Source organism: Physella acuta, unplaced genomic scaffold, assembly GCF_028476545.2.
Source record: "Physella acuta isolate Inbredline_101_S28 unplaced genomic scaffold, ASM2847654v3 ptg001784l, whole genome shotgun sequence".
NCBI classification, from domain to species: Eukaryota; Metazoa; Mollusca; class Gastropoda; family Physidae; genus Physella; species Physella acuta.
The window spans coordinates 1-115,134 of record NW_026733294.1 but is presented as its reverse complement, the minus strand read 5'-3'; the positions used below and the strand labels follow the sequence as shown (position 1 = coordinate 115,134).

The 115,134-nt window shown below is 35.3% G+C and overlaps 3 protein-coding genes across 6 annotated transcripts; 1 reads left to right on the top strand and 2 right to left on the bottom strand.

The window, feature by feature from the left end:
- The first annotated feature begins 6,399 nt into the window (after nucleotides 1-6,399).
- On the top strand, nucleotides 6,400-24,060 carry LOC131930475 (mothers against decapentaplegic homolog 4-like). Of its 4 annotated transcripts, none has more exons than XM_059286983.1 (14): nucleotides 6,400-6,755; nucleotides 7,754-7,910; nucleotides 8,139-8,303; nucleotides 9,129-9,303; nucleotides 9,632-9,661; nucleotides 10,511-10,582; nucleotides 11,079-11,342; nucleotides 14,736-14,912; nucleotides 16,792-16,851; nucleotides 17,405-17,464; nucleotides 20,107-20,290; nucleotides 21,402-21,570; nucleotides 22,047-22,167; nucleotides 23,768-24,060. In XM_059286983.1, exons 2-14 carry the CDS (start codon nucleotides 7,839-7,841, stop codon nucleotides 23,995-23,997), a joined length of 1,779 nt encoding a protein of 592 aa, XP_059142966.1. In that variant the 5' UTR covers nucleotides 6,400-6,755; nucleotides 7,754-7,838; the 3' UTR covers nucleotides 23,998-24,060. The 4 variants fall into 4 exon arrangements, with proteins under 4 accessions (XP_059142966.1, XP_059142965.1, XP_059142964.1 ...); XM_059286982.1 differs by having other exon boundaries at nucleotides 10,451-10,582; XM_059286981.1 differs by having other exon boundaries at nucleotides 10,430-10,582.
- Nucleotides 24,061-36,498: 12,438 nt separating this feature from the next.
- LOC131930473 (atrial natriuretic peptide receptor 1-like) lies at nucleotides 36,499-52,143 on the bottom strand. The gene is made up of 14 exons (XM_059286979.1): nucleotides 52,048-52,143; nucleotides 51,025-51,102; nucleotides 50,512-50,616; nucleotides 49,935-50,006; nucleotides 49,324-49,489; nucleotides 48,433-48,588; nucleotides 47,207-47,378; nucleotides 46,076-46,225; nucleotides 44,646-44,769; nucleotides 44,089-44,157; nucleotides 43,479-43,653; nucleotides 41,857-41,955; nucleotides 39,296-39,387; nucleotides 36,499-38,799 (listed from the first exon to the last, which is right to left on the bottom strand). Exons 3-14 carry the CDS (start codon nucleotides 50,614-50,616, stop codon nucleotides 38,659-38,661), a joined length of 1,521 nt encoding a protein of 506 aa, XP_059142962.1. The 5' UTR covers nucleotides 51,025-51,102; nucleotides 52,048-52,143; the 3' UTR covers nucleotides 36,499-38,658.
- On the bottom strand, nucleotides 50,998-110,484 carry LOC131930474 (receptor-type guanylate cyclase gcy-28; the record flags this gene model as incomplete). Its single annotated transcript, XM_059286980.1, is given in 9 exon segments — nucleotides 50,998-51,102; nucleotides 52,625-52,748; nucleotides 55,731-55,815; nucleotides 56,957-57,095; nucleotides 57,996-58,087; nucleotides 59,129-59,264; nucleotides 68,346-68,541; nucleotides 75,760-75,871; nucleotides 109,396-110,484. Coding segments are annotated over 9 exon segments (1,944 nt in total).
- Nucleotides 110,485-115,134: the final 4,650 nt, after the last annotated feature.

Sequence of the window (115,134 nt, the reverse complement as noted above, 5' to 3'; positions counted from 1 at the left end):
AATAGAAAATTGAAAGTTTGTCCCCGGGAAGGGTTGCTACGCCTCTGGGGGTGACACCATTAAGTGCCACACCGTGTGACACCCGACTTCGCTACGCCTCTGTGTGTGTGTATATATATATATATATATATATATATATATATATATATATATACATTCACATTTGGTTTGAAAGAAACTAGCTGGAAATTACGAAATCGAGAAGTTGGTGCCCTACTTACAAGCCCTATTATGAGAATAAAACTCATGGCAGTGAATAGAAAAAACTATTGTGTGTTATATGAAAATAAAAGGGTCTAGTTACAGAGAAACGAGCGAGTGCATCAATCTGTTATTTTTTCACCAGCCGTATTTTATATGTAGCTGCATAACTCTTAAGATTGTGGTAATCGATGTAACGAATCTAAAATGAGAAGAAAATAGAGACACATTTTTCAGTATGACCCTCTCCAAGCTTTTAAATTTGGCGAATTTTATTCAGGTCAAATGAACCTCAAACCGATGGCATTTGTTAAGACTCTGGTTCGAGAGAAGCCTACAGTGAAATTTAAGAGAATGTTTGACGGTTTATTTAAAGTTCGAGCGGTTACGTAAGCTTTGTAATTTTTTGTTTTTTTTTCTTGGGAAAAATGGTAATGGATTACCTATCATTAGAAGGGGGGGGGGGCGGTAGAATTTTTTCGGGGGGGGGGGGGGGGGCTTCGCCTCCCCGAAGAGATGCCTGGAAGAATTTCTGAATGGAATCCCAGGGAATGATGGAATGTAGGCAGGCCTAGGAACTGATGGAGAAGAACGGTAGAAGAAGAGGTCAAGGCCGCTGGGCTTACGTATGCGCAGATAAATGGAGCAGCCCAAAACAGAGTCCGCCAGAGCAGAGGCGTAGCGAGGGGGGTGCCGGTGGGGGGTACAAATGTCCCAGGGCGCCGACCTTAGGAGGCGCCGAAATGGGTTGTAAAAAGAAATTAAAATCTCATTTTAGCTGCAGTTTTGCATTATAAATATAAAAAAAATAGATATATATATGGGGTGCAAATTGAAAAGTTGTTCCCGAGAGGGGCGCCAAATTGAAAATTTGTTCGCAGGCGCCAGGAAGGGTCGCTACGCCTCTGCGCTGGAGTGGTAGGTTTGCTCCCCTTGCGACACAAAGGAATAATTCAGGTAACTTAGTTTTAACAAACACCTACTTTGTCAATGTTTTTCCTTTTTCAGTCATTACAATCATTCAGTGTTTAGATAAATAATGTGTATTCTTTATGGGACGCTGTGGCCTAAGCGGTAGAGCATTAGACCACTAACCTGAAAATCTTAAGTTCGAATCCGGGTCCAAGTGAGTACAACGTCCCTGAGTCTACCCAGCTCTGATGGGTACCTAAGTCATGTTAGGGAAAGTAAAGGCATAGTGCTGACCACAACATCCGAGGTCAAGAAAATTATGAACTCTACTTCATCGATGGATCACTAAATCTTAGGAGCATTGTTTACTTTTTACTTTTAGGTGTATTCTTCATAAAAGCCCATATTTCATTGAATCTTTACAACTTCAACAAGCCACTGCCCTTAATTAAAAGACTACATTGTAAATACAGAGGAAGGAGTGGTCTATCGGTAGAGAGCTCGACTGCTAACCCGCAAGTGTCGGGTTCGAATCCGGGTTCCTAAGTCCACCCAACTCTGATGGGTACCTAACTCACATTAGGGAAGGTAAAGGCGGCGGAGCATAGTGCTGACCACACTATCTCTTCATACGACGGAGGTCACAGAAACAGGTGAACTCTACTTCACTTGCCATATACACCGTCAAGTTTTGCAAGGGAACTTTACTTTTACATTGTAAATACACATTCTTCAGAAACTCACCTCCGCATCCATATCATCGTACGTGGTGAGGAAAGTTATGTTGTACCTGAATGATCTTTTAAAAGGATTAGCTCCCCACAAGTACACACGGAAGGGCATGTTGCCTGCATCTGCTGCATCACCTGGGCAGAGACAATAGAAGCAAATGCAAGGCTTATATAATTACCCCCCCCCCCCCCGTTCAACGACAGCTATAAGTTTTCAGATTATTATGTCAATAGGCTTGTAAAGCTGGTTCCAAATTTTTGTTGCCAGAAAAAAATATTTTTGCAACCAAACTTGAATATTTTACAACACTTGAGAAACAAGTAAAAAATGCCAGCCTAGTATAACATACCTCTACTATCATCGACAGCTATACGTTGTTCAGATTATTATGTCTATAGGCTTGTAAAGCTGGTTCCAAATTTTTGTTGCCAGAAAAAAAAAAATATTTTTGCAACTAAACTTGAATATTTTACAGCATTTGAGAAATAAGTAAGAATGCCAGCCTAATATAACACACCTCCTACATTCATTGACAGCTATACATTGTTTAGATTATTATAATGGCAATAGGCTTGGAAAGCTGGTACCAAATTTGTATTGCCAGAAAACATATTTTTGCAACCAAACTTGAATATTTTACATTTGAGAAATAAGTAAAAATGCCAGCCTAATATAACATACCTCCTACATTCATTGACAGCTATGCGTTGTTCAGATTATTATAATGGCAATAGGCTTGGAAAGCTGGTTCCAAATTTTTGTTGCCAGAAAACATATTTTTACAACCAAACTTGAATATTTTACAGCATTTGAGAAATAAGTAAAAATGCCAGCCTAATATAACATACCTCCTACATTCATCGACAGCTATACGTTGTCAGATTATTATGTCAAATAACGCAACAAATTTCAAGTTAGTGGGTGTAAAAGTAAGTAAATTTGTAAAGTTCCCGTTTCGAACCTGACGGTCCACGGGGCAAGTGAAGTAGAGTTCACCTGTTTCTGTGACCTCGGCATATTATGAAGGGGTAACCCCCGCCACCTTAACTTTCCCTAACGTGAGTTAGGTGAGCCATTAGAGCTGACTAGAACCCGGGTTCGAACTCGAGATTATTGATTTAGCTGTCTAGCGCTCTACCGCTAGGCCACGCCCGTGTAGTTACCTGTTTTAGTCATCCAGAAAAAGCACACAAACAGAAAGATTTTCCTATACATCCTGAGCTGACTTGCTTCCTTACGGTCGAAAATATGGGTTATTGTTAGTGCCAGGTCTAAGTATCCTAAAATGAATACAAAAAAATATACTGTTATTAGTAAAGATTTTAAATTAGTTGAACATTTCGCGAACGCTTAATTTCATTTAACATACACATTTTACTTAAATACTTAAGTATTTTAAAAAGATATGTGTTTAGTTTGACTACACAACATTACGACTCATTCGCCTCTCAGCAATATTACACTCATTACTAAAGTATTCACACCTCATTGTATGTGTGTGTACAAAGTCGAAATCGTAGCATTCTAATACAAATTGAAATACCATTATCGTCAATTTAAAATAAATTTACCTCGTGTATTGTGAGACACAGCACCACACCCTACCACCCCCCCCCCAAAAAAAAATAAAAAAAATAAATAAAGAACTCATTTGTGACAGGTAAACTGTCATTGGCCTAACATTGGGGAAACGCCCAAACCCAAATACGATGAAGAGATATTGTTAGACCCATATGTTCCACAAGGGGCCCACGGGAATGATAATGATGATTATGATGATGATGATGATGATGATGATGTTATTGTTTTTGATGATGAAGATGATAATGACGATGAAGATAGATAATAATGATGATAATAATGACGACGATGACGATGACGAAGATGATGATGATGTTCATCTTTATCATCATCATCATCATCATAATGATGGTGATGACGATGATGATGTTGGTGACGACGACGATGATGATGATGATGACGATGATGATGATGTGATGATGATGATGGTGATGATGGTGATGACGACGAGGACGACGACGATGATGATGATGAATCTCGTGTGGTCAGGATAATGGATATTTCTTTATTAGAGTCAGCTGCGTTTGAGTTCGGCCTAAAGACAGATCATGGAGTGGCTTGGGTGCTTGATCAACTGTCCATAGTTTCTTTCATTCATCTCTCTGGAAAGGTGAGCCCCCCCCCCACCCAATCCCCTGGGGCAAGTCCAACACATACTCCTTCACTCCTTCCAGGTGAAATATAAAAAAAAATATCTAATTTCTAACAGCAAAATAGTAGCACCGTTTGTCATGTACGTAAAACCAAATTTCCAAAACATCAAATAGTTTTGTGGCTTTTTAACGAGTTTGTTTAGTTACCGAAGATACTGAACACATCAAACACATCCAATCTGTAGCACGGTTGGACAAAAAAAAACCTACATTTATTTTAAATAAACCTCACACGATTTTAATTTTTTTTAAAAGGGCCTTTTGAGACTATTCTCTTTGTTGTCCATAATAATTTTGATCACAATCAACTTTAAAGTAAACTAAGTGAGACATACACAATGTCCATTTTCATATGGTGAACATAAATCTACTGTTGTAGGCATAGAGGCCAAATTTAATCTCATATTCCTTTTCTAAATACCTGTAAAGACTTAAACGAAATAGATGAAAAACAAATAACACATACAGATCTAATTTAGTCGATAGTGATATTATTCATAAAATAAACACTACGCACATTTCAATGACGGCTTCCGTTTGAGAATTACAAACGTGGCCTTTATTCGCACATTCGTTGGTTGCATTTGGTGTGCAAGTGTTTTGAAGTATGTGATTAGAGTTCATCTTATGTAGGCAATACATACTAGCAGCTTATACCCGCGTTGCACCGGTTTTGGGGAAAGTATACATTGCCCAATTAAAATGAAAATATGGACGTTTCAGTTTCAGTGTAAAATAAGATTCTGAAATTCTGAAAAATCGGAATTCATTTTCCGCTATATTGTGCACACTTTAAATAAAATAGAATCGCGAAGAAAAATAATTGCACACCAAAAGTGATATAAATATTATCAAATTTTAAAGATTTTTTGGGAAATTGGTAATAGCATGAAGTACTAATTCCGGTGACCGGAAATCAATTTAAATTTACAAGAATCTAGAGTATAAGTTCTAGTACATCTATGATATGTCGTCTACCTAACTGAAACGGGACTGAAATAGACGTTTTTTAGAAACCAGAATCAGTTAAAGTACCACTTCAAAAATTAAAAGTAATGCCAGTATATATGAAATCTCTTCTATCTAAGTGAAACATTACTCAAGTTATCGTGCTTACGTGGAAATAAGGTAGATTAAAACCTGCTTATACAATATAATACTTATATGTGAAATGCCCACCTAACTTAAACGGTACTTAAGTCAAAGTTATTGGCTTTTGAGAAACTGGAAGAAGAGTAGCTACCACTACCGGTTCCCGGAAATCGCTCAAAAATTGGAAGAAAACTAGAAATTCGATACAGTAGCGTAGCGAGGGGGGGGGGGGGGCGGGGGGACGACATATGTCCCCGGGCGCCGACCTTAGGGGGCACCAAAATGGGTTGGAAAAAGAAATTGAAAGTTTGAGGGGGTTGGAAATCGAAAGTTTGAGAGGGGGGGGGGGATCAAATGGAAATCTCGAGGGGGGGGTGCAAATCGAAAGTTTGAGGGGGGGGGGGTGCAAATGGAAATCTCGAGGGGGGGGGGGGGGTGCAAATCGAAAGTTTGAGGGGGGGGTGCAAATGGAAATCTCGAGGGGGGGGGGGGTGCAAATCGAAAAGTTTGTCCCCGGGCGCCGGGAAGGGTCGCTACGCCACTGATTCGATATAATACTTTTATCTGAAAATTCGCCAACCTTACTAAACGGTACTCAAGTTATCTTGTTAAACCGTGTTTCCTTCAGGCTTTTTTCTCCGGGGGTGGGGGGGGGCGGTAGACTTTATTCGGGGGTGGAGGTGCCTGGAATAAACTCATTTTTTCTGGCTCTGATGTTGTGATGGGTCAAAATGTGTCAGTCTCGATTTAGATTTGTGCACGCTTACAATATATTTCGTATACATTTGAGGCAGGAGGTTACAACGGCAAAAAACGTGAAAATATCATTAAACTATTCTCAACGATTACAAAACTTCCTCTATAGAAGTCTAGGTCTATTCTGTAAACAGTAAACGCGAGAACGTAAAAATGAGAGTTTTATACGTGTGTTTAGGCTCATGTTCGATTTTTTTTTGTCGTTTGTTTTTATAATTTGTGTCGTTTTTTTTTTTTTTTTTTACATTTTTGGTTTGGTTTTACTTTTGTATTAATTTTGTTCTGTTCTCAAAACAACTAGCCTAGATCTACTTTTAAGATGTCTACATTGTGTGCCTAGCAGCGTAGGCCTAGTTAGTTCTTTAATTTTCATAGACCTAGTTACTATTATATTTTCCACTGTTTAGGTACACAATTTTATCGTACAACGACCTTTAATATCGGAAACGGAAAATTTCTTTTGCGCACATTCTGTGCGCAGTTTATTTTGGTTAAGATGTGGGCCCACTGCGAAAAATAAACATGGTTTTGGCACAATTTTAAAGTCAATTTTGTTACTTTTGAGAAAAATTAATATGAAAGTTTAAAAATTAACAATTTACGATTTTATTCAGGATAACAAAGTCACTGTTTTGTTATTAATAACTCTTTAAATAATTTGTTTTCAATTTTAACTTAAGCAAGCTTTTGTAAATTTTCAAATGGCAACTCTGGCATATCGAAAGTTCCCTGAGTGACACTGGCGTCGCAATGTCTAGCCATGTATAAATCGAACACGACTCAGATTATTGAATCTAGTACAGTTACTATAATATACAGTTCTAGATGGTAAACAGTTTTACACTTAACAGTTTAACTGTTACATTTCCTTTAGAGTTTGTTGTATGATTTATCTCTTCTGTATAAGTATTGATAGGCGGGCTCTAACTCTAAAAGAATGAAAGAGTGACGACTGAGCTGAGTGCTGAGAGTCTCTGTCTAGGAGGCTAGGCGTACGTCCTAACGTCACTAACTTAAGCTTCTTTACTAAGGACAACTTTGAAAAAAAACTTATCTAGAATCTAAACTCTAAACTAATTCTAATTAATCTAGATTTAGAGAAAGTTAGTATAAAATAAAGTCTAGATTCTAGACTAACCCTAGCTAATCTAGATTAGTTAGATTTGCATTTCTAGAAATCTAGATTGAAGATTGGTCAAGACTAGACAATTCAATTTACTTTATATTATTCAATAGTCATCTTAGTGACTTAATGTCCAGATCTAGTCTAGATCTACCTAAAATGTAGATCTAGACTTCTTTCTAGATTATAGCACTAAATACTAGGTAGGCCCTAACTTGAATTCTAGAACTAGAGTCTAGAGCTGTGTATTTCTAAACTCCAGATTAGACTAGATTCTAGATAATATTCTAGTCTTTAGACACTTTCTTTAGTGAAAGTAGCTCTCTATTCTTGTGTTAAAATGAATTTAAAATCAAATATGGGCCTAACTCTTAAACAGCGCTGATAATAAAAACCAGAATACTATGACTACTAGACTTTTCAAAGCCTTAGTTTTATAGGCATACATAGGCCTAACAATGTTAATTCTAAATTAGGCATATGTATAGGCCTAGGCCTATGTCTAACATTTTATATGATTTCCTTAGGATTAATGATATGCCTATATAATTTAACTTGCTGCTTGACTCCCTTATGATAGTATGTATAAAGTATAGGCCTAAGGCGTAGCTAAATCAATATCCAACATATAGCACATCATTGTAAGTAGGGACGTTCTTTTACTGTTTTTTTTTATTATTTGATCTTTTAAAAAAAATTTCAGTGTCGGTGAAGAGTTATAACTAATGTGATTGTCCGAAGCTGAGGAAAAACTACCCTGACATCACAGTTTTGAAGTAGATGCCAACATGGCAACTCAGGCTCCCACATCAGCAGATGCTTGTCTTAGCATTGTGCACAGCCTGATGTGCCATCGCCAGGTAAATTTTGATTAGGCTTATATAACTAGGAATATTAAATAAATAGACCTAGGTCTATATTTTGTTTTCAAAATTAAACCCATATTTTAACAAGTGAATTTTTAAATTTTAAACTACTCTTCCATGGTTTTTTTGTTCTCATTAAATTTGAATATGAAACAATTTGAACTTGTTTTTCCTCACAAGTTTAAATTAATATTTTTTTCACTGTTTTAACTATTTTGACAGGGTGGGGAAAGTGAAAGTTTTGCTAAAAGAGCCATTGAGAGTTTGGTGAAAAAGTTGAAAGAAAAAAGGGATGAACTAGACAGTCTGATTACTGCAATAACAACCAATGGTGCCCATCCGTCTAAATGTGTTACTATACAGAGAACACTAGATGGCAGATTGCAGGTTTCTTTATATTTTAGTTATTTTGTTTGCCTGTTGTTTTTGTTTCTTAGTATCATCCCACATCTGTAAGCAAAATAAGCGTTCATCAAAAACACTAGGAGTTAAAGAAATTACTGTTAAAGAAAAATAAATACTGCGTTCTTCCATAATCTTGCTGTGAGTTAGCTCTAGTGGAGAAAAAAATACAATATTAATTATACCATATGTAAAACTTTGAATTGGATTTGGTAAATTGAGGCCTTTAATCATTTTGGTTATTAGAAGTAGCATATTGCAATGGGTAAAGAAACGCGGTATGTAAATAGAAACCTGACCTCTTTAAAAAATAAGTGTAGTACCCTTTTTAACCTGATGATTCATGGGGCAGGTGAAGTAGGGCTCACCTGTTTCTGTGACCTCAGCAAATGAAGGAATAATGTGGTCAGCTCTATGCCAATTGTCTGTACTTTATCTAACGAGACTCATTGCTGGGTTAAGTTAAGTTTCCCTTTCAAACCTCACAGTCTATGGGGCAAGTGAAGTAGAGTTCACTTGTTTCTGTGACCTCGGCATATGAAGAGATAGTGTGGTCAGCACTATGCACATTTGCTGGGTGGACTCACTAGTGTGGTCAGCACTATGCACATTTGCTGGGTGGACTCACGGAAGTACTGCGGACTCAAGCCTGAGCCTGGTCTCCGAAGTCTTTTGTGCTAGCAATGGACCACACCTGTTTTCTACATGTTCATATCTTAATTGCTGACTGTAGTTGAATATGATAAATTATGTTTTAAATTACCTAGCTAGTTAGCTAGGCTGTGGTTTACATGGTGTCTTGTATTTCAGGTTGCTGGCCGCAAAGGTTTCCCTCATGTCATATATGCCAGGATCTGGCGTTGGCCAGACCTTCACAAGAATGAACTAAAGCATGTGAAGTTTTGCCAGTTTGCATTTGACCTGAAACAGGACAGTGTTTGTATCAACCCGTACCATTACGAGAGGGTCGTCTCACCTGGAATAGGTGAGACCATGCCTGCCATCTCTTCTTTTAACCCCTATACTTTTTAAAATCCTACGCATCTACTCTTTTAACCATTCTCAGCTACATTTTCAAAACCCTCCTAAGGCATTTTAAAAAATTTGTTAACTGAAGAATACTTTCAACAATAACAATTATGCAACTTTTATTTCTGTGTTTTACAAATATTTTAGTGTTTTTTTGTTTTGTTTTAAATTAAAGCAATAGCATAAGCAATAAAAGTGCCCTAAGAGTTAAATTATGAATATTGCTATTGATTATTGCAAACAGTGCCGATATGAAAGTCTAATGCCACGTTCTGGTTTTTCAGACTTGTCTGGCTTATCCTTGCACCATGCAGGTTAGTTGTTTTCTATAGTTTGTCTAGCCTAATTCATTTTTTTCAAAATTATTATTACATTAAGTAATTATTTTGGTTTATCATATTTTTGTCTGTTAATTAGCTTATTATATTGAATTTCTTGAGATGATTTTTTGTTAATTATTGTTAATTAGTCTCTCTAATTCTGTCGAATTAAATTCACCTATACTCCAGTTGCTAAAATTTATTCTAGTTTTATTATTATGGTAAAAAATGCTTCATTCCGAATCCTTAGCCAAAAAAAAAAATTCCTTTTATATTAAAAGAATACAAAATTTCCACTTATGGGCAGGGGCACATATTTTTTTGTTTAGATCAGCAAATCGACTTTGTGTGTTTATAACTATAACTCACACGTTAATATGCTTTTGCATATTTTTATTCCACATAGTTCTTTGAGAAAATGTTAAATTTTGTACACTCTTTTCAATGGAATTTAATTTTTGTTGGTTTTAGCAGATTTTTATTACTTATTTTGTCACCTCCTGATTTAGTTGTTAAATACCTACTTTATACCATGAAAATATTCTAAAAATTACTTGATAGAAGAATTCACTTAATGCAATGTCTTATAAAGATTCCTTTAATTATTTTTTCCCTCCTCATCTTCTGCATGAAGTCATTAGATTGTAAAACTGTTAGCACATTTTGTCATATTCGGTAGAAATAGTCAGTCATTCTTAAACGTGAATGTCCATGTATTATGCTTTTCTGAATAAAAGATCTGACTCTAAACTAATTGTGTAGTGCCACATATCCCCTGCCCAGGCCCTCCAGCAAGGCTTGTCAAGGATGAGTATAGTAGCAGTGCCTCCATGTCAATTTCAGAGCACGCGCAACTGGGAGGGGACACACAGACAGTCCAGCACCCACCAGCTGACTCGTTTCTCCACATGCCAGGTAAGCTTTTAAGTTTATTTTTTTTATCTGCGACGTTCGTTAATTGATTATATACGTTATGTTGACGTTTGTTGTCAACCAGCGTAGAAGGCTGTGTTAGTGCATGACTGTTTGTTGATTCTGTTGAACTTGTACTGATGTTTCAAGCTTCACTTGTTCGGTGTCCAAGTACCACTAGCATGGGATGTTTTGTGGGTCTCTTGTGGTTTTTTTTTTTTTTTTTTTTGTTGTCTTCAAGTTGTCATTTTTAGAAAATACATTTATTTGAATTCAGTTTCATACTCCTATCTGTTTTTTATCAGATACTTCACAACTACATTCTAATTTTCAAGTATTTATAATTCAGTACCAAAGTAGGGGTTTATGTTATCAATTAAGATTAAAAGATTGTCATATCAAGAAGCAGTAAGTTGAGTATGAATGCTTAGAACCATGAAAATGTTTCTGTAACTGTGTTTAAAACCATAAAATTTGTAACTTTGTTTTTTGTATCCAGGCTCCAGGCCTGCCACCTCCACAGCCCTCTCCCACCCCCTCCCTTCACCCTCCTCCTCGACCTCCAGCATTTCAGTCGTGACCTCCCCTCAGCAACAGATTCCCTCCGTCGGCGTTGTAGGCGGGAGCCCTATGGGGGCCCCGCTTGGCCGCTCGGAGAGTGGCGGATCACTCTCTCACTCTCACCACCCGCTTAACTCCCCCGCCAATCAGCCGCTGTCTCCAGCCCAACAGGCCCTGCCCAGGCTAGACTTGTCTCGCCAAAGTGAGTTACCTTTAGACCCTTGCTTGGTGATGGGCTCGCTATGTAAATAACCACACCTTACTTTTAAACCTACTAGTCCTAACAAAAAAAATTTTTTTTAATATTCTTTTGATATACATCTGCTTTGTAATGGGCGTGCTATGTAAATAACCACACCTCTTTATAACTTACTTACTTACTAGTCCTAACAAATTTAAAAAAAATATTCTTTTGATATACATCTGCTTTGTAATGGTCGTGCTAGGTAAATAACCACACCTCTTTAAAACGTACTAGTCCTAACAAACATTTTTAAAAATATTTTTTTTATACATCTGCTTTGTAATGGGCGTGCTACGTAAATAACCCAAAGCTATTCCACACCTCAATTTAACACTGACTAATCCTAACTTATTTTTTGTATCCATTTGTTGTAATAACTCCTATTTATTAATTTTCCCAGCTTGTAGATTGTATTAAATTAATTGCTCTTTTTTATTTTTATTTGGCGTTATTCTACAAAGTAAATATTGCTTCCAATTTTCTTTTTAATTGATTTGTTTCATTTACAGCCCTTCTAAATAAAATAATGGGTTGAAAATGTATTGGATCTATTATATTTGTTAGTTGCTGACTTTAGTATTTTTTGTATGTATGTTTTTTTTTATGTATACAGTATCACTGTATTGGATCTATTATATTATTTGTTAGTTGCTGACTTTAGTATTTTTTGTATGTATGTTTTTTTGTATGTATACAGTATCACTGTATTGGATCTATTATATTATTTGTTAGTTGCTGACTTTAGTATTTTTTGTATGTATGTTTTTTTGTATGTATACAGTATCACTGTATTGGATCTATTATATTATTTGTTAGTTGCTGACTTTAGTATTTTTTGTATGTATACAGCATCACTGTATGGGTTGTTATGATGGAGACTGGTTATTATTTATTTGTTGGATGTAGCGCATATAAATAATTTTTCCTTGTCAAAACACTTTCTTGCTTCAAAGTTAGGCCACACTTACAAACACCTCACATACTTAACAGCCATCCACTAATTGTAATTTGGTTATTGAAAACAAGCTTTTGGTAGATTGCTTTGTAATGGTCTTTACTTTGTGCTTACAATAGTTACTGCCAGATATTTAAAAAACAAAAAAAAAATTTAAACTAACTTGTATTTTTAAAGGGATTAAATAATTTCTCATTTTCTGTTGCCATGCTTTTTTATTTTAAATGAAGCAAAATTTATTTACAGCCGTTTAATTTTTCTTTAATCCATTACATATAAGTGTAAACATATTTTTTATGTTGAATGATTGTTACCTTAATACAGTATTGATTATTTGAAGTAAGATTTTTGTGCTTGCTGATTGACTCTAGTATTTGTGCCATGATTTGTTTTGTTGTTTCATGGGAATACTCTAAGAAGTGTTGAATTCTTTTTAGTGACATATATTTGAAAAAAAAAAAGATCTTGGCTAAATTAACAAAACAAATTATTTCTGGCCCTCATCAGTTTATAATATAAAAGGCTGCAAACATTAATATCTTCATGTTCTCAAATAAGTCAAACGAAAACTATAAAAAAAAATGATAATATTATTGGAATATAAAAGGAATAACAAGTGACTCAATAATTAATTTTTAAAGCTAACATAAGAAAAATAACAATAAATTACAACCTTTAGTGTGCGTAGGGATTTTCTACTGTAGGGAAGATAAACAAAAATATTTGCTATTACTGCATCACTGCATGGGTATCATTCCCACAACTTGAAGTACACTATCCTATTGGCCATGATGTCACATCTTTTACCTACTGTACACAATTTTTTAAAGGGAGCCTATTCTTAACCATTAAGTCAAATTAACCAAATATTTTATTTAAATTATACCCTAATTTAACCTAAATAACAAAGATTTATGTGAATGATTTAAGCCTGAAATAGTTCAGTAAATAAAACATCAATTAGTCATTGTGATCCTATACCTACTTTTGGTTTTAACTTATTAAATTTTATTTGGCTGCTTTTTCTCCAACCTAAAAAGCTTAGTTCTAGCTTTTAGTTAACCATTTAATAAATTCTTAATACTTTCACAGATCTGTCACGTGTATGTTATTGAAAATTGATAGTATTGTTGGAACCCAGTAAAAATAAGAAACAGACTCACCATTAATGCCATAGCTGACAGAAAATTTAGCTATATGATGTAGTAGATGTTTGTGGAATCCATGTTTAGAAATGTTAAGCATTTACTCTTGTGTTGTATAATTAAGTGTATGTTTTTACATCCGACTGTCATTTATTTGATTAACATCTTTAAAGAAATTTTTTGCTTCTATGTTTATTTTAAACAGAATAATTTTTCCTACTATATGTATGTATTTAAACGTTCTACACCTATTGCAAAATTTCTGATCTCTGACAAATATATATTATGTATCGTAAACACAGGGCTCATTTTAGTATATCAAGATAGATTTTTTTTTTTAGATTTCCTCCTAATTCTAGGCTATTTCTTAAGGTTTCAATTAGAAAAAAAAATATTCTTTTTTTTTATCAAGCACATTACTGGAACAAATATTTTTTATGTAAGCATTCAAGTAAAAAACAAAACAATTTTTCTTTTTTTTTTTAACTTTCATTTTGCAACTAACCCTAATACTAACTTAAAACCAACCCTTTAATCCATACTTTACCTAAATTTATTAACAAATAAAAGTCTTTTCTTAAATTAATCTGTTCAATTTTTATTTTTACTTCTTAGTTTATTAACACCAATTTTTAATTAAAGTCTAACTTTATGTTTATTTTTGTTAATTAAGCTTTATTAACATCAATCATCTGTACAGTAGAATTAACATTGCTAGTTAGCTCTTCAGTTTTGTATCTTAATGTGCTTTGTATAGTAGGCGCCATATTCAGGACAGTAGTGGGTGTGTAGATAGTAGTTTTTATGTATACTTAGTAATACCTTTGGTTGCTCAGTAATATACCACATATACTTTTAACTACTAATATTCAGTATATCCATAATAGTTTTATACATGTTTGGTTACGGTTTTATATGTACTCTTAGCAAAGTACAGTAGGTCTTGGGTTCACTAGAGCTTTTATCTTAGAGGTGGTAGTTTTATTTCATTGACCACTTAGGCTATAGTATCTTTTGTGAAACTTAAATTTTCTTATTTGTAATACTTGAATAATAATTGTTCTAATGAAAAAATAAAATCACCCTTTTTCTTAAAAAAAAAATACATTAAAAATAGTTTTATGAAAAGTGTTTTGTAAGCCATTTCAGAATTTTATAATTGTTACTACATAAGCTGACAATATATTTGAACCATCTTTTGAATATAAATAATTAATATGCACAAATTGTCATGAATAATCTTGGTTTTAGGTACCAGTGGCATGAACTCACACCCTAGTCCCATGGGGGTGGGGGTGCCGACTCCCCCCACTCATCCACCTCAGGTTGTTCGAAGTAACAGTCAAGGTCACGGCCATGCCAGCATGCCGGCAGACTCCTATTCTCGACCTGTACATAACCAGGCTAACCTACGGCACTACCCGCAAGGTGAGTCTTTCAACTATTATAAAATGGAAAAACTGGCTCTGCAGTCAGATAGACTATTAGATTAGGCAATTGAGGGCATGATTTCAACTACTTGTATTAAAAATACAAAGCATTATACAGGAAAATGTTCCAGCTTGATATTTAATTTTATCTTGGTCTAAATTTTCTAATAAAAAAATATCAAACCTGGAAACGTTTTTTTTTAAAAAAAAAATATGTTTACGTGTTAAAAAAGAAAGCAATTTAACGTGATTGCTGAAAGTTAACTATAACTAATTTTTTTCTCATCACAGTATTTACATTATAATCATAGACCCATTCATCAGTAGAGGCACTTTAATTTTATCATTTATGTTGCCTGTAATTTAAAAATAACTCTGAACTGAAGAAATGGATTAATATGGTAGATTCTCCTTGTTTTTTGGAAAAAAAAACATGCATAAAAACATGTATGAACATTCACAAATAAAAAACATCACTCAACTTTTATTGGGTACTTCATTAAAATATAGCATTTTTAAAAGCTTTCTAGTATAAACAGGTTTATACATGTTTTATTCAAGAAATTCTTGTGCATGTTTTTTAAACAGGAAGAAACATTGCCCTTCTCCCTGCATTCAAATTTCTCAGCATCTAAATCAGTCTTTCCATAACCCCCCCCCCCCCCCCCCCCCCCCTCTCAAACCAGTCATCGTCAAAATATTGAACACATAGCACTATTTATACACAACCACAGTTGTCAAAATATTGAACACATAGCACCATTTATACACAACCCCAGTTGTCAAAATATTCAACACATAGCACCATTTATGCACAACCCCAGTTGTCAAAATTTTCAACACATAGCACCATTTATGCACAACCCCAGTTGTCAAAATTTTCAACACATAGCACCATTTATGTACAACCCCAGTTGTCAAAATATTCAACACGTAGCACCATTTATGCACAACCCCAGTTGTCAAAATTTTCAACACATAGCACCATTTATGCACAACCCCAGTTGTCAAAATTTTCAACACATAGCACCATTTATGCACAACTCCAGTTGTCAAAATTTTCAACACGTAGAACCATTTATACACAACCCCAGTTGTCAAAATTTTCAACCTATAGCACCATTTATGCACAACCCAGGTTGTCAAAATTTTCAACACATAGCACCATTTATGTACAACCCCAGTTGTCAAAATATTCAACACACTGCACCATTTATGCACAACCCCAGTTGTCAAAATTTACAACACATCGCACCATTTATGCACAACCCCAGTTGTCAAAATTTTCAAGACGTAGCACCATTTATGCACAACCCCAGTTGTCAAAATTTTCAACACATCGCACCATTTATACACAACCCCAGTTGTCAAAATATTCAACACATAGCACCATTTATGCACAACCCCATTTGTCAAAATGTTCAACACATAGCACTATTTATACATAACCCCAGTTGTCAAAATATTCAACACATAGCACCATTTATGCACAACCCCATTTGTCAAAATATTGAACACATAGCACCATTTATGCACAACCCCAGTTGTCAAAATATTCAACACGTAGCACCATTTATGCACAACCCCAGTTGTCAAAATTTTCAACACATAGCACCATTTATGCACAACCCCAGTTGTCAAATTATTCAACACATAGCACCATTTATGCACAACCCCAGTTGTACTGGCCATGACGATGAAGGAATGCACTGAGCCAACCAACCTGGCATACTGTGATGACAGCCATGAGTGCGTTGACAGGCAGTTAGCACCTGCTTATCCATGCTAGTCATTCCATATAACATGCCCACACAGAGCTGCCAGACTGCTGCTAATTGACTTGCCTGTTTGTACTAAAAATTTTTATTTTTGGTCAGCTTCAGCAGGTCCTTGGGCAGAGAGCACGACGCCTCCGTATTCACAAGCTATGTCTTACTGTAAGTAGCACTCAGTGGTCTTTTCATTTATATTCTAGAGCTGATTATCATATACAGTGGTAACAATACTTTTCTGAGGTGTCACAGAGCTACCAATTAAAGAACCATTATTTTTTTTTCCGATTTTCAAAATTCCCAAATGTGTGTTTTAAAATTAAGGGCTTTTATTAAAATGCTGTTTACGTTTATAAAAAAATGTGTCATTTATTATAAAGGTTTCCGAGTCTTTTTACAGTTTTCCCATTTTCTGTCCTTTCACTAGTAGTTTGTAGGTGTAATATATCCACTCTAGCTGATAGACTAGTGTTAGTTTGAAGGCATTAATTTTTTTCCAATCAATAATTTTGTTATTAAGCAACCTATTTGCAGGACTATACATTTATAATCACATTTCTGGTCATTCATTAGTCTACTTTATGTCTCTGTAAGGTCAGCTCCAAGGTTTATCTAAATTTTCCACCAATGTAGTTCTATTTATTGATATTTTGTGTACCTTTAATCTAAGTTTTAAGGTAAATAATTTTTATTTTATCATTTTTTTTTTGTCTCCCAGGGAACAACGGTCAGATGCAAGCAGATATGGCCTCTATGGCACCCCTCACAAACCAACCTCGTAAGTACACCTGCAAAAGGTAAATTAACAATCAGTGGTGTAGAGCAGTGGTTCTAAAACTTTTTGGAGGTATTGAACCCCAATCAGTTTCATATGCATATTCTCCAAACCAGCAGAGCTAGACTGCTAACCCGTGTGTCTTGAGTTCGAATCCGGGTTTAAGTTAGTAGATCGTCCCTGAGTCTACCCAGCTCTGATGGGTACCTAACTCACGTTAGGGTAGGTAAAGGCGGCTGGGCATAGTGCTGACCACACTATCTCTTCATATGCCGAGGTCACAGAAACAAGTGAACTCTACTTCACTTGCCCCGTAGACCGCCAGGTTTGAAAGGGAAATTTACTTACTTCAAATGCATATACCCTTCTTAATAGTTTTATCGTCCACACTGACAAATCTATTTACATGCATAGCATCTTCCATATTCTTACCTTCAACCTACCTGTTAAATGTCTAGGTCTGCAGGGGACATTAGGTGTGAGCTTTCTCTGGCCCAACGAATGTTCATCATGCATAGTTTTTCTTTAAATCTAAATATCCAATCAGCATTAGGTAGCAGTTGGGTAGCATTTGCCTAATATAACAATAGACCAAATTACCCTAAGAAAGTGTATCAAGACTATTGAAACTGACTGTTTGGAAGTCATCAGTATAGTTGGTATTATGGTTTGATGTTGTTGATGTTGGCTGTAGTGAGTGGTTTAAAAGTTGGTTGATGAACTAGACACTTAAACCAGTACTCGATTCAAAATACACCAACATCAGTTCAGCGTAGCAACTTTAATATGGTGGATGGTTGGTACTTGTTATTCTCTAGCAATTTTAATCTTGGCTATAGCAGAATAGAAACTTGGTTGTCATTAACGACCAGCCTTAGTAGCCAGCCCTACCACACCTTACAACACAAAACATGCCTACATCCTCGCAACTTGTTTAATTAAATCTCTCTTCCTTATCCTCACCCTAAGGTTGCCTGACCCCGTGATTAGCGCGGGGCGTCTAACCTATGCATACATTAAATCTAGTGCATCTAACCCTGGGCAACTCCAATAAACTGCAACACTATTTCTTAACATTTCAAATTTGTATTTAGTTAGGTAACTTACAATCAAAACCCTTAAAGCCGTTTGGGTTACAGTGGCCTATCTAACGTACATTTCACAGTATGATAGTATGGACATAGATGCCTACCTACAGTTAAAATTAAAACTGTATGTTATCCTAGTTCCCCACCCTATGCTAATCCCAGTTCTAACCAGCTCTAACACTGACCACTGTCCACAGCCCCTGAGTACTGTATCCCAGTTCCCCACCCTATGCTAATCCCAGTTATAATTGACCACTGTCCACAGCCCCTGAGTACTGTATCCCAGTTCCCCACCCTATGCTAATCCCAGTTATAATTGACCACTGTCCACAGCCCCTGAGTACTGTATCCCAGTTCCCCACCCTATGCTAATCCCAGATATAATTGACCACTGTCCACAGCCCCTGAGTACTGTATCCCAGTTCCCCACCCTATGCTAATCCCAGATATAATTGACCACTGTCCACAGCCCCTGAGTACTGTATCCCAGTTCCCCACCCTATGCTAATCCCAGATATAATTGACCACTGTCCACAGCCCCTGAGTACTGTATCCCAGTTCCCCACCCTATGCTAATCCCAGATATAATTGACCACTGTCCACAGCCCCTGAGTACTGTATCCCAGTTCCCCACCCTATGCTAATCCCAGATATAACACTGACCAGCTATAATTGACCACTGTCCACAGCCCCTGAGTACTGTATCCCAGTTCCCCACCCTATGCTAATCCCAGCTATAATTGACCACTGTCCACAGCCCCTGAGTACTGTATCCCAGTTCCCCACCCTATGCTAATCCCAGCTATAATTGACCACTGTCCACAGCTCCTGAGTACTGTATCCCAGTTCCCCACCCTATGCTAATCCCAGTTATAACACTGACCACTGTCCACAGCTCCTGAGTACTGTATCCCAGTTCCCCACCCTATGCTAATCCCAGTTATAATTGACCACTGTCCACAGCCCCTGAGTACTGTATCCCAGTTCCCCACCCTATGCTAATCCCAGCTATAATTGACCACTGTCCACAGCCCCTGAGTACTGTATCCCAGTTCCCCACCCTATGCTAATCCCAGCTATAATTGACCACTGTCCACAGCCCCTGAGTACTGTATCCCAGTTCCCCACCCTATGCTAATCCCAGTTATAATTGACCACTGTCCACAGCCCCTGAGTACTGTATCCCAGTTCCCCACCCTATGCTAATCCCAGCTATAATTGACCACTGTCCACTGCCCCTGAGTACTGTATCCCAGTTCCCCACCCTATGCTAATCCCAGTTATAATTGACCACTGTCCACTGCCCCTGAGTACTGTATCCCAGTTCCCCACCCTATGCTAATGCCAGTTCTTACACTGACCAGCTATAACTGACCACTGTCCACTGCCCCTGAGTACTGTATCCCAGTTCCCCACCCTATGCTAATGCCAGTTCTTACACTGACCAGCTATAACTGACCACTGTCCACTGCCCCTGAGTACTGTATCCCAGTTCCCCACCCTATGCTAATGCCAGTTCTTACACTGACCAGCTATAACACTGACCACTGTCCACAGCCCCTGAGTACTGGTGCACCCAGACATACTTTGAGCTTGACCAGCAAGTGGGTGAGACGTTCAAAGTCCCCTACAGTGTGAAGACTGTGACAGTGGATGGGTACACTGACCCGTCCAGTATAGACCGCTTCTGTCTAGGGCAGCTCTCAAACGTCCACAGGACTGAGGCCAGTGAAAGAGCCAGGTCAGTGGGTTTTCTTCTTTATTTTTTTAATTAAAATAAAGTGCATGGCACTTATTGGAGATGACAGGATTTTTAAGTAACAAAGAAATTAAGAGCACACATCAGAACACTTTATAAAATAATGTGTTATGCGTTTACATAAGAAGAAGAAAGAAGGTGAGAAAATAGAGAAAGCTTGGCCTAACGGTCGAGAGCTAGACTGCTAACCCGAGGGTCTCGAGTTTGAATCCAGGTTCAAATCAGTTAGTCCACCCAGCTCTGATGGGTACATAGCTTATTTTAGGGAAACAAAGGTGGCTGGGCATAGTGCTGATCACACTATCCCTTCATATGCTGAGTCAATAAATCAAATGAACTCTACTTCATCTGCCCCATGTGTCTTGGGCACAAACGGGATTAAGAGGAAGAAGAAGCCAACGCGGGTAGCTCTGTTACACTGGCTGACCTGACCCCCACGTCATTCCAGTGTTAGAGGGTTTATGAAAATAAATACATATATGTGAAATTTAACGAAAATTCTGTAATTTAACATATGTTTGTTTTTTACCTTTTCTTACTAGTTAATTGATGTAAAATTGAAAATAAATGGACTGGGGTGTATTTTTTAACTGCTAGAGAGATTCCTTTTTTTTCACCTTTTTCGTACTGGTAATTAAAGTGAAATTGATAGTGAATGTACTGTTGTTGTGAACACAATGACATGCCTTGATGGGTTATCAGTTTTGCTACCAAAACACAGGACAAAACAAAAGTGTCTTTACACAGTAATACTAAAAGAAACCCATTTCTAAATAAGTAGTTCAGAAGAAACACAAATACTGTGGCTACTTTACAGAACTAAAGTACACTCTAAATGCTTGCATGAGACCTCTAACCACATATTACACCCCCTTTTTATACCTGTACAAAAGTACAAACAAACAAAAACAAGTACAAACTGGACAATGACATAGTGACCAGTTCACACTGATACAGCACAGGACTGTACACCAACGATCAGGACAGGTTACTGCATACAAACAACATTCACCCATTCATTGGATTACATCCCCTTTTCTGGTTCACTACAACTGTGATAAATGAGGTTTTCTCACCTTTTTCTGACTTCCAGGTTGCACATAGGTAAAGGAGTGTCGCTGGACTACCGAGGGGAAGGGGACGTCTGGATACGCTGCGTGAGTGACCACAGTGTCTTTGTGCAGAGTTTTTACCTGGACAGGGAGGCTGGACGTGCACCTGGCGATGCGGTCCACAAAATATATCCAACAGCTTATATTAAGGTGCGACATTTCACCATTACTTCAAATCAAGTTTAGTTGTTTTAAAAAATAATGTTATCTAGGTCACCTACAGCTAAAAATAAATGGTATGAAATGTGTGTGTGTAATATATTTCTAGAACTTATTTTCTTTATAAAAAATATTATTTTACTATTCTGCTTAAGTCTTCCTAATATAGAATTATCCTTTTTTACATAACCAGAGTTATGTGTCCCTAGAATTAGCCACTTACACGATATAACCTTTTGTACATATACAGAATAAGGGGTCCGTAGAATTAGCCCCTAAGGTCTCTAGAATTAGCACCTTACATGATTTAGAGTTAACCCCTTTTACAAATCAGAACGAAGGGTCTATAAAATTTGTTCCTTACGTGATATTTAACTAGCCCTTGCAACTTGATAAAAAATTTTTTTACTCTAAAGTGACAAGTTAACCCAGTCTAGTGCTTTAGATTTGCCTCATCCACTCTACAGGTGTTTGATATAAGACAGTGCCACAGGCAGATGCAGGAACAAGCAGCAACAGCACAGGCAGCAGCAGCGGCGCAGGCAGCTGCGGTCGCTGGAAGTATTGCTGGCTCTTCGGCTGTTGGAGGTGAGGCTGTCACCATCAATTTTTATTTCTACTGCCATACACGGGCAACAAAGTAGAATATCAATTTTTTTAATTCAATTTATTGACACGAGGCACAATATCAATTTTTAACTGTCATATAAGGAAACCAAGCACAATATCAATTTTTTTACTGGCATACACAGACAACAAAGCACAATATCAATTTTTTTACTGTCATATAAGGAAACCAAGCACAATATCAATTTTTTACTGTCATATAAGCAAACCAAGCACAATATCAATTTTTTTACTGGCATACACAGACAACAAAGCACAATATCAATTTTTTTACTGTCATATAAGGAAACCAAGCACAATATCAATTTTTTACTGTCTTTAAAGGAATCCAAGGACAATTTCAACTTTTCTTTTAATCTCAGATTGCAGTCCACAGGCTTACTTCCCTTCCCTTTTCCAAGTTATTTGGAATTACTAACTTACTGTGATTTAAGTTGAATCTATGCAGTTAATGTAGGAACTATTACAATTAATGTAGGAACTATTACAATTAATGTAGGAACTATTACAATTAATGTAGGAACTATTACAATTAATGTAGGAACTATTACAATTAATGTAGGAACTATTACAATTAATGTAGGAACTATTACAATTAATGTAGGAACTATTACTTCTGTCAAATTTTTTACATAAGGCAACCAGTGTGTTCTAGGGTTTCTTGCACAGTGTCGATTGTTAGCCCTTAATTGACCATTAACACAAACCACCTGCTAATTAGAGAAAAAGTAATTAGCAGATTCAATTAGCATAATAATAAGAATGATCTTTTTAAGTTGAGTACACAATTTGTTTTAACATGATTATATTTTCTCTAACACATGCAACCTGTATGTTAATAAGTTATCAAATATACAATTTATTTAAGGTGATTATATTTTCTTTAACACATACAAGCTGTATTCTTATCAAATATACAATTTGTTTAACATGATTATATTTTCTCTAACACATGCAACCTGTATGTTATCAAATATACAATTTATTTTAACATGATTATATTTTCTCTAACACATGCAACCTGTATGTTATCATATATATAATTTATTAACGTGATTATATTTTCTCTAACACAGCCAACCTGTATGTTATCTACAAGTTGTTTAACGTGATTATATTTTCTCTAACACATACAAGCTGTATGTTATCTACAATTTGTTTAACGTGATTATATTTTCTCTAACACAGCCAACCTGTATGTTATCTACAATTTGTTTAACGTGATTATATTTTCTCTAACACATGCAACCTGTATGTTATCCAATATACAATTTTTTTTAACATGATTGTATTTTCTCTAACACATGCAACCTGTATGTTATCAAATATACAATTTGTTCAACGTGATTATATTTTCTCTAACACATACAAGCTGTATTCTTATTTAAATATACAATTTGTTTAACATGATTGTATTTTCTCTAACACATGCAACCTGTATGTTAATAAGTTATCAAATATACAATTTATTTAAGGTGATTATATTTTCTTTAACACATACAAGCTGTATTCTTATCAAATATACAAGTTGTTTAACGTGATTATATTTTCTCTAACACAGCCAGCCTGTCTGCGGCCGCAGGGATTGGGGTTGACGACCTCCGCCGGCTCTGCCTGCTGAGACTGAGCTTCGTCAAGGGCTGGGGACCGGACTACCCCCGCAAGAGCATCAAGGAGACCCCCTGCTGGATTGAGATCCAGCTCCACAGACCCCTCCAGCTGCTGGACGAGGTGCTCCAGGCCATGCCTAACAATGACTACAAGCCTGGGCTTTCCTTCTTCTTACCCTAGCTGCCTGGCAACCTCGTGGTGCTGGTGTATCTTCAGACATGACTTCTTTATCTGGGCGTGTTGCTCCAGGACATACCTAACTATGACTACAAGCCTGGGCTTTCCTTCTTCTTACCCTAGCTGCCTGGCAACCTCGTGGTGCTGGTGTATCTTCAGACATGACCTCTTTATGTGGACGAGTTGCTCCAGGACATACACAACTATGACTACAAGCCTGGGCTTTCCTTCTTCTTACCCTAGCTGCCTGGCAACCTCGTGGTGCTGGTGTATCTTCAGACATAACCTCTTTATGTGGACGAGTTGCTCCAGGACATACACAACTATGACTACAAGCATGGGTTTTGTTATTACCCTAGCAGCCTCGCAACCTTGTGGTATGTCTTCAGACATGATGACCTCTCTAGCAATCTGGACGAGGTACTCCCGGCTATGCCCAACAAATGACCATAAGCATGGTCTTACCTTAACTGCCTCGCAACTTTGCAACCCAAGGAGTTTGGATGATATCTGTTCATGACTGGATAGTCGGGGGATTTTCAAGGTTTCTGAATGAATTGTGCTTCTATGGATAGATTGATGGGTGTGATTTCAATTTTGAAACATTGGCCTGTTGGCAGACTGACCACTGGGCAGGAAGGGAGTGGTGTATCAAGGAGATTCTTCTAATGGATGACTACAGGGAAATTAAATTTTCTGACCTGTGATGTGCACTGGAGGCTTTAATTATACAGCGTAGGTGGTTTGAATATAGTGTTATTAGTGATTTAAAGATACAGCTGGGATGTTAAAAAATGCAGTTTAGTGGTATAAATGTACAGTTGTGTGATGCAAATATATACAGTTTCAAGGGGGGGGGGGGGTCAGATATACAGTTGGGCGGATTATAATATATATCAGGCGGTCAAATATACAGTTGAGCGCTTCAAATATAAAGTAAGGCAGTTTAATATACTCAATACGGTTGGGGTGTTTAGTCAAACAATTTGCATGTTAAACTGGTTTGTGGTTGTAACTCATGTATGTGTGATTTGAATATACAACATACTATGTAGGCTAGGAGTTTAAATATACAGTGGGATCATTAAAATATACTTCTGGGCAGTTTTAGTATACAGTGAAGGCAGTTTGAATAAATATATATATACATAGTGTGGGTGGTCTTAATATACAGCTGGCTGTTAAAATGCTGTAGGGTTGGCTCAAAGGGCGGTTAAAATAAACAGTGGGTGATTAAAATAGTTTTGGTGATTTAATTGGTTAATCCAAATATAACGTGGAGGATGTCTTATGTGCTGATCAGCCACACCCTTTATTGAGTGTGGGCACCCAACAAAGGTCAGGTCGTTCAACTACTTAACCATCAAGGGACATTCCATGAAGCTGCCATGGGGACATTCTATGATGGACTGATAACCACACAGCTATTGCTAATGGCCATCGCTCATTGTCCCTGGGACATTCTATGATGGACTAAAAATCACACAGCTATTACTGCTGCCATCCGTCATTGTCTCTAGAGGACATTCTAGATGGAATGACAACTACACAACCACCCAGCATTAACTGCTGCCATCCCTCATTGTCCCTGGTTTTCAAACATGAATCCAACACACGCTCTACCTCGGCAACAAAAATAAAACAAAATGCTGGATTGGAAGTAGACTAATGAATTTGTTGTTGATGTTACCCCCACACCCCCCACCCCACCCATGACAGAGTCAAGCATTATCTCTTCAGTCTTCTCATTTGATCATATGGTATGTTAGTGTGGTGGTGTATTCACACCACGATATTTTAAGCACCAAATGTTTTTTTTAAAAACCTTTTGGGGTATCTCTTGATAGCAATGTTTGTTTGGTGTTTTGTTAAGCTTTGGTGTGAAGACAAAAAACAAGATGTGTGGACTATTATATGTGTGATGTGTGTACTATTATATGTGTTTACTATCAAATGTGTGATAACCAATTTTTGGCATACTCAAAAGCAAAACAAACAAAGCCAAAAATGATAAGTAAAATCCATTTTTAAAATGTATAGTTAATGTTTTTAAAATTTTAAAGAAATGCTGTTTATTGATATTTTCATAGGTAGTTATGTCTTCATTTTTTTAGCAAGCATTTAAATGATGTTTTGTAAATATTTCTTGTTCCTTTATAACATGTTGATGTCATAGATTTTTATCACAGTATTTTTTACCTGTGCACTTTGGTAGATGTCTAGTTTTTCTGGTAATTAGCCTAGCCTTTTTTCTATAGTACCACTTCCTTCTCTTCTAGCTGGTTGGGTAACTTTCAACTTAGTGGATGAATGCAGTCTCATATTCTCATAGGAGTGTACTGTTGTGAGTACTTTGTTGTGAAATAATTTGTTGTTAAAAGCTGAAGTATTTGAAAATATATGTGACCAGATGAATTCAATCATTTTAGTTTGTATATTTACTTAAATCAAAATGTTCTTGTGTTTTTTTTTTTGGTTTCCTGCCAAAAAATATTAGCCCATTCATCTACAATTACATACAACAACCAAGGGTAATCTATCGTTTTATGTGCGTAAAACCGGCCGAGGCTAATAATGTTAAAAAAGTTGCCTCATTGTTAAGGCTTTAATAGAAATATATTGTGATATATTTGTGTCAAATATTATAGATAACTGGATAATAACTAAAATCAATGGCTTAATATATCAATATACAATATAGGCCAGAACTTAACTTTAAACAGCAGTGTTTGTGAGCAAGATTTGCTATATAAACATCAGCCATCTGTAAAATAGAGTGGCTTTTCCTGAATCTCCCACTATATGTTTACCAAAAAAAAACTTAAACAAGATGGCTGCTAAAGTAAATGAGCTTGGTTGCATCTGATGAAAACATCGCTAGTCTTCATTTATTACTGAAAAGTTTTAATTCAATTGTTTGAAAACAGGTGCATAAATGAAACTTTGAAACATTTTTATAAATTTTATAACATAAATCCTCATAAAAATGTGAAATAATTACTAAAAATTTAAGGAGTCACCCTTTTTTCACATTACTAGTCTTGGCCGATTTTACGTACCTAAAACAATAGATTACCCAACCAAGAATATTTCGAAGAATTTGTGTTTTTATTAATATAAACAATCAAATAGAAAATAGAATCTAGCTCTACAAATTTGTGAAATTCCTTTTTTTTTTACATTTGTTATTTTTATTTTTTTTTACATTCTGTGTAACATTTGAGTTGTATTATTGAAAAAAAATTGTATCGTTTAGAATTTATATTGTTCAGTTTGTTGGTACATCTTCATTTGTATTTTACACCATTAAGTAAGTAGGTTTTGTGATAGAGCTACACATCTGATAGGCTGTGGTTCGTTAAAACAAGAAATTTTAGGACATGCACCCAGCTACTTTAGGCAGCTGATGGTTTAGGTCAAGGGTCTCCAAACTTTTCAGTCGAGGGCCGGATTAACTATCAAATTTCAGTCGAGGGCCGCATTAACTATCAAATTTCAGTTCGAGGGCCAGTTTCTTCCAGGCATGTCTTTGATTTTTCTGTGCAAAGTTCCTCAGCCATCACCAACAAACGTTTTTCTCCGTGGACAAAAAGATCTCCGCGGGCCGGATAAGAGGATCTCGCGGTTTGGAGACCCCTGGTTTAGGTAAAGACAACATCTAAGCCAAGGTCAAAAAGATTTTTTTTAGATGCAGATTTTTGTTTTACGGTTTAAGTGCTTTGAAATTGATATAGCCTTATAACATTTAACAAACCGCTAGTGCAAAAGTTCTTTGAAAATTTATTTGTTCAAAAAATTATTGACATTTTTTAAATGCTTTTTTAAAATTACAATATAATCACACCATTCTGTTTTGTTAAAAAGTATAAAATTGAGATATAATTTTACTTGTTTCTTTCAACTGCACATAGTAAATACACTTGCTAATTCTGTGCTATTTAAGAAGTACAAAGTGAAGATATTTTCTCATTTTGTGCTGTTTGAAAAGCAGTACAAAGTGCGGATAACGTTTCTCTAGTTTTGTTACAAAGATTTGTGTTGATGTTACTGTTGATATACTCTTCTTGTTGAATCTGACTGTTTACATTTGGCTGACAGCTCCATATACTATACCAGTACAATCTTGCCAACCCTTACAATTTACACCTGTTCTTCATGGTACAACCATCACACATGTGATTATAAAGGAGTGAATGGCCCTTCTTTATAGTTGAGAAAAATACGAGAAATTTAATTTAACCCTTTAGTTTTCGTTTCATATTTTTAACCTTTTAAAATAATTTTTAAACTTATGGTATCATGTTATTTGTGGATAATTAGGTTTAATTAAGCAAGCTTGTAGTTGAATGTAATTAAAGGTATCGAATTTCTTGATTAAAACATTTGATTCAATAAAAAACTGTTGCTAGAAATTTGTCGTCCACATTATATACTGTTATGTTAAAAAGCAATTTTTATCTTTTGTTGGAAGATTAAAAAAACTATTTTATTTTAATACTGTTAAATGCATTTGTGTATTTATTTTGTTGCATTTTTGTTTTGTTTCGCGTTTATAATCTAATAAGATTGAGGTTTTGCACATTGTTGAAACAGAGATTATAATAGCAAGGTATATCTGTACAGGCTTAAAGCAATGAATGTTTTCTGGTCCATAAAAAAAAATATTTACCATCAGGCTCTTTGATTTTACCATCATGCCCTTTGATTTTATCATCAGGCCCTTTGATTTTATCATCAGGCCCTTTGATTTACCAACAGGCCCTTTGATTTTACCATCAGGCCCTTTGATTTTACCATCAGGCCCTTTGATTTTAATTCAATAAGCTTATGATTTATCATAAAAGCTGTGATCACGCTACAAAATCTGGCAAAGGAGAGTTTGACAACTATTGACAGAGAAAAGTAATATTATGGCAGGTTATAGGGACATTTACTTCTGTTGTGCACCTGTGTTAAATTGTTAAAACGAGCTGACCCGTGACGTATCATACGCCGCTATTTAGTTGATTTATTTTCTACTTTTCAGTAAGCTAAATTATCTGCCCCTAATAGCCAGCTCTACGATGGTTTCTTGCATTGTCCCCATTAAGAGAGTTATATATAGATTATCATTAGCATTTTTGTTACATCTGGTTAACCTTCACAAAGACTATAAACATGACAGGTTTACTTGGTAGAAGTTGATATTGAAACTATTTGTCTCAACCCAAGGGACTTGTCTAGTCTTCTTGATGGAAAGACAATGTAAAATTTTGGCAGGTTTCTGTGAAAGCAACTTTCAGTATTAAATGTTGAAAACTGATGTTAACTAAAAAAATAAAAAAATTTGGAAGTGTGGCTAAGATTTCACATCATTTTTGGAAAGCAGAGGGGTCTGATAAATTAGTAAGGGGATATCCGCTTTATAAGAATGTTCTCATTTATGTCCGAACACTATACGCGAGTGAGTTTATCATAGTAGATGCTAATTACGTAATTTGTTAGCACATATAATAAACTATGTCCCTAGGAATGAGATTTTTTATTGTAGATTTTTGCCTTACCTTTAGTGACAATTTAATTTAGACTAGTGTTGTTGAATGTAATGTCTTCATGTTCTGTTTCAAGACAGATTTCTGGTTATAAAGTGGTTGCATAGATTTATTTATAATCGTATACCCTCGTAATAGTATGTGTAGATTTAACAACAAAATTGCATTATTGTGTCTCATTTTTGTTATTAGTTGTGAATAATTATGAGTGTTTTTAGGCTGTAATAGCTGATGCACTTTATTAGTTACTAGCTATAGCTGATCCACTATGTTATTTAATGGCTAAGTGTATAGCTGATCCATTATGTTAACTACTAGCTAAAGCTGATCCACTATGTTAACTACTAGCTATAGCTGATCCACTATGTTAACTACTAGCTATAGCTGATCCACTATGTTAACTACTAGCTATAGCTGATCCACTATGTTAACTACTAGCTATAGCTGATCCATTATGTTAACTACTAGCTATAGCTGATCCACTATGTTAACTACTAGCTATAGCTGATCCACTATGTTAACTACTAGCTAAAGCTGATCCACTACGTTAACTACTAGCTATAGCTGATCCACTATGTTAACCACTAGCTATAGCTGATCCACTATGTTAACTACTAGCTATAGCTGATCCACTATGTTAACTACTAGCTATAGCTGATCCACTATGTTAACTACTAGCTATAGCTGATCCATTATGTTAACTACTAGCTATAGCTGATCCACTATGTTAATTACTAGCTATACCTGATCCATTATGTTAACTACTAGCTATAGCTGATCCACTATGTTAATTACTAGCTATACCTAATCCACTATGTTAACTACTAGCTAGGACAGAACCATTAAGTTAACTACTAGGTATAGCTGATCCACTGTTATTCAGTAGCTAAGTGTAATACTAGCTGATCCACTATGTTAACTATTATCTATAACTGATCCACTATGTTATTTAACGGCCAAGTATAATTGCTGATAGACTGTTTGCCACTGGCTTTATGTTATTTAATGGCTATCACAGCTGATTCACTATATTAACCACTGGCTAATAATTCACAAAAACTCTTGTAAAACAAGAAAATCCTTGTAAGTAATGTAAGTGATAAATCCTGTCATTTTGTTTGTTGGCTCTTGTTTCATTCAGAACATTTTTTAATTGACTGACCATAAGCTAGGTAAATATGTACTCCCATTGTGATTTGTGTTTTTACCTTGATGAATTATAATGTTACAATTTACATCACAGCATTGCAACCATGATCTCTTTCCATCATTACTTCCCTCCCTTGTTTAAATTCTAAAATTACCTCCCTTGCCAGTTTTACTTTTGTATTTTCTTCTTTCCCATTATTAGTATTTTGTACTAATTTTTTGTTTGAAGTTTGACCAAAACAACCCTTTATTACTTATGATTGATAATGTATGCTTTCATGTTTCACTAAACATTTTAAATTATATATTTTCAATTGTAAATAGATCAATCGAATTTATTACATAATATTTTAGCTATTTCTTTATTTTTTGTCAAAAATATTTGAAATTAAAGATTAGAGCTAATCGCTCTGTAGAAGATACAAAACATTTCACAAAATTTTCTTTTTAATCTATCACATTTAGTAAAATAAAATAAAGAATACTTTTAAATTTAAAAAAGATTTTATTAAAATAGTATGAATAATATTTAAATACTTGAAATATTTAATACTTTAATTATTTCAATACTTTATATTTAACTACTAGGTTAAAAGTGAATGTTAAAAGAAGCTTAGAGTTTGGTTTTATTAAAAATGTTTATAAAATGGTTTATTTTAAAACTGAAAATATGTAATCGGTGTTAATAATAATATTCGGTTATAAAATTCTCAGTATAAAAAAAAGTAAAATGGAATAATTAATAAAATTCTCATTATAAAAAAAAGTAAACCAGAATAATTAATAAAATTCTCATAATAAAAAAAATTAAAATGGAATAATTAATAAAATTCTCATCATAAAAAGAAGTAAAACGGAATAATTAATAAAATTCTCATTATAAAAAAAGTAAAAACAGAATAGTTAATAAAACTCTCATTATAAAAAGAAGTAAAAATGAAATAATTAATAAAATTCTCATTTTAAAAAAAAAAGTAAAAACTGAATAATTTTTTTGTTGACAATGATGGCAGCATAACTTAGTTGACAGTTGCCTATCCTATGTATAGATGTAAGTGCCATATTGGTTATAATGTAGGTTTTTGTGTATCTTGTAGCATGGGATACTGCCTTGGTGTGGGAGGATAACTAATTCAGGGGCCATAACTGTGAAAACTAGGTTTTTGGTTATATCTGATGGAAGAATTAGGTACACTATACTATAATAATTGATGGAAGTACGTTAGGAATAAAGAGAATGTCACAATACAGATGGTGGTTTATAATTCTTACAGCACTGTTTTAGACTTATGGCTGCAAATTGTGATGTTTTGTTGTTTATATTTTTTTGAAAGAGTAAAATACTTATGATCTTCATTTTTCATCTACAATTCAAGTAGTTAAATGATGAATAATAATGTTGAAATTTTTTAAATTTTCAGTTTTGGTTTCAAATATATACACATATACACATACACTTATAAACATACATATACACAAACACACACACGTATAGATATATATATCTACAGATATATTATATATATAGATATATATATATATATATATATATATAGATATATAGATATATATATATATATATATAGATATATAGATATATAGATATATATATATATATATATAGATATATAGATATGTATATAGATATATAGATATATATTTATATAGATATATATAGATATATATAGATATATATATATATATATATATATATATATATATATATATATATATATATATATATATATATATATATATATATATATATATATATATATATATATATAGATATAGATATATATATAGATATATATATATAGATATATATATATAGATATATATATATAGATATATATAGATGATAGATATATATATATATAGATATATAGATGATAGATATATATATATATAGATATATATAGATGATAGATATATAGATATATATATATATATACAGATATATATATAGATATATATAGATATATATATAGATATGCGTTTACATATACATATAGTCCTACACCTTAAACATACATATACTCATATATAAATATATATATGTGTGTGTATGTATATGTATATAACTATCTAGTTTATGACATAATCCTTTTATTAGATTTTCAGTTAACATTCTTTCTTTGTTAAATGAAATTGTACATACTCAAAAAGAATTTTATGCTGGGGAATTTTGAATGAATGTATTATTAATGTTTTGTCATTCGCAAACAAAATCAAACTTTTATTTGAACTCTTCATCATTGAAACAATGTTTAAGATTGCTGTGTAACATTTAAATCAGTGTCTGAATATATGTCTGTTGTATATGTTAGAATATTGTTTAATGTTTCATAAGTGTCAGAGTAGGTATGTTTCTATATTTCAACATTTTATACGTAAGTGTTTTAACAATGTTTACGTTTGTATGTGTTAAAACTAGTCTGATTTTTATGTTAGCATTTTTAACTATTCCACTAGATCTAATTTTGTGTTAACGTTTTATAATGTGAAGCAAATCTGTTTTTTAACATTGTTAAATATTTCATTGGTGTAAAAATTAGGTCCATTGTTATCATTCTTTAGCCTACATTTAGTAAAATTTCATCATTGTGTGTGAAATTTAATTGAATACATGAGCAGAAAAAAAAAGAGTTTTACCTTTTTTACTTTCTTTTAATTTAGTAAATTTAGGTATTTCTAAAAACCACCAAAAAAAGTGGTTTAACTAATAGTGATGCTTCAGCACTATACTCTGTTGCTTTTGGCTATTTTTATACCAAAAACTATGTGGGTGAGCATTTTGGGATTTTTAGTTTTTATCTTTTTGTTTGATGTTTTTAAATTTTAATTTTTAATTTTCAAAACTTCATTTTAACACGAATAAGAAGGAGGGGGGGGTGGGGGGGGGGGGGTGCAAATTGAAAGTTTGTCCCCGGGCGCAGGGAAGGGTCGCTACGCTTCTGAGGCTTAGACATAAACTGCAAAACACTGAATTGGGATGTAGAAAATGGATGCCACAAAAATTTAGGAGGAATCTTGCAGCTATTCCCAGCTAGGTCCTTGAGAGGCTGACCTTGGACTTAGAGACCAGAGAAGGTCATGCCCTGTATACGCAATCATATTTGTACCAGGGGCGTAGCGAGGGGGGGGGGGGCGGGGGTGCGGACCGCACCGGGTGACACCATTTAGGGGGGTGACACCAAGGCAAAAAATAGCAAAATATGTAGAGAAAAACTTGAGGGGGGGGGGGGTGCAAATCAAAAGATTGAGGGGGGGGGGGTGCATATCGAAAGTTTGTCCCTGGGAAGGGTCGCAACGCCTCTGGGGGGGTGACACCCGACCTCACTACGCCATTGATTTGGACAAGGTCCTAAAAACTCTTCAAAGAATGACAGATCAACAACATGCTTACCAGCCCTCTTTCAGTGAAAATCTTGAATAAAATAATTTTGTAGGCTTTCAATTGAGATTTTTTTTCAAAGTTATTGATTGGATAATCAATAAAAAGAATAGCCTCAAACTGAAAAGATTGAAATCATATAGTGGATTTTATCAAGCAATTTCTTTGACTTTCAATGTCACCTCTCACATCAACATCTACATCTTGTTAAATTTCATCAACAGCATGTTCTGACGCTGCTACCATGACCAACCAAACTTTAATAACAAGGTGAAAACTACACAGTTGGATCAATAATTTTACTTATCATATTTTAAATTCTTTTTTTTACAGTGTGAAGAAAAACATCTAGGGAAAAAAAAAAACAATACTGAAAATAAATAAAATGTATAAGCCCCTTTTCGAAGCAATACACTTAGGTTTTATGTACACAAACCTGTAATCAAAAAGTATACATTTCTGCATTCTAAACATTATTAAAAAAAAAAGAATTGAAAATCAAAAGATAAATACATACAATTCGATTTACCTATTTCGACAAATTTGTTTGAGCTAAAATAATTTAAAACTTCCAGCCAGACTTTTCATCCAAAATTAAAACAATCATCAAAAAACAAATCACAGCCAGTTCTACTTAATATCAATGTAAAATATTTGACCAGAATTTATATGGCAATTCAGTTCATAGATAAGCTTAAAGGATACTAGAATGTTAAACGAAACAAAAATAATTGAAAAAAATAAAATATACCGTATAAGCTTTGAAAAGAAAAATAAATGTTCTTAGGTCATCAAAAATAAAGGCTAATTCAATTCAAACATCTATATGTATAGACACTACAACTTATAAAACAAACCACTGTAAACATACGGAATACAAACATGTTTTTAGTTTATGTGCAAGTGTTATATGAAAAAGTAGTGTTTATGTGAGGACAATAGGTAACAGACCATACAAGAAGAAATGGTTTTAAAAAGAATCATGAGAAAAATAAATGGAACAAACAGTATGATGTTGGTAGTAATTTAAATCAATGTGTAAGAAAAAAAATGACAAACTTTCATTTATTCAAGGGACACTATGGGAGGCAGGGTGTATGGGGTGGGATAATTTTATGATATTCCTATGTGGGGTCATCCTTTAAATGGGGTCACAGGGTGCAGAGTGTACCCCACCCCACCCTCGTCAAGCTATTGTTTTTTCTTCTGTGTGGTAATATTTTTCTTTACCATTTAGTTAACTTGATGGCGATGTGCTCAAATGTTAAAAGAAGTCAACTTTTAAACCTATTTTAAATTATTGTAGGGCCTTAATTAATTAATTAATGAGATTGATAGGCTATACAGGAATAAAAAGTATGTGTATGTTGACTAAAACAGCAGTCTTAAAAATGTGTTCATTAATCACCAATATGCATGCATTACAATTTTGTATTACTAACCAGGACAATTCTTAAGTCACTGCTACTCCTGAAATCAAATAGGACTAAACTCTAATTGCCCCCCCCCCTCATCACATTCATTCAGAGTTTCTTCCAGGGCTTCGCCCCCCCCCCCCCCCGAACGAAATGAAATTTATATAATTTATATAAAAAAATATATACTTTTGACAGTGTCCCCCCCCCCCCCCCCCGAAGAGAAAATCTACCGCCCCCCTGAAATTTTCAAGTGCCCCCCCCCCCCCTGGAGAAAAAAGTCTGGAAGAAACACTGCATTCATTACATGGACTTAATTCTCACCTTCAGCCGTCAACATGACATGAATTCTAAACAGTTTAATAAAGTTAATAGTTAAGTCTTAAGTCCGTAACCCCTGGCAGTTGAGGCTTAGTTTGATAGCTGGGGACAGCAACCCACCTAGGAGAGAAAACTCCAAAAAACCAAACAACTGCTGCCTTGGATGGACAAACTAAGGTTATGGAAGCTAACTAATCTAGAAAACTCTGCAAAAAGAAAAGCTCAGCCACAGCCATCTTACACAGATGCGTAGCGACACTTCCCGGCGCCCGGGGACAAACTTTCAATTTGGCGCCCCCCTCGGGAACAACCTTTCAATTTTCAATCTGCACTATTGCACCACCCCCCTCCCCTCAAACTTTCAATTTGCACCCCCTCCCCCCATATATTTTTTATATTTATAATGCAAAACTGCATCTCAAATCAGATTTTAATTTATTTTTACAAAGGTCGGCACCCCCCTGGGACATATGTACCCCCACCCCTCCCTCGCTACGCCTCTGATCTTACAAAATATGTGGTCAAGTAACAGATTTAGATCTAGATCTAGTTAGTAATTTGTGTTGGAGGAAATCACTTCTAACACAACAATTAAGAGAGATCTCCAGCATATTTGAACTTAATGCAGATTGAGGTTTCAATTCAAATGTTTACAAGCGCCCATAGTCAACCCAACCTAGCAGGTAAGACTTAAGAATTCTTTTACCTAGCAGGTAAGACTTAAGAATTCTTTTACAGTAAAGTTTTCAAATATTTGTGTACAGGTCAGGTTACCTAAGCCAAGGGACATCACCTTCATTCACTCAGTCAAGGGACATAACTGTTAAAAATGTGTCACAATAAAATTACACCAAGTAAATTTTGCAATGAAAATACAACTACATCAACATGATAATCCAATAAAATAAAAGTTAAAAAATCCCAGTTAAATATTTATCTCATTTTTTTACAAATTACATAATGTAACTTCCATATCACAGTACATGATGAGTGGGAATCGATTTAATCTTCTTCCTTAGGAACTATTCACAAAGGGTTGTTTAAAATATACAATTATTTGTGTCAGTTCTGCACTAAAAACTAACATTTACAACAAAAGTTGTGTGCTCAGCTTATAAACATGTTTAAAATAAACCTAGCTAGTTTTTTTTTGTTTTTAAAAGTAAGCCATAAAAGAGTTAATCCTCAATTATTTATTCAAATAGTTCAAGAATAAACTTTTAAATATGTTTTTGTGCATATTTTCTAAACGAGAACCAGATAAATTCAACCAAAGTTAACAGTAACTTTTTATACTACATTGGTTGGAGTGCAGCTTTTATCAAATTTAGACAAACTTAATTCTGTGCATGAAAATGTGTACAATATACAATATTTGGTGACAGTTTGGTGTGTATGGTGGAAAGCTTAGAAATTCTGTAAAGCTGTTTTCAAAATTATTACAATTACATTTTACAGTTTTAATTGATTTAAAAAAGTGTAGTCTAAAAATTGGAATAAAAAAATTCCCCTCTAATGTAATTTTATTTTTAAAAAAAAACAGGAATTATTAACCACGGTCAGAATATATAAATGGAAATCTAACATCTATTTTAATTGTCAGAATAATCTAAAACAAACAGCCATCCTAATTTCCAGAAGTTAAATTTTTTTTCTATCTGAATCATAATGTCATATCCAGTATATTAAATATATTTTTATCCATTTATTTTATCGGATTGTACTAGCCATTTTCAAAAAAATTAAATGTATTTTTAAAGGAATAAAAAACACAGAGCCAGAATATTTAAATTTTTTACGGGAATCTAAAAGCCATCTTATACTGAAGGCACCGTTAACATAAAATCCATTCATTGTTCACCAGTGCATACACAATTGCTAGCTAATGCACATTGTCAAAAAAAAAATGTATGTATGTAAACATCCATATAAAAATTAAAGGTTAATAAATGGAACTTAACAGGAAAACATGTTATATTAAAGAAAGTAAATAAAAGCCAAAATCTAGTAATAATTAGGTATGATATGTGCATTTGTATTTAACATCATTGGAGAAAAGTGAATAACTAAATTTGTGGGTAAATGAAAAATGACATTTGATCTCACACATTTGTTTTTCAACATTAACTACCATTTCATGTTTCACATTTATTTGTATCTACAATATATTTCCAATCCATGTTTTTTTAAATAAATCACAGGGAAAGTGACATTTGAAAAGCTCTCCTTATGGCAAAGTAATTTTTTTATAATCTTATGCATTCATTTAGCCCATAACAGTTTAACTTAAACATGGGTAAGTGAAAAAAAAAATCATTCATGGAATACTGAATTTTAATTTGGTATAAATCTTTGGAAAATATAATCATAAGCAAACAATATTGTACCTTAACTGGAAAAAAGATGTGAAAAAAACTGTATATCTTTTGATTAAAAAGTAATAATTTTGTATTGTATTTTGGGTGTATTCTTCACGAACGCTATAAAATTAAATTTGGAATTAAAAAATTTAATATTATAATTTAAAAAATGGCTAAAATGGTTACCAAGTAGGCCCTATTGTTATTTCTCAACAAATTAAAATAAAAATTTACTTTTCAGTTCATTTACCTAAATTTTGCAAACACAGACAGGTTTTTCATGTTTATAATACAATCTTGCTGCATGATATTTAAATCTATATTCAAGAATCGCCCTTAGTTAAACCCCTGACTAACCTGGCCAAAACTATGCCAGTCAACCCCTCACAGTCAAGGTTAGGGGGGAGGAGAAAAAAAAACAGGGCAGTGCTAGAAGAGTGAGTCCAGTGAGGTCAAATCAGCAACCAAATTTCTAAGCGAGGGCAGCGCCGTCAATGTTTGGATGGGGATGAACTTTTATCCGCGGATTCGGGGGGCGCCGACTGCGCCGGCTGGTTGCATCCCTGCTGTTGGATATTGTATGGTGAGTCCTTTTCTCCGAGGAGCCAGTAGGTTGTAATGGCACCTTTACCCTGTTGTTATAGAAAGAGAAGACAACTCTGAATTACATGTAAAAAAAAAAATTAACAATTATTTTGCTTTAAAAAGTTGAACTTTAGGTACTGATCAACATTCCCTCTAAAGGAAGATTATACAAGGATATATGTATGTATTTGGCAAAATGAATGCTCGATAGTTGAAAATACTTCATGGCAGCCTTAAGCAAACACAGGTAGTGATATTTTAAAAAAGAGAAGACTCTCTGACTTACAAGTAAAAACATATTTCTATTTAAAAAATAAACTTTGGGGTGTGATATTAACCAAAGAAAAGAAAAATAATCAAGGAGTTTTCCTCTTTAAAAGTTAAAAACTTTACAAAGTGATTTTAAAAATAACAAATAAAAAGAAGACAACTCCAAATTACATGTAATACATAAAATCTAGAGTTATTTCACTTTAAAAGTTAAACTTTGGGGTAGTGATCTCCCATGATATAAATGTGTGAAATTTAAAAGCCAGAACTTGCCTTCATCTCAACAGCACCTCTCTTCTCCAGGATAAAAGTACCAAACTGTGTTAGTAGCTCTTGGGTGTCAGGGCTCACATGAATCCTGAGTGCTGGAGATTCAGTAACATAGGTTAGGGCATTCATTCTTAGAAGGTTATGGCATTGTTATGTTAATTCAAGGGAGGTTATAATAGCATTTAATTATCAAGGGAGGTGACTGCATTTTACAGTTATATTTTTATTGAGAGGTTCAAGCTACATTTATTATAGGATAGTTAAAGCATTATAAATTAATATGTTAATTCTAGAAAGGTTAAGGCATTATAAATTAATCTGCTGGTTCTAGAAAGGTTAAGGCATTATAAATTAATCTGTTTATTCTAGTATGGTTAAGGCATTATACATTAATCTGTTGATTCTATGAAAGTTAAGGAATTTTGAATTAATTTGTTACTTTCGTTAGATATAAGGATGTATAAAATAATTTAATTATTCTAGGTAGGTTAAGACAGGGGTCGGCAACCTGCGGCTCGCGAGCCGCATGCGGCTCTTTTGATGTCAAGTTGCGGCTCTTCAGCTCGATGCACAAATATTAAAAATTATTTTATTTTATTTTTAGAACTTATAAAAGTATTAGTCTGCAACACTCGGCAATGAAAGATATAATAATTAATATATACAATAAACACTCTATTATATTAGAACGAGCCGGCCCGCGGCATAACATACGCCGCTATTTAGTTGTTTCTAATTTTCAATAATTCATAATTTGTGAATTCGACAGTACCACGCTGACACTGAAAATATTTCTTTAAAACACTATAAGTAGCTCGTTAAGGACCATAACCCCCCCCCCTTCCTTCCCCCCCCTCCCCCCCCCCCCCTACGTTTAAAATCGTTGGCTCTGCTTGTAAACATTTAGAGTGAACACAGCTCACTAAAACCATGTAGGGGTGGGGAGGTAGGGAGAGCGTTTGCAGCTTGTTTTCTAACGGCTCGAAGAAGAGAATTATATATATAGAAGATATTTAGATCAATTACCGTAATATCACCGTTAATCACTCACCGCCTGAGTGTCGAGGACAGAAAGTGGCGCTCTCGTGAACCCGAGTACCACAGGGGCGCCGCATACGGCCCCTAGCTCGGATCAATCATCGAATGTCGTATTGTAGGGTGCTCCTTAAAACTAAGGTAGGCGCTTAGTGCTCGCGGGATAGCCCTGGGCACCCTGCAGAGACACAGGAGAACGCGCCTGATTCGATTTAGTGAGCGACTAAAGCAACACATTGTATCCATAGCCTATCGCGCTGTTTAAAATGAACGTATTGTTGCCCATTGTGTCTATAGTGTATGGCGTTTTTTTTTAAAAAAAAACGTATGCGCCATAGTGCTCGCAGGTGAGCACGGGACGCTTCGGGTTGCGCAAATGACGAGGCGCCGGCGATTGTGCCTGTTGCAGTTTGCCGCTGAATATAGAAGTACCCCTTACACGCTATGCAGAAAGCCCGATTAACGGATGCCAAGTACTACCCAGTGTTTCTTCCGGATTTTTATCTCCGGGAGGGCACTTGAAATTTTCGGGGGGGGGGGGGGGGCGGTAGACTTTCTTCGGGGGGGGGGGGGGGCGGACACTGTTAAAAGTATATATTTTCTATATAAATTATATAAATTTCATTTCGTTCGGGGGGGGGGGGGGCGGTAAATTTTTTTCGGGGAGGCTGGTACTACCATAGCCGCTCTGGAACTCTGGGCGCCAAAACGTGTATGGACAAAAAATGCACTACCCGGGAGCCGCCCATAAGACATTTTTTTCGCAGAAATCTTCTCGGGAGTATTCTCATTTACTCCCCAAAGTTTCATGGCACTCGGATAAACTGTGTCAAACCGCATCCGACTTTTTTTTACAGTATATAGAGAAAAATCGCACCCTCCCGGAGCACCGCCCTTGCGAAATTTAAAAAAGATGATTTTTTTTTGCACAAACCTCCCTTGGAGTGTTTTAATCAACTCCTCCATGACGATTGGAAGAAGGGTGTCAATCTGCAATCGACTTCTATTTTTTGTATACCGTATATAGAGGAAAAGTAAACCCCGCCATGCCTGGGCATCACTATATATATTATATTTATATATATATATATATATATATATATATATATATATATATATATATATATATATATATATATATATATATATATATATATATAATTAAAGATCATAATATTGAAATAAAAATTGTTGGTGGCTCTTTAAAAACTGGGAATTTGCGTAAATTGTAACTTTTGGCTCTTACGTCTCAAAAGGTTGCCGACCCCTGGGTTAAGACATAATAAATTAATCTGTTTATTCTAGGTAGGTTAAGGCATTATAATTTAATCTGTTTATTCTAGGAAGGTAAAGGTATAATAACTTAATCTGTTAGTTCTAGTTAATTCTTAGTCAATGTTTTGAGAAAAGTGTTGGCTTACAATATTTTCCTATTTTGAACTTGGGACTCAATTTTAAAAATTTAATATTTGAATCTACCTACATGAGAAGAAAACAAAATTCAATCTTAAAACTGAGTGTTTGCTTACGCATTCCATTAGACTCCATTCTTGAGGATGTGTTAACAGTGTCACCAAAGAGACAGTACCTCGGCATCTTGAGACCCACGACTCCTGCACACACAGGACCTGTGGACAATTTTTTTTTTCTAGAAACTTCTTACTTTTTAAAATTTTAATGGCCTCTTTTAAATCAATGCTTTACTTTACAGATTTATAATAATGACGTCATAAATAAATGTATCCTTATGCGCTTAATGTATGTATATGTATCATGATATATTTATCTCAATATTTTTTTCCCAGTTACGCCGAAACTATGAACTTACCACTGTATATATATATCAATAGTTAAAGTAAACATACTATTGTGTTGCCTATATTTTAATACTTATTTTCAGAGTGAGCTATACAATTCACTATATAATTAGCACTATGCATATGTCTATAATTATTTTAAGTTAAAGTACATAGGACCTACTTATTTAATTGCATACATCAATAACTACTTTCAGTTAAAGTTAAAATTACCATTGTATATGCCAACAAACTACAAACTTACCCCTTTTATAAATGAAAATTTTTTTACGCTAAAGTACAAAATTGATCACTTTTATTATTTTCTGTTAAAGTTAAGTAGGCTACATAAAAATGTGCTTAAGTCAATAACTACTTTCATAAAAAAAAACCAAGCTTAGCAATGTTTAGGGCTCTATGGCAAAAATTATTTCTGTGCAACATTACTACTGTGTAGGCCTTGTAAGTCAAAAATTATTCCCGTACAAACTTGTATGTCAAAAATTATTTCCGTACAAACTTACCACTGTGTAGGCCTTGTATGTTAAAAATTATTCCTGTACAAACTTGTATGTTAAAGATTATTTCCCATACAAACTTACCACTGTTTAGGCCTTGTATGTTAAAAATTATTTTGTTACAAACTTACCACTGTTTAGGCCTTGTATGTTAAAAATTATTTTGTTACAAACTTACCACTGTGTAGGCCTTGTATGTTAAAAATTATTTTGTTACAAACTTACCACTGTGTAGGCCTTGTATGTTAAAAATTATTTTGTTACAAACTTACCACTGTGTAGGCCTTGTATGTTAAAAATTATTTTGTTACAAACTTACCACTGTGTAGGCCTTGTATGTTAAAAATTATTTTGTTACAAACTTACCACTGTGTAGGCCTTGTATGTTAAAAATTATTTTGTTACAAACTTACCACTGTGTAGGCCTTGTATGTTAAAAATTATTTTGTTACAAACTTACCACTGTGTAGGCCTTGTATGTTAAAAATTATTTTGTTACAAACTTACCACTGTGTAGGCCTTGTATGTTAAAAATTATTTTGTTACAAACTTACCACAGTGTAGGCCTTGTATGTTAAAAATTATTTTGTTACAAACTTACCACTGTGTAGGCCTTGTATGTTAAAAATTATTTTGTTACAAACTTACCACTGTGTAGGCCTTGTATGTTAAAAATTATTTTGTTACAAACTTACCACTGTGTAGGCCTTGTATGTTAAAAATTATTTTGTTACAAACTTACCACTGTGTAGGCCTTGTATGTTAAAAATTATTTCCCGTACAAACTTACCACTGTGTAGGCCTTGTATGTTAAAAATTATTTTGTTACAAACTTACCACTGTGCATGCCAATCCTCAACTTGAGCTGGTCACCTGGCCTGTGTCTAATCTTGAATTTAAATACATTATGTAGCAAAGCCAAGGACATCCTGGCAATCTCTCTGGCGTGAAGGTTGCCGTTCTTGACCGGCAGGCCAGACACCACCATGTAGGCGTCACCGATTGTCTCCACCTGCGGAATTCAGACGGAATTATTTCCTTTTTTTTTAAATTTTGACGGATTTCCTTCAACACATTTAAGAATTAAGTTTTAAAATGTCATGTGACATGTTGACTCTGATTTCAGCCTGCTTTTCTTTCTGGATTTGCTTCCATGGCACTTGTACAACAAAGAACAAAATACAAGCCAATGGTTGTTAGAGTTGTCTCTCTTTAATGAGTTGCTTTTCCCAGTTATTGAGCCTTATCTGCCTAGAGGTTTGAACTCAAGACTTTTTGGTTTAGCAACCACAAGCTTTACCAAACTGACCACGCCAACCCCTATTTTCTTTAAAACTTTGTAACTTTACAACTTTTGTGAAGTTATTTATCCGTTAAATATGTTAATGTGTGTAAAAAACAAGGCAAACATCTTCATTAAATTTTAGAGCTAAATAGTTGTGGTTACCTTATAGACATCAAAATTTTCAATAATTGAATCAAAACAGGTGTACAGGTCATTTAGTAAATCAACAACCTGAAAATGAAAATAAATTTTTTAGAATATTTATTAAAAGTTCGTTAATAATCTAGCCTGGAAATTTTTTCAAGTATTTAATAATAACTTTTGGATATGTTGATGTTGTAGAAAATAAAGATGGTAATACATGTGTAGTAAAGTGGAAACAATCTAGTTGTGTCCATGTCTTGTCAAGAACTACTGGACCATACCAATATGATTTTTTAACCAACTATTGAACAAGCTTTTAATACATTTAAGCTAACACTATAGTATGCAATGTATATATGGCAAATTAACTATTGAAAGTCAGATATGAGGTAGGCTTTATCTATAAAAAAAACTTAACAGTAGCCCATTAAAAGATGTAAATATTTAAACCAAATTTTGAAAAATTGTTGTAAAAAAAATTCGGTAAAACAAAAATATAAAACAAAATTAGTCATTAATATGAAGATTACATAATTGTATGATGGAAAAATGCGTTAAAGACATTTTCAACTCACCTGCATTGGTGTACTCTCAGCTGACATGGCAGTGAACCCGCAGATGTCACTGAAGTAGATGGTGACACCGTCATACCATTCGGCTGACACCGTCTCACCACGTATCAGTTGTGAGGCCACAAATCTACAGGAGAAAATTGTAAACAATATCCTAACGCTTTATCTAATCAATACAAATGTTTAACGCCTTAATCCAGGCCGATGTTGGATTAAGTTTTTTCTTTTTCTTCTTCTTCGTTCTTAATTTTTAGTGTTGGGAGGAATAGAGCCTTATCTGCCAGATGGTTTGAACTCGAGACTTTTTTTTTTCTAATTTATCAACCATGAACTTTTGTCGACTCGACCATGCTTCCATCACAATTAAGGATTACGTGTCAACTGGTTATGCGCCATTGAGGCCATTAAATCCGACTTCAGCCTGCTTTTCTGTTTGGATTTGCTTCCATAGCCTTTGTCCAACCAAGAACAAACTACAAGGCAGCAGTTGTTTGATTTTGGAGTTGTCTCTCCTAGAAGAGAGCTGTCCCCAGCTAACGAGCCTCATCTGCCCGAGGGTTCGAACGTTCTCTGAGTCCACCCAGCTCTGATGGGTACCTAACTTATGTTATGCTGGGCATAGTGCTGACAACACGATCTCCTTATATGCTAAAGTCACATAAAATAGACGATCAAGTTCGTAAAGTGAACTTTACTTTTAAGTTTCAAGATGATTCTGAATAGGCAACACTCAGTTCTAATAGGCAGAGTTTCTTCCAGGCATCATCTCTCCCAGAAGAAAGCCTACCGCCCCTCCCCCCCCCCCCCCCAAACGAGATAGAATTTATATAGTAAAAATATACTTTTACTAGTTTCTGCCCGCTGGAAAATGTTGACCGCCCCCCCCCCCCCAAAAATATCAAGTGCCCTCCCCCCCCCCCTGTAGAAAAAAGTCTGGAAGAAACACAGCTAATAGGTACTTAGCGCTAGTCAGAGATAGTAAATGCAGCCAGCCACTATTTACTGATACCAAAGAAACAGAGGGTCATCTATTCTAGAAGGGGATTTAACTTTTTATTTTTTAAATGTAACAAAGAGATTTAGCTACAGATAGACCAAACAATGTTTTTGTTCTAGGAGTAAAAGCCACATTTGAAAATTATAAATATCATTAAATAACTATTGTCATCTTGTATACAGTACTAATTATAAAGTTTTCTACTTTTTAAATTTCTTTTTACTCCAAATGTTATCTAAAGGACATTTGAAATACATATTTTGTAATAGACTATTTGCTTAGCCTTGAAAATATAAATTTTAAAATAATCCAATTAAAGTTATTTTGTTCTCATAATTTTACTTTCCTACTAACTTTTATAATTGGTAACATTACTACTATATTTTATAATAATGAAAGATTTCTTAAAACTGTCAACATAAAAGAGTTATCTTACTTGGGCAGCATGTTGTACAGGAGCTCTTCAGCTTTTTTTTTCTCCTGGAGATAATCTGATGTCCTCTCCTCGACCAGCGCCTCCAAGTTGTTGGCATACTGCTCCATTCTGGACAGTAGGTTGTCTAGGATGTCACCTTTGTCCCCGTCTCTGTCAAAGAATTAAAGACATGTCACCAAACATAGACATACGATCATCATCATTTTTTTCTGTTCGTTTGCAAGACACATGGGGCAGATGAATTAGAGTTTATTTTCTTCAGAGAAAAAGGCATATGAAGGGATAGTGTGGTCAACACTTTGCCCAGTCGCTTTTGAATTAAGTGCCCATCAGATCTGGGTGGAATCAGGGAATTTGTATTGACTTGAACCCGGATTTGAACTTTAGACTTTTGGCTTAGCAGTCTAGCTCTCTGCCGCTAGGCCATGTTGTGCCAATACAATACATCCCTCCTTAACATATTCAGGTTTAGATGGGTTATTATTAAATTTAGGCCTAATTTACAATTAAAAAAACCTCTTCTTTAAAGGAACATTTTTACTTATTGGGGTCATCCATAAATGACGTCACACTCGTAGGGGGGAGGGGGGGTCCGTAATTTTGTGACGATGTATGATGAGGGGGAGGGGGGGGGGGGGGGTTCAGATGTTGCGACGTCACATTTTTGCATTATAAAAAAGCAATGTTAGAAAACGAATTTTAGACGTTATTTCGCGTTTTAGATAACTGTTTTAATAAATTGTAATAGTTTAGACAAGATTTTGGAAAAATATCGATGTTTTAAAAAAATTCAACTGCAATTTTGAGGGGGGGTTGTAGGTTGAGGTGTGACGTCATTTTAGGGGGGGGGGGTCTGACTTTTTGTGACGACGTGTGACGGAGGGGAGGGGGGAGGTAAAAATCGTCAAAAAAAGCGTGACGTCATTTATGGATGACCCCACTGATCTGTTAAAAATATCTTTGTATGATTACTTTGACTTGTAAATCTTGTACAAACAACTAAAATAGTTTTGTCTTACAAAATGTGTAAAAAAATAGTGAAAATCTATTATATTTTTAAACAAAAATAAACTATACAACTATTTTAAAAACTAACAACACATGTTTTTGAAAAATGGCCAATGTCCTTACTTGTTCATTTTTTTGATGACAGTTCGCAGCTGTTGAAAATCTGGCCTCTCTGCTGGGTCCTCAGCCCAACATCTTCTGATCACACCTGCCAGTTCGTCATTTGGACAGTCAAACTCCTCCAGAGTTGGCCTAAAAAATGGCTTTATTCCTTTCTTTAGTTTGTCTGTAATTTCTGTAAACACATAGATTTTGATGCATTATTTTCTAATGAGTTGACACTAAAGACTTGGCAAGTGAATAATAAACTTTGTCCATCTGTTATTTACTCATCTCTAGTCAGGGATGAGTGCTCGAGATTTTTGGGGTAGAAGACAAACACTCTACCATTTGACCATGCCAGACCCCTTTTATCAAATGTAGTTTGTCATACTGTACTGGACACTTTTTGTCAAAAAGTAGTTTGCCATACTGTACTGGACACTTTTTGTCAAAAAGTAGTTTGCCATACTGTACTGGACACTTTTTGTCAAAAAGTAGTTTGCCATACTGTACTGGACACTTTTTGTCAAAAAGTAGTTTTTCATACTGTACTGAACACATTTTGTCGAAATGTAGTTTGTAATACTGTACTAAACATGTTTGTCAAAAAGTAGTTTGTCATACTATACTAGAAACTTTTTGTCAAAATGTTGTTTTTGTCATACTGTACTAGACACATTTTGTCATACTGTAGTTTATCAAACTGTACCACAAAGATTAAATTTGGGAGAAGAAAGAAGTAATGGAAGGAATGTGAGGTCACACACTTTCTACATGTAAAGTTCCTCTTTAGACCTAGCAATCCAATGGGCAGATGAAGTAGCATTCAAATGTTTCTTGACATCAGCACACTATGCCCAGCTACCTTTACTTTCCCCAATCTAATTAACAAGCCTAAACTGAGATCTGAACTTAAGACCTTCAAGCTAGAGTAGAAGACAAATGCTCTACTATTCAACCATGTCATCCCATACATGCTTTTTACCACTAACTAAAATGATTTTAACATTAATCTGTGTTCAATCCAAGGATATGTTAGGGGGATTAGGAAAATCTTGGTGTGGGTGGGGGAAGGAAGAAGTCTAGCTTTTAGAAACATGTGAAGATAAAAATATATGTAAAATAGTTTAATTTTTTCTTGTTATTTAACATGGTGTTACATAGTTCATCTGATAATACTTGGAGGTATTAGCTAATTTTACTTTTTGTTTTTTATTTTTAAAAAAAACCTGATCTAAACTATTTACCATTAGGGGAGAGCTCCAAATTCCTCAGGTAAAAAACACCTGATCTGTACACAATCTCCTGGCAGATGATAGCAAAACTGTAGACATCACCTTTCTGAGTCCCCCCTGCAGGTGGATTGGTCATCCGTAACAGCTCTGGCGCTGTCCATAGTCTGCCTGGAAAGAGACGGTCACAGTCATTAACCTAATTGTGGAGTTACTGCTAGTTAAGTTCCCTTTCAAACCTGATGGTATATGGGGCAAGTGACTTAGAGTTCTCCTGTTTCAGTGATCCAAAATATATGAATGGATAGTGTGGTCAGCACTATGCCCAGCTGCCTTTACTTTCCCTAATGTGAATCAGGTACTCATCAGAGGCTCATGGACATTTTATGGACTTAACCCTGGATTTGAACTCAAGAGTTTCAGGTTAGCAGTTGTATGCTCTAATATACAACTATGCTGTTCCAATATGTTACAGTTAGATTACTTGTAAAACAAATAGCACAGTTGGACATCAATCTATGTTGCAATATATGTCTAGAATTTTACAAAATTTAATGATTTTTTAAGTAAAATATTTTTGCTTTTGACAAATTTTGTATTCCATTTAATACCAACATTTATAAAATTACTTTAAAAAAAATATGCCAAAATTGTATTTTCCAAGTTAGATTTCAAATATTTTTTCTCATACATTTTCAGAAAATCTACAAATAAATTAGGGTTCTCCCAAAATATTCAAGTGTGACTTAAAATTTTCAAAATTCTAGATTTCCATTTAGCACATATTCCAGGTTTTATAGCACAAAACATTAATAATAAAATTTTTGTTTAAGAAAAATATAACAAAAAGTTAAGGTTTTTAATCAACAGAAAGAAATGTTAAAACAGTGGACAAGAGCACCCTACTTCTCTCTATGGCATAAATATTATCTTCTATCTCCTCCTCTTTCTCTCTAAAGTAGTGTAGACCAAAATCTGTTATCTTGACCACAAATCTGCTGTCCACTACACAGTTGCTGGACTTGAGGTGACCATGACTTTTGATGTCTGTACTATGAAGGTATGTCATTCCCTGCAACAGACACAATAGAGTTAATTTATCTTATTTCCTACAATAGAAATTACAGAGTTAATTTATTTTATTTCCTACAACAGAAATTATAGGGTTAATTTATCTTATTTCCTACAATAGAAATTATAGGGCTAATTTATCTTATTTCCTACAACAGACACAAGAGGGTTAATTTATCTTATTTCCTACAACAGAAATTATAGGGTTCATTTATTTTATTTCCTACAACATAAACAATAGGGTTAATGTTTTTTATTTCCTACATAAGAAATTATAGGGTTAATTTATCTTATTTCCTGCAACATAAATTATAGGGTTAATTTATTTTATTTCTAACAACAGAAATTATAGGGTTGATTTATCTTATTTCCTACAACAGAAACACTGGGGTTATTCAATAACGATTTAAATAATGGATGACATAGATCTTTAATTGTAAACTCACCCTGACAATGTCTTGCATGATTGAATATCTAAACATCCAGTCCAACTTTAATTGTTCATTCTCCAAGACATCCTAGAACAATTTGTTTTTCACATTGAACATTTTGAATAAACATATTATAAAAAAAAGATGCAAGTCTTTTCTAAAGTACTGATGTGTATTTTTTAATCAAAGTATAATTTGACCTTTTTAATTTGATTCTATCCCTAATCCTATCCCTAACCCTAACCCTAGCCCTAATCCTATCCCTAACCCTAGCCCTAATCCTATTCCTAACCCTATCCCTAATCCTACCCCTAACCCTCATTCTAGCCCTAACCCTAGCCATAGGTCACTGCGCATGCGCAGAACTATCTTTTGCCGAAAAATCTTATTCCGAGTAGACACTTTGATTTTTTAATCAAAGTATAATTTGACCTTTTTAATTTGATTTTAAATTTGATTTTTTTATGTCAAGAGATTCCATTTTGAATTAGATTACAACTTAAGTAGAGAATGTGTTAGAAAAAAATTGTAAGGTCTAAATCACGTCATTCCTCATTGGACGTTGAACATAAATTTAAAAACCTAAACTTACCTGTAAACTACCTTTAGGACAGTACTCTGTCAGAATGCACTGGTTGGGGACATCTATACATACACCGTGAAATCTGACCAGGTGGTCGTTCTGTAGATCTTTCATCTGACAAACAAAAAGACGAAACATTCAACATAATGTAAATACACAAAGCAGATTTCACATGTACATACTGCTTTAAAGCTCAGCCTCGAAATCAAGCATCTAGAAATGTAAGTAATTCCATAATGTTAATTATTTCTCTAGTTAATCTCTTTATATAATTAGAAAAAGCATTCAGTGTAAAGTTAGCATACATACATTTGCATTAGTTTCATACCAACTAAAGCATATATACATTTCTAAGTCTCATACCAAGTAAATCATACATACATTTTAAATAAGTCTCATAACAACAAATTTAAAGCAAACTTGGAATAGAAGTTTTACTTTCTTATGTTATTAAAAAATTTAAATGTACAGTAATTATCAACCTTAATGCATAAATTATTGGGGTGAATTAGGTGAACAGACCTTTTTGATTTCCAACAGTAATGGTTTCTGTATGCTGATGTGAGCTCGTGGAATAGGTTTGATGGCTAAAATAGCGCCCTGGGAGATAAAATAGGCACAATTGTATACAACAAGTATGGGAATTTATTCAACATTTTGATGAAATATTGCAATTGTTTTATCATTTTAAATGAATTGATTTTTAATATAATAGATATACACATATGTCTTGTAAAATGTTTTCTACAAAATAATCTTTGTGCAATATTTTGATGAAAACAAGAATTGCCATTGTTTTATCATTTGAAGTGAATTGATTTTTAATATGATATATCTACAAATATGTGTTAAAAAATGTTTTCTACTAAATAATCTTTGAGCTACATTTTGATGAAAACAAGAATTGCCATTGTTTTATCATTTGAAGTGAATTGATTTTTAATATGATATATCTACAAATATGTGTTAAAAAATGTTTTCTACTAAATAATCTTTGAGCTACATTTTGATGAAAAAAAGAATTGCAATTGTTTTATCATTTTTAAGTGAATTGATTTTTAATATAATAGATCTACAAATGTGTGTTATAAAATGTTTTCTACTAAATAATATTTGAGCAACATTTTGATGAAAATAAGAATTGCAACAGTTTTATTATTTTAAGTAAATTGACTTTTAATATGATAGATCTACATATATTCCTTATAAAATGATTTCTACTAGATAATCTTTGTTTTTAACTTTGAGGGACTAATGTTTTAATCAAACCAATAGGCCGGTTTGTTTATAAAAGTGGAAGATTAAAAGATAAGTTACATGATGTCAGAGGAAGGCTAGTGGTTTACATAGCAATTCTATTCAATTTAACAGTTATAAACTGTGATTGTACAAATACAATAGCTAACAAGGTCTAATATCAGCGATTTATATCAATAGCTTAATCCTAAAAAGAGGAGAAATAACTATTTAAAGTGTAGAAATAATTCCTCAAAAAGTGGGAATATTTCTTCACAGTGTAAGAATTAATACGCCACCAAATAGTACCTTGTAGTATCCCGTTTTTGTAAAGAGTTGTCTGTTTCCCACGTCACTTAGATGAACCGCTATAGTGTCAGCTGAACAATCGCTGTGGTAGGAATTTCTCTGAAAAGTCGTAAGGGGAAACAACCGCGTTTATTATAACAACAAATATTAGGTGACGAGTTATTGATGTTTTTTTTTTTCTTCATGTTACAGAAAGCAATACTTATTGTGCAAAATGGCAGCATTATAAGATTAGAGTTTAAGAAGTGGCTGTTTTTTTTTTGCAGGTTATCTTTGAATATTAAATGCCTGGTTCAATTGATTTAGTACTTTCTTAGCATACTAAATCATGGATTGAATTCCGAAAATGGTCTCAGCTGACTTTAGAGCCAGAAACCTCTTCCCCAGTATTACTTTGAGACTTTTTTCTCCGTAGGGGGGGGGGGGGGGGGGGAAGGGGGGAGGAGGGGGAGAGGGAGGGGGTGGAATGGGCGGGCAAATGCCATAAAAAATAGATTATTCACCTCACTTACATGTAAAAAAATCTATTATTCACCTCTTTTACATGCCAAAAAAATAGATGATTCACCTCACTTACATGCCCGTTCTGATTGTTCTTGCTGTCCGTCTTCTTGTTGTTCCTTGTGGGCCCCCCAAACATTATGTCGTCCCATCTTACTCGCCAGTTCATCTCAGCAAGCTCCGCCTCCAGCTTAAAGTGTCTGCAGAGGAGAGGAGGCTGAATACAGAACTTTATCACACAACAATATAGGCTACTTTACACAACATTACAGGATGCTTTACACAACAACATTATAGGATACTTTACAAAACAGCTGAGTACAGAACTTTACTACAACACTTTATAGGATGCTTTACACAACATAATTATAGGATACTTTAAAAAACAGCTGAATACAGAACTTGACTACAACACTTTATAGGATGCTTTACACAACATAATTATAGGATACTTTACAAAACAGCTGAATACAGAACTTGACTACAACACTTTATAGGATGCTTTACACAACATAATTATAGGATACTTTACAAAACAGCTGAATACAGAACTTGACTACAACACTTTATAGGATGCTTTACTACACAACATTATAGGATACTTTAAAAAACAGCTGAGTACAGAACTTGACTACACAACATTACAGGATACTTTACTATACAACATTATAAGATACTTTACACAACATTACAGGATACTTTACAAAACAACATTATAGGATACTTTACAAAACAGCATTATAGGATACTTTACAAAATAGCTAAGTACAGAACTTTACTACACAACATTACAGGGTACTTTACTACACACCATTACAGGATACTTTACTACACAACATTATAGGATACTTTAAAAAACAGCTGAGTACAGAACTTGACTACAACACTTTATAGGATACTTTACACAACATAATTATAGGATACTTTAAAAACAGCTGAGTACAGAACTTGACTACAACACTTTATAGGATACTTTACACAACATTACAGGATACTTGACTACACAACATTACAGGATACTTGACTACACAACGTTACAGGATACTTTTCAAAACAGCTGAGTACAGAACTTTAGTACAACACTTTATAGGATGCTTTACTACACAACATTATTGGATGCTTTACTACACAACACTACGAGACATCACTTTACAAGACAAATAACGAAATTTAACATTACAAGACACATTATAAGACACAAGATTACAAGACACATTATAAGACACACCATTACAAGACCTATAACAAGACCCAACTTCTTGTTCTTCGTTCTTAATTTAGTTTTGAAATGGATTCCCTCCAACACGATTAAGTATACGTGTCAACTTGTTATACGCCATATAGGCCGTTAACTCCGATTTCAGCCTTTTTTATTTGGATTTGCTTCCATAGCATTGGTCAACCAAGAACAATTACAAGGCAGCAGTTGTTTGAGTTTGGGGTTGTCTCTTTTAGAAGAGCTGTTGTCCCTAGCTATCGAGCCTCATCTCCCCGAAGATAATCGAACTCGAGACTTTTCGGTTTGGCAACCTTCAGCTGCCACGCCGATAAAACAAATAACAAAACATAACAATTCAAGATATAACATTAAAAGACAACATTACAAGATACAACATTACAAGACCACATTACAAGATACAACATTACAAGACATTACAAGACAACATTACAAGACAACATTACAAGACAACATTACAAGACAACATTACAAGACAACATTACAAGACAACATTACAAGACAACATTACAAGATAACATTACAAGATACAACATAACAAGACAACATAACAAGACAACATAACAAGACAACATTACAAGACAACATTACAAGACCACATTACAAGACAACATTACAAGACAACACAAAACACAACATTACAAGACATTTCAAGACAACATTACAAGTTAACATTACAAGACAACATTACAAGTTAACATTACAAGACAACATTACAAGACATCATTACAAGTTAACATTACAAGACAACATTACAAGTTAACATTACAAGACAACATTACAAGACATTACAAGACAACATTACAAGTTAACATTACAAGACAACATTACAAGTTAACATTACAACACAACATTACAAGACAACATTACAAGTTAACAAGACACAAAACACAACATTACAAGACAAAGCGCTGGTCAAGTTGAAGCTAAAAGAAATTGATGTATAGGCGAATCGCTTTCGACAAAAAATAGACATGAAAGGGTTAACATTGATTACACGTCATGATTGATGTTGTGGGCGGCATTGTGTTAAATATAAAAGTTTCTTCAAGAAAAACATTTTTATTTTTCATTTCGGCCTTAAATCGACTACACGCTTCATTAATTTTCAAATGAGAGAACACAAAAATAGTTTTAAATACTTGAGCACATATTACAAGTATAGACGTAATTTATGATAAATGATTGATTTCTTAATCTACCATGTTTGTTTAGTTATAATTGAGTTGTAAGCTTACATAGAAACATTGACGTAGACTAGTAGTTAGTAGGAATTTTGCTATACTTTATTTCATCAATTATATCTCACAAAACTCCATTAGTCCATTCTATATTTTAAGGTCTTGTGTTAAAAATTACCAGTACATATGACGCTTGTATGTTTAGAAGTATTCCTGTACATTTTCTTTTTAGATTTTTAAACATTTACCTCAACATTTTGTGTTAATACGAGTAAATGCATGTCTTAGCTCTATATAATAGTGTTTAAGAAATTAAAAATCTACATTAAGGCCTAACTTTGAAATCATTATTAGACTTAAAAATTAACACTATCAAAATTGTACTTGCATTATTGCATTTATACAATGAAAAATATACACCTGTCGTCTACAGGTTGTGCTTATATTTTAAATTTTACCTGTACACGTTGTTCTTAATTTTAGCGTTGGAAGGGATCCTTTTTAACTCAATTAAGTACGTGTCAACTAGTTATGCGTCATTGAGGCCATTGACTCCGATTTCAGCCTGCTTTTCTTTTTGGATTTGCTTCCATAGCCTTTGTCCAACCAAGAACAAACTACAAGGCAGCAGTGGTCTAATTTTGGAGTTGTCTCTCCTAGAAGAGTGGCTGTCCCCAGCTAAAGAGGGTTCGAACTCGAGACTTTAGCAACCATGAGCTTTACCGACTCGACCACCCCTTTAGACAACAACTATGTCGGCCTACCTGTACACGAAGAAGGTGACAATGAGTACAACCAGTAAAATGGAGCCCAGCACGATAATCACGATGCCATACTCAGGAAACGGTTCTGGAATAAAAGAAATTGTAAAAATATAATAGTAAAAAAAAAGATTGTAAAAATATAATCGTAAAAAAAAAGAAATTGTAAAATATAATCGTAAAAAAAATAATTGTAAAATATAATAGTAAAAAAAAAAGAAATTGTAAAAATATAATCGTAAAAAAAAAGAAATTGTAAAATATAATCGTAAAAAAAAGAAATTGTAAAATATAATAGTAAAAAAAGAAATTGTAAAATATAATCGTAAAAAAATAAATTGTAAAATATAATCGTAAAAAAAAGAAATTGTAAAATATAATCGTAAAAAAAGAAATTGTAAAATTTAATCGTAAAAAAAAGAAATTGTAAAATATAATCGAAATCCAATTTTCCTGAACTAGTTTTATGCCTTTGATTCTTTTGTTACAAGAAAACCTTACCACTGCATTGCTTTTGTTATGCTTTATGAATATCTCACCCTAGATTTAAAAATCAATAGCAGGCTACAACAAAAATTGTTAGTCTAGCCTAGTGCTCTGAATTTAGGACTGGGTGAGGCCGAATGGAGATTTGATATATATATATATATATATATATATATATATATATATATATATATATATATATATATATATATATATATATATATATATATATAAATTATATATATATATATAAATAAATTATATATATATATATATATATATATATATATATATATATTATATATATATATATATATGCATTAAAAACATGTTATAAAAACACGGGTATTAAAATGTATATGTTATATCCATAAATTTTCCGGGGTAAGGGGGGGGGGGAATAAATTTTCCGGGGGGAGGGGGACAGGTAAAAGAATCTATTCTATATAGATTCCATTTTATTCGGGGTGGGGGTAGACTTTTTCGTGGGGGGGGGGGGGGAGTCTGAGATGCCTTGAAGAAAATCTGACCAAATATTTAATAAATGTCCGAAGATCTTCCTCCACTGATGTCAAAATAAACAAATAAATCTGAAACCTTCTCTTTAAATTACTGTTTAAATTAAATTAGAGTTTCTTTCAGGCATTTGAAACACCCCCCCCCCCCCCGGATAAAAATGTCTGAAAGAAACAATGGTTTCAATATCTATTTATAGAGCATCGATGCGTGAAAAACATAATTACTTTGAGGTGGGCATAAACTGCCATCAAAGCCACAGATGGGTGTGTCAGGTGGGGGGCCATCTCGACCCCCGGGCCAGTGAATCTTCTTGCCAGGCGTGGGCGTGTAGTTCTTGGAGTTGCCGAAGTACTCAGCCACAACCTGCGAAAGACAATTTAGCACCGTCAAACATCGGCAAACATCGGTAAACATCGACAAACATCGTCAAACATCGTCAAACATCGGCAAACATCGTTAACGGTTTTATCCCCTACAATTGTCGACTGTAGGCTACATCTGTGTGTAGGTGAATGGGTGTGTGGCGGGTGAGTATTATATATATATATATATATATATATATATATATATATATATATATATATATATATATATATATATATATAGGCATATACATATATATATTTATATATACATACATACATACATATATATATATATATATATATATATATATATATATATATATATATATATATATATATATATACTTATATGTATATATATATAATTTAAATATATAAAGATTCAAAACGAAAATGACGTGGGGGTCTACATTCTTTAGCACCCTCGGTATACCCATAACTACCAAACCAGCGTAAAATTTTATATGCATATTGTTTATGTGTGTGTGTGTGTGTGTGTTTTTATGTATTCTACGTGTGCACTGTATGATTTAAGTGCGTATCAAGTAATCGTGTCTAGTTTTCTCCACGGGGCTGTGATGCTTTAAACAAAACCCAAACTAGCCCAGTACACCAAGGGAGTTGTGCTGGATCTAACACCACAGTGTAATAGACCTACATCCCCCTCCTCACCTTAAACAAAACCCAAACTAGCTCAGTACACCAAGGGAGTTGTACTGGATGTTACACAACAGCGTAACAGACCTACATTCCCCCCACCCCACCCCTTTGGCCATGGAGGTCAACCTGTCATGTCCGTTTTTCCCTCTCAAGTTCCAGACCTAGTCAATAAACCCCCCTCCCCCACCCCTCCCCCACTTTACCCACAGGCTCTGTCTTATTGCCTCGGTACTCTTACCTCAAAGGTATTCGTTTCCGGGTCCAGATCGAGCAGGGAATAATCGGCATTGCGATCCCCGTTAGCATCGATACTGACCGTACCAGTAATACCTGTAATCGAATATTCGATACATTAATTAATTAAATTACAAATATTGCAGCTCGTACATTCGCAAATCGTCATGCATAATTCAGATTCAAACACTTTTATACAGATTAAATGCGAAACTTAAAGGTAATGATAAGAAAGGTTGCATGTAAAACATAATGACACGAAACGAAATCTACTACCGAATCCTCTTTTGTTTAGTAAGTAAAGTTCCCTTTCAAGCCTGACGGTCTATGAGGCAAGTGAAGTAGGGTTCACGTGTTTCTATGACCTCGGCATATGAAGAGATAGTGTGGTCAGCACTATGCCCAACCGCCTTTACTTTCCCTAACGTGAGTTAGCTACCCATCAGAGTTGGGTGGACTACTTTTGTTTAGTTATCACGGAATATTTAAGTTAACGTTTTAATAAACTTTATATCCATAGGCGGATCAAATGAATTATATTTCTTTTTTTTTAAATTTCTGTAGGGGCCTATAAAAATTAAGGGCAAACAAAGTTGCTAGATAAGAAAAAAATATTTGAACGTCCTTGAACCTTTCATCAAATCCATTAGAAATAAAAGTTTATTTTTTTAACATCATTGCAGAAATCCACGAAAATCACAAATTATCATTAAAACTACCACCTCTGTGCGTAATTAACTTTTCAAATTTATCTCTTAAAAATACACAAACAACGTTTTGATAACAAGCTTTTATGTAATAATGCACTAAAAAGAAGAAAAAAAAATGATTTTCTTTAAATATGCAGTAATACACTACTATTTAAATAACTATGAAGAAAAGCGTGGGTCACTATGGTATCTATTGTATACCTTTACTAATATTTAGGAATAGACCTACATTTTTCTTTCTAGTTATTTAAATAGTAGTGTATTATTATATATAATCTCCTTTTTGGTGCATTTTCACATACAAGCTTATTATTTTGCCAACTTTTAAACGAATCAGTCTGTTAGAAGTGCTCGAAATTTCGCTCGCCCGTTTCGATCTACAACAACAGAAAGCAAAACAGAGGAAGCAAGTTAAATAAAAGCTCACCTTCAAACGTCCGGTTCCACATTTTCTTGGTGATCGTCAGGCCGTCGCTGACATTCTTGCCCTCGGCGATGGTCTCGTTCAAGGCTAAGGCATACAAGATGACAGCGTCATGGAAGGCACCGACGAAGCTGTTCACCTGATACAGAGAATGATGCCGTTATTTATTGTTTTGGGATCAGAGGCGTAGCCACCCGTTCCGGCGCCAAGGGGCGGACTATCAATTTATTTTGCGCCCGCTCCTATTTCTATATATAGTTATTCTTGCCTGTGATTATTCTATTTACTTTATCTATTTTAAACAATTAGATTATGTTACGTAAGGGGGGGGGGGCGTCAAAAGGCGTAAAAAATTAATTAAAAAGCTCATTTTATAAGGTAAGAAAACCGTGTTAGGATATTTGTAGGTAAACATAAAAGAAAAGAAAACAAAAATATATTTAAAAAAAAAATTAACCTGTACTAGGAAACCAAAAATACTACTTCCATTGCAGTCGATAATATTTTGATATTTATATGTATTACCCCACCCCCTACCCCCACCCCCTACACTGGTAAAAATGCGTCCAACTTGAAGTCACAGCATGACATGTCGCTGACATAAAAATCAAATCAAATCACTTGTTGGGGAAGAAGGGAGATTATCCTTTAAAAACTCAAGAGTTATCCGCCCCTGTGGTTACAATGACTCGAAAATCTGCGCTGACTTCAATGGACTTGAGACTAAGCGAGTGATGTGACAATGTAATACAGTGTTCAAGATTGTATTGCTATGTCAGTGTTGGGGTTAGGGTAGTGATTGGGGTTCGGAGGGGGGTGTGTGTGGAGTGTTATTATAACTGAGGGGGCTTGACCTCTGGTGCTGCAAGGAAGGGGGCGAGGCGGGGAAGGGGGTGTAATAGAAAGAACCTGACGTTAATTTTACGGCTCTTAATTTCAATTTCAAGGCTAGTTGAAGAATTGGATTAGTGAGAAATACAAATTAGTTTGAATCACTTTCTTTCAGGCATGTATTCAAAGCACGTCCAACAGGACAAAATAGAAAGAAAAAAAAATCTCAGCTCTCCTTTAAAGTGCACCCTCACTCGGAAAAAAAATGTCTGAAAGAAACACTTGTTACAATCGCGAGTTATAAAGTACCGATGCTTGGAAAAAAAAACATTGTTTCGATTACGTCGACGCTTTAGTAAGTAACTGAATCTAAACAGAGTTTCTTCCAGGCATCTCCGCCCCCCCCCCCCCACCCCACCCCCCCCCCTCCGAAAAAGGACATCCTCCACCCCCCAGAACGAAATTGAATTTATATAGAAAACATATTTCTACGAGTGTCCGATGCCCCGGAAAATGTTGATCGCCCCCCCCCCCCCGCCCCTCCCCCACCGAAACTATGAAGTGCCGCCTCGGAGAAAAAAGTCTGGAAGAAACACTGAATCTAAAATCAATGTATGCGATCCGTATGTCGAAATCTACTGCTACCCTGCTGGTACAAGGTCAAAGTCGGACGTTTGACCTGAAATCTGACTCGCAACTTGATTATTATCATCTGGGGTGGGGGGGGGGGGGTGGTGAGAAGTTAGGGCATAGATGGACGGGCCATCCCCAACCGTCAGTAGGGCGATAGGTTGATGACGTGTCTCGTTTGGTGCGTCACCTAACATGGGTTACCTAATCAGGATTTGGGAAGTCACACGTGGGTAACGTGTTCGGGTTCAAGGGTCAAGCGAATCATTTAGTTTTGGAGATGGATACTTTGTTTATTACGATTTTAACACTCATGTATTTGATTTAGACAATCTGGATCTTTTTTTTGTCATTGTGGTGTTTCAGATTTTGATATAGCCTACAGAAGTTTTGAATTTTAACTCTGATGTTTCATATTTTGACACCGATGTTTTAGATTTTGACACACTGATGTTTTAGATTTCGACATACTGATGTTTTAGATTTTGACACACTGATGTTTTAGATTTTGACACACTGATGTTTTAGATTTTGACACTGATGTTTTATATTTTGACACTGATGTTTTATATTTTGACACTGATGATTTAGATTTTGACACTGATGTTTTAGATTTTGACATTGATGTTTTAGATTTTGACACTGATGTTTTAGATTTTGACACACTGATGTTTTAGATTTTGACACACTGATGTTTTAGATTTTGACATTGATGTTTTAGATTTTGACATTGATGTTTTAGATTTTGACACTGATGTTTTAGATTTTGACACTGATGTTTTAGATTTTGACATTGATGTTTTAGATTTTGACACTGATGTTTTAGATTTTGACATTGATGTTTTAGATTTTGACACTGATGTTTTAGATTTTGACACTGATGTTTTAGATTTTGACATTGATGTTTTAGATTTTGACATTGATGTTTTAGATTTTAACACTGATGTTTTAGATTTTGACACTGATGTTTTAGATTTTAACACTGATGTTTTAGATTTTGACACTGATGTTTTAGATTTTGATATTGACGTTTTAGATTTTGACATTGATGTTTTAGATTTTGACATTGATGTTTTAGATTTTGACATTGATGTTTTAGATTTTGACATTGATGTTTTAGATTTTAACACTGATGTTTTAGATTTTGACACTGATGTTTTAGATTTTGACATTGATGTTTTAGATTTTGACATTGATTTTTTAGATTTTGACATTGATGTTTAAGATTTTGACATTGATATTTTAGATTTTGACATTGATGTTTTAGATTTTGACACTGATGTTTTAGATTTTGACACTGATATTTTAGATTTTACATTGATGTTTTAGATTTTGACACTGATATTTTAGATTTTGACACTGTTTTAGATTTTACATTGATGTTTTAGATTTTGACATTGATATTTTAGATTTTGACACTGATATTTTAGATTTTACATTGATATTTTAGATTTTGACACTGATATTTTAGATTTTGACACTGTTTTAGATTTTACATTGATGTTTTAGATTTTGACATTGATATTTTAGATTTTGACACTGATATTTTAGATTTTAACACTGATGTTTTAGATTTTGACACTGATGTTTTAGATTTTGATATTGACGTTTTAGATTTTGACATTGATGTTTTAGATTTTGACACTGATGTTTTAGATTTTGACATTGATGTTTTAGATTTTGACATTGATGTTTTAGATTTTGACACTGATGTTTTAGATTTTGACATTGATGTTTTAGATTTTGACATTGATGTTTTAGATTTTAACACTGATGTTTTAGATTTTGACACTGATGTTTTAGATTTTAACACTGATGTTTTAGATTTTGACACTGATGTTTTAGATTTTGATATTGACGTTTTAGATTTTGACATTGATGTTTTAGATTTTGACATTGATGTTTTAGATTTTGACATTGATGTTTTAGATTTTGACATTGATGTTTTAGATTTTGACACTGATGTTTTAGATTTTGACATTGATGTTTTAGATTTTGACATTGATGTTTTAGATTTTAACACTGATGTTTTAGATTTTGACACTGATGTTTTATATTTTGACACTGATGATTTAGATTTTGACACTGATGTTTTAGATTTTGACATTGATGTTTTAGATTTTGACACTGATGTTTTAGATTTTGACACACTGATGTTTTAGATTTTGACACACTGATGTTTTAGATTTTGACATTGATGTTTTAGATTTTGACACTGATATTTTAGATTTTGACACTGTTTTAGATTTTACATTGATGTTTTAGATTTTGACACTGATATTTTAGATTTTGACACTGTTTTAGATTTTACATTGATGTTTTAGATTTTGACATTGATATTTTAGATTTTGACACTGATATTTTAGATTTTGACACTGATATTTTACATTTTAACACTGATGTTTTAGATTTTGACACTGATGTTTTAGATTTTGATATTGACGTTTTAGATTTTGACATTGATGTTTTAGATTTTGACATTGATGTTTTAGATTTTGACATTGATGTTTTAGATTTTGACACTGATGTTTTAGATTTTGACATTGATGTTTTAGATTTTGACATTGATGTTTTAGATTTTAACACTGATGTTTTAGATTTTGACACTGATGTTTTAGATTTTAACACTGATGTTTTAGATTTTGACACTGATGTTTTAGATTTTGATATTGACGTTTTAGATTTTGACACTGATGTTTTAGATTTTGACATTGCTGTTTTAGATTTTGACATTGATGTTTTAGATTTTGACATTGATGTTTTAGATTTTGACATTGATGTTTTAGATTTTGACACTGATGTTTTAGATTTTGACATTGATGTTTTAGATTTTGACATTGATGTTTTAGATTTTAACACTGATGTTTTAGATTTTGACACTGATGTTTTAGATTTTGACATTGATGTTTTAGATTTTGACATTGATGTTTTAGATTTTAACACTGATGTTTTAGATTTTGACACTGATGTTTTAGATTTTGACATTGATGTTTTAGATTTTGACATTGATGTTTTAGATTTTGACGTTGATGTTTTAGATTTTGACATTGATGTTTTAGATTTTAACACTGATGTTTTAGATTTTGACACTGATGTTTTAGATTTTGACATTGATGTTTTAGATTTTGACATTGATTTTTTAGATTTTGACATTGATGTTTTAGATTTTGACATTGATGTTTTAGATTTTGACATTGATGTTTTAGATTTTGACATTAATGTTTTTGATTTTAACACTGACGTTTTAGATTTGGACACTGATGGTTTAGATTTTAACACTTTGCCGTTTTGGATTTTAACACTAATGTAGATTTCGTCACTAACTCTGATGTTTTATGTTTTGAAACTTATGTTTTAGATTTCGATACTGATGTTTTGAAGCTTGTCCTTCTTTTTGAGCACTTTTGAGTTTAAGGATCAAACCCCTGTGGAGGTTTGAACAGTGTGGAAGTTAAACATTACTAGACTGGGCTGACAAAGTTTTATTGCGAGACCTTCAAAGGACGCCTAAGGGCTCTAAAAATTGGAGACCGATTTCACGTTTAAGAGAATAACTTCAAGGGCTAACATAACAGCTACGGAGAAATGAGCTTATTTATGAGCTGTGGTCAGGTTTAGAGGAGCTAAATATAATGTTTGAAAGAAGATCCCTCCAACGTATCCTCAGAATTAAGTGGGGCGACAAAGTCCCGAACAAGAAATACGACGAAGGACATGCTTAAACGACATTGTTTCAGAAGTACGAATGAGATGGAGATGGCTGGGTAATGTCCTACCCATGAACAAAAGAAGACACCCCAAAATGGCGCTGAAGTGGACTCCGCCTGGAAAACGAAGGAGAGGAAGACCACTGGGAACATGGAGGAGAGAGATGGAAGAAGAAGTGCAGGCTACTGGCAGGACCTGGCATGAACTAAAGTGGCTCGCCCAAGACAGAGTGGAATGGCGGAGATTTGTTGCTGTCTTATACTCCACAAGGAGTGATGAGGATTAAGTAAGTAAGTAAACATAATCTAGTATCGATGGTTATAGATGTAAGAGCTGAACTACTTAGATTGTACAAAGCTGAAGAGCTCAAAGATATGAAGGAGCATGAGACACGTCTTGAGTTGAAATCATCACAACTGACACGACTTCAATTACCAGCTTACATGTAATGTAGCAGCGAATAGCTCTGATGTCTTCGTTGGCCAGTTTCTCGAAGAAAAAACGTCACTCGACAATTTTTGTGGCCAGTTTCAACATGTCTAGTGCCATAAGGCCTTATCAAGAGGCCAATCACAATGTCATGTCATGATGTCATGTTTGTGCAACAGTTTCCCTTGTCGCTTCTTGAAATCACTTAAAGAATATGTTTTTTAAAAGCTGTGATATTTCTTCCTTTACTTCCCCATTGAAGATGTATTCTATTTGTCTACAATTTTCCCCCTAACTTTCACACGAAAGAGGTACGCTATTTATCTGCAATGTTTCTCTAACTTTCACACGAAAGAGGTAAGATGTTTGTTTACAAATCCCAATATTCCCAGCTTGTCCAGAGTTTGACGAGAGCGCTGATGTAAACGATGAGGAAACATGTCTAGCGGTTTAAAACGAAGTCTGACATTGCCAATTTTGTGGCTTTGACAGACTGTCAAGCTATCGTCGTGGTTTTGAAAGCGCTCTTGAAATAATTTATAACCCCGGGAATTTTATAAAGGTCGAAAACATGATGCAGTTTTTCTTGACTTGATTTTCCTCAACTTTTGTCAATTAAGTGTTTGGCATTTTGAACTTTTCAAGCGCGCTTAAACGCAGGATTTTCTTCAGACATTTTTCTCCGGGGGATGGGGGGGGGGGGCATTGAACCTTCCGGGAAAGTGTCGTGCTTCAAATTTACAGCGAGACAGACACTTAATGAAGTATACATTTCCCGTATAAATTATGAATTTTAATTCAACTTCGTCCGGGGTGGTGGGGTAGGGTTAGATTAAAATGTACCGGTAGACAGACATTTGTTATATATATATATATATATATATATATATATATATATATATATATATATATATATATATATATATATATATATATATATATATATATATATATATATATATACACATATATATATATACACATATATATATATTCTATATAAATTATGTATTTTAATTCTATTTCTTCTGGAAGAGGAGAGCGAGATATGCTCAATATGGACTAAGGTTAAGGCTAGGTTTAGGACTGAACTCTTTTTAAGGTTTTGAGCACAACGATAAAATACAAGTTTATTATTTAGGTGTAAAGTTCCCCTTCTAAACCTGACTGTTTCTGTGACCTCGGCATATAAACAGATAGTGTGGTCAGCCGCCTACTCTTTCTCTTACGTAAATTAGGTACCAATCAGGGACGGTCTTTTGACTTGAAGCCGGATTCAAACTCGAGGCTAGCAGTCTAGCTCTCTACCGCTAGGCCACTCCGTCCCTTATTATTTAGGTGTGCTGTATGTTATTGCAAGGGTAATGTATTCGTATCAAGAAACGTTGCATAACTCTGCCTTTAGTTTATTCTATATTTAGCAACAAATTTTGCCAGTTTGATTAATAGTAGAGAGAATGGATTCAGACAACTGGCTTACAATTTATTTAAAACTTGAATCACAAATATAGATCTAGGCCCACTTAAAATGAAGTTGCAACTCCCCCCTCCCCCCCGCCCCGAATTTCCATAACATTTTTCTGTACAATCGTCTCAAGATTCTATTCTATCAATAACATTGTTATTTAGGCCGTGTCTAGGATAAGGACTGGAGAGTGGGATGATATCAAGGATGTTGTCAGGCAGAGGCGTAGCGAGGGGGTGCGGGGGTATATATGTCCCAGGGCACCAACCCTAGGGGGCGCCAAAATGGGTTTAAAAGAAAATTAAAAGCTTATTTTAGCTGCAGTTTTGCATTAGAAATATAAACAAATATATATGGGGGGGGGGGGGGGGGGCAAATTGAAAGTTTATCCCCGGGCGCCGGGAAGGGTCGCTACGCCTCTGCTGTCAGAGATAGATTATGGTTGCTGCTAAGGTTAAGATCCATCTTGCAATGTTGACAAAAGCAAATAGCATCAAACACTGCATGCTGATGCTTTAGTAATCAATATATTTCTCAAAACAATTAAATTTAATAACATAAAGTAAAATTAACAAAGTCGTGTTCTTCTCGATCGTTCTTACTTGTAATGTTGGAAGGGATTTCCTCTAATATAATTAAGAATTACGTGTCAATTTGTTATGCGCCATATAGGCCGTTTTCTCAGATTCCAGCCTGCTTTTCTTTCTAGATTTGCATCCATAACCTTTTTCCTACTATGAACAAATTACAAGGCAGCAGTTGTTTGATTTTAGAGTTGTCTCTCCTAGAAGCGTTTCTGTCCCTAGCTTTTGAGCAACATCTGCCGTTGGTTCAAACCGACCCGACTACGCCGACCCCTATATATACAATAATAATAAACTAATCTATAAGGAAGTTTGTTGCAACAATAAAATCTTTTTCCACCATTAAAAAAAAATGTTTATCGTCGACCTTTCGGCCCGCGACTTGTGTTTATCGTTTATTTTGTTCTGTCTGACAGTATAAAAACCAGCATGTGTCAGCCAAAGCCGCGGGGAATTGTTAGCCGCGGATGTCAAAGAAGCGACTCCCACTGGGAGGATTATTTTCGTCGTACGGACAATAAAAAAACACAAATCGAGTCGGGACGCGCGGATCAAATATTTAATGTTACGTAATCAAACGGTGTTTATTATTGTTTTTTTTTTTTTCGTTTGTTAGTTTGTTTGTTCAAAATGACAACAGGAATATGACAAATGTATCATTAAAAACAACGAAACAATATAAGATGCGGATTCAAATAAATTGTTGACGAAAAACCAATGTTTGTTTTTTTACAAATTTTTGGAATAGCCATAAAAAAAAAAAAAAAAAAAAAAAAAAAAAGTTTGTGATTAAAACACGAATTTGTTTTTTAGATTTTTTTAATGGTAATTTGTTTTTATTAAATAACATTAATTAAATACCGAGGAATATTGAAATTTATTTTACATAAGTAAATTTTAAAGCTATGAAATATGTGGATAAACATTACAAGTCTAAATCTTTCATACGAGTAGAACCCAGTGTTTCTTCCAGACTTTTTTCTCCCGGGGGGGGGGGGGGGGGGGCACTTGAAATTTTCGGGGGGGGGGCGGGGGGGTAGACTTTCTTCGTCAGGGGAGGGGGCGGACACTGTTAAAACGATATACTTTCTATATAAATTATATAAATTTCATTTCGTTCTGGGGGGGGGGGGGGGGTGGAGGGTCGTATAATTTTATTTTGAGATGCCTGGAAGAAACTCTGGTAGAACCGGCTTGTGCATTGCTCAGAAGCAAGGTCGAGCGCAAGTTGATGAAAAATAAAGCGCATACTACAGGTGTTTCTTTCAGATATTTTTCTTTGAGAGTGGAGGGGGAGGGGCAAGGGGTGAAGGGATACTGGTTAAAGTAAATATTCTAAATAAATTATAATTTTAAATTTTAGATAAAAACTCTGCTTCATCTACCCTAACGTGTCTTGGGCACGAACGGAAAAAAGATGACGATGGTGAAGAAAAAATAAAAATGGGTGGCTACGCTAAAAAAAATTACGTAACATTAAGAATAAGCAAAGATGTGATGTTAAAAAGGGGGATAACTATGTAATAAAACTATAAAGAAAAAAGTCGCGTTAACGGCAGACAAGGGACGTTACCTCCTGGTCCCCGTACGTGAAGTTCGGGTACATTTTGGCGGCCCTGGCCTTGACCTCTTCAGAGAAGTTCTTGTAGGCTTCGCTGGTGGGCTTGCGCAAGGTCACAGTCATGAGGCTCTCGTAGGCTTTCCTAGCGTCGTCGTTTCGTTGTTGGGTGTCGTTGGCCCGGTACCATGGTCGGGCGGTAGCGTTGTAGCTGTGGGGAGAAAGGTAGGGGTTCGAGTACCTTACAGAAAGCTAGGTGAATGTAAATACTTTGGTGTGGGGAGATTGTCAAGTATTCGAGTACGTTTCAGAAAACTAGGTTAATGTAAATACTTAGCTGTGGGGAGATAGGTAGGGGTTCGAGTACGTTTCAGAAAGTTAGGTGAATATAAATACTTTTTTTCCCCTCATTTTCTTTCAGATCGTAGGAGAAAGCTAGGTTAATATAAAGGATTTTTTTTTATTTTCTCAATTTGTTTTTGTTTAGATCGTTTGAAGAATTTTGGGTTTATATAAAGGATCTTTTTCTCTGTATTAGATCGTTTATCAAAGCTGGATTTATATAAAGGATCTTTTTCTCTGTTTTAGACAGTTTAAGAAAGCTGGATTTATATAAATGAACTTTCTCTGTGTTTTAGTTCTTTGTAAATGGAATTGGTGTATGTTAGGTCTATGTGAAAGTGACATTTTTATATTTATACAACATGGTAATTTTGTTAATTTATTTATTGGAAACTGGACATGTATGTTAATACAGTTAGCAAATGTAAACGACATCTCCGTATTTGATTTGAGTGTAAATGGTATCTATGATTTTGAATATTAATGGCATTTTGGATTATTTATTTACGTATAAACGAGATCTGTATTTATTTATAAATGCATACATATAAAAATATATTTCCTTTACAGATTTCATATAAAAGCCATGTATGTATACTCATAAATATAGAACTGTCAACTAAATAAAGACAATTTGCATATCCAATTCTTGACAGTAAAAATATTCTGCATAAATTAATCATCTAATTATCTGCTAAACATTAATTAACAGTTTCTACTGTATAATATATTAAAACAAGTCCCCCCATGGTCTTCACCCACCTCCAAAATTTGCTCTAAAAAACAACAAACGTCAATGTTGTGCTGTAGAGTTACGCCGCTTTCAACCCAGGCGCATTCGATAATCAGCATGCAGAGTGTTAATTAACCCGCGGTGTTAATTAACCTGCGGGGTTAATTAACCTGCCTGGGGTGATTAACACTTAAAAAAAATTAAATTCCTGATCGTGACCGTCAATCACACACGATCAAACAAGACAGATAATTTATTGCAATATTTAAAAAAAAAAAAGTTTTCCTGGACGGACGCTGAATTTAATTTGAATTTATTAAAACCTTTGAAGTTGTCTAAAGCTCTCTTGCAGCTATCTGTCTTCATTGCATGAGGCGGGGGAGGGGTGTGGGGGATAATGGCATCGGGCTTTAGAGTAAACAACTCGGTAAATAATAGTGGGATAATGTTATGGCAACAGGGTTTCTTTCAGGCTTTCTTCTCCGTGCGGGGTGGGGGGGGGGGGCGAAGTTAACATATCCAGGAATTAGTGAACGCTGGTTGAAAAATATATTTCCTTTATAAATTATGTATTTTTTTCATTGCATCCGAGGAAGGGGGCGGGGGCGGTAAACGTGCGCTGGGGGTGACGGGGAGGGGGAGTGGTGTGCACTGTTCCACCGAATCAACCTTTATTAGCAATTCCTAGCGATTTCATTTCGATTATAAAAAAAGTAATGAAATAACATTATATATATATATATATATATATATATATATATATATATATATATATATATATATATATATATATATATATATATATAATACACTGGCAGTATTGAGTATGGTAACGTTGCTTCTATGCACTTAACTACCTCATGACAAATGCATAATTTTTGTATTCTTCAAGGATTTATTGATTTTATACAGAAATCAAAATTAAAGTTTAAGATATTAACACTTCACGATATTTAATTCATTAAAATATTTAACATTTCTAAACACTATGAAGCCCACTTTTTAAAATAAAAAAGTAATTTTCAAATTACCAAATGGTTGTATTTTTGTATAATTGAACTACTTTAACATCCGTTTTTTTTTTTAGATGTAATGGAAAATTATTTTAACTACAAAAATACAATCTCAAGTAAAACAACAGCTACAAGGCGAACTTGAAATGTGAAACACATTAGAGAAACCGAATCCGAAGAAACGGGAGCCTTCATGTAATTGCAGAAATGAGATTTTGAAAAGTTAAAAGCCCTTTCGTCTCAAGATGCAAGTTTTATATTGATTTCTTCAATTGAGAGAAATTTTTTTGGCCAATTTGAAAATTTAAAAGCAGGAAAACATTGGCCAGTTTAAAATTGTGAAAGAAGAAACGCATCAGAAAAAAAAAAATCATTATTGAGATGAAGCATTTAAATCTTTAAAACAAATAAACAATGTTCAAATAATGTGCAATTGATCGATATTTAAAGCTTTTAAAATGAATCAACATTGGTTAGTTATCATATACAATTAAATTTCTATTCTTATAAACTCAATGAACGTTGGCAATCTTAAATTTGTAAAAATATATTCAAATTTTATTTTTTATTTATTTCCTCACAGTAAGCCAATTTAAGCTTGTAATAATTGTATAAGATTTTAATTGAACGAATTATATTTTCCTTACTTTTGATTAAGTAATTAAAGATGCAAACAGTAAAAACGTAAGTCAATATTTTATTATTTACTTTTTTTCCAAATTGATTTTTTAAACTCACGTCGAATTAAACTATTAGCTTATTTAGATTTAAACATAGAAATTATTTTGTTGTCAATTTTTTGTGCGAACACAATCACTGCATTTTCTTTCAGTTAAATAATACGAATTCAATCGTTAATCCTCAAATAGATTGAAAACATTTCTGAAACGACAAATGCTTTGATTTTTTACTACTAATGCGAAAGAAAAAAATGTAAATTTATTTCTCTTTGTTTAGTGTACTAAAAATTTTGCTTCAGTTTTTTTTACGAATTATTTCAAATACATTGTTGTTTGTCAATTGAACTGCGCACAACTTTAACAACGACGAAGAGATGCCTGAAAGAAACTCTGAGGACTTTACCCCTCTATCAATAATCCCCCCCCCCCTAAATCCCCGTATGATTGCTTAATTCACAAGTCCCGTGTTCGAATCCCGGGGCAGATGAGGCTCATTTGATGTAGACAGCAGCAATTCTAGGAGAGATAACTTCTAAATCAAACAACTACTGCATAGTATATTTCTCTTGGTGGGACAAAGACTATAGAATCAAATCTAAAAAACAAGACAAAAAAAAAATGAATTCGCATCGAAGGCGTATACGGGACATAAAATGTTGATTGGACTTTATTACTTAATAGTGTTCTAGGAAATATATTCCAATATTAAATTTAACGACGAAAAAAAAAAAACGAGTTTGTTTTTAATACGTGCCAGAAAAATTTAGTACAATATTTTCATCATTGTAAATATTTAATTAGAAATTGATACACTACCAGCTTTTGATAACAATTTGACTCAACATTAGTTCACTAGAAAAATGAACTACTAAAAAAAACTGGGCCTTTTTCTCATCTGTAATTAAAAATGACGTCTAGACTTATAATTATGTAAATTAAAGTAACAAGAAAATCTTCATCAACCACGACTAACTATAATTTCCTAGGAGGAAATAAATTAGACGCTTGGACTGAAAGCTTTAGATCATGAAAGATTATGTGGTATCATTTTTCTAGAATCTGACAGGAGACTTTCAAAGATAAGGGTGTGTTTGGTTAGTTGGTGTTGTCATTTCAAGTGTTATTTTAGGACCAGGTAATGGCTATAAGGGATTGGGTAAGGGATTGGGCTAGTGATTGGCTTAGGGATTGGGCCAGTGATTGGGTTAGGGATTGGGTTAGGGATTGGGTTAGGGATTGGGTTAGGGATTGGGTTAGGGATTGGGTTAGGGATTGGGCAAGGGATTGGGTAAGGGATTGGGCTAGGGATTGGGTTGGGGATTTGGTTAGAGATAGGGTTAGAGATTGGGCTAGGGATTGAGTAAGGGATTGGGTTAGGGATTGAGTTAGGGATTGAGTTAGGGATTGGGCAAGGGATTGGGTAAGGGATTGGGCAAGGGATTGGGTAAGGGATTGGGCTAGGGATTGGGTTGGGGATTTGGTTATACATAGGGTTAGAGATTGGGCTAGGGATTGAGTAAGGGATTGGGGTAGTTATGGCCTAAGGGTGACGTCAGAGATCATCGTCCTTCTGCATATAATTGATTGGGAATTCCCGTTTCTAGTAATAGAGTTAGTGACAATTCCCTTGAGTGAGTTGGACTTGTTCTGTGTTTATGCTCGTGTTAGATGGGGGGGGGGGGGGGGGGGGAATAAAGATGTATGGGAGTCCGAATATTGGACCAAGGAAATCTCGTTTATTTGCACGTGTATTGCTGAGCGATAAGTATGGGTTAAGGGCAAATTACGGGTAAATATAACTGACAGTTAACTTGATGGTTAATTAGTTTTTATGAAATTATAGATCTTTGAATTAATTGCGTTGGCAACAGTCGTTATGACGTTGGCAGATGTGTAATATGCTAGACACATCTGTAATACCCCAGATACATATGTAAAATCCCAGACTCATCTATAATATCCCAGAAACCTATGCAATATCCCAGACCAGTGGCGTCGCTAGGTCGGGTGTCACTCCTACCCTGGTCATTAACTGACTTATAAGTTATTGACAATATTCAAATAAACTTTTTATTTCCTCTGTAAATTTAGCAGTTGGTATCACCCCCTCGCGTGAAAGCTTTAAAGTGTGCAAAGTTAATAGTAACGATGTTTAACCATAGTCGGTTATTAATATAGCTGGATGCAGAGGCGTCGCGAGATGGGGGCGGGGGGCGCGGACCGCACCGGGTGACACCATTTAGGGGGAGGGGTGACGAAAGACAAAAAATTTCAAGATATATAAAATGAATATGTTTTTGCCAGTTCAATGAATGGTTCAATAGAGTTAAAATGTATTTTAAGTACATAATGATTCTGACAATTGAGGGGGGGGGGGGGGTTGACACTATGACATAAACATGCAAACTATACTTTACAGCTTTTACCGGTGAAAGGGGGGGGGGGCGGGGTTGACACCGAGAGCAAGATTTACAGAAAGATATAAAAAGGGAGGGGGGTGTGACACCATGAGGTGCCGCACCGGGTGACGCCCGACTAAGCCACGCCACTGGCTGCATGTAGCATTGTGTTTTCTCTATAGTTAGCCTTTTTACGTCATAGTGTCGTCGCCCCCCCCCCCCCCCCCCCCCCCACTCACTACTTGTCGGGATCGTGAATTTGTACTTAACATACTTTTAAACTCTCATTCATTATCAATTTAACTAGCGAAAAGCATTTTCTTCTATATACATTTTTTTTGTGTCATCCCTCGAACACCCTCCCACATCTCGCCTCGCGACGCCTCTGTCCCAGACACACACAACATACATACGGTACATACACCGCAGCCAGCGTACACACACACACACCATACATACGGTACATACACCGCAGCCAGCGTACACACACACACACCATACATACGGTACATACACCGCAGCCAGCGTACACACACACACACCATACATACGGTACATACACCGCAGCCAGCGTACACACACACACACCATACATACGGTACATACACCGCAGCCAGCGTACACACACACACACCATACATACGGTACATACACCGCAGCCAGCGTACACACACACACACCATACATACGGTACATACACCGCAGCCAGCGTACACACACACACACCATACATACGGTACATACACCGCAGCCAGCGTACACACACACACACAACATACATACGGTACATACACCGCAGCCAGCGTACACACACACACACCATACATACGGTACATACACCGCAGCCAGCGTACACACACACACACCATACATACGGTACATACACCGCAGCCAGCGTACACACACACACACCATACATACGGTACATACACCGCAGCCAGCGTACACACACACACCATACATACGGTACATACACCGCAGCCAGCGTACACACACACACACCATACATACGGTACATACACCGCAGCCAGCGTACACACACACACACCATACATACGGTACATACACCGCAGCCAGCGTACACACACACACAACATACATACGGTACATACACCGCAGCCAGCGTACACACACACACACCATACATACGGTACATACACCGCAGCCAGCGTACACACACACACACCATACATACGGTACATACACCGCAGCCAGCGTACACACACACACACACCATACATACGGTACATACACCGCAGCCAGCGTACACACACACACACACCATACATACGGTACATACACCGCAGCCAGCGTACACACACACACACCATACATACGGTACATACACCGCAGCCAGCGTACACACACACACACCATACATACGGTACATACACCGCAGCCAGCGTACACACACACACACCATACATACGGTACATACACCGCAGCCAGCGTACACACACACACACACCATACATACGGTACATACACCGCAGCCAGCGTACACACACACACACACCATACATACGGTACATACACCGCAGCCAGCGTACACACACACACACCATACATACGGTACATACACCGCAGCCAGCGTACACACACACACACCATACATACGGTACATACACCGCAGCCAGCGTACACACACACACACCATACATACGGTACATACACCGCAGCCAGCGTACACACACACACACACCATACATACGGTACATACACCGCAGCCAGCGTACACACACACACACCATACATACGGTACATACACCGCAGCCAGCGTACACACACACACACCATACATACGGTACATACACCGCAGCCAGCGTACACACACACACACCATACATACGGTACATACACCGCAGCCAGCGTACACACACACAACATACATACGGTACATACACCGCAGCCAGCGTACACACACACACAACATACATACGGTACATACACCGCAGCCAGCGTACACACACACACACCATACATACGGTACATACACCGCAGCCAGCGTACACACACACACACCATACATACGGTACATACACCGCAGCCAGCGTACACACACACAACATACATACGGTACATACACCGCAGCCAGCGTACACACACACACAACATACATACGGTACATACACCGCAGCCAGCGTACACACACACACACCATACATACGGTACATACACCGCAGCCAGCGTACACACACACACAAACGAGCAGGTAACAACCGACTAGTGATTTCACGTGCGACACGTGCATTAGTTACTCACCTGCTGAAGAGGTCGATGTTGAAGAAGACGTACTCCCCATTATCAAAGTTGAGCTCGTGGGCCTTGATCATGATCTCACGCACAGAATCAGGACTGGCGCACAGGACGATAACTGAAACAGGTAAATAAAAACAACAGGTAAGTATTAACTTGCAGGGGAAATAGGTAGGAAAATATTACAATACAATTCATTTTTATTTTAAAAATAAGTTAACGTTTCTAACGTGGATACAACAGATAGGTAAATGTTAAGATAGAAAAGGAAAAGTTGAAATACATTTTTTTTAGGTAATATCAAATGACAGGTATTGTTGATTAAAAAGATTGGTAAATATGGAAGTACAGAAGTACAGCGGTAATGTTGAAAAAAAATAATGTGTATATATCAGTTGACAGAAGAAATGTTGATTAAACAACATTGTAAATATCAGATTACAAAGGACATGTTCATAAAAACTTGACGAATGTTACCATATAGAAGAAGTTTACAATTTTTTTTATTGGTAACGCAGATGAAGGAGTAAGAAACATATTATTAAGTTATGAGGTTGATATAAAACAGTGGTAAATATCAAATAACAATGGTAATGGCAATACTTTTACTTTATAAATATCAAACTAAAATTTACATTATTGATAAAATACGAACTATACATTTATAACCAAAATGTAAAAAAAAAACAGCTTGATAAGTAATGATTTTACAGCTGAAAATGATAAAATGTTGGTAAAATTGCTTCTATTTCGAAGATGCCAATTGATGATAAAACAGGAAGCATAAATAACAATTGTATTACTTTTGTTTACATACTGATTGGTACAGTAAGATTATAAATGCCAGTTAACAAAAAAAAAATGATATGAAAACCTTTAACATATGCAATGTTAACAGTTTAATCAAACAGAATGGTGGATGTCAATTTTAATCAAAATCGTAGCTAAAACAAGCTAGTAAAACATCAATTTTTTAAAAAGTTGACAAAGTACTAGTTACGTAAAAAAAATCTTTAAATTGATAAAACTACATTGAATAATCAATACATTAAAAGAATTAGAACAATAATTTACAAACATAATTAATATTGTTATGTTCGACATAACGGATAAAATATTCAAGAAAAAATTGACCCACTTTATTTCTAAATAATAATGTGGGTCAATTTAAAAAAAAAACACAACCTTTAATTAATTTTTGTTTGCGTTTTAGGTTACGGAATAGCAAGAAAAAGAAAACAATTCTTAAAGAAAAACAAATTCTTCAATTTTTTTTTCTTTTTCAAAGTTACTCAGCAGCCAAGAACGACAACAAGAGAAGATAACGTAGCTTCTTTATCGCCCCCAAGGAAAGATAACTCGGTCACTACGTAAAACCCAAACGACTACCGTAGAATACGAGATTGCGTCTCTTGGTTTGTCTACATGTCAATGGCCACCGGAAGTGACCGGGGTGGCCAGGAAAAACAGAGCAATATTGGCCGAGATAGCTGGCTATGTCTCAGATCAAAGGGGCATTGGGGAAAAATTTAGGTCAATATGTCTGCCTTAACGGTCGCGTTTGATGTTCTACCAGAGGATCGGGGTGTTAGTCCGAGATATTTTATTAATGTGTAATCTGACAAATTGTGAATCTTAGCGTTAGTTCAAGATATTTTATTAATGTGTAATCTGACAAATTGTGAATCTTAGCGTTAGTTCAAGATATTTTATTAATGTGTAATCTGACAAATTCTGAACCATAGTTTTAGTGTAAGATATTTTATTAATGTGTAATATGACACATTGTGAATCAGTGTTAGTCGAAGCTATTTTATTAATGTGTAATTTGACAAATTATGTTTCAACATAATATTGCCTTTCGCTCTAAAAATCCTATATCAATATTGAGTATAACAGAACAATTAGAGACGAATGGTTAATTATTTTAAGGAAAGACCCGGAAAGACAAAGAAAATAGACAAAAAGGTGTTCAAAACATTTCTCTTAATTAAAAGACATATTAAATTACCAAGAAACCCGATGTCGCTGATTAAAAGAGAAGGGTTGTGCGCGGAGGTACAAGAGGGACGATATAAAAGTAATTTGATGACGTCAAAAAATAAGCGTAATGCCACATCAACGTGTGTATTTATCGCTCACGGGTTTTAACAAAGACAAAACTATAGCTACTTATACTTCAGATACACGAATAAAGCTGGATAATTATTTTTTGCGACATCCATAGTATGAAATGATATTTACTAAATGAAAATTTATAGAAGTCTAGTTCAGTTTTTTGAATCCTCATAAATCCAATAAGCCTGTTTGTGAGTGAATTTATAGCTCTGCTCTGACTAGGTGACTTAGGGCTCTATATTTGGGACTTTCGATGAAGAATTGTTGAAGTTTTAATGGATGACCTTGACTTTAGCTGGAATGGCCTTGCGAAAGATGACCTGAAATGGTTTGATCTTACGCATGATGACTTACCATGGGATGTACTTAACTGAGTCGTTTTCAAATGAGATGACCTTAACTGGGGTGTCCTTGAAAATAAAATGACCTTATAATGTATGCCCAAAATGGGATAAACTTAAATGGGATGCTTACATAGTAATGACCTTATTATGTTCGCCTTTTAATAGGATGACCTTACATGGGAGACTTTTAAAAAATGGGATGACCTTACATGGGAGACTTTTAAAAAATGGGATGACCTTAAATGGGATAATCTCAAGCGGGAAGACCTTCTTGGTTTGGGATGACTTTAAATAAACTCTTTTGGAACGAATCTCCATCCCAGAGCGAGCGTCTAGCATGTGAATAGCCCTTAATTGTGTTCCTGATGTGAACACGCCCGTCAAGGATATTAACCAAACATTTTGAACAGGGGCATCCCACTGCGAGCAGGTTATTCTGGATTTTATCTCACAAATCGATTGAGGACAATACCACCCCACCCCTCCCCCTCATCCCAACACACACTCGATTTCCATGAAATTATTTTTTTTTAAAATTCTGATTTTCAAGAAGATTCAAATAGAAACATTTTCAAAGTTATTTTCTAAATTTCAGCGCGTATATGCCAAGAACATCCTACACATTGCGAAAAAAAGAAGTTTGTATATCTCATTTGTATGTAAAAAGGAACATAAACGGTTGAAAAAATTATTTGTTTTAATTCAATGAAACTAACGTAAGACGCATAGAGTTATTAATACAAGGGAAGAAAGTGGCACATACCGTTCAACATAATCATAGAATTGTTAGGTTGTTGATGTAGATGATAAGAATAATAATAAAAAAAAACACTTAATAATTCAGATGATAACTAGAATGTATAAAGTGGTCCCCCCCCCCCCCACTCCAACACCCAAGCATGCAGAAACACGTTTTTTTTCTATAATTATTCGTAAAGAAGTTTGAAAAATACAAATTATTTTATTTACGTTCGAACTGTGAATCTCAAACTGTGAATCTCAGTTTATCTAGAGATATCGTGTTGTTGAATTCATGCCTATACTTTAAATTTTTGATGAACACAAGTAGAGTATGCAGGCCCACGCTGCCTGCGTTGTTTAGAAAACTCAATTTAATTACATTTCTTGAAGCATCGTCGTATAAAACTATACTATGGTCATCAATCTGAGACGAACAACATCAATTTAGAGAAGAGACGCGGCTTGCTTGTTCATTTCCACCCCCTCCAACCTCCTCTACACCAATACCCCCTCCCCCATCTCTTTCAAAGTTTGCTTGTATTGTTCCGCCTAATCCCCGATCCTACTTTTTATTCCTTTCATGTCTACGCCTTCATCTCTCGCCCCTGAAAGCGAAAACCGGATCTTCGGATGGCGCGACTAAGCCTCTATCTGTATTAATCCTGTGTACGCTGGGGGTGTTGAAAAAAAAATACAGCACCAGCCTGCTAATCCTAACACGGGAAACGGAAAGATATCCATAGATCCCGTACAAAGATGGGATAGAACGTGTGAATTATCTCAGAAAAACATTCTGTAAACTCAATCTTAGAAGGAAGCGTAACAACAAACGAAGATTTTTTTTTTTAAAGTAATTGATTCTTTCCGTCCTATTCCACATTGGCATGTGGCAGATTGATGCTTTTTGCTTAGCTTGAATTGCTAAACATAAAGTAAATCATTCCCGCTCTCGACAATTATGAAATCGGCATGCTAATTATTTATTATTTATTTTGCATAAAATTAACACAATATAACGACAAAGATTCACTCTGAATGATAATAAACTAAAAAAAAATTTAGAATATTAATTACGAACATTTTAAATTATTATGAAGGTAAATCTCAAGAGAAATCGTATAACATTTCACCTTATATTTTTAAGTTAATTTACAATTAATGTTTATAATTAGTTAACTTTAAACAAGGAGGGAATTTTTTTCAACTTTTTACCGTAAATTAACATTGTTTTGTTTTTAATCCCATCGGTGAATAGAAAACAAAAACATTCATAAAGGAAAAATTTGAAAAAAAAAGACGGGATAGAGATTAGACAGGCTTTTTATGTTATCAAATTAATACAAGACATTTTTTTTAATAATTAAAAATAATGATAATAATTATCTTCCAACAGATCCCCATCCCCCTCCCCCCCACACAAACACGAGCAGTGTGACGTCTATCATAACGTCATTAATACTCAACCAACCAGAGAAAGTCGATAGAACTAAAAAAGGTCATTATTCAAAATTTTGTAACTTTAGTTGTCTAGTATAAATAACTCATATTTTTTAACTCAAGGGACATTACTGAAAATCAAGAAACATAACTAATGCACGGGCAATCGGGAAAATCCAGCACTTTCATTGAAACATATTAGGTTTAAAAAAAAATTTAATCTCTTCAATTTAAACGTAAAAAAAAAACCAAAAAAAAAAAAAAAGAAAAAAAAAATTATTGGGAAAACCAGAGCCTGAATTGCTAATTGTTTTCATTTACACGTCGACATGAGAATATCACTCGTCTGAAATAGGTTGTAAGGATCGTAGCCCTAGGAACAAACTTTAGCAAATTTGGTCAACACATTACTAGACCAATCAAAACATACATTGATTGTAAGTCTAAGTAAAAGTTTAGTAAAAGGGTTCAACACATGGTCGAGTCGGTAAAGCTCATGGTTGCCAAACCAAAAAGTCTCGAGTTGGAACCCACGGGCAGATGAGGCTCGTTATCTGTGGACAGCCACTCTTCTAGGAGAGACAACTCCAAAATTGTAGTTTATTCTTGGTTGGACAAAGGCTATGCTGGAGGTAGTGTGGGTAACAGCCACTCTTCTAGGAGAAACAACTCTAAAATTAAACAACTGCTGCCTTGTAGTTTGTTCTTGGTTGGACAAAGGCTATGGAGGCAAATCCAAAAAGAAAAGCAGGCTGAAATCGGAGTCAATGGCCTCGATGGCGCATAACCAGTTGACACGTATCCTTAATTGTGTTGGAGGGGGATATATATATATATATATATATATATATATATATATATATATATATATATATATATATATATATATATATATATATATATATATAAAAGATATCAGTACACTACAGAGTCTAAATTCCTTCCAACAAATAAATAACATATTAAGCTCATGCGTGATGTATTTTCTGTCTATTAATAGCACGTTTTTAGTTAGCAAACACTTCATCATCATCAACGTTTTTTGGTTGTTTTTTTCCCTCTTTAAAGCATGTTTCCACCCCCACCCCACCCCCACCCCAACCCCCATAGGCTTTCGATGTTGCAATGAATGCACGGCTGTCCAGTTGGTTTGGGATAAATCTTCACCGCCCCTATCCGTCTGAGCGTTAGGCCGATTACCATATGAATTGAAATCGGGCGTCTATAAATATCTCGACATAGCAACCGTTCAATTTAATCCTGTTGATTGAGATAATGAATCAGACGCCGAGATAAATGGAACTCGTTTCTCTCGCGGCAAAGTGCAATAATTAGCATAAATTATGCACTGAATGGGTTTTTTAGAATAATTAACCACTTTAGATATATTATTTTAAATTATGAACTCATCGATAGATATTACGAAACTACTTGATGAGGTTATGCTGTAATAATTGATATACATTGTTTTTAGTTTAGTGAGCCAAGGATTAAGAGATTATATCTTGCAGGATTATTCGTTAATTCTAGATTTTGATAACATATGTATTGTTACATTTTGGAGCTTTAAGCACTGAAATTATATATTTAATCGGAATTATGTTAAGACTTTGATCATCAATTATGTAAATGCAGATCTTAGTTTAGTGTTTCTAGAAAAAAAAGCATGTGTGTTTTATGAATAGGTATGTGTATATTTGTGATAGCGTTTGTGTATTGATGCTTCTGTGTGTATCAGAGTGTGTATTTGTGTATTAATGTGTTTTTGTGTGTATTAGTGTGTATGAGTGTGTAGTAGTGTGTATATGTTTGTATTTGTGTTATAGCGTGTTTGTGTCAGTATTTGAGTGTGTATAAGTATGTTTATTGTGTATTAGTGCTTGCATGAATTTGAATATGTATTAGTTATGTGTGTGTATAATGTGTGTTAGTGTGTGTACCAACGTGTGTATATTAATGTCTATGAATGTGTTAAAAAGACAACAGTATGCTCAAACATCCCTTTTTGCTAAACCGCACTCATTGCATAGATCAATACAACACAAGATATAATAAATCAACACAAATTATAAGGGAGACTACGAATGCCTGGTCTAAGGGACATAATACCACACGCTGTTTTTATTACTTTGATGAATGACATTTAGCGAACGTTTATCAGTACAGCCGTTCAAGTGAATATGTTTTCCCCAATGAGTTGGACTCTATATCAGAAAAAATGGTTTGTTTTTATCTTTATACATTCTTATCCTATTTACAAGCATTTATTTAGTTAGCATCATCTGTTTGTTTGTGGGGTTTTGCCAAATCTTGGACTCAATTTTGACCCACTTCTAATGCAGCGATTTCTTTCAAAATTTACAGATACATTTAGCTAAGATGATAAGGGTGTGTTTTGAACATTCTTACTTGAAGAAAGAGGTGTGTGTGATAAGGTTAAGATTTAAGGGACGCAGTACTATGATAATGATGTATACAGAATTGTCTCCCCTGGACGTTATAGCACGATGGTAGGAGGTAACTCCAGAATTAAGGGACATAATTGATCAGAGATTGTGGGAACAAGATGATCGGTAGATGAATTTTTTTTTTAAAGTACAAGGCTGTTATGGAGATGGTTATGGGAGGGGGCATAGGGCTGGTGGGTAGTGTTGGTAGTGTGGGTAGTGTGGGTAGTGTTGGTAGTGTGGGTAGTGTTGGTATTGTGGGTTGTGTTGGTAGTGTGGGTAGTGTTGGTAGTGTGGGTACTGTTGGTAGTGTGAGTAGTGTGGGTAGTGTGGCTAGTGTGGGTAGTGTGGCTAGTGTGGGTAGTGTGGGTAGTGTGAGTAGTGTGGGTAGTGTGGCTAGTGTGGGTAGTGTGGCTAGTGTGGGTAGTGTGGGTTGTGTTGGTAGTGTTGGTAGTGTTGGTTGGTTATGTTGGTTAATGCTGGTGGGTAGTGTTGGTAGTGTGGGTAGTGTGGGTAGTGATGGTAGTGTTGGTAGTGTGGGTAGTGTTAGTTGTGTGGGTAGTGTGGGTAGTGTGGGTAGTGTTGGTAGTGTGGGTAGTGTTGGTAGTGTTGGTAGTGTTGGTTGGTTATGTTGGTTAATGCTGATGGGTAGTGTTGGTAAATATTGCTGAACAAGTCGCCAGAAATGCAGATAGTTGCAAATAGTGCAGTACAAGTTGCATTGCAAATAATGCAGAACAAGTTGCTATTAATGCTGAACAAGTTGCAAAGTATGCAGAACAAAATTGTTAATAGTGCTGAACAAGTTGCAAGTAATGCTGAACAAATCCTTAATAATGCTGAACAAGTCGCCAGTGTTCCTGAACAAGTTGCCAATAATGTTAAACCTTTCAGCTGTGTTGTGAAACAATCGAAATGAACGGAACTAAAAATCACAGAAAATCATAATATACTAGACTGCTTGACAGGGAAATATGAAAAAAAATAATCTCCAGGCCTCTCCCCATCCTTATTCTTACAGCCTCTCCGATGTAAGGTCTAACATCATAACGTTGTTGAAGCTCTGTAATTCCATATTATTATTTAAAATTGATAAATGAAACAATTTCCCATTCTTCTATTAACAGTTTTTAAAACAATTTTTAAGCTGGTAATCATATCGTTATCTGAATAAATACACGTTAAAACTGCTCTACATTTTAAGTTCATGGGCGTTACATCTTCATTACTGTTTATTAGAGTTCATTGTACATTTTAAAACTTGTTAGAATAATCTCAACTTTTTTTCTTCTCCAATTTTCTTTACATTCTAGCGTTTGTCTGTACGAAGACATCTTACTCAAAAAAAGGTGCCCTTGTTTTACTTAAAAGTTGCGTCCCCTGTCATTAGAATCCCGACATCTGTCTTTTTCCCAGCGTTATTTCCCTTTAAAGTGTTGAATCGCGTCTAGCATGTAAATACGAATTCATTGTCTCCTCGTTCGCACGCCCACATACTTTCTCATATGTTGGAGTTAAGGATATCTAAGACGCACTTTCATTGTTAGGAATTTGTCAATGTATGGACAAAACGTACACACAAATACTAAAACAATACGGGGTAGTCGGGCTAAAAGCATATAATGTTCAGTAAGAAACAAGCGTGACCACATATCTAGATTGAACATTCTTCACATTCTTTATTTTTTTTAAAATAAGAGTACTTCAGATGGGACGGTGGGGTCATACGGTAGAGCGTTGGACTGCTAACCCGAAAGTTTTGAGTTCGGGTCCGTAGCTAGAGTTGTAGAACTTCTCTGAGTCTACCCAGCTCTAATAGGTACCTAAATTACGTTAGGGTAACAAAAAAGCGGCTTGGTGTAGTGCCGACCACACTGTTCCTTTCATATGTCGAGGGCGCAGAAACAGGTGAACTCTACTTCACCTACTTCACGTGTCGACAGGTACGAAAGGGAATGTTATCTACTTTTAAATTACATTCAAATACTGATCTCGGACTTGACTGTGACAATGACACACTTCGTAAATCATTACATTTTAAATTTTTACTTTTTTTTTTTTTTTTTTACTTTCTTCCCCTGTGAAAAAAAAAAACAACAAAATTTGAAACAAATGGAACACAGACATGGAATAAAAATAATCCGGTGATTTAATTTCAACGCGGACTTTTTTTTTCCGTTTACTTTTTTTTTCTTTTTGTTTTATCCCCAGTGAGTTACCCGGTGCAATTAGCCGGCCGAGAGGGCAGATAAAAAAAGGGCAGATAAAAAGGGCAGACAAAAAAGGGCAGGGAAAAGGCAGCGGAATTCGATTTGAACTTTTGTTCACTTGTCATTGGTCAAGACAGAGAAATTTCAGACTTCAAACGATTTTTTTTGTTCTAATTAAACCGGCTGACAATTGTGAAGGGGGCGAATTTTTTAAGCGTTCAATTTTCGAATTGTAATTGCCGTGTTTCAAAGACATATGGTGTAAAAATCTAGAAGTCAAAAAGCTTTTTACATTTTGTAATAGGCTCGGATGTGAGAAAATATGTTCAAAATTTAGGTCTAAGAGATTGTTGAATCACGAATACAAATATCGTAACTGGAAAGATCTAGACCAAATCGCAATACGTAAACTTCTCTTTCTAAACTTGACGGCAAGTAAAGTAGAGTTCACCTGTTTCTGTGACCTCGACTTATGAAGGGATAGTGTGGTCAGCACTTTGCCCAAACGCCTTTACTTTCCCTAACGTGAGAGTTAGGTACAGTGTTTCTTCCAGACTTTTTTTCTCCGGAGGGGGGGGGGGGGCACTTGAAATTTTCGGGGGGGGGGGGCAGTAAACTTTCTTCGGGGGGGGGGGTCGGCGGACACTGTTAAAAGTATATATTTTCTATATAAATTATATAAATTTCATTCCGTTCGGGGGGGGGGGGGGGCGGTAAAAATTTTCGAGGGGGGGGGGGGGAAGAGATGCCTGGAAGAAACTCTGGTTAGGTACCCATCAGAGCTGGGTGGACTCAGGGACGGTCTACTGACTTGAGCCCGGATTCGATCTCGAGACTTTTCGGGTTTTGCAGTCTAACTCCGTCCCATAGTACGTAAAGTTCCCTTTTAAACCTGACAGTATACGGGGCTAGTGAAGTTCACTTGTTTCTGTGGCCTCGACACATGAAGGGATAGTGTGGTCAGCCGCCTTTACTTACCCTAACTTGCTTACTCCGCCCCATACCAGATCGCAATAGACAATTTAAAAACATGATATAATTTGTTGCTCAACAAATCTAGAACTTTCCTCACATGCTCTAGACGACTCGAGTTCAATACCCAATCAAAAATTATTTTAGGGGTGTGTACCCTAAAATAACCTTCATATTCATAGATAGAAAAAAAAACAATACATGGGTCTAACTTGGAGTTACATCCACCACTTATTCCATAAAATTGCCTCACAATCAAGGCATATTAAAAAAAAAACCCACACACACTCTACTCCAACTACGTTATACAAGACCAAGACCTTTGATAAAATGTAGGTCGCAGATAGATTAATTTATCTCCAAGCTATAATAATTGCTCAGTATTAGACTTAAAATTTCTAAATCAGGATGTACCTTGTAGTAGCCTATTACCCAAATATTACGTCACTGACTTCAGATTGCATTCGATCCATTCGCGCCGTTTTAAACCAGCCTAGTATTACATTTTTAGTGAAATAACAATCTTTGTTGAGTTATATATTTTTTTATAAATAGCTTTATTAACTTTCTTTTGATAAACATGTCTGAAAGCTAATTCTTATCCTGTAATTTACCTTTACGTATTTTCTCCTATCAACATTGGATAATAATGTCTTGGACTAAAACGAGAAAACTCCCTGACATGTTTAAATTTTTCTTGAACCCGACCTGTCTAGAACACAAGACAGCAGAGGTAATTCGAAAAGACAGTGACCTCCGCCAAAGCCCCTACCCCCCATCTTCGCCTCCTACCCCCCTCGCAGACGTTCCTTAGTCCCCTGGCTTTCTGACTTGGTTTCTTAAATTGAAATGGTTTCCGTTCCCCGTCTCGGATGAATCCGGGTACCGCTCTCTACATTTAAAATCAATTTCTCATATCCCTTGCAGCAATTTTCCTTTCCACCATTTTTCATCCCAGTTTTGGTTTTTCTACTTAAAAAACAACAACAAAAAACCACAATCTTTACGTCTCATATTGTCTTTGTCTCTACCCCCCCTCCCCACTTTTCTATTCTTTAATCTTGGTAGAGCATCATCTTACAAATATGTATTGTACGATATTTTCTTTCTATCTTTTACTCAGTTGCTTTCCTCGAATATTTAATTATCCCTTAACATACACACAAACACACACAAACTTTATATATATATATATATATATATATATATATATATATATATATATATATATATATATATATATATATATATATATATATATATATTAATATATCTTTCTAACCATATCAAAGAACAGGCAAACTTTCTAACCTAAACTACAACATACAATCAGTCTAACCATCTAACAAATGTCGAAAATAAATCTTTCTAAACATAACAAAATAAAAACAAGCAATTTTTTAACAGTAACTAACGGCAATAGATTTTTCTAACCATAACAAAGAACAAGCAATCATTCAAACTATAACATAGAGCAAGCAATAACTAACTACCAGAAATATTCCTAATCACAACAAACAATACGTAGTATTTCTAACCATAACTAACAAACGCCAATATTTCTAACCATAACTAACAAAAACCAATATTTCTTACCATAACTAACAACCACCAATATTTCTAACCATAACTAACAAACACCAATATTTCTCACCATAACTAACAAACGCCAATATTTCTAACCATAACTAACAAACACCAATATTTCTTACCATAACTAACAACCACCAATATTTCTAACCATAACTAACAAACACTAATATTTCTTACCATAACTAACAACCACCAATATTTCTCACCACAACTAACAACCACCAATATTTCTAACCATAACTAACGACAGTAACCCATGTTCTCCGTCATTACCACGTCATGCTAACTATACAGCAGTATAAAACCAAACATAAAGACGCCATTTCCCCGTACACTGGCCGGATACAGACCGGCATTAAACCGGACTCCATAAAGTTTTTGATTTATTCCCGGCTGGAACCGGTCCTCTGGTTTTCTGGCAGTAAAAAACCGTTAGGGTACCAGGAGTGGTCTAGAAGCATGGTCCTGATATTTCAAATTGCGCCAGTTGACAATATACTAAATAGCATGGTCTATGTATTGGTCTAGGTTGGGGGCTTTTGGTGTTAGGCTATGAGTAGGTTTAGGTTGGGAGGTTTTGCTGTCACTCTATGTAGGTCTAGGTTGGGAGGTTTTGGTGTCACTCTATGTAGGTCTAGGTTTGGAGGTTTTGGTGTCACTCTATGTAGGTCTAGGTTTGGAGGTTTTGGTGTCACTCTATGTAGGTCTAGGTTTATGAGGTTTTGGTCTATGTAGGTCTAGGTTGATAGGTTTTGGTCTATGTAGGTCTAGGTTGTGAGGTTTTGGTGTCACTCTATGTAGGTCTAGGTTGGGAGGTTTTGGTGTCACTCTATGTAGGTCTAGGTTTGGAGGTTTTGGTGTCACTCTATGTAGGTCTAGGTTTATGAGGTTTTGGTCTATGTAGGTCTAGGTTGGGAGGTTTTGGTCTATGTAGGTCTAGGTTGGGAGGTTTTGGTGTCACTCTATGTAGATTTAGGTTGGGAGGTTTTGGTCTATGTAGGTCTAGGTTGGGAGGTTTTGGTCTATGTAGGTCTAGGTTCGGAGGTTTTGGTCTATGTAGGTCTAGGTTGGGATTTTTTGGTGTCAGACTCGATGCAGATCTAGGCTGTAAAGAGTTGGCATAAAGTCTTAAAGAGGTTTAGATTTAGTAAGGTTGGTGTAAAAAGTCTTAAACAGGCCTAGGTTTGAAAGGGTTGACGTTCAATTGCAGGCAAGAATTACTCAATTGCCAACCAGTATTGCAGGGAAAATATATAATAAACACTACAGAAAATCATGGTTAATTAGAAAACTGAAGATTTAAGTTATTTAATATTCCAAAAGCGAACCAAATGTAAAAAAAATATTTAAAAGTAATAATACATTTTTTATTTATAATTATTTTAAAATCAGGACAAACGTGATACACAATAAAAATATTAAAATTAAATTAATTATTTTTTTTTACTTGAGGTCACTCATCCGATTATCTTAAAAAAAATTAAACACCAGTTAAAAATCGATTTGTAATCTCTGTTGCGCTCATTGAATACCTAATAAAGTTTCAGATCCACTTGCGAACGAATCTGGTTCTAATTATATAAACTGATATGACAGGCGTAGAAGCTCATTTAAAAGTTGCATGAAGTAATTCAGACAGATTTCTTCTAAGATGAGGACCTTTTGCTGAAGATGTCAATATTCAATTAGGTCGACTATCTTTTTAATGCTTTACATGGTTACAAATCACCAAAATATGACCTAGCTATGACGTTCAGGATTGAGATTGTGGGTACGTATCATTGTACCAGTGGCGTAGCGAGGTCGGGTGTCACCCGGTGCGGCACTTAATGGTGTCACCCCCCAGAGTGACAACATACAATCAATCTAAACATAAATATCGAAAATAAATTAAGTGATAACAATCACACATACTCATTCAATCATCCCTTCGATGCTCTAAAGCACCATGTTTTACACACCCTGTTAAATTTATTTGTTACAAACAAAAGATTACTCCGAATAACTAGAGCATGTGCTATTCCCAGTTCCACCTTTCTCGTGTAAAACCCACTGGCATTTAATATTCAGTGTTTTTATTCTCTTGTAATATTTCACTCTGAGTTTAAAAAAAAAAAAAACTTTCATTACAACACGATAAACGTCGTTCCACGCAGATGGATTAAAAGAAATAATTCCAGTCTTAAGCTTCCAAATGACGGCTTAAAAAACTTTTTTGGCTTGCGATTCGAAATAATAATTAAATATTCATTCTTCAGGCATTGTCTTGTACGCCGCGTAGCCTGAAATAGAACGTAAAGCGCCGTAATTGAAGTAATGAACGCTTTTATTTAAGAAAAAAGCTTGATTAACCAATTAGCACGGTTGAGTGATTCCCGATACGCTTCAGAAAACTGGAGTTGTTTCTCCGGAGTTTCAGTTTCCGGTCCCGTTCAAAGATTCAGAGGGGCGTGGCTTTGCTTATAAAATAATCGGGATGTTTATTTTATTGATAGCCTGGGTCCTCCTTCAATGATTGATTGGTTTTCTGGTCAAAGGGTAATTAGTGATTTGGCTGAGGAGAAAGACTGTTGCGACTGGTATTGATTTGTTCACTTCTGAAGGAACAGCTAAAGTGAATTAGAGTAATCGTTTCCTTTTATATACCCTAATGTGTTACATTTTTGTACTGCTTAGAGAGATAATAGCTAAAACCCTATGTTACAAAACAGTACCGTATTGAGGTTTAGTTAGCGAGAAAAACTGTTTTTATTTAGAGTTAGTGTTATGTAAGTTCAGAAATAGCGTATGGATAAAATTTACGATAAGTTTGAGTAATTGTGTACATATTATAGAGCAATTATTCTCACCCTATTCTTATATTAAATCACATTTATTTAACGTTTCCTTTAAACCGACTCGTTATAGTACACATTCGTTACATACTCCACCCATATTCACAGAATCATCATACAAATTAACGCTACAAACATAGTTTTTGCATAAACTCACATTGCTATATCTTAAATTAAAATAGTAGCGGGGATTTTGTTTGATTTGTTTACAATATAAGCAGCCAATAGCAATCGATTCATTCAACCATTCTATAGAATTAAAAAAAATGTTTACAATTGCAGGTTTATATAACTGTTTTATACAACCACTTACCCATATAATAAAATACATTTAATAATAGCGTATATCACGAAATCATGAACACAAATATAATTTTATATTTATAAAATCAAATTCAATAATTTAATGCTATGATCAAATGTTTTTTTTTTAAAAAAAAAACATAATTATAATAATGTTCATTTTCAATCTCGATGATTCAATTACTAAATTTTGTAATTCGTAACCCCTTTTTAAAATATTAATTAGTAGCCGATTAATTAAAAAAAACAATCAAGCTAGGAACGCACAAGTGTTCGATTTATATGAAAACCTGCCTAATTTATACACAATTTCATTAAGAAAACAAAATTAATCAGACAACTTAAACACATCACACGTAGCAACCTTAGCGTTTTTATTTTTATTTATTTATTTATTTTAAAAAAATCATGGATTATCTTAGAGACTTGATAAAAAAAAAAGAATTTCCGCCATTGCAATTTATATAATCAAATACACACACAGATAAGACTGTTATTTGTGTTATATTGCCAACACATTCGCGAATTTATAACGACACTAGGAGACGAGATGGGTCTATTTCGGGGCTTCATTCTTAAGCGATTACCCCAACTCCTCAACCATGAAAGAAGGGGAGATAATGACTGCCACAAAAATAAGGGGAAATAATTTTCCGCCCAATGCAAACATTGATTTTGTTTCTTATTTTAAAGTTTCTAGGTTCAAATTAATTAGAGGACAAAATGAGCTTTCTTCCACAAAACGATTTCATCACTCGGTTATTGAAAATAGTGTATAAAATATGATTTGAATATAAACATCTAATTTATATTGAAATACATCGATTAGATCTACACTTTATGTAACAGAAATTTGTTTTGGTACAAATACTTAAATATGTCATTTTTATATTATTCCGTTTTGGGAAGAGGGTATGCACTAATATTTCCATCGTGTGCAGAATATTAAATATTTGAAAAAAAAAACACAAAAAAAACAGTTTAATTGTGTATTAAAAAGAATAAAACATGAAAATCTACAATTAGACTATGAGCCACACCACAATCAGTGTAATAGCAGTATTAGAATTAACCACAAGAGAAGACTTACCAAAGTATAAAAAGCAGTTATATACATCACTTAAAGAACAGCATCACAAACAGCCGAAAGAGCTTAATACCTGACTTAAAGAACAACTTCACAAACAGCCCAGAAAATAAAAAAGAGCCGTACAAACAGCTTAACAAATAGCATAGTAAACAGCCACACAAACAACCACACAAACTGTCGCATACAAACAGCCACACACAACTACACACAAACAGCCACACACAAACAGCCACACACAAACAGCCACACACAAACAGCCACACAAACAGCCACACAAACAGCCATATGAACAGCAACACACAAACAGCCACACACAAACAGCCACACACAAACAGCCACACAAACAGCCATATGAACAGCAACACACAAACAGCCACACACAAACAGCCACACAAACAGCCATATGAACAGCAACACACAAACAGCCACACACAAACAGCCACACAAACAGCCACACAAACAGCCATATGAACAGCAACACACAAACAGCCACACACAAACAGCCACACAAACAGCCACACAAACAGCCACACAAACAGCCATATGAACAGCCACACACAAACAGCCACACACAAACAGCCACACACAAACAGCCACACACAAACAGCCACACAAACAGCCATATGAACAGCAACACACAAACAGCCACACACAAACAGCCACACAAACAGCCACACAAACAGCCATATGAACAGCCACACACAAACAGCCACACACAAACAGCCACACACAAACAGCCCCACACAAACAGCCCCACACAAACAGCCACACACAAACAGCCACACACAAACAGCCCCACACAAACAGCCACACACAAACAGCCACACAAACAGCCATATGAACAGCAACACACAAACAGCCACACACAACCACACACACAAACTGTCCAACACAAACAGCCCCACACAAACAACCCCACACAAACAGCCACACACAAACTGTCCAACACATACAGCCCCACACAAACAGCCACACACAGCCACACACACACAAACTATCACACGCAAGCCAAAGATGGCTTTTACCAATCAACAAACAGCCACACACAAACAGCCACACACACACAAACAACCACACGCAAGCCAATGATGCATTTTACCAAATCAACACAAAAATAAATCAGAACTTTTTTTTCAACGGCTCAATTTACATTGCGGATTTTCTTAAAAGAGCATCTTATTCGCCTTGACCCTAATCCCTAATTATTTCACAAAGGAAGAAAAACTATTAAAATTCGAATATTTTTAATCACAGTATTTTTCTTATACAAAAATAAACTCAAATACAACGTTACACAGATGCCTAAACTCAACAAAGTATTCCTTTTCTCAACACGAATGGGTAGTGTTATTTTAAAGAGAAACAGGATCAAGAATTTTGCTTTCTCCAAAAATAAGCGAATGTTCAAGAGATCTCCAATTTTTTTTTCCCCACAAAATAACATATGGCTAAGGAGGGGCGGTGGACGAGGCTATGAAAATGAAAATCGTAACTGATAGAAATGGGATTCCTGTGTTTTGATTTCAAGAAACAAGGGGCGGCACTCTAATCGCGGTACAAACTGTCGGCCTACGAGTAAGGAATTGTGGGTCGTTTCGAACAATTAGACTTTTCCTCGTAATTGGAGTCGTACTGTGACGCGATTTGTTTGTTGATTTGGTTAAATTCCTAGAAAACATCTTGTTTTTTTTTTCTTTCTTACTTCAGTTTTGTTTTTGTAAAATAAAAAAAAAAAGAAGGGGGAAAGAGAGGCTGGTGAGTGTGTGTGTGTGTGGGGGGGGGGGGGGTCATAATTACGATGATGCAGAGAAGGCAAAACTACTTGTAATTTTTGTTTGTCGTTTTCAATTAAAAGTTTATTATTTTTTTTTTTGGAAATAACATACTATGACTAACATATTAAATGCAGCATTCAACACAGAATAAAAACATACAACATACAACACATTTTATATAAAGTGAAAACAACATACGTCTATAACTGCGAGAACGCAATAACAGAAATCCAAATATCATAGATAAGGAATAGTATTTTAAATGTATTTAACACCATCAATAGTCCTATCATATATTTGAATATATTACAGTATACAAATCACGTCTCTATTACTACCCCTTACCATTTTTTTGTGTACAAAAAGAAAAGGTCTGTACTAATCAATACATCACAGACATGACGCAACACAATGACGACACAAAGCTAAAAATAACTTCAGATGCATTCAATATTACACCGTCTGATGCATTGTACACGGTGAGGTATTAAAATTGCATTAGTTGGCGCCTAAGCTCTTCCAGTTGATTGTGTAGGACGTCCATGGGATTGTGTAGGATGTCCATGGGATTGTGTAGGATGTACATGGGATTGTGTAGGACGTCCATGCGATTGTGTAGGATGTACATGGGATTGCAACATGAGTGTGTTCAGGTCTTTTACACATGATAGCTAATAGGTCATCAAACACGATAGTCAATAGGTCCAAACTCACGATAGCCAATAGGTCACCATACTTGATAGCAAATAGGTCACCATACTTGATAGCAAATAGGTCACCATACGAGATAGCAAATAGGTCACCATACGAGATAGCAAATAGGTCACCATACGAGATAGCAAATAGGTCACCATACGAGATAGCAAATAGGTCACCATACGAGATATCAAATAGGTCACCATAAGAGATAGCAAATAGGTCACCATACGAGATAGCAAATAGGTCACCATACGAGATAGCAAATAGGTCACCATACGAGATAGCAAATAGGTCACCATACGAGATAGCAAATAGGTCACCATACGAGATAGCAAATAGGTCCCCATATACGATAGCTAATAGGTCACCATACTTAATAGCAAATAGGTCACCATACAAGGTAACAAATAGTTCACCATCCACGATAGTCAATAGGTCCCCACTAACGATAGCAAAAAGGTCATCATGCACGATAGTTTTTAGGTCCCTACTCACGATAGCCAATAGGTCAGCAAATAGTTTTATATAAAACGCCGAATAGGTCCCCAAATGCCCAATAGGTCCCCACATACCCAATAGGTCCCCCACATAACCAATAGGTCCCCCACATAACCAATAGGTCCCCCACATAACCAATAGGTCCCCCACATAACCAATAGGTCCCCCACATAACCAATACGTCCCCCACATACAAAATAAGTCCCCCACATACAAAATAGGTACGCACACGAGAAAGCTGTTGATTTCTTCAACACAATTGCCTATTACGAGTCAATATGTTATGCGCCTTATATGCCATTGACTCCTATTTCAGCCTGCTTTTCTTTTTTAATTTGATTCCATAGTTAAAAAAAAAAAAAAAACTACAACTACAAGGTAGCAATTGTCTGATTATGGAGGTTTTGGAGTTTTCTCTCCTAGAAGAGTTGTTGTCCCCAATTGTCGAGCCTCATCTGCCCGAAGATGGTTCGAACTCGAGACTTTCAATTTAGCAAACATGAGCTTTACCGATTCGACCAAGCAGACCACTATTTTCAAATTAATGTCGTGCACTATTACAATAATAATATTTAACAAGTCCATTTATAAAAATCCCCAATAACACATTTAAAATTGGTTAGCAGCTTTAAAAAGTATTAGATAATCGTATTGAATTGAAATATGTTAAACTCCGCATGCATTAGACTTGGATCACTATTTCACTTAAATTTAAATTAAAAAAAAAACAATGGTGGTATTGATTTTTATCCAGGAGTTGCCCCGATTTATGTGAAAGTTTAGGTCTTCGGTTCGATTGGTTCGATCTTGGTAATTAGGTTAAGGTGGCAGATGAATTGAATACTTACACGCGATTTTGTCATTGGAAAAACCAAACCCCGATAGAAAGAGAGAGAGAGAGAGAGAGAGAAAGAGAGAGAGAGAGAGAGAGAGAAAAAGAGAGAGAAAGAGAGTGTGAGAGGGAGGGGGGTGAGCGAACTCCTTGAAGAGAATAAAGAGAAAGCGTTATAAAAATGTAATGCTCTAGGTTTTGTTTAATCGATATTTCGCAAGAGCAAGCTAGATTTAATTGTAGAAAGTTAAAAAAAAAGTTAATGTGGATTAATTGTTAAAACAAATAAGATAACATCTAGCAACTGATTTGTGTATACAATTATGCGATAGGGCGTGGATGTTAGGCCAAAAGTTTAGGTTTAGGATGTTAAGAGTATGCTGTAAGACTGTTAGAATTCTAGGGATTATTTATAAATTTAAGTTATTTTTTTTACTGTTTAATCTTAGAATTAGGTTAAAACTCGGTGTAAATGTAGGTTATAGTTAAGATCGTGACGGGTATTTATGTAGGATATAAAGGGAAACCGGTGTTTCTTTCAGACTTTTTTCTCGGGGGGGGGGGGGGGGGGCTGTTGACATTTTCGGCGGGGCGGACTCAATTTTCCGGGGGGAAGGGAAAGGGGGGGGGGGGGGTGGACACAGGTAAATGTATATATTTTCTATATGTGTTGAAATTCGTTCGGAGGGGGGGGGGGGAGCTTTAGACTTTCTTCGGGGAGGGGGTCGAAAAGATGCCTGGAAGAATTTCTGAGGGTAAACCAGGGGTATTTAGCCATATATTTCTGACTAGTCCGTAAGTAATTGAGTTCTCTGGTAACTTGAACACTACACAATATATCAAAATACATCAAAACTATCCTCGAAAAAAAAAACATACTAGTTAAAACGTATAACCCATATCAAGTTAGGAACAACATAATTCCGATAATTCTCTCATTCCAAAACGGTGCTCACAATGCCCCCGAGAGTTCAGCTAACAGTACAAAAAAAAAAATAAAAAATAAAAAAACTATTTTGGTTAAAAGTATAATTTGGTGGCTGGTTGCAGTCATCTGACTCTGGCTAATGGCCCCCACAATAACCGGTTATTACATCCACCGAACGTCACGAAGTCAGGAATCCCTCGGATAATTTTTAGCCCGGAGAAAATGGTTTACTTTTGCTCTAAGTCAAGGGCAAGGTTGTCCTGGGGATCGAGGGGGGGGGGGGGTAACTAATTAATTTTTACCTTGATTGAAAAACGGAGGAGGGCGGGGACTGATATTCCTTTACATATTTTACTGTAAAGCTTGATATTATTCAATTTTTGAAAAAATGTGAGGCATGTTTTCATAAAAGAAAGGTTCATGACTAAGTTAACAATTAATAATGTTTTTATTTTTTTAAATCTGATTTTAAATCAAATCTGATTTTAAATACTTATGTTTTAAATAGCGTTATTTTTTTTTTGCAATTGAATGTTGATACCTTTTTTTAAAATAATCCAATATACTTGTTGAAATTTATTTTTATTTATCCAATTTTAACGTATTCACTGAAAACAATTCTTCAAAATAAAACATCACCTAAAATAAAGTTTTTATAACAAAGAACATCCGCCTTTAATTTCATTTAAAATTATTTCTACTTTCAAATCCCATTGACCAGAGCTATTAAGCCTAAAAGTGACGACTATCAATTTCATTAGCTATAGACGTCATAAAGCTATACACGTCCAATTTCTAAGGATACTCTACGGATTCCTATTTCAAAAAATATCTTGTATAATCATATATATATATATATATATATATATATATATATATATATATATATATATAATGTATATATATCTTGCTAACCATAAACACGATGCACTCATTTATTTTTCTACGCCATAGTAATTTACTTCAAAGTTACGCTATCTCAACAAGTGCGGATAATTCAATTTCACCAACAAATCGAGATGAAAGTAATCGTTCTTGAGATTTATCCCCCTTATCGAGACAGCGCTAAACGCACAGTAAGAGGATTATTGCGTAAAACAGCGGGAGACGGCTTGGCCTGTTAATAGTCACAGAACTAGATCTGCAGTGGGGGGAAATCGATGCCGGATTTTTCTAATGCGATTTTCGAGGACCGGGATGAAAAAAATAGAAAATCACGAACGTGTGCGTTAAGAGCGCGTGCATTTCGCATGGGTTTTTTTGTGAGTGGTTTTAGTGCGGTGGTGTGTTATTGAGAGTAAATCGATGTGCGAGTAGCACGTATATCAACCAGCTGATGAGATACGGATATGACTGTAGCGAGACACAACAGCTCACTATACGTGTTGGGAAGAGGGGGGTATAGAATATCTAGAAGAAAATATCAAAACGCGATTAGATTTTGTACCAGGCACACAATCGCATGGGACGACGTGGTCTGGTGATAGAGACTACGCCTGCTAAACCAAACGTTTCTGGTTCGAATCCCGGGTTCGATTACGTACGGCGCCCATAAAACTCTAATGAGTACCAGACTCACGTTAGGGAAAGTAAACGGCTGTTTAAAGTGCTCATCAAACAAACCTATCATGTTCCTAAGTCACAGAACCTGGCGAATTCTACTTCATCTGCCCGTTTCACCGCCGGGTTTAAAAAGATACTACACAATCGCAATATTCAAGTATGATTGTATTGGCAGAGTACTTATATTGTAAAAACAGTAAAATAACTCCGTTTATTTCAACATTTTCTAAAAATAGTTCCACCAACAGTAACCTTGACCCTGACCCTATCTCTACACCAAGCGCCCTCTATCATTTCCACAACACCTTTTCTTTAAAGAAATATCGGTCATGTTTTGAATCTGCCTTCTTTAGTTAGGTCAAGTCTAAGTTAGGACCTAAGCCTCCCTAAAAATCACTGACCACAATAATAAAACTTCAGCCTTGAATTAAACTGTTTTTAAATCCCATTACAAATCAAGCATCATGCATATCTTTATATTCTATTTCAATCTTTTGTTTCGTTTAAAATTACAAATTCTTACAAAAATTCATCGACCTATTTTATTTTTATCTTTTGCTTAACCCTTTGTTCGGCGGTTTAAATATGCGGGTATTAACCCTTTAAAGCGCCGAAGTGCCGCTAGGGATGGGATTTTCGGTGAGGGAAATTCGCTCTTCAAAATCCTTGAAAGATTTTAGACGCCAATAAGAGAGTAGAGAGTATCAAGGGGGGGGGGGGGGGGGAGATAAATTACAGAATAGAGAGAAGAGATACAGAGAGAGGGAGAGAAGGGTGTGTATACGAAAGTTACGAATAGGAATACACGATTTATATGTTTTGCATTATGGTGGTAAATAATTTTGAACGCTTTATTATTTAGAAATGTACGATGATTTTGTGAATTGCTTTTGTATGGAGAAATCAAATGTAAAATTTAATTTCCTACGTGTTTTTGAATTTTTTTAAAACCATTTATAACTTAGTGTATTGACATTGAATAACGGATACATTGAATAAACTTAAAATATAAAAACTGAAAACTGTGATCTTTATCTTCTAGCTTTGTATGGTACGGCGTGGTCGAATTGTAGAGAGTTCGACTGCTAATCGGAAAGTCTCGAGTTCGGGTCAGAGGCGTAGCGGGGGGGGGGGGGGGGGGGGCGGGGGGTGCGGAACGCACCGGGTGACACCAAGGCAAAAAATAGCAAAATATATAGAGAAAAACTTGAGGGGGGTGCAAATCGAAAATTTGAAAGTTTGTCCCCGGGAACGGTCGCTACGCCTCTGAGGGGGTGACACCATTAGGTGCCACACCGGGTCACACCCGACCTCGCTACGCCACTGGTTCGGGTCTTCTGTTGGAGTCGTATCACGTTCATGAGTCCACCCTACTCTGATGAGTACCTAAGAGAGAATATAGGTACCTGGTCATAGTGCTGACCACACAATTCTATAAAGAAATGAACTCTACTTCACCAGCCTCATGAGGCGCCAACTTTGAAACGAAACTTTCCTACTTTTCTTAATATTTTATTGATCACGAAACGAAAATACATCACAAATTGTTATTTTACTTTGTATCTACACAAAGATACTGTTAAAAAAAAAATCAAAATACGGATCTTCCGGAATATCCGGAACTGTCCATTTTCGACCTGTCATATCGCTAGCCGGTCGCCGTAGCTATTGTCTGAATCCGCCGGTCATAAATATTCAAACATCTAACCGATTTAGCCGTCCAGAATAGGGGTCTGACCCCTGACCCGCAGGGTGGGTCTGACCCGCAGGGTGGGTCTGACATGGCAGATGTATTATCCCTGCACTTGACAGTTATTAGACTCGCAGGCTTCCGTATGTCAACTCACTTGAAGTTATCATTGAGCCTGCGATATGATATTATTGTAATGGTCGTTTTTTTTTTTTTTATTAAAACGTAACTTTAGTCAAGGAATTCTGGGTTATGAGTTATTTTGGTGAATATTATTAAGTCAAGGAATTCGGGGTTATGTGGTATTTTGGGGAATATTATTAGAAACTTGTTAGAAGCAGTTCTAATAAATGTTGTGTTGTTTTTGTTGGTTGGATTTAGGAAACACGAGAAAGCGATTGTAGTGTGAGATAATGGAGAAAAAATAAATACCATTTGGAACCACACGGGACAGGTACCAAAGAACTGAGGAAGACTCAGGGACATTCTACTGACATGAACCAGGGATTCGAACGCGAGACTTTCGGATTAGCAGTTGTGTACTCTACCACCCAACCACGCCGTCCCCTAAAAACATGGAGAAGTGGACGTACATTAAAAACAAAACACCAGACAGGCTTGAAGAGTGCTTGTGCATAGCCTATATCCTCTGGAAAGCGAAGAAGAAGAAATCTAATTCGGAGCTTGTTAACCTTTGACTTAAGAAAGTTGATTAAAGTCTAGAAACCAAAACACACAAAAAACACAAAATAACCACGCGTCTTTATACCCAAACCGTAAATATATTTCGGGTAATTTATACAAATTCAAACACACATCCCTCGAGATTTTTTCAAAAGCTGGATCAACAAAAAAGATGAAACGAAAAAATACACTAAATCAACAATCCAATCGACGAGATCAAAGATTTAAATACGATTGAATTTATGTCGTGTTTTCGGGCGTTTAACTAAAGTTAATTTCGTTTCGTTATTTAGAACGTACGTAAACAAATTACACTGATGCGTTATTTGACGGTCTGAAGTAGCAAGGCCGATTGGAGGCGGGGATTATTTAAATATACTCAGGAAGATATTACTGTATGTTAACCATCATCAAGCGTAGAGTTCAAACTCATACTCTCTCTCTCTCTATCGCTCTCTCTCTCTATCTCGCTCTCTAAATATATATATATATATATATATATATATGTATATATATATATATATATATATATATATACAATTTATACATGTAAATGTACATGTATATAGGCTGAAATTACACGATTTGAAAGCATCATATATATTTAGAGAGAGAGAGATAGAGAGAGAGAGAGAGAGCGATAGATAGAGAGAGAGAGTATGAGTTTGAACTCTTGATGATGTATATATATATATATATATATATATATATATATATATATATATATATATATATATATATATATATATATATATACATGTAAATGTACGTGTATATAGGCTGAAATTACACCATTTGAAAGCATCTTGGAGGTCGGCGTGGTCGGGTCAGTTAAGCGCATAGAACTGAAAAGTCCCGAGTTCGAACCCTCTGGCAGATAAGGCTCGATAGCTGAGGACAGCCACTCTTCTAGGAGAGACAACTCCAAAATCAAACTACGGCTGCCTTGTATTTTTGGACATAGGCTATGGAAGCAAATCCAAAAAAGCAGTCTAAAATCGGACTTAGAGGCATGTATGGGGCTTAACAAGTTGTTACGTATAATTAATTGGGTTTGAGTTAATCTTTTCCAACACTAAAATTAAGAACAAAGAAGAAGAAAGAAGAAAACATCTTGGCCATCAGATAAGATACGCCTAGCGTATCCTTTGTGTTTGGCTCCTATACTCTCAAAGCCTGCGGCGCCATCTATTAAATCCTCCTAGCCCTTCACCGCTTTAGATTACTCGAACATTTGCTACGAAGGGAAATGTACAAGGTATGGATTTTCTCGAAATCAAATTTTAGATTTAAAATCCTGTGGATTCTTCGGATATTCTGATGTATCGATTTTAGAACCAATGTAGACAATGTAAAAGCCTGAGCATTTGATGATAATTTTATTCATATTCTTTTATGAATATATATAGAGTCTTATCAAGTCTCAAGACGAGAGTGAAGACCATGTTTAAAAATAATGCGTTGGACATGACTGAAAAAATATATTAGATGAAGCAGAGAGCTGAAAAAACAGGATTTTTTTTTTCGATTTTTTTTTCTTTCTTTACGTTGGAGAAATATGTCAGCTATTTAAACTTTGAAATGTTTTTTTTAAACTGTTCTTCCGTTGTGTTTCTGGCGCGCAATTAGCGCAGCCTCGCTTCCGAATCAGGGCTTGTTCGATAGCGTCACCAAGACCAACAGACCCGCGTGTCAAATAAAGTTAATTTAAATGCACAACGTGGAACAAAGGTGGGGGGGGGGGGGGGAGAAAAAATAATCACACAAGAGGAAAATAAGGCGAAACAAAAATAACTACAGAAAATACAGAAAAAAACCATATAACTCTATATACTAAAAATCCTTGGAAATTTTTGAAAATATGCGACTCTCATTCAGAGTTTCTTCCACGCATCTCTGATATCAGCAATGCGACCAATTTCACCAATTGTGTTTGAAAAATGTTTTTTAAACTTTTAAATAGCCTTGGCATTCAAGACAAAAGCTACTCTAGAATACTCAAAAAAATGTATAACACATTGGTCGTAGATTTTCATGTGTTATTTATCAATTAGAGGTCAGATTTTGAAGACCACAAGTTGAAGATCTAAACTTGAAGATCAACAACTGAAAATCACTACTTTAATTTAAAATAATATAACTTAAATCACAGATTAAAATTATAAAACTGAAGATCGAATCTTGACTTGAAGTTTACAACTGTAAGATTATAACTGTAGGATCACAACTTTAAGATGAAAAAATAAAGATGACAACTTAAAGATGACAACTTAAAGATGACAACTTAAAGATGACATTTTAAAGGTGACTACTTAAATATGACAACTTAAATATATCACCTAAAAGATGACACCTTAAAGATGACACGTTAAAGATGACAACTCACAGATAACAGCTTAAAGATGACACGTTAAAGATGACACCTTAAAGATGATACCTTAAAGATACAACTCACATATGACAACTTAAAGATGACAACTTAAATATGACAACTTAAATATGACACCTAAAAGATGACACCTTAAAGATAACTTAAAGATGACAACTCACAGATAACAGCTTAAAGATGACAACTTAAAGATGATAATGACAACTTAAAGATGATAACTCAAAGATGACAATATTAAGATGACAACATTAAGATGACAACTTAAAGATGACAACATTAAGATGACAACATTAAGATGACAACTTAAAGATGACAACTTAAATATGACAACTGTAAGATAATATCTTAAAGATCGCATCTTCAAGATCACAACTTAAAGACCGAATCTTCTCAATATCAATGATACTCACATTCAAAGCTCCTGTTTATCAAGGTAACAGCGCTTAAAATTATGTGCTCAATCCGCTTCTAAATAAAATGCTAATTTAACTGTGACAGTTCTCAATTATTTCCACGTCCGTTCTAAGTGACATTTTACGGGGCAAAACGGAGTTAACAGAAATGGATTTCAGTTACTCCATTAGCAACTTCCGGCAACCATTTTTATGTCACGTGTTTAAATGCTCTGAACCATCTTACCGCGGTGATTTCTAAGACAGTCGCTTGAGGTAGCTTCACTGGTACCTTTATCTAAACTTTATATCGATCTACTAATGCTATGGAATCTATGAAACTTTGCGAAATTTTGGAGAACTAACTTATGATAGAAATACTGAGTTCAGTTAAGAAGAACTACATCAGGAAACGCCATCAAAATTTGACCTCGAAATAGCGGTTTTAATATTTGAACAAGGAAATGATACCGAGGGGTTATTTTAGTCTAAGGTCAAGATGTCGGACATGTTTGTTTTAGTGCTGAAAGTGTTCGTCTGGCTCAGGGTTGGGTGGGAGGGGGTGGGGTGGGAGGTGGGGGTGGAGGCGGATATAAAAATAAAGTTACCAAAGAATTCTAGCAAATCCTATGATTTTTTTTTAAACAAAGAAATTTGTATTGTGACAATATGCACATTACGCTTGTACAATTCTTACCACCGTTTGTAATAAGTGTGTGATGCGATTTTTCAATCGTGATAATTGTCGTGGAAAATATCGATGTGGTTTTTATTTTAATTCCTGAATGTCAGGTTAGTGGACGAAAGTAAAATTTGAACTGAAAGGCGTGGCAAGATGAAACGCAACATTTCCAGCCTTATGGTCCATGGTACAGGTGAAGTAGAGTTCACCTGATTCAGTGACCTCGGCTTATGAAGGGACAGTGTGGTCTCTACTATGCACCGCCGACTTTACTTGAGTCAGGTACTCACCATAACTGGGTGGACTTAAAGAAATCCGACAGAATCAATCCAGGGATTCGAACTCGATAACGCTCTACTATTCAACCAAGCCGTCTCTTTAAACTTTAAAATCGAATATTAAAATATTATATCGTCCTTGAAGTTTAAATTTTCGCAAAGAGAAGACTTCAATTTTTTTTTTTTTCAAAGGGCAATGAAACGAATGGACACGAAACACATGGCCTGTTGATTTCAACGATCTTTCAATTTTTCTTGAAGTTCATAACATACCCCCAGTCCCCCATTGCCATCGTCCTCTCTCACAGAAATCCGAATTTGAAATCGAAACTTAGTTGTTAAACCCGGACCCCCATGAGAATTGAAAAAAATAAAAATAAAAAGAGCAGCTTTGTTTTTTTGTTTTTTTTTATATTGCCCGTGTTTGGAGTTTGAGAAGAAATCTTGTGAAATACGGACAGATATAAGGCAGATCAGTGTAACAGATGTCAATGACCTTGACACTTTGTAAAAAAAAAAAGGAAAGATTCCTCTTTAGTTCTGACGATCCATTGGGCAGATGAAGTGGAGTTTATTTGTTTCTTGACCTCGTCATATAAAGGGATAATGTGGTCAGCACTATGCCCAGCCGCCTTTACTTTCCCTAATGTGAGTTAGGTACCCATCAGAGTTGGGTGGACTCAGGGACGTTCCACTAATTTGAACCGGGATTCGAACTCGAAACTATCAGGTGAGCAGTCTAGCGCTCCACCGCTAGGCCACGCCATCCCACGTAATGACACGTGTAGGGATTGTGTAAACAGCTCAGTTGCCTGTACTCACCCTAAAGATGGACGATTCTGGAAAAATTCTACTGTACCAGAATCCAGTATATGTTACATAATAGATTTAAAGAAGTCCTACAGTCATCGGCAGTTAACAAACGGAACGAAACACTTTTGGTATAATAGTCGTGTGCGCTATTTCTCGACTACCGTGTAAGACACTGCACATTATAATTTTATTAAAAAATGTTACGAACGAAAAACAAATGGCGAGGAGAAATTCATAACACAACTATATTTCACAATCCGAAATTATCGCTCGAATTATAGATGCCTCAATATATCTTTAGTCGACATTTCATACACACAGCAGTGTTTTTTCCAGGCATACCTGGGGGGTGGGGGGGGGGGTGGGGCTTCGGGAGAGTCTAACGCCCCCCTCTAAACGAAATGGAATTTATGTAGAAAATATATACTTTTAAAATTGTCGCCCCCGGAAATTTTATTCTGACCCCCGGAAAATTTCAAGTTATTCCCCCCCCCCCACCCCCGAGGAAAAAAGTCCAGAAGAAACACTGACCCACAGTGAAATGATAAAGAGTATTACAAAGATATATTTTTAAAAGATGATTAAGTTAAAACAATAGATTTACGTTTTTGAACAAATGTGTAACAAATTCACAACAGTACAGCTACCATTTACACTTCGATTTTTCCACAAGACCCCCAGATCTATACTTAAAAATCGATCACGGTCAACGGCGAGTGTCCAGCGACAGCCAGGCCGAGTTAAAATAGGTTAAGTCCCAGTTAATCCCTACAGGACGTCCGCCCGCTGTCCTCCCCCTCACGTGCTCGGCTGGAACTGACCAGCGGTCAAATTGCAGTTGTCAACGCCGGCTCGGCGTGCGGTCACCTCTATCTCAGCCGTCGCAGAGGGTCGAGGCGTGATCGGAATGGCTATGTGAGCGACCACGTCGAGTTGGGATTGACTTTTTCCATGAAACGGTCGCTGGGGCTAGCATAGAAACAGCGACAACTTAGGAAATTGGATGTGTTTATTTACATTTAGAAAAGGAATTTATTTACAGCGAGAGAAGGGGTTTGGAACTGGCGAAGTGTTGAGTGACACAATGGGCTCTTATAAAAAGATTTTTGCAAGCTCCCACGCAAGATTGGGGCTGAAAGTTGCCCCCCTTTATCTACCATTTCACTGCACTAGACCTGAAATTCTAATTGTAAGAAAATAGCGAGCTCTTTCAAAGTGATACACTCTCTCTCTCTCTCCTTATATATATACTAGCTGCATCCCGTGCTCCGCCACGGTAAATCTTTTTTAAATGTACCAACTTGGGAACAGAACAAAACTAAACACAACACAAACGAACGCAAAAAAAAAAAAAACACAAACGAAAAAACAAACACAACACTCATAACATAAACACAATTTAAATGCAATCATAAAGGCATATTGCTCACAGTCTAGCCCGTAGCGCCAAATCGCGCCCTTTCCGGTGATTTGCACCCCCCTCAAACTTTCGATTTGCACCCCTGTCCCCCCCCCCCCGCCCTAAAACTTTCGATTTCCACCCCCCCCTCGCAAATTTTTTCCAACCCACTTTGGCGCCCCTTAAGGTCGGCACCCGGGGACATATGCCCCCCCCCCCCCTCGCTACGCCTCTCCTATAAAACCCGAAAGATAGAATAATAATTAGAAAACAGTATAAATAATAGGCAGTATTTAAAATACCGTGTTTTACCTACACTATTTCACTTTATCCATTCACGCATTTTTTTTTCCAGTACTTTAAATTTTAAAAATTTACAAAAGAGTTTCATAACTAAAACCATTGCGCACCTAATGAACGTGATGACGCGTCTATAATAGTGCTGAATAGTTGATTAAAAATTATAAGTAATAAACAGTAGGGCCTACATTCAGTGAATAAAATAAATAAAAGATTGCCTTTTATCAATCCATGCTAAGTATAATTTTCTAACAATAATTTCCTCTTACACATCCGAATAATTTGCATTCACATTTTGCTAATTATATTATTGCAACACTAATTCCTTCTATGACGAACGTATATTTGCATTCACATTTTTTATTAGCGTGAGTTTAATGTATTTTTAAATTACCTCCTTTGTCAAAATTAGAAAAAAAGAGTTAAATTAATTTGATTTTTCTACCGTACTGTTATTATGTTATTAAAATGTATCCACTTTTTCTAGGAATATTAACGAAAACTATATTTGACATTGATCCTTTTAATATGTTTTAGCAATGTGCGTGTATTTAATATTTTCTTTACGTTATGCAAAATTGTACAAACAGTGGAAATTATAAAATAGCTCTATGCCACTATATAAACAAACCCTACTCTAATACTTATAATAAGACACTGCGGTGCACTGAAAAGCACTGCGTGGTGCGAATGTTTACTTTTATGGTTCTAAAAGCTATAGCGATGACGGAAGGAAGGACTGACACACTACTTGCCCGCTTATATTATAGATAGATAGAGAGAAAATTCACTTATAAAAAATTAATATATATACATGTAACATATATATATACATTTTATAAATGTATTTACATGTTATATATATATACACATGTTATATATATATACACATGTTATATATATACACATGTTATATATATATACACATGTTATATATATACATATATATATATATATATATATATATATATATATATATATATATATATATATATATATATATATATATATATATATATATATATATATATATATATATATATATATGTTTATATATATATATATATAAATATGTATATATATAAATATATATACATGTTATATATATATATGTTTATATATATAACATGTATATATATATATATATATATATATATATATATATATATATATATATATATATATATATTTATTTATTTATTTATTTATTTATTTATTTATTTATGCTCGTACTCTAATGAAGAAAATATAACTTGTTCAATATAGTATCAATACCATGCGATACAAAATGTACTCGGTGTTTCCTAGTAATGCGATGCATGTTTGCATTTTTAGTCAAGAATTTGAACGGATCGGCAAAGTCCGTCTAAAACTGATCGATCGTGACGGTAAATGGGAGCTACACTTACAGGTCTAATCAGGTTAGTTGAGGAGGAGGGGGGGGGGAGGGGGGTCGGTATCTCACTCACTTTATTACATAGAATCTCATTGGCTGGGTGATAATAGGGTTGCAAAGGGGGAAATAAGATATGGGTTACTATGTTGTTTTTTTTAAAGCATAAAATTAAGGCTTGGGCTGAGCCAATTTTCTGCCCATGTCCCTGTTTGGCTTGAATTTATATTTATGGGTAGCGATACTGTCTATCAGTTACTTCCCTTACTAAGGAATTTATGACTGAGGAATTTATGACTGTAATTACAAATTTAATATTTTAAAAGATTGTAAACAAAAGGTCAAGTCCTAAATATCAAGGTTGTACAAATATAATGGAAGAAAGGGTTGAAATTCAAACAAAAGGTTAAGTTTAAAACGTCAATGATTTTTTTAAAGTGTAAAGCAGGGGTCTCCAAACTACGGCCCGCGGGCTGTATGCAGCCCGCGATGTCCTCTCATCCGGCCCGCGGAGATCTTTTTGTCCACGGAAAACCCGTTTGTTGGTGATGGCTGAGAAACTTTGCCCAGAAAAATCAAAAGAAGAAACTGGCCCCCGAACTGAAATTTTATAGTCAATGCGGCCCTCGGTCTGAAAAGTTTGGAGACCCCTGGTGTAAGGCATGGAAATGATGGGAATTGGGGGAGCATTGTCTGACTACCAGCCTATTTGATATGTATTTGTGTTCACGACTTTAACAGTTACCTCCCATCTGTAAGGAATAGCAACAAAATAACAGATCTAAAGCTTTAATTATGTTAGTATTGTTGTCTAAATCCCTAATCCAAACGCTAAAGTAACCCTGACACTAACGCAGATCTAAAATGCAAGCCTGACGATAGGGCTGGTAAGTAGGTCAGCAACCAGTTCTATGGCTTATGCAGGATTTATTGAGCCGTAGAACTGGTTGGTGACCTACTAACCAGCTCTATAGTCTTGAAGGTAACATTAATCCTTTAACTTTCCTTTACGTATATTCCAGCATTTATCCTGACCCTAAGAGAGATACTGACATATCATCAACGGCAGGTATCACAACTATCCTGTAACACACATGGATCAATATATATATATATATATATATATATATATATATATATATATATATATATATATATATATATATATATATATATATATATATATATATATATATATAATCATTTTTCAAAAGCATAAACTTAACGATGCTACTTACTCCTCGCGTTAGGTTCGATGAAGTCCTTCAAATCACGCAGCAAATTTTGTAAACTATCCTTGTTTTCTTCGTTGAAAAACTTTTGAATCGTCACCGATTCAGACATGTTTTTGTAGAGGGGGAACAGGGTATGATAACAATCACTCAACGCCGAACCAGAATCGTGATAGAACATTCCGAAATATTTAAACTCGAAGTGGTTGAGTATAGCCCGGACAACAGTCTTCAAGTCGCTCGAGGTGGTTTGAATCCGTGTTAATGCTGGGTACTCGATTTTGCTGTCGAACGCAGCGGCGAAACCGCCTACGGTTACAACAGGAATTCGCCATCGTTGTGAGGCGTATTTGGCGACCGGCGACAAGGAATAATCGCATGCCGGGCCAAAGAAGACATCGACTGTTTTATCCTTAAACATGGAGATGGCTGCTAAAGGTCCGTATAACGCTGAACATTTCGAGTCTCGAAGATCGAACTTGATTTTCTTGACGTGGTTGACTTTGTAGACACCGCGTTCCAGTTTCTCTTTCGCTGATTCCAGCGAGCTTTGGACTTTGATGAGGCTGGAGGAGCTCGCAGTATTGTTGGGGAGGATGACGCCTATCCTGATCAGGGAGGGAAAGGTAAGGCCGGTTGAGTCGGCGCCGTTGCCGTGCGAGATTTGAAAAAACACGGACAGAAAAAACGCGTAGAGAAGTTTTCGGATCCATGGGTTGATAGTCGAAGTTGTCTGTGAAAAATTTGTGATCGAGTGAGAAATTCCGGATTTTTTTGGATTAGGGTTTGGCTTATCATAAACCGGATTAGCTGAGGTTGTCGTTTTTGTAGGAGAGAACGTTCTTGAACAGCGAGACAAATATCCCGTGGTTTCAGCGATACATGACCTTTGAACTTGGCACCCATCTTGTGACCTTGATGCAGTCGGTGACATGGGACGGACATGTGAAGATGACGTCATTTCTCAAAATGAAATTTACAAAAACCTGAATCACCGAGATGGACGCATGGCTTCAAGAATGATTCTAGTTGTTCTTTGCATTTGAATCCAATATTTTCCTTTACGTTCAGAATTGTTTTAAAATGTGGTATTCACATTGAACTGTTACAACTCATCTATAATAATGAGTATATTTAAATATCTACCTAAATATCGCTATATCTATATATCTATGTTTCTCCTTTCCATCATAACTCTTTCTCTCTCTCTCTCTCTCTCTCTCTGTATATATATATATATATATATATATATATATATATATATATATATATATATATATATATATATATATATATATATATATACATATACATATATATATATATATATATATATATATATATATATATATATATATCAGTATTATTCAGACTTTCAAAGACTATAAGAAGAAAAAACAACTTCCACATTCATTACATACGACGAGTATACACACAGTAAACACGCACGCCACAAGCGTTCATAATTAAAAAAAACAGAACAATTATATTAAAGTACTCTTTTAAAGTACTTTAAATCAATCTTTGAGAGTGCTTTCTGAGGGGTGTAATTACTGCGTTCGTCACGGTTGGGTTGACACGGTAGAGGGTTAGTCAACGAGGCCGGGGACAATGGATTGATCTGGCAAGTTTGAAAGTGCCGGCACCCGATCCGGGAATGTCAACCGGTTTTGTTGTTTTAAAGCCGGTGTACACGATTACATAACGCTTGATTGAGCACAAATCTATTCGTCAAGGGGAGTAATTATAGCTACAGGTATCAAGATAAATACGAGTGTCCTTGGTAAAGTATTCAAATGAAATATATTGCCGTAAGTTCTTATTTCAATGTAAGCAGTGTTTTTTTTTCTTTTTTCTTTTTTTTTTTTTTTTGTAGCATACCGTATTTATAAAAAAATGCTTTGTAATAGCTGTATGTGTGTGACTGAGTGTGAGTGTGAGTGTAAATGTGAGTGTATGTGTGGTTGTGTGTACGTGTGTATGTGCACAAGAGAACGTAGAAGGCTGTAGGATGGAACATGGGGCATTAAACGGATAACTAGCTAAGAGAACGTAGATGGCTTTTGAATGGAACAGACACCAACTAGGTAAAACGCGAACCTTGAAAAGAAGTGTACATACAAAAGACAGCGATGGAAGTCATTAAAACAGGGGTTCCCAACCTTTTTTTTACTCTAGAGCACATTCTAAAATATCGGTAGGGTGGCGGGCACCACCTATTTTAAATCGACAAACTCCTTCCATAACTTGTCATTTTCCCATAATTTATTTTCTTATTTTCTTATGGTCATAATTATATTAATAAATAATAAACAAAAATGTTTCAAAATAATAAAATTATTTGGTATTTTTTTCAAATTGCATACACACAGAGAAATGTATTTACAAAACGTAAAGAAAGGTTTTCTGCGTGTACAAGGTGTGATGTGCATATGGCACTAGCCGTTCCAGGCTAGCGTAAATAGTGCAGTCTGGCTCGCCGCTAGACAAGTTGGGACAAGGAATTGAACATATTTAATAAACCCAGGCAGTCAAAAAAAAAATTAAAACTGTAACATAATTTAAAATAAATCATATTTTAAAATAATGTTTATGAAAACAATTCTGCCTCTGTCGAATAGTGAGAGGCGGGCACATACAAATCGTTCAGCGGGCGCCATGGCGCCCGCGGGCACAGGGTTGGGAACCCCTGCATTTAAACAAAGGCATTTACTACTATCACAGTATCTTATTTCTAAAGTAACTGAAACACTGATGAAAATTAAACAACAGTTACCGCTCATACGTTGAGTTACTTCACCTTGATGGATTATCGAGTTTCGTTTTGTGAGTTAGCTGTTTCGGTTTGAACGCCCTATAATCTTTCAAAACTGACGGTCTTTGGAGCTAGTTCAGTAGAGTTCATCTGTTGTTGGGGTCCCGGATTATGTGCCTTCCCTAACCTGACTCTGGTTCTCTTGGTAGACTCGTGGACTTTTTCTTCGTTCTTAATTTTTAGTGTTGGGAGGGATCGAGCCTTATCTGCCAGAGGCTTTGAACTCGAGACTCTTTTCGAATTTATCAACCATGAGCTTTTACCGACTTGACCATGCTTCCATCACAATTAAGGATACGTGTCAACTGGTTATGCGCCATTGACTACGATTTGTGTTTGATTTTGGAGTTGTCTCTCTTACAAGAGTGGCTGTCCCCAGCTAACGAGCCTCATCTGCCCGAGGGTTCGAACTCGAGACTTTCCGGTTTAGCAACCATGAGCTTTACCGACTCGACCACGCCGAACCACTGACTCATGGACGATCTACTGGCTTGAACCCGGTTTGAACTCGATACTATTGGGATAGCAGTCTAGCGCTCTACCTCTAAGCCACCCCCGCCCACATGAACGCAGTGTTATAAATCTGTGGAAGTTCGCATTTTCACGATAAATCACTTTTATTTTCGCACCACGCCAGATTTTAAATTTGCAGATCGTCACTAAAACGACAACCGTGATTGCATCATTACTGACTAAATTGTACTGACATTTCTTGAATAATTACCAGACTATTAAGTCGACCAGTCAGCCGTGAAGATAAAATCGTAGAGTCGTGCAATTATTTTAATGAGAGGGGGCGTATTTAAATAGGACGTAACCTACCCGCACTAAAGGTGTCAGGTTATGTACTATTAAATAAATCTTGTCTAATTAAAATAAATAACATCTTAATTACTTGATGATTTGTCTGTAACGAAGCGGAACAAAAAGGAAAAGAATATTGTTAAAAGGTTTCATGAAATTTTTTGTTAATTTTCTATAATCTACGAATCTTTCTGAACTATTCATAAATTTATAGGCTAGATGTTTATAAACGCGTTATGTCTAACATTGAAATCGAGTGAAAGCACTGAATTCTGTGAAGAAAAATTTACCAACATGACACGTACGACTTCGGAAAATAGCATACATTGGGTGGCTTCAATATAACCCCCCCCCCCCCGGACAAACCCTTTAATTAAATACAAACTTCATAGACATTGACCATTAGTATATATTCCTCTGAACACAATCCCCACGAACATAAAACCATGGATATAAAGCTGATAGCTATAAAATAATTTTCCGACGTATTTAAAAAACACAATCTGATATGTTATGATTTCCGACCAAACTCGACTAATGCAGAAAACCTTGAACTTGAACTAGACATTACAAGACTCGAAGGTCGCTCCTTAAACTCCCCACCCCCCCCCCTCCACCTCCACTTCCTCTTTTGCAACATACCAGTTCGCCAAGATTTCTAACGCCTTCAAGAATTGATATAAATATTTAACTACTTGTCAATTAAAACAAAATAAATAAAACTACATTTTGTGTTAAGAACTTCAAAGGCAACGATATTAAAATAATTTATCTATTTAAAAAAAAATCAAAAGCTCGTATATATTTGACATTTAGATTTTTGTTCTAGATCTTGTAGACACTTCTTCAAAACGCAAACATTTAAATATTGATTCGGCTTGCGGCAGTGTGGTAAAATTAAAGGAACATTCTTACGTGGTTTGATTTTCCAATTAAATGAGAACGCAGGCGACTGAATTTTCTGTTTACCAATTGGGTGGTTTTGAACCGCAGTTATGAAAATGTGTAAAAATTGTAAAAATAATGTATCAACTTAAATCAAGAAAATTGGGCACAGTTGTTTCAGAAGTTTGCGTTTTGTGTTCTGTCATATATTTTTATGCAGCATTTTCCGTATAAAAACAGCAGCACTAACCTTTTTAAGTTTTGCAAACTTCTAAATTTTCAAAATAAAAATCGATTAAACTTTAATTCGGAAAAAAAATTTCTAATACATTATTGTTAAATTCAAAACTGATTATTAATTGAAACATTGATGTCCTCAAACGAATTTTCCAAATTGTTATTTTTAAATCGAAGCTCAAGACCTACATTTAAAAAAAATGTTCATAGTAAAAAATGTATCTGGAATTGAAAAACAACGCTAATTTTTCAAATTTGGTTCACATATGGTTCACATATGATTCTTAAACTTGATACATGCTATACATTTGATTAATAACTATTAAATATTTGTATGTGTTATATTTATAATGTTACATTCCTTTTTATGGTCAATTACCAAGTATTTGTATGAGGGGAAAACGAATGTTAAAAAAAAAACCAACAAACAAAATCAGTTTAACTAATTATAACACCCACATTTAATTTAAATACGCTAAATGTATTGACGACGGAATTTAGCCACTATGTTGATGTTAAAATAAAACAAAATCAATTTCATAATTTTACTAAAACGACAGAAATATCAACTAACAAAATGCCTTTATCATAATCAGAAAACACAATATTGACCTAACGGAAACGTGACTAAAATACGACAACTTTTTTTATATTTAAAACAAATTAGGTTAATGAGTTTAGCAAATCCATGACAAAATGTAGTTTTTTGTTGTAAATTTAATGAGCAAAATAGATCGGTTGAGAACATGCCGTAAGGAGACAATAATTCCTCGCGTAACTGCACACAAAGTGAGTTTTTTTTTCCGTCTTTGTTGGTGTAGGAATACATTCTTTTTAACGCCTCACGCGCATCCGGAGCACCCCAAACAAATGCGCGCGGATACAATAGCGACCACCGAGCTTTAGTTTTAAACAAATAACATCACGTGACTCCCGGAACAGTGTTCTATGCTATCAATGATTTAAAAAAAAATATACAAGTCAGGGCCAAACATTTCCTTCGC

Bases quoted from the DNA above. Each gene is read 5' to 3' on its own strand.
- LOC131930475 (XM_059286981.1), top strand. From the start codon at position 7,839: ATGGCAACTCAGGCTCCCACATCAGCAGATGCTTGTCTTAGCATTGTG. The intron at 7,911-8,138 runs GTAAATTTTGAT...CTATTTTGACAG, and splicing joins GCCTGATGTGCCATCGCCAG to GGTGGGGAAAGTGAAAGTTT. The intron at 11,343-14,735 runs GTGAGTTACCTT...TCTTGGTTTTAG, and splicing joins GCTAGACTTGTCTCGCCAAA to GTACCAGTGGCATGAACTCA.
- LOC131930473 (XM_059286979.1), bottom strand. From the start codon at position 50,616: ATGAAAGATCTACAGAACGACCACCTGGTCAGATTTCACGGTGTATGT. The intron at 49,490-49,934 runs GTGAGTTTACAA...TGTCTGTTGCAG, and splicing joins TCATGCAAGACATTGTCAGG to GGAATGACATACCTTCATAG. The intron at 38,800-39,295 runs GCAAGTTCTGGC...CTATAACAACAG, and splicing joins GAGGTGCTGTTGAGATGAAG to GGTAAAGGTGCCATTACAAC.